Source organism: Phyllostomus hastatus, unplaced genomic scaffold (genome assembly GCF_019186645.2).
Source record: "Phyllostomus hastatus isolate PE091 unplaced genomic scaffold, TTU_PhHast_1.1 phas_scaffold_555, whole genome shotgun sequence".
NCBI classification, from domain to species: Eukaryota; Metazoa; Chordata; class Mammalia; order Chiroptera; family Phyllostomidae; genus Phyllostomus; species Phyllostomus hastatus.
This window is the reverse complement of record NW_025334036.1, coordinates 5842808-5986986: the sequence shown is the minus strand read 5'-3', so window position 1 is coordinate 5986986 and position 144179 is coordinate 5842808. Positions and strand designations below refer to the sequence as shown.

At 44.5% G+C, this 144179-nt stretch overlaps 1 protein-coding gene across 1 annotated transcript; it reads right to left on the bottom strand.

The window, feature by feature from the left end:
- Positions 1–47886: 47886 nt before the first annotated feature.
- Positions 47887–138455, bottom strand: SV2B (synaptic vesicle glycoprotein 2B). The gene is made up of 14 exons (XM_045824993.1): positions 138248–138455; positions 120301–120379; positions 87001–87859; positions 76555–76735; positions 76070–76221; positions 71570–71703; positions 71311–71400; positions 69441–69551; positions 68551–68639; positions 66019–66183; positions 59288–59421; positions 57014–57214; positions 53204–53363; positions 47887–50926 (listed from the first exon to the last, which is right to left on the bottom strand). Exons 3-14 carry the CDS (start codon positions 87449–87451, stop codon positions 50743–50745), a joined length of 2052 nt encoding a protein of 683 aa, XP_045680949.1. The 5' UTR covers positions 87452–87859; positions 120301–120379; positions 138248–138455; the 3' UTR covers positions 47887–50742.
- Between the last annotated feature and the right edge of the window lie 5724 nt (positions 138456–144179).

Sequence of the window (144179 nt, the reverse complement as noted above, 5' to 3'; positions counted from 1 at the left end):
CCAGGTAGAGACTGCACAGAAAAACAAAAACTGAAAGCTTTCCTGATTCATCTGAATTTGTTATAAGCCATAAACAGGAAAGTTGATATTCTTCCTAATAAAATATATAACATAACCTCCTAATCCTAAGGGGAAATAAACTCACATTTATTGTTGCTTATTATGTATCAGGTGGTCTGCTAGGTACCTTCATGCGGATTATCACATTTGGTCTTGTTAAACTAACTAGTTAGACGATTATTTACTTTATTAATTGGATGAACATAAATGAAAACAATGGCACTGTCTAATTAAAAAGTGAGCATGTATTGCATTAGGAAGAGACTCATTCATGTAAGGAAGATTTACTGTGCACTTTTCTGAATGCCAGGATATAAGAAACCAGGATAACAGAGACACACTTGAAGTGACCCCCACCCTCAGATGCTTCTGCAGTGGCTGCCAAGGACTCACCGGTGGTTTCAGTCTGGAGGTGGGGCGTCATCCAGAAAAGCCTGAGAGGTTATATTCACCCCCACCAAGGGCAGTCCAGACCAATGGCTGACACGGGGGTACAAAAAGCCCAATGCCTTGCCTTAAGGTGGGAAAAATCCATAGTGCCGGTCACACTCCGGAGCTCCCCGTGGGACCAGGCTGAGGTTAGACTGCAGGGCAGCCACATCATCTCTGCTTAGCTTCTTCTTCTACCCTGTCCTGCTTCCTCCCTTTTTTGCAGGTTCTTCCTGAGAGCACTCTTTCAATACCTTCCTTGAACAGAATCCCCATCCCAGGCTCTGCTTCTAGTGAGCCTGGCCTCATCCTATCCTCGGGGAGCTTTTTGTCTCTCAGAGAAACATACTTGTAAACATACCAACAAAACATAAATGATAGCGTAGAGCCAGGAATGCAAATGGACCAAACACTATAGGTGCACGGAGATAAGCATGCATGCAGAATCAGCGCTCATCTTCACTCACACAGTGCTTCGGTGAAAGCAAGATAAAAATCTACCCAGAACTCAAGTACAGTAAGGCATATTCTCTAGAGTAAAATCAGAAAACTTTTCTTATTGCACCAAATTGTAAATAAATATTGTAGGGTTTTTGGACCTGGATGAGAAATTGAGTATGCTATGTAGGTATTTATATAATCATTACTGTACTCAAGAAAATTCATTGAGATTGCTCTGGAAGGCTAAGGAACATACAGTTAGTTGGTCCACCTAGCATCCATTCCAACCCTATTCTTGCTTGTCTTTCTTGACTGTTCTTCCTGCTTGTAAATTAATTTTCCAGCATTTCTTATATCTAAAGGTGGCCATACAACAGAGTTCTAGCCATTGAGATGTTAGCAGAAAGCAGCTGCCTCTTCCCTTTCATCCTTCTTTCTCACATGCTGCTTGATGCCTAGAGATGGGGCGGCTACTTTGTAACCATGGGGATGAAAGCCACAGGCTTGGAGCAGTGGAGCAGAAGACAGAAAGTGCCTGGGCTTCAATAGTGTCAGTGAGCTGCCACCTGAGCCCAACTTTGACACTTCTTGTTTCTTAAGAAAAATGGATTCCTGACTTGCCTAAGCCTTTATCATATTTTCTTTTAGTTACAGCCAAAATCAATTCTTAATGATATTAAGGGAGAGCCAAGTTAAAAAAATTGGTGTTTCAGAGAAGACAGGGGTCTACGAGCAATGTGGAAGACAACAATCCATTTCAGAAGGATAGCATCAAACTAGCTGCATCTGAAATATACCCACAGTATATTTGCCTCTCATTTCTGTGATATAGGAACACAGCCCTCAAATCAAATGTATGCATTTCTATCAGCCCTCTCAAATACTTTTAAAATTAAATTTCCTGCCTTATTTTTCCCTGTTGTGTTTTTTTATTTCAAACAAAGGGTGTAAAGCAAAGATCTGGCAGATGGTCATAAAACAAAGGAAGAACTGAACAACTGGGAAAACTGAAAGAGAAGCTCCAGGACTTCCAGCAGCTAGGCACTGGACTCGTGCTTCCTATAGCACTGCCTACGGTTATCCAGCTCCGACCACCTTCTATCTCCGTGTGTCTCAATTCAGTTCTCGAATGGTTAGGAGGGCGAACTGAACTGACCCAACTTGGGTCCGGCATCTCTATTCTTGAAACAAATGGCCATGCCCGGCGGACAAAGTATTTCATGTGTGCATGACACTGGGGAAGTCATTAGGAGCAGGCAACCATCCCAGTTTGTCTCCTGCACCCTGTCCCTTGGCTGCCAGGGGCACGTGTGTGCGTATGCACACCTATACCCCACACACTTATCCTCCCTCACACATATCCAAAGATGCCTCCGTTCAACAAGGTATTATCCCACACACATAATAACTAACACTCTCCCCCTCTTCTCCAATGGGAAACAACCCAAATTCATATCCAACTATTGAGCAAGGGATATGTCCTAAGACCAGTTCTCTAACTCCAAGTTCTTTAAATGGTACCAGTTTATGTTACAAATTCACAGTAATGCTACCTTGGTGTTCTACAACTACACAGCCAGTGAAGGAAAGAAAAGTTCAAGAAATCTAACTAAAGGTTAAAATAAAATAGATATATAGATTAAAATTAATAGATAAAATAAAATAAAATAAAATAAAATAAAATAAAATAAAATAAAATAAAATAAAATAAAATAGATAACACAGATATAGTAAGCAAAGTAATGCAAACAGGTTTTTGCCTTGGCTGCTGAAATGGTCATATGATTCTAGCTGGCATTTCTGACTTTCTTGTGAACTCCTGCCTCCTGAATTTTTTCCTTTGGCCAGGAACTCAGATGGTCAGGAGTCTTTGCCCAGGGAAGTCTAGGCCCCTAGCATTTTCAGTTTGTATGGCGTTTTGGTAGTTCCTATTAACCTTTGCTACTGAGCATGGCAAGTTAAAGTGGTTCTTTTCCCTCCAGACTCCAGAGGGTTCTCATCTATATAACTCAACTCTGCCAGCCTTATCTCTCTCTCTTCCCTCAAATGCTCTGAATTTCCGTAAGAAAGGATGTTTTGAGGTCAGATATCTCTACCCCTCGGAGCAGTGGGCCATGGCCAGAGGCCTAGGATAAAACAGTCTCCTCCTCACGACTGGTTGTAAACTAGGTCACCACCCCAGATTTTTCTAGGCAAATAGATCCTTTTGTACAAGTTGCTATTTCCAAGAAGAATATTACACATGAAGAATGTGAAAACTTTTGTACATGATAAAATGTTTATATGAGCATGAACTTTATCCTCCCACATACATTTTTTAAAAACAATGACACAATATTCTGATCATTGGACCTGTGTAAACTACTTTAATCTTTTTTCCTCAGTGTTTCAAAAACACATATTCCTGTTCATTTCATTAGACTGCCTAAGTCCAATAGGTAGTGAAATGGCCTAAACCAGAGATTTTCAACCTTGTTCATCTCCTGTTACACATAAATGTATTACTAAAATTCTACAGCACACCAAAAAAACTATTATATTTTTTGCTGATCTGACAAAAAACAGATATAATTTTGATTCATTCACTCCAGACAGCTATTGTTGTGTTGGCTGTTGATGGGGTTTTTTTATTTGGCAATCTAAGGGGAAAGAGGTCAGTGCCCCTGACTAAATAGTCAGGTATTGCATGTTTTAAAAATTCTTGCAGCACACCGGTTGAAAAATCACTGGCCTAAATAAATGCAGCCATACCTCAGGGATGTTGGCTTGGTTCCAGACCACTGCAATAAAGTGAGTGCCACAATAAAGGAAGTGTCGCAAAAAATCAAATTGTAATCATTTTGCTGGAAAAGGGTCTTGCCTTCAATTCGTAAAAAAAAAAAACCTTAGCATCTGTGAAAATTATTACTATAGAGTAATTCTTTTTATGATCAACTTTGTAACATAATTGAAAAAGTAAGGGCTTAGGAATTGGGTTGATCTGGGCTTTATTTCTGGTACTTATTTGCTATCTGACCTTGGGCAATTTATTAATTGCTCTCAGTCTCATCTTCTTCATCTATAAAATAATCACCATATCTAATTCATATGCAGATTGCAAAATATAATTAAATGACTTTTCTAAAGTCTCTGGTACTGTTCCTGGAAAATATAATAGACATCCAGCAAGCAATAACCATAATAAGAGGTTTATTCTTCACAGTGACTGGAATAAAATTTAACAGGAAGCATTCACTACGTGACGAAAGACCCAGACAGTCACAAGCAGACACTCCATACCTGACATGGAGCAGAAAAATTTCTGACCATTAGGTCATCCATTGTTTGCAGCACAATCCTTCCCAAGTTCATCCTCAGACTTGGATCATACATGACTCTGCCTCTTCTGGCTACTTTTGCAAGATTTTCCTCATCCAAATATCATTAGAAGAAGGTGGGTTATCAAGGTAACCAAGAATGGAGCGTTCACTACTCATTCTCAGCTGGAACTTCAGCTTTATCTGGTCCAACTCCAACTGTGCTCTTGGCCTCCCTCCCTCCTGTCTTTCCAAGAATGTAAACATTCTGCCATTTCATCCTTCTTATTTTGTCTTTCTCCACAAGACCTCATTAAGTACACATTCCGCCTTAAATTTTCTCAATTCATTTTCTTTTTTCTAAATGACCTTGACACCTCTTCCATCTCTATTCAACATGATAAATCTTCTCAACAATATTGCCCACTAAACAGTTTTGTGTGTGCGTATGTGTGTTGTAGAGGTAGAGAGTGTTAATCATAAAATATGTCCTTTAATTTTGCATGCAAAATACTGTTCCTATGGATTGACCAGTCAACTGTGAACTGGAGGCTATCTGAACTACCAAGCCCCAAGCTTGCCTGTGTGCAACAAAAGGACATTATCAAGTAGAAATGGTAAACGTGAGGTCAGGTTGAAGTTCAAGAAGATACAAGTTAAGTGTATGAACAAGTGACTTAGGGCATCTACTTCTGTTGCCACCCTTTCCTTCAAGCTACTCTAGGGCTAATAAAGAGTTTTCCCTGACTAGTTGATGAAGGAGGAACACCTTGGACCTAGTGAATCAATGGGTCTTCATGATAGGCTGACAGCAGCTGGAAGTGGGCCATGTCTGCTTACAGCTGCATTTAGGAGTGAGGAAGGGCACCCTCCCAGTGGGCAGAACCCCTGACGTTCTAGAGACAGTTAAAAGATCATGGCTGCCAAGGGTTGGGGTAGGAGGCAAGAATAAACAGACAGAGCATAGAGGATGTTTAGGACAGTGAAACTGCTTTACACGATACTATAATGGTGGAAGCACATCTTATACTTTTGTCCAAGCCCCTAGAATGCATAGCCGCAAGAGTGAGCCCTAGGTAAACTATGGCCTTCGTGTGACTCTAATGTGTCAGCACAGGCTCACCCATGGTAACGCACGTGCCACTCTAGTAGGGATGTTGGTAATGCGGAGGCTTTGCGGGTGCAGGTGCTCTTTCCTCTGTACCTTCCTCTCCATTCTCCTATAACTCTGAAACTGCACTAAAAATATATAAAGTCTATTTTTTTAATTGAACCATCTGCAAGAAACACAATGTATATTTGCATGCCCAAGAATGTATCTTTAAAACCCATATTAAATAACCTGCATCTTCAACAGTGATCTCTTTTTAATTGGAAATGGGTAATTACTCCCTGGCTGAAAATATGTCTTCCAATTATCTTCTAAATCACTTACCCTAGTAGTTTTTCTGTGTTAATTCTTGTACACTCAAAAATCAGAAAATGTAGTAATATCTATATACACTAAAAATATAGTTGAAAAAAAAGTTAAGAAAATCACTTCTGTATGATGGAGTTATCATAACTCCTTTACAGATTTCAGTATTTCAACTTCCCTACGGCAAATACATATATTATTAGGACCTATAATAAACAGATACCCTTTCGAAGAGATGTGTTTATGGACTGCATGTACACACATATACTCATTCATATACACGTCATGTTATCACCATTAAGGGTGGGGGCAGGGGTGGTAAAAATAGTAAAAAGATTATAATGGAATATACCAAAATGAGAGCAGTGATTTAACTGTGGCTAGCTTTGTGTGATAAGACTAAGAGAATATTTTTAAATTTACTTTTCTGTGTTTTCTGTATGTTTTATAATGAATCTATACTTTTAAGTGGAAAAATAAACTTGGATATATTAAATAAAAGTTCAATAACACTATATACAGAGAAACACCTTTTAAACTTCAGCATGAAGAAACTGTTATGACTGTTGCAGTGAGCATTTTGGAAGATTAACAGAAGCAGAGATAATGTGACATTTAGCTGATTTTTCAGGGAAGCTGGACACATAACACTTTTTTTCAAAGAAAACAGTAACTAGCGATGAAACATAATGTTTCTAGTGTGACTCAGAAGGGAGGTGTCAAATTTTTCTGCAGAAAATTTCAACACTACTAAAACTTAAGAAGGCACAAACTTCAAATACAGAAGTGAAACATGTCTTGGGTCATGTATTTAACACTGCTCCAGAGTTTACCCCAAAACGTCCACTTTAGGAAAAAAACTCTGACTTATATAAACTATCCTTGCACTGAGCTGGACAAACAAGAGACCCTAATGTGTGCTGAACACCTAGCACACTTGGAACACTTCACACACCTCATCTTTAGTCCTTACAGCAACCGTGCAAGGAAAGTATTCTTAACTCCACATTACAGTAAAAAAAAAATGAGTCTACAAAAAGATAAAGAACCTTCTCTGACATCACACAGCTAATATGAGGTGGAGGAGGGGGTCTCAACTCCCTGTCTGCCTCTAGATTCTATGTTCTTTCTACCCTTTTGCCTCAACCCAACACTTGTGGTTTCTCACCAGTAGTGAATTCATGAAGTTTTTGAATCAAACATCACGGCCCAGCAAGATACTTCAGCTAGTTTGCAAAATGTGACTTAAAAAAAAATGGGGTCAGCCCTGACTGGCATAGCTCAGTGGATTGATCGCAGGCTGCGAACCAAAGTGTCCCAGGTTCAGTTCCCAGTCAGGGCACATGCCTGGGTTGCAGGCCATGACCCCCAGCAACTGCACATTGATGTTTCTCTCTCTTTCTCCCTCCCTTCCCTCTCTAAAAATAAATAAATAAAATCTTTTTAAAAATGGGGTCATTTCCAAAAGCCACAGCCCAACCATGAAGGACAAGGACTAGACCAATAATGTTTTACAGAAGGAAGTAATCTCAATAAGGACACTTCAAAAAAATGTTTTGAACCAGAGGAATCTATGCATCGCTTGTGAGGAACTGTACTCATTTGGAAGCAAAATTTTTTGTGTGCCATTTAAAATGATAGTCTTGTTACTTTAAATCTTAACACACAGGTAAGAAGAATGACTTATATATTTGCTCTTTATTCCCTTTGCCTAATTGCTCCAAGGGCAAATTTCCTCCCAAATTTTAATTGTAAGAATAACTTATGTAAGTATAGCAGGATTTAGTTTTCAAGGGTGGGACTACACATAAGGAGGCTTATACGAATTGTTCGAGGTCACACCCTGAAGACGTGAGCTGCTGGAGGGCAGCACTGCTCACCACTACAGCCCACGTGCACGAAGCACAGAACAAACGAACTCGTAATGCGTTCAGGAATCACAGGAAAGGAAGTTAAAAAGAAGCAAGTTTCAGACCCAATGCAACCATAAGGAGCTGGGGTGCCAATGAGAACTTGCCCTTCGGAATCACATAGAGCTTTCCGCAGTTTTGTTCCGGGCCCTGGATTTTTAGCCTGATACACCACCAATGGGTTAAATAAACCCCTCACCCCCTGGGCTCTGATTTCCAAATCGGCACACTGGGAGGCTGAGGAGGAGGGAAGGTGAGAAAAGGGAAGAGGAGAGGGGAGGGCGAGGGTGAAAAGGAGGAGGGTTGGAGAGCCCTTCTGCCTGCTTCTACAATGCCATGACGTGGACATACAGCAAGTTCTGGCCAATTATAGCCCATGGGCCAAATTCAGTCAATGGCTTAGTTTTGTAAAGTCCATGAACTAAGTCAGCTTTCTACATTTTTAAATCACTGGGAACATTCAGAAGAGTAACAGTATTTTGTGACATGTAAAAGTGAAGTAAAATTCAATTCTCCACGTTCATAAATAAAATTGTATTGGAACTCAGCTACACGCACTGGTGTGCATAAGTCTGTGGCTGCTTCCACACTACAGCAGCAGGGTTGAAGAGCTGTGACAGAAACCATATGGGCCTCCGAGCCTGCAATCTCAACTCTCTGGCTTCTGCAGAAAAATGTTGCTGACCTCTGACACAGACAATCAACCACACCATCACTGGGGAAAAGGGAAATATGAGTCCAGTTACGTGGGGGCTGTAGTATGCTAGGAAAATTCACTACTAGAAGAGCAGGTGGTGTGGCTTGGCAGCACCATTATTACCACCTGTCCAAATCTCCCCTCACCTGTGCCCCTTCAGTGGCCAACATTTCAAAGGCATCCATGGAGAAGGCAGAAGCATTTTGAGAGTGGCCCAACACGTCGCCCCTTCCTCCCCTTCTTCACATTCTATTTTCCAAGCGGTTGTCAGAGGAACACTGAATCCTGCTGTTGTTTTCTCAGGCCCCGGGAGCCGTTTCCGACAGGGTTGGCACCGGGAAGCGTTCTGCGCTCCTATCTTGGCTCCACAGCTGCCTGTGCCCCGTTCTGTCAGGATGCACTCCCCACAATGCACTGTTCTTCAGTCTCTCGCTCTCTGCTCTCTCGCTCCTGTCTCCGTCTCTCTCTCTCTCTCTCTCTCGCTCTCACACACACACACACACACACATACACGCACTACAATTTCACAGAGGGAGAGAAACCTTTCAGCTTCTTGCCAAGTCTAATAGAAAGTCTCTTTCATACACAGAGCTGCCTTTGTCATCTGTAAACATGTAGCTGCCCCTCTTGAGCAGCAATAGCATTATTTTTCTGCATGGCCTTCTTTGGCCCATCGTGTGTGTGCGTGTGTGAGCGTGAGCACACACATGCATAGGTGTGTATGAAGCAGGTATGGTGGGAATGAAGGAGAGAATGTTAGGAAGAGAGCACATAGGGTAACTAGACAGAAGACACAATGTCGACACTGTGAAGTTCCGATACGGGGTTCCCAAGTCAATCACCTTGAAGCTGGGGAAGATGGAGTGCGAGAAGAGAGAAGAGTGGGTACTCCTCTCTGACACTTACTCATCATCTAAGACAATTTCATGGCCGAAAATATCTTTTAAAGAAGGTGCCTAGAAAAAACACCATACGAAAAGAATATAGGATGAGTTAACATAGTCGTCCTTGGGTGGGAGGGAGAGGAGGCAGGTTATGAGTGATCTGTTCCTTCTATGTCAACTGCTCTGCATCTCCACATGACCTTTTTGATGTGAAGCTATAGACAAGGAACATCGCTGTAGAGGAAAACTGACAAGAGAAAAACACAATGAACCCTGACTTAGCCGAAGATGCACGGGCTACCTTCCATGTCTAATTATTTTAGGGTTAGTCAAAATATACCACTTTGTACAAACTCTTCTTAAAATGTGTTCTATAATATTTCTCCCTTTGGCCTCAAGACTATAAACGGAACACAAATGAATCTTCCCTATTGCCTCAAGAATGCTTTATCCTGCCACCGGCAAAGTACAATGCACATATACAATTCTAACTAATTGAAGCACTGAATGATGAAGACTTTACGCTAAGAGAAATATACAGACTTCAACTAAGAGGGGCAAATGAATATATGCATATGCATATGCCTCCACTTTTTCATTACATCACATTCAAGTGTCAATGATATATTTTTAAAAACATAAGGCTAAGAAAGGGAGAAAAGATAATACCTAAGCATCTACCAAGCTGGAAAGCAGAAGGTATAAGTGATATTTGACACAGCAGCCCCAGGAATGCGGAACCCTGAGCCAGAAATGGGAAAGCAGCCAGCCAGGACCTCCAAAGAGCTCAAGAGTGGGCCCCACAATTTATCTCTGGAGGCAGAGGCAAGCGTAAGGATGAAAATGGGATGAAATTCTATTGAAGCAGCAAGCAGAGTCCCGTCTTCCACCTGCACTGGATGACTGCCTGCCTCAAGGCGGCAGCGCCCTAGAGGTTTCTTCTCCACAGGGGGAAGTTCAGGCTCTCTGAGCAGGAGCTGTCCGCATGCAGAGTGCTGAAAACCCTAGCAATAAAGGTTCATTTACGTAGTAAATGCTGAGACCCTGGGGCCTTTCCTACCACGTGGTTGTAAAGAGGAAAACAGACACTCAGGCAAGAGAGAAAAAAGATTCTTCTGTGGACAGAACTCGCCAGCCTAAGCAAAATGTCTGAAGATACTGGTATCGAGCTGGGGAGGTGGGTGGTCCCAAGAAAATTGACCCAGCCAGATTACCCACAAGTACAGAGCTCCTAACAGCACTTAGGTGATCCTTTGTTAGCAGAAACACACAGCTAAGGGCCATGAGACAACTCAGGAAAGCTTCTAACATAAAAGGCAGAGACCACAGCAAACAGACAAATAAAAACAACCTGGATGGCAAAGAACTGTATGAGGATATAAAACCTTTGAAACATCCACTACAGGTATCCTCAGAGATAAAAGCAGATATTATTTTCATTAAATAAGAACTTAATCCATAGAATAATGTTCTTTAAAATTAAAAATATGAGAAGATTTTTTAAAAATTCTCATTAGAAGGGTAGCAATACAAGGTTGAGTAGAAGACTTTTATTTCCCCCAGAATTAAAGCTAAAAGAAAGAGTTGTAAAATAGAAAAAAGCAAGAAAATTATAAAACATTCAACACCATCAAATGATCAATTTTTAGAGAGAAAGAAATTGAGAGAAAGAACAGAAACACACCTAAAAAATGAAGAAAATTTCTCAAAGTTGAAAGCATAGTTCCTCAGACAAAACAGATGAAAATAAACCCACATCAAGGTACACTGCCTTAAAATGTGAAAGACAGAGCAAAGACAAGATCCCACCAGTTTCCAAAAGCCAAAAAAAAAAACAAAACCCAACACCATTATTTACAAAGAATCAGAATTTGCCTTCTCCAGTAACCCCTGGAGCTTACACCTCTTTGTCCCACATCCCTGTGTCCCACTGCTGCCCCTGAATTCTGACCACATACCCTTGGTGGAGAGGCATTTATATCCCTGAGTAGCTACAGTCGAGTGGCTCTTGCTGGGGCTACAGGAGGTAACCTACTGCTTTTTGTTAAATGTCAGTTTGGTTAGATTAACTGAAGTCTGGGCTGTTGCCTTTATTTCTGGGTTTTTCGGGGGAAGATCTCCTCTTGGATTGAAGAGCTTGGACCCTTAACTACAATGTGTGTGATTCTGGACAAGTTACTTAACCTCTCAACTGTAAAAGGAAATATAGTATCAAGGCTGTCTTGAGTCTGAAATAAAATAATAAACATAAAGTTCCAAAGTTCCTAGCACGCAGGAAGTGCTGAATAAAATAATCTAGTCACTGCCCCTTTGAGGCCACACCATATGGAGAACCCTAAGACAACCCCAGCCCTGGTCAGCAGATAAACGCAAGGCTCGGGTCACACTGTTAAGACCTTTGCCAAGTGGCTGCTTGCCTTCAGGTCACACACTGTCACCTGACTCTACCAACTTCCAGCCCTGAATAGCAAGTGTTTCAAATGCTATTTCTGTCCTGCCCTTCAGAAGAAGGTCAAGGAGCAGAGATTCTCCCTGAAATACAGACAATAAAAACATTCCAGTATTTAGTGGAGGCAGAGCTCATGATCAGCCAGAAGCATAATTATGCAACTGGAAATTGAGAAGTCCCTTGCTCTGCGACTCCAGTCTGTCAGACACACGACCCCTCTTCTCTACAATCTTAGTTCTGAGTTGTCCGGGTCTCATTCCAGACCCCCAAAGCCACATGAAGTGATTAGGCCAATATCTCTTTTGAAGGGGCAACTGCTCAAGTTAAAGGTGGTACAATCAGCTTCAGGTGGCAGGTGGTCCCTACCTGGGCCATGGGGGAGGTGCTCTGCTCTCAGCTACTCACAGTTCAGAAAAGCTCAACTTAGGGGGACAGGGGAGCATGGGCTCAGAAATGGGAGGGAAACTGTTGCTTTAATTCTTATCTCCCTGGCAGAGGGGAGGTTATAACAAAACTGATTTTTGAGCAGTGAACTAGAAATTGGCTAATACCGTCTATTATTTAGTTGTGTTTCCCCAGGCAAACATACATCTCTGACTCTCCTCTGTGAAGAGGGTTGGGATTAGAGGGTCTGCAAGACCACTCTGCACATCAGGGTTCTGACCCGACCTCCAAAGCACTTCTCTGTAAACATCTGGACCTCATAAGTATTCATGAACAAGGAAGGGAAACAGATTAGCTGTTGTTACAGGATAATGGAAACTTGCTATCTTCTTCAACTTTTTGCATTGGTGCCAAAGATTAAGTAGCAAATAACAGTTGTCAAGAGCCTTCTCATTTAAAGTCCTGTTCTAGACGTTCCATGCAATATCTGCAAAGGACAGAGTCAAAATCCAATTTTGCCAATGTAGACTATTATCCACCTCCAACCTTTATGAGAAAAGACTAAAATTTCATTGGGAACTTAGAGAAAGGACTTCTTTAAAAGGACTGTGTGCTGGCTCTGGCTGGGTAGCTAAGTTGCTTGGAGCAACTGACACCAAAAAGGCAGTGGATTCAATTCCCAGTCAGGGCACGTACCTAGGTTGTGAGTTCGATCCCCAGTTGGGCCGCACAGAGGAGGCAACCTATCCATGCTTCTCGCTCACATCAGTGTTTCTCTCTCTCTCTCTGTATATTCCTGTACATGTTCTATTTGTATATATTAAATATGTACTTTATTTATAACAATAAATGAGTTATTTTAAAGTTAATATGTATAATTCTCATCACAAATAATAAAACTATAAGAAATACACAGCAAAAAATAACTAGACAAAAATATTAACAGTTGTTGAAGTTGGAGTTATGAGTGACTTTTTTCTTCATAGTTTTCTCTAAATGCCATTTTTTCTATAGTGGGACAATAAAAACATTGTAAAGGTTGAGTTAAATAACAGTTCACAGGTTTTAAATGAAAATAATTTTCCAGGATATTAAAATGTTCACGCCCCATAAAATGAAGTTTCCAAAAAAATCTGTGTTTTTAAATTAGAGACAGACATTTTTAAATGCAGACTGCTATGATATTGCAATTTATATTGATATCCATGAATGCTAGCTTCACTGCTAATCAGAATATTAAGTTAAATAGCATGAGCCACTCCCTGAGTAAATTTTACGAGCAAGGGTTACTGGCGGGGGGGGGGGCCGGGAACATGAAGTCCTATATGTCCTGGTGACCTGAGTTATTGCCACTGAGAAGGAGGCATCAGTGTCATTTAATCAATACAGTGTTTTTTCCTAAATCTTCGGGAAATCTCCTAGGAAGCCTTTAAGAGATGGATTCCTTATTGCTGCTGATCTACGTTCCAATTAAATGTTTAGCATTGCCCCCACAGGACTTCCCAGTCTCCTGACTGCCCACATGGACAAGGCGCTTGCGCAGAAAGGCAGCCACACCCAGATGGCTGACTGAACTCTGGAATGTGAAACGACGGCCCTGCTCTGGCAATCCTGAAACTCTGCTCCGACATCAGTGCAAAGCTCTGACCCCCACACAGTCTCCCTGTGCCTATGCATGCTATTTTCTGGAGAAAAAAATAATGCAGGAAAATTCCACAAATTGGCTCCTCTGCCACACTCTCCACTCTGTCCCCTTAATGACGGCCAAATTCCTCAGACACCTGAGGTTGCCCACACAGTGTGCTGGGGGATGCGTTTTACAAAGCACACACCAATTATCCCAGGGGATGTGACCAGCAATAACTCCAGAAGAAAAATCAAGCATTATTGCCCCAAAGTAGACAAATTGAAAAGGTGAGGCTTAAAGAACTTAAGCAACTTGCCAAGGTGGCCTTTGGGGCTGCTAAGCTGGGGTGGCCAACAATGAAGCAAAACAATGTGAAAATGGTATTAAGAAGGCATCAAAAGCAGGTAAGTAAATGAAATAATGAATTTTTAAATTTATGTCCCTTTTTAGCCCTTTCTCTTTTGCAATTTTCTTGCATGGAGACCCTACAAACACATCCGTACCCACAATTTCACCTTCACTGCTTTAGGGACTGTGTCTGGATAACCAAAAGCACTGCAGCTGACCCTTCCCTCCCCACTCTTCCCTTTGCTTTCTCAACGCCCATATATCCTTGTATATCTGACCTACAAGGATATTTTGCTGCCCCCAAGATTTTACAGCTTTCTACTCAGCCAATTACTCCCAACTGAAAAATGACAGCTCCTCATACTTGGAGATATATGGTAATCAAGCAACTAAATGCTCCTTTTGCTAATGACATGTTTTTTCAATATGTCCAAATGAGAGGCTCATTGGAAATTATTCACTTTTTCTAAGTTGCAAAGGAAAATGAAATTATGACTGTATAAGCACGTGTTTGCACAGATCCTATTCTGTTGAATTAATTTGTCATCCACAGAGCTATTGACAGCTAGCTCTTTCCTCCAGCCTTTTCACTTACCAGGTGGAAATGATTAAAGATTTCATTTCTTTGAGGGGCTACTTACAATAGGTTGGAGATGACACTTGAAATGCAGAAGTCATAACGTCCACCAGAAAGAATAAGAGAACAATGGCTTCCATAAGTGTTCCACAAAGGGAAGAGAAAATGGAGGTCAGATATGAAAGGCATTTAGGCCAACAATCTGGTTTTTCAGGGGAGAAAACTGAGGCCCTGAGAGGTGAAGGGGGTTGAGCAAAATCAGTTAGTCTGTAGCAGAACTGAAACTAAGAGCTTAATGTTACAACATCTTCAGCCCCTGCCAACTCTATCAGTGGTCGCAGAAAGCAAGTTCAAGAAACACAGCCTCAGAGAAGAGCACTTAGGACAAAGAACCAATGTCCCACTCACGCGCAGCCCAGCACACTCACAGCCTAATAGGCACAGTTCATCACCCTCAGGATGGCCAGTCACAGCCAGAAAGTAGGAGATGCAAGGGTCAGGGGCTGCAGAGGGGAGTCACTCTCCCTCACTCCCTACCTTCTGCCACCCACCACTTTCATTTACATTTCTCTTTGTTTTACATTTCGATGATCCTCTGGTTGGCAGAACAGATGTGAGTTTCATCCTATAGGAAGGAAACTGATTCCAGGACAAAGTATTTTGTGCAATGTCACACAGTTTATATAAGAAACCAAGTCTTCTAAATATGATGGAACAAATTTTTGTTATTAAAATTCCCCACAGCTCTCTAAGGTTGGTGGGGACCTAGAGGATTCTGAAAGAAGCAGGGTGCAGCCACGCTGCTCACCAGAAAGGGCTGAAAGATTAAGAGGTCTGGAGGATAGTTCGGAAGTGGGAAGAAAGGAATACAGGTGTGGTGGGGCAGAGAGCGAGGGAGGGGTGACCGAAGAGAAGGACTAGGAAAAAAGAAAACATCCAAAGGGATCTGAGATAGTTGCTCCAGGGTGTGCAATGTACTCTCTCTCTTCCTTCTTGCCTTCAGAACCGTCATGAAAATCTAGACTACTGCAGACGCTTCGGTATGAGTCCAGGCGTGCACAGGGAGCTGAGCCCATGTAGGTCCAGTGAGGAGTAACAGCAGACTGCACACAAGCCCCGCCCCCGTCTAGGCATCTTCATGGGAAAGCAATGACCTTGTGCTATGCACTGCATAAGAAGGATGAAAGTGTGGGATTAGGTTATATTTATTAGGTGTGGCTGAGGCAAAAAGAGGGAGATGAGGGAGGAAATCACCCAATCCTGCACAATCGCAGAATATATGGTGAACAATTTTTGCTTCTAGCACACCGTTCTTAGTCTAGCCAGTCCAGACCAGTCATTCAGAAAGCTATCGTTTCTGTCACAATGCCCAGAAGACAGTCACACATGTAAATGTTCTCCAATAGTCTTTTCAAGGGAGATGTCTGATTCAGAAAGGAGAATGCAAAGAGTACAACTGGAGAGTTTTCATTTTTGCTTAGTTTGTTAACACCATGCAAATATAGGCAAATCAGAGGTTTCCTTATAACGCAATGAAAAATCATGACATCACCTGAGTTCTGTCCTTTCTTCTTTGCCAAAAATACAATTTATGAAAAAACAGAATTCATATTGGCCACATGTTCACTAAAGTTCAAATGCTTGGAATATTGTGTTTTAAAATCATATTTGCTAAGATAGCATTTTCTTAGTAGAGATATTAGTCTTGGCCTGGGCAGAGTAGTAACTGCTCGTTGTAGGCAAAGACAGAAGGGAAAGAGAGACAAGGGCAAGAAGAAACGTGGAGGCAGTCGGGGAATAAAAATAGACTAAGAAAACTGATCTCCCCCCCATAGAAGCAGGACCAAGTGCATCCTTGCTGTATTTGGAAGAAGGCATCTCCTGGGGCACTCTATTCACCCTCCCTGTTCTCCTTAGGCCCTCCCCACTCCCATTCAAAATGTATCAAATAAAAGGCGAGGGTGGGGTGGAAGGAAGATAATGGCATTTGGAGTCAAATGATCTGACTATGAGTCCCAAATTCTGCCTGTGATTAGTTGCGTGATTATAAAGAGAAAACTGTATCTCTTTTGGCTTCTCTTCCTCCCATGTATGAGACAAGGTTATGACTATTGTCAATGAAATAATGTGACTTCCCTGTGCATTTCTATGAATACTCATTAACATTAAAGAACAAAAAAGGTCAAATGAAGTCTGAAACGTGAGACCTGAACCTGTACAACTCCTAAAAGAAAACAAAGAGTCAAAGTTTCATGACATTGGGCTTGACAATGATTTCCTGGATAGGACACCAAAAGCACAAGCAACAAAAGCAAAATTAAAGAAGTGGGACTTCATCAAACTAAAAACTTCCACACAGAAAAGTAAATAATCAAGAGAAAGAAAAGGCAACCTTCAGAATGAGAGCAAATATTTGCAAACCATATACCTGATTAGGGATGAATGCCCTAAATATACAGGGTCCGGCAGAACTAACGCCTGCTTGAGTGCGGTTGGTAAGGTAATAATATGGGTGTCATAATCTATAGTTTTCATTTAAAAATTTCCCCTAAAATGTCATGGTGTGTTTGAGTGTGATATTGTTATGTTACAGAATTACATGCTTATGATTTTATAATAAAAGAGTTTGTAATAAAAAAAATGGGCATTATTTGGTCTGGACCCTGTATAAGGAATTTCTACAACTCAATAGCAAAAAACAAAACAAACAAAAACCCAAATAACCCAATTTAAAAATGGGCAAAGGATTTGAAGAAACTTCTCAATACAAAATTTTGACTTTAAATTGCTCAACTACATGTGTCAGATCCACACGGCTTCCCTCTGGCCCATCTCTTCCACCGCCAGCCCTAAAAACACACATTCGTCTCTCCTCTGAGCCAGGCTACTCCGCTCTTCGGCCTGACTGCAGGGCAGCCAGTCTGGGGCGGCCAGAGCAGAGGCACGTGACGAGATGAGTCAGGAATCCAGGGAGATCCCCTGAATTCTCCCCACAGAATCTCAGCAGGCTGTCAGGAAGACGGTACGAGAGGACATACATGCCTCCCCCAAAATAAGTTTCACTACTTATCAGGGGGTTCCACTCCAAAGGTGACCTGGAGAAGACTGCTATGAAACAGGAGGCAAGCTATGAGAAGAGTGCATTTACCGTGACTGGTATGCACGAATCTGCCAAAACCATGCAGGCAGATGTGATGATAGCCTGTCAATAAGCCATCACACGGGTGGGCAAACCATGGCCCACGGCTGAAGCGTGACCCACTGCCTGTTTTTAAAGGCCCGTGAACCAAGAACAATTTTTGCATTTTTAAATGACTAAAAATATTCAAAGAATTACATTTCATGACATTTTAAAATTTTATGAAATTATGTGAAAATTATATAAAATTCAAATGTAGCATCCATAAATAAAGTTTTACTGGAACACAGCCATGTGCAATTACTCACACAGTGTCTGTGGCTGCTTTCCCACTACAACAGCAGAGATGAGTATTTGCAACAGAGGCCACACGGCAGCAAAACCTAAAATATTTGTGATCTGGCCCATCACAGAAAATGTTTGTTGACCCCTAATTACTGCTCGAAGGCTACAGATTCATCTATCCACCAAGGTGTGGGTCAACACTGAACTCCCTTTCATTCCAGGGTGACTCGTGTCTTAAGCTATGAGCTTGCTGCCTTCATTCTTGCCTCTTTTTAAAAAACATTTTTTATGACCCTCTTCCTGCCATCTCCCTGTTAAAAAGCCTTCTATGGACTTTTATAATCAGAAAGAAAACATTTTGATACACCAAAGGTCCTCCAACATTTACAGAACAATATCCAAAACAGTTGCAATGTGTATACAAGGCCTGTCAAATCAAGCCCCAGCCTCCCGAAACAAGGCCCCTGCTGCCAAGCTCCCCGCCCCGCCTCAGTGTCCTGCAACATCACCCACCTAACAGCTCTCTTACTGTCCTCGAAGTTCAGCCCACAGCACCACTCCCTTTCCCACAAATCCCCAGTTAGAAGACTATGTGCCGTTCATCCACTGTTCCCCCAAGGCAGGTACCTTCCATAAACTTCTGCAGCAAGCTGCATCATACTACCCTGAAATGATTTACCTGTATGTCGGGCCTGCCCCACCTCATCCATCAGCAGGTGAGCCACACAAACCCCATCTTCATCATCTTTGTGACCCCAGCACTCAGCATGCAGAAGGAATACAATGTGTCTGCGTAATTTAATAGTAATAACAGCTTTGGTTCATTTTATTGTCCTTTTGTTTCAGTAGTTTAGAGCATAATTCTTAAAAATAATAAATCACTAGTTGCCCTGACTCATGTGACTCTGTGGGTTGGGCTTTGTCTAACAAACCAAAAGGTTGTCGGTTCAAATCCTGGTCAGGGCACATGCCTGGGTTACAGGCCGTGTCCCCCTGACTGGGGGGCATGTGAGGGGCAACTGATCGATGTTTCTCTGGAACATCAATGGTCCTCTCCCTTTCTTTCTCTCTCCTGGCCCCTCTCTCTAAAATAAGTAAATAAATAAAATCTTTAAAAACAAATAAAAATATATTTTGCTTGTCCGTTTGTTCTGTTGATTAGGTTTCTGTTAAATGTGAGATCATATGGTATTTGTCTTTCACCACCTGGCTTATTTCACTTAGCATAATACTTTCCAGTGACCAGAGGGGAGAGGGGAGGGAATTTCAGGGGGAAAAGTAAAGGGTTTGCAGGAACAAGTATGGGGGACACATGGATGGAAACAAGGGGGGTGGAAGCGGGAGGGAGGTGGAGAGGGCTGGGGGTGTGGGCTGGGATGGGAGTAAAAGGCAGAAAACTGTATTCAAACAATTAAAATAAAAATAATAAATAAATAAATAAATGAAATAAATATAAAAAATCACCAGACATAAGATGTGTCTACAGATTCATCCTAACTAGCTCTGTGATCTTAGATAAGCCTTAACTTTTCTCGCATACAGATGCAAATTACTCATGTACAGAAGATAAGCATGTGACCTAACTAGTGACTTTACCTGCTTCACAGAGAGGGGGAAATCAATCATAAAAAGAGCAACCAGCATGAATAGCATACAGTCACATTTCTAAGAGGTACTTGTTTAAAAAGTGCTTTCAGAATCAAGTGCTTTACACTGGCAAAAGAAAAAATGAGGCCCAAATACATAATGTCAGAGCAAGTGACAAGGTATGACCTCTGAGGCTAGGTCATAAAAGACACCGTGGTTGGCGTCTTGCTCTCATAAATCATTCACTCCGAGAGAAGTCAGCCACCACGTTGGGAGGATACTCACAGCCCTCTGGAAAGGTCCGCAGGGCAAGAAACAGAACCGCCCCACCACGGGGCAGCACCAACCCCCCAGCTGTGGATCCTCCGGCCCATGCAGCCTCACGTGACTGAAGCCCTGACGACGTCTTGACTAGGACCTCAGGAGAGTCCCTGAGGCAGAACAACCCAGCCAAACTGCTCCTGAATTTCTGACAGACAGAATCCGTATGCATAATAAATGTTTATTGCTGTTTAAATCAACTGGTTTTGAGGAAATTTATTACACAGCAATAAGTAATATAGTTTCCACTGTGGGCAGTGGTTTCTCCGAGGTGCGTGCACCTTCTCCTTTCTCCTCCTGAATTCCAGGCTCCTCTCCCTAAAATGTGGTCATAAATCCACTTCCCAGTAGTTCCCTAAAGTCGCTGTCGGAGACATTAATCAAATCAGAGAAGTTACTGCAATAATCTGACTGCTCCACTGCCTTCACCCAGCTGCCCCTGAACTTTTTCATCTTGTCCCAAGCAATTTCCTCCCAGCACACTCATGTCTCAAGCCTGAGATAAGGCTGATGAGGCGGTGTGAGTGTCACAGTCTGATCTGCCCTCTGAGGAACACATAATAAGATCTGAGATGCATCTCGCTGAAATATTGGATCCTGAAATGATAGGATCGTGACACTTAAATATATTCTTGTTTATTCAGTCCAGATCTCATGTGCCTCTCGTTTAAATGCTGCTGTCCTTTATGATGTATCCACCTTATTTCTGACAAACCAAAACCAGAGAAAGTGGTTGTTACCAATAAACATACCGTACTTTGTGTTCTTTAAAAAATGTATGTATGAATCACGGCCCTTTCTTTTTCCAAGGCAAATAAATTTTGAAACTTCCAGTTTCCCAAAGACTGGCCCATTTGCGCAACTCCTCAGTGGAGTCAGAGTAGTATTTTGGCAATTCCCCATGAGTGAAATTATATGTAACATGATCTATGTATCGTATCAGTCATTTGACAAAAGTGAGAGGAAGGAAGGCGGACAGGCAGGCAGGCAGGAAGGGGAAGAGAAGAGAGGTAGGCAAGGGAGAGGAGGAGGAAAAAGGAAGCCACTTCTCGAACGAAGGCCCTTCTCTAACAGTGTAGCTGCTGAATTTAAAAAAATAAGTGGTGGGAAAATAAAAGCCATTTTCCTGGTTTCTTTTCCATTAAAAAAAGGGGGGAGCTCCTCACACAGCCTCTGTTCTGCAGGACAATAGGCAGGACGGAAATTTTCAGAGGAGAAAAATATCTTTGCCCTTATTTGATATGCAGTGTGTGTAGATGAAGAAATTGAGATCTTCTAATGGTCCAGATACAGCGTAATTGATTAAGCAAAGGCGGGGGGAGGGTGAAATGAGTAACCGGATTCGTTACAGGAACTGGCCCAGGCTCAGAGGAAGGCAGAAAGATTAATTGCAGAGTGACGGGCAGGTATCAGTACCATATCAAAGGTCTGTTAATGGGATCATGGAATGAGAATTGGGCTTCCAGCTGGTTTAGCTGAAGACTGTAAGATCCTGTTCTAGTAAGACTCCAATCCCCACAGGATGGAAGTAAGTGACTGCACTGCATAAATCATGACCACAATTTACGGCACACTTTCTGGCAAAGATCTCAAGCAGCCCCTGAGGGAATGACAAAACTGTGATTCCACATTAATTGATACAAAGGGTGTTGTTTTCCAGATGACCTCACACCTAATTGAATGAGGCAGACACAGTTATCACACTTGATCACATTTACTGCATGCATTATTGTCATTTAGCATTTATCACCCTTAACCAATAGTGTATAATGGGGAAGGGGCTGGCTCTGAATTCTGATGGACCCAAACCCTATGAAAAAATAGCTCTATGAGTTTATCCACTTTAAATCGTGACAAAGAACAGGACCTACCGCAAAAGGCTGCTATGATGCATGAGAAATATAATATCTGGCATACAGTAGACACCGGTATGTATCGTTACTTGCATTTTCTGAGAGCACTATGGATAGGCTTATTAGGTAGACTCTGCCCCTTAGGCAAATTCAGCTAATATTTGTCCAGCTCTTTCGTGCACGATGCCTCCACATGTGCTTTCCATTCCAGACAGCACTCCAGTGAAGGGAGCATTACTAGTCCTTAAGAGCCGAAAAAACCAACGCAAGGCAGAACAGAATAATTTGCCTTTCCTCACTTGGCTATGGAGTTGTCAAGGGTTTGATTTAAGGTCTTCTGACTCCACAACAGGGACAACTGTACTGCTCACACCGTGTTATGACCTTACACAAATGGGAATTTTATGGCCCCTGGAAGGGTCTGTCCACTGGTGTTCTGGTAAACCAGCTCTCCAGAAAACAAGCCCCAATTTGTCACATTTGCCATTTTCTGTGGTGAAAATACTCCCGCCACTAGCGATTTCAAGCTACCAACACCCAGCTTGGAAAATTCATGTAACCATTTGCTCTTACCAGCCATTAGAAGCCAGCTCTAGCCCACACTGACCCTGTAAAACTCATAGAAACAGAGTAGAAAAACGGTTTCCAGGGCAGGAGGGGAGGTGGGGGGAGGTTGGTAAAAGGGGACAGCCTTTCAGTTCTAAGATGAATGATGCCTAATGCACAACATGGTGACTATATTGATAACACTATATCGTATAACTGAAAAACTTGCTAAGAGAGAACTTAAAAGTTCTCACCAAAAAAGGGGGAAGCATAAACACATGCATGAGGTGATGAATGTGTTAACTGACTTGGTAGGGGAAATCCTTTCACAAATACATGGGTACCAAATCACCACATGTACACTTTAAATATCTTATAATTTTATTTGTTAATTATACCTCAATGAATCTGAAAAAATAAGGTGAGATAACGTAAAAAGTCATGCACAAAAGGAGATATATATCTCCTTTTATATATGCATATTATGTATCTCATTTTCTGTATTATATGTATCTCCTTTTATATATTTTACCATATATACATAAGATATATATGACATATATCTATATATAGATACAGCTACAGATATAGATGTAGATGTAGATATAGATGTAGATGTAGATATAGATATGCACACAATACACACACACAGTACATTCTCTACCTAGTTAGCACTAAAATTCAAACTTCAGGCCAGTGATTCTCAACTTGACTGTATCTTATAATCACTTGGTGAACTTTTAAAAAAATCTCTGTGGCCTAGGCTGCACCTTGGACTGGAGCAGAGGGGACCCTGTACCCATATTTCAAGGGACCACAACTGATGGAGTTAAGGCTTCATCTTATGCCTCTTCCTGCCTATTGTCGGCTATGTTATTTCACTCTCAGCCTCCCTGACTGTTTCAGGTCTTGTGCAGGCAACCCTGGAGCCACCCTGGAGAGGCAGAAGCCCACTGGAGGGGCCAGACCCTCACCAGGGCCAAGCCAGACTGTTAAGTGAGAGCCAGAAAACAGCGGGAGCAAGGTAGGGTGCCAAGAGCAGTGACTCAGAAACAAGCCGGGCAGCTGAGAAGAAGAGAGAAGTGTAATCCCAGACACAAGGAGGGGGACTAAGGAGCTGCAGAGACACAGAAGCTAAGTAGTGGATGATCAGATGGAAGCCGTCAGGGCTCAGGATGAGAGTCACATGCACAGGGGTGCAACCCTCTGCGCAGCCACTTAGAGTACACTTGTGGGCAGGTTACTGAAGTTCTCTCCACCTCAGTTTCCCCTCCTATAAATGGAAGGAATGGTATCTTCATGTAAAGGATTATAATGATATAAGAGGAACTATCATATAGTAGCATTCAATAATATTAGGTTTTAAAAAAATCAGTCATTTTACTACTAAGAAAGCCAACTCTGCCTCAACCAGAAAAGACTATTCCTATTTTACTTCATCCTATTTTTTGAGCTCTGGTTCACAGGTTCGAGGTAATCACCTTCCTCAGTAGATGGCACACTGTTATCAATCATTCAGCCATGGCTCTCTCTTTAAGTGGTTTTCCACTTTATTTCCTGCTCTAATCCCATTCTCTTCTCCTTGTAAATTCCTTCAGTCCAGTTTGGGTATACATACGTCCAATCTACACATATGTTTATTCAATTCCCTTTACACCTATGGAAAATATGAAGCATGGCTTGCCGATAAACTCATTAACTTTGCACAAATAGTATCCTAGTAGCTTGCTAGGGCTGCCACAACAAAACAGCACAGATGGGATGCCTTGAACAACACACTGCTCACAGTTCTAGAAGCTAGAGGTCTAAAACCATGGTGTTGGCAGGTTTGGTTTCTTCTAAGGCCTCTCTCCTTGGCTTACACATGGCTGCCTCTCGCTGTGTCCCAACATGGTCTTTCCAGTGTATGAACCCATAGATGGTATCTAAAGTTCCTCTTATTATAAGGATACCGGTTAGACTATATCAGAGCTCAACCTAAAACACAAAAACAACCTCATTTCAACTTAATTACCTCTTTTAAGACCTTGTCTCCAAATACAGTTACATTCCAAGGTACTGGGGGTTAGAGCTTCACCACATGAATTTTAGGGGAACATAACCCAGCCCACAAATGCTGTGCTATTGTGGTAGACCGCTGCAGCCCTGGCACTCCACGGACCACACACCTCCTTGGTCCATGCTCTCAGAAATTGTCTCTCACTGACTCTGGGCTTGGCACATAACTTGCTCTGACTATTGGAACATTAGCAAACATGACCCAGCTAACACTTATGACTGCTTGTGCACTGGGCTTGCCCTTTCTTGCTTCTGGCAACTCTTCTGCTACCATGTGAGAAAGCCCAAGGTAGGCTACTGGTTGTTACAGGCATGAGGCCCTCCCAGACCGAAGGGGCCAATATCAGTGGCTAGATGGGCAGGTGAAGCCATCTTCCACAACACAGGGGTAGCTGTTCCAATGGACAACCAACTGCAGGGGAATGAGTGCACCTGAGAGAGACCAGAAGCATTGTCCTGCTCATCCCAACCCAAACTGGTAACTCACAGCCTCATAAGCTACTAAACAGTTGTTATAAAGCTAGTAAGTTTGGGATGGTTTGCTAGCAGCAAAAGATAATGATAAAGTTATGGATCTCATTCTGCTTCTTCCTTGTTCTCATTTGACGTTATGTACTTGAGATGTTGCTATTTGCAGATCTGCTTCGCTCCTTCTGGCTGCAACACGGCATTCTGTCACCCGCACATGTCCCGTTTGACACAGCCATTCTTCCCGGGATGAACAGTTGCACTGCCACCAGGTTTGCTTTGTTTTGTTTTTTTTTTTTTCTCCACACACATTCTCACAGACATCTCATTATCTGAGAGTGTCTCTGGATACAATGCTGAAAAATGGCAGTGCTGGGTTGCAGGGCATCTGAATACCTAATTGCACTAACTATTGTTGTATTGGTCTTCAGAAGAGCTGCAGCAATTTACACTCCTTCCAGAACTGAAGGAGTGTCAGCCCTTTTATGTTTCTTATTGCAGCAGGCATTGTTCCCTGATGGTGGCTAGTTTTCAGCCTGCAAGAAAAAGTAGGTACAAGTCCCTTGCTGGAACAGAAAGGAGTGGTCCAGAAATCAAAGCCCAGCTCCCGAAGTAGCAGATCTAATGCTCCTTCCCTCTGTCGTTCTTCTTCACTAGCCTCACCTGGAATTGACAGACTGTTGTTTTTTTGTTATTCACCTGAGATATTATCAAATTCAGTTTTCTATTCTCTAGTCTTAAACTGAAATTTTATTATTTTCAGTATTTTCATTTCTCCATCATAAAAAAATATAAAAGGTCATCAGAATTTATTTGTAGCAGACGATTTTGCTGAAAACAATTTGTGATTGAAATCATGTGAATATTTTAAAAAAACACTTTTGCTAATACTAGAAAACAATTGCTATATTGCTAAGAGGTAAATATCAGGATACAAAGTGCATGAAAAACAAGTATAATGTTAACACATTGTTTGCGGGTACTTTTTATCATGCGCTCTACTACCAGTCAGCGTAAAACGTATAAATACGTTTCCCGCATACAATGTGTTAAGAGAAAAATATCAGAATGCACAATATTATGCAATGCATGACCACAGCTATAATGACTGGAACATTCACTCTGAGGCTATTTGCCAATACCAACTACTTAGACCCTGGTCCTAAAGCTTTGCAGAGCAAGAGGGCAGAATCTTAGGCCCAAAGCCTGCCCACAGGTGGGATTATTCCAGGATTTCTTTCACTCAATAAGCACGACCACTAAGGAGACGGGCAAACCATAACAAAACCCACCTGCTATCCTACAACGCCACAGCCATGCACAGCCTGGGATTGGCCAGGAAACCTGAAGCTTCTAAGGCACTGGCCAGGAAGGCACACTCACCCTTGACCTTGGAGAATCTGAACAAATAATTTCCAGGCACAATGCCCACCAAGTTGTCAAAGATAACCAGGCACACAGAGACAAACTTGACAAACCCTACTTCAGCCCTCAAGGCCAACAGTCACAAATGACCCGAGTGTTATGTATCTTTTATGTGATAAAGGGGTCACTTTGCCTTTGTGATCTTCTTTCCAAAAACCATAACCCAAGTCGAATCATGAGAAAAAAAATTTTTAAACAACTTCAGTAGAAAGACATCCTACAAAATACCTCACCAGCACTCCTCCAAACTATCAAGGTCATCAAAAACAAGGAAAAGTTTTAAAAAACTGTCACAGCCGAGAAGAGCCTAGGGAGACATACAACTAAATGTAGTATGATATCATGAATGAGACCTCAGAGCAGAAAAAGGACATTAGATTCAAAATAAAAAGTAAGAAAATCGGGATAAACTATGGACTTTATTTAATAATAAAGTATCAATATTCATTCATTCATTCATTGTAACAAATATCACAATTAATGAGTAGTTTAGGGATTCATGTAAGGGCAGTCAAATTATGCAGAGAAGGTAAAAAATACATGGTGATTATCCAGAGGGAAGGGAGGAGGCTGTGATCCTGTGAGCCGCATCAGTATTCTCTGGGGTGCGTATAATGTTGTATTTCCTAACCTGAATGAGAGATTATTAGTTATTACAACAGATGTTGGTTTAGTAATATTCATTAAGCTTTTTATGTTTAAAAGATTTTATGTGTTTATTCAGAGAGAGAGAAAGGGAGGGGGAGAGAGGGGGAGAGAAACATCCATGTGTGAGTCGGTTGCCTCTAGCACACCCCCACCCAGGTACCTGGCCCCAACCCAGGCATGTGCCCTGACAAGGAATCAAACCAGCAACCTTTCAGCTCACAGGCTGGCACTCAATCCACTGAGCCACACCAGCCAGAGCTCATTAAGCTTTACTACTATGTGTTAAGCTATACATATCTGTTTGTGTACTTTAATTACCATAAGATTTTTTAATTGGAATGAAAACACACTTAAATAACAAAGGAGATTTTCTCTGAGTCATGAGATTATGCCTATTTTTGCTTTTTCCTACATTTAAAAATATTTTCTAGTTTTTCTGCAATGCACATGAATGCTATTTCTTATCTGAGAAAAATAAACTCTACTTATCAAAGGAGAGAAAAGCAAACTGTCAAAGAATATCTGGCCAGAAATAGTCTTTTTCTTCCCATGTAGACCTTTATGTTGTAATAAAAGCTGACTAGAAATATACCAATTATGGTCATCTAGCTGCATATCAAATGGAAATTTAAGGTAGCATATAATGCCTGAAAAATCTACAAATGTTGTATTATTGTTTGCCATAAGTCCTTCTAAAGCTTTAAAAGTTCCCTTTTATGATCCCCAGTTTGGAAATAAGCTAACAAACAACAAAAATGCAATGACTTTGGAGAAGACGCAATGACCCACAGAAAAGATGGCAAAAAGATGCTTATCATTTCACAGCCTCCATTCAGAAGCAATTAAGCATCTGGTCTTGTGCTTTTGTTTGTGATGTCAAATACCAGAGGGGAAATTATGTGGAAACAGACAACAGTCTCAGCTTCCTTTTGTGCAGGTATTCAAGGGAACCACTCCACAAGATGTGTACTCTTAGAAAAGCCCAGTATAGGAGAACCTTTCTGATTATATCTGACCCCTGAGAGTTACATCAGCCTCCCCGGGCCTCAGTTCCTCATCTGTAAAATAAGGGCTTGAAGGAAATAACCTCTGAGGAGCCTCCTAAGTACGAAAATCTTATGACTGAAGCCTATCCAACATACAGGAGGATAGATCTTACAATAAAAATCAATGGTAAAAAATGGAGACAACTGTACTTGAACAACAATAAGAAAATTATATGTACTGTTCCCCATTTATCTTGGGAAGCAAAAACTCATGACATAAAATGTATTTTACTAACAGGAAAAAAATCAATGGTGACAATAATAGTACTGAATATTCCACAACATTTTAATCTATCACAAGCTTTTTAATTTATCTTCATTTTATCCTCAACAGCTTCTATTTGAAGGAGGAATAAAAATAACATTACGCCTATCTTGGAAATGAGAAAACTGAATCAAAGTGGATATTGACATAATGCAAAAGAAAGTGCAAAACAGCAGTGCATTCAGAAAATGGAGGCCCTGGCATTATACAGATGCGAGTTTTTGAGCATTCTGGTTTTCAAAGTTTCAGTTTGTTTCTTTGTTTTCCCATCTATTAAAGCGAGCAGGTTGAACTTGGCTAGAAGATCAATATGATTCTCTTGTTTTATGACTACAGCAAATTCGTATACTAATAAGTAAAGGTGCTTGGGCCAGAAGCAAGGTCTCCCCTAGAAGACAGGCCCCTAGACGATACACTCACTTCTCACAATGAATTAGTATCTCATCACCATGTGAACTTCTTGATGTAACTGTTGAAGCAGCTAGAATGGGGGGGGGGGGGTTGTAAACTACAATATGCAAATATATAAGAGGTTAGTTACTTTTTCATTCACTCATCCTATAAGAGTTCTCCTGCTTAGCTCATCAATCCAGCCTTAAAAGCTATACTATACTCCTGCAGCGAAGAAACTGGGTAAAAAGTCTATGACACCTTGACTCTCATCACTGTAATTCTTCTGGGTTGGCTTCCCTGGCTCCTAACATCAAGGTTGAACCCCCAGATCCACCACTGATCACCCTCATGACCTTGGACAAGTCACAGAATCTCTCTAAGCTTCACTATCCTCATTCAAAAACACAAAAACAAAAGCAAAACATTAAAAAAAAACACTAACTCCTGCCTGAAATATGAAACTGAAACATGTTGGTGAGCAATTATGCTCATCCGTAATTGCTGGTTCTTTCAACAAGCAATTATAAAGCAATGTGATACCTACAATGGATGGTTTTGAATAAAATCCTGGGGCACAAAGAGGAAAGAGCAATCAATTCTGCCTGGAGGAGTGGGGATGGGGTGGTCAAGGAAGGCAAGTTGGAATTTGGAAGGTTCGTTATCAAGTCAACATGACCGGGAATCAGTGTGAGAAGAGACAGGAAGTCCCAAGAGCTGAGTTGAGAGAATGAGACCTGGGCTCCCAGGAGTCCCCCAGGAGGGGCACATCGGGAGCAGAGCTGGGCAGGGAGGATGGGCCTGGATTACACACACTGCAATCAAATGAGAAACGGCACTGGGAAACACTTTGTAAGCTGCAAAATGAACGTTAACACCTACTATTACAATGACTTCTTTTACTCTTCTCTTCCCTAATCACCCTGTGTTGCTGAAAATGACAAATTGTCCCACCAATGCTTTGAAACCTTCAAACCTGAGCTTGAACCTGGGCTCCACATATTGCCATGTGAACCACAGTTGCCCCATCTTTAAGCCAGGGATGATAATGCCTACTCTGCAAAAAATGTTATGGACTGTGGAAATCATTTATACAAAATGTCTGGCACATTTTAGGTGGTCAATAAATGGTAACTACAAACATATTTTTATTAGCAATAACGTATCTGAAGTGCCAAGATCAATTTCTGGCACAGAACAGATGTTAATAAGTTCTTTTCATTATTCATGGGGGTGAGAACAGTTTCTTTATTATTATTATTTGAGAAAAAAATCAGAACTCTACTCCCACAACAGTTCTCCTCACCTGAAATTTCCACTCTCTTTCAGTGGGTTATGGAAAAACTTTTCAAGGCTGTGTTTTTCAGGCAAACTAGTTCTATGATCTGAGTATGCATTAGAAAAATAGAGAGAGCCATGAAGCATTTCCTAAATTTATGTGACCAATGGGCACTTTGCTCTGCAGAACCAAACTCAGGTGTGGAAAAGGTAGGTTAGGGCTTTATCTGCAAATGTCCTCTGTTAACATTCAGGCATCTTATCCAAGAGGGAATACAACGCAAACACCGTATAGTAATAATGATAATATCTACAATTCAGTGTTCTCTTTATGCTTAGAATAGTACATGAATTATCTAACTAGGGTCCATTAAGGTCTTAAGATAATAATAGCCACATTCATGTAACATTAGGTGCCAGGAACTCTTCCAAAACATTGTAAAAATTGCTCAATTCTTCAAACAGCCCTATGAGGCAGAAACCATTAGTATTCTCATGTTAAAGGTGAGGAAACCACACATGGAGAGCTTAAGTGACTTGTCCGAGGCAACAACATCACGGGGCTGAGCCAAGTGTTGGACCCAGGTAGTCTGGCTCTAGAGTCCACGCTATTAACCACGGCCTCATCCATCAAATCGGGGCCTATGGCTGGAAAACTGAGGAAGAGAAACAGAAGAGGCGTTTCCCAGGGAAACTGAAGTACACATACTCAGGCCACCCTCTGAAATTCCTGGGCAAACCCAGGACAAGATGCAATTATTTCTGGAGAATTGGTTATGGCGGGATTGATTTTGAGATGCACATGTAGGAGGGCGTAGCCGGGGGCCCCCAAAAGAAGGATTTGTAATGGGGTCCAGAACTCAAGGTGTCCAGGAAATATTAGAAAGGTATATAGAATGTCCTCACCCTCCACCACAGGTGTGAGTTGGGGGAAGGGACAAATGGAGCAGGGCAGTTGAGAGCTGTTTTGCATAGCAACTAACCTTTGCAGCTACCCCCTGGCGTGGTCATTTAACATATCTATAACCTTTAACTGGTTGCACACATAAGTTAAATAGCTGTGGCCATGCTCTGAGCCAGGGGAATGGAAGTAACTTCCCCACAAGATGTAACTGGGGGGCAGGTCCACCGAGTTACAGCGCCTGCATGAGAGCTTGGCGATGACTGGCTCCATGACATGGGGCCACCCCTGCCCAGACTCACAATGGCAGCCCAGTAAAGCTGGAAGGATATGGAAGTGCTGGCAAGTGTAGCCAATTGTGGGAGGAGTCGGAAATGGGGCTGCAAAGGAAGACTGGCGTGGGGATTTAAACCCAGATGCGGCAGCCATTGACGAGGGAGCCACGAGGCTGTGGCAGTGAGGAGAACCACGTGGCTTTGGCCAGAGTGGGGAAACCCCCCCCCCTCCCCGCCGTAGCCATGAGAAGAATCACCATGCAGCTTTAGCAGAGAACCACCACCCAGCTTTAGCTGGAGATCCAGGTGACACAGCTGATGGTGCTGGGAGCCGAGGGAGGCCTCCCAGCCGAGCACGGATTACTGGGAAGGACCAGGGCCTGCCTGAGCCACAGACTTCTATTTCTTTTCCTGAGATATGGTACTCCAGACTGGGCAAATTAGGGAAGGAAGGACTGTGTGTGTGTGTAAGTGTTTTAAGGGACTTTGGGATTTTGATGAAGACATTAAGTCATTACTCTTAAGTCTGTATAACTTGAATAAATAATTCCTTTCTTTTTCACCAATCTCTAACATGGAGAGCTTTAATTCTCTGGCAAAGGGAAAGGTGAACCTAGTAGAGGGGGACCCCAGGAGAAGGGGGGTCAATTCAGTAGCATTGTGGGACCCTCTTCCCTGGTGGCCAATCAGGGAAAATCATGGGAGACCACATGTGCAGTAGCTTTAAAGTAATACAACTACTTGTACATGCGCAGTAAAGCCTGCCAAAACTAGCCAGGAAGGATCCGCCCTATAAGAATAGAGTCCCTCCAGCCCATGAGGTCCAACTCTGCTAGGAGTTGGCCTGCTCCCATGTTCTCTGCTGTGAACCCTGGGTGTTCGGTTCAATTCTTTGTCCCGATCACCAAGAACCTGGTTACCTGTGCCCACCTGTGACACACCGAGACCTCATCTCACCTCCAGGGAGCCAGTCTCACCTCCAGGGGGCCCCAGGCGACTCGCAAGAAAGTACTTCTCAGACAATCCCCAACAGAAGTCCCCTTTCCTGCCTGAACCAAGTCCCTGGTTCCACATGGATCCTCTGGAGTCTAATCATGAGATTAGACTCAGCGTCAGTGGCCTGCTGCCCAAACTGTCCTTCGTTGGACTAAACCTGTCCTTCCAGTAGGCGCCACCCGCTGCTCTCCATTCACGGTTAGACCCTCCCTCGTTAGAGCAATGGTAGGTCCGGCTCACTGACCGCTTTTAAGTTCAACACAGGAAGAGGTCCAAGATGGCGGCGGCGCCGGAGGACGCTGCGCACCCCCGCCCCCCGCCGGTAAGCAACACCAAATACCCTCGAACACGGGCAGCAAGTATTCCTGCGCGACAGCGGAGCCCTGAACAACCAGCCTGGGACAACGGACCAGAGAAAGAGCCCGCACAGAGAGGCCTGGGAAGCCGAGGGAGCGGCGGGACCTCTCCGCGCCTGAGGCTGCGTTCATGTCCCCTGCCCTAAGCGGGGCGGGGCGGCCGGACCTCTCCCCTGGGGCCGGACCTACCTGCTAGATGGCCTCAGCTCGGTCCCAGCTACACGGCGTGCAGTCTTCAGCCTCGGACAGAGGGAGCAAGCAGAAGCAACACATTGTCACCACAGCCACTGGCCTACTGCACAAGAGACAAGGGCAGCGCCTCCTGTCTGGTTCGTGCCCCAAGTGCCCAGAGCGCATGCTCGACTCCAAGGGGCTTCCCACAACCACCCGCGGAACGGAACACCGAGCCACACAGAGGTGGCTCCTACACAGGTCACTTTCGGTGCAGCAAACCAGAGAGAGAAATGGCACGGAGAACTCGGGAGAGCTCTGGGGTTAGAGAGGCTGCTACTCCCCCTGGTGTACATCCCCTCCACCTCCGCAGGGTGGGCAGGTGCTCTGGCCTGCATGCAAGATCACTGGGGTGTGTTTCTGGACACCTGGCCAGAGCGGAGCCCATTTCAGCCTGGACAAAGGGAGCAAGCAGAGCAACAGGTGTTATTAAACACACCTGGTCTCCCCGCCTCAAGCCGCTCCTGTTTGGTGGGCCAGTACCCTGGATGACTTAGGCACCTGCCCAGCTCATACTGGCCTGGCAAAACTTCCTGGTACACAGTCTACACAGAGTTGGCTTCTATATAAGGCCCCTTTTCCAAGACTGAAAGAGACAGTTATTTTGCCTAGTTCATACAAACAAACATAGCAACTAAATAAAATTAAAAGACAGAAAAATATCTCTTCAATGGAGAAATAAGGAAATAAGAAAAATCCCCAGGGGAAAAATATCCCAAGGAAATGGAAAGAAGTAATTGCCTAATAAAGAATTAAAAGAAATAGTCATAAGGATCCTCATGAAACCTGACAGTGGAATAGAGGAATTTAGGGAGAACTTCAACAAAAAGAAAGTACAAGAAAGAACCAAGTAGACCTGAAGAATACGATAACTGAAATGTAAGTGAAAAAAACTAAATTAAAGGAATCAATACTACATTAGCTAATACAGAAGAAAGGGGCAGCAACCTAGAGATAAACTAGTAGAAATCAACCAATCAGCACACACAAAAAGAATTTTTTAAAAATGAAGATAGCTTAAGGAGTCTCTGGATTAACATCAATTACTCAAATATTTACATTATAGGGATCCCCAAAGGAGAAGAAACAAAGGAACAGAAGCTTTATTTGAAGAAATAACGGCTGAAAACAGTCATAACCTAGGAAAGGAAACAAATCCAGGTCCAGGAAGCACAGAGTTCCAAACAAGATGAACCCAAAGAAACCTACACCCTATTGTTGTTAAAATGGCCAGAGTTAAAGATAAAGAGATAATCTTAAAGGAAGCAAGAGAAAAAATGAGTACATACAAAGGAAACCCTATAAGGCTGGCAGCTGGTTTTTTTATCAGCAATTTTATAGGCCAGAAGAGAGTGGCAGAACCTCTTTAAAGAACTGAAAGAGAGGACTCCACAACCAACATTAATTTACTCAGCAAGAAATTCAAGGAGAGATAGTTTCCCAGACAAGCGAAAACTAAAAAAATTTCATCATCACCATTAAATCAGCTTTCCAAGAAATGTTAAAGGGTCTCCTTTGCATAGAAAAGGGAGGGCCAAAACCAGAAATAAGAGTATAGGAAAAAAGGAAAAGTCTCACAGTTAAACCCCAATATTCTATAAAAACAGAAAATCAGACATTTAAAAAGCTATGAAGGATAAAAGAAAATAGCATCACTCTCAAACTACGATAAGTACAATAAGATGCACAACACAAAAAGATCTAAAATAAGGCATCGATAACAAAGCATGTATGAGGGAACAAAAATGTAGTGTTTGTAGAATATATTTGAACTTAAATGCCAATCAGCTTAAAATAAACTGCTATAGATAAGAATAATATACATAAACCTCATGATAGCCACCAACCTGAAACCTACAGAGATACACAAAGAACACAGAGAAAGGAACCAAGACAAAATACTGAAGAACAATGGCAAACTACAAGGGAAGAGAGATCAATAGAAGAAGAAAGGGACAGAGGACAATTTAAAAACAATGAACAAAAGGACAATAAGTACATACTCATCAATAATCCCTTTCAGTGCAAATAGATTAAATGTTGAAAATACCTAGGGTGGCTGAATGGATTTTAAAACCTGACCCGTCTATATGCCGCTTACAAGAGGCTCACTTCAAATCAAAAGACACAGACTGAAAGTGAAGAGATTGAAAAAGATACCATTTGCAAATAGAAATGAAAAGAAGGCAGGAGTAGCAATAATTATGTCAGACAAAAGAAACTTTAAAACAAAAAGAAAATCCTGGCTGGTGTAGCTCAGTGGATTGAGCGCAGGCTGTGAACCAAAGCATCGCAGGTTTGATTCCCAGTCAGGGCACATGCCTGGGTTTCAGGCCATGGCCCCCAGCAACCACACATTGATATTTCTCTCTCTCTCTTTCTCTCTCTCTCTCTCTCTCTCTCTCTCTCTCTCTCTCTCTCTCCCCCTCCCTTCCCTCTCTAAAAATAAATAAATAAAATATTTTTTAAAAAAGTTACCAAAAGACAAAGAACATCACGATTATAAAGGAGTCAGTCCAAGAAGGGAACTTACAGATACCCAATAGACATATGAAAAGAAGCTCAGTCTCACTAATCAGGGAAATGCAAATCAAAACCACAGTGAGATATTATCACCTGGAACTTCTTAGAATGGCTATTATCAACAAATCAACAAGTAACAAGTGCTGGCAGAGGATGTGGAGAACCCCACAAAGGAACCCTTGTGCACTGTTGGTGAGATTGTAAATTAGTGCAGAAAAACAGTGTGGAGATTTTTCAAAAAAGTTAAAAATAGAGCTGCCATACTATTCCACCAATCCCATTTCTGGGTATTTATTAGAAGAAGAAAAAAGATCATCAATTGAAAAAGATATATACATCCTTTTGTTCATTGCATCATTCCTGATAGTCAAGACAGAGAAGCAATCTAGATGCCCATCAGTAGATGAATGGATAAAGAATATGTGTCTGTACATGCAATGAAATATTATTCTGCAAATAAAAAATAATGAAATTTTGCCATTTGTGACAACATGGACAGACTTAGAAGGTACTATATTAAGTGAAATAAGTCAGATAGAGAAAGACAAACACCATAAAATCTCACTTATATGTAGAATAAAAAAATGAGTAAGTAAAACATAACAGAAGCAGACTTATAGATATTGCCAAAAGGGAGGGGCTGGGATGATAGAAGTAAAAAAAGAAAGATACACATTCGATCTAAAAAATAACTAGTACTGTGTGCAGCCCATTCATTCAATAAATACTTGTTTTAAAAAAAGATAAGTGTTTGAAATAAATGAGCCAATATGGCTCCTTCATCACATTTACGAAACCATACACTCTGTGCTACGTTGGGCTAAAATATTTTAGACCACAAAATTAACTCAGCAGGGCTAGCCCCATGTTCTCTGTGTCATTGTCACTGACAGAATCTGTGGATGGCTTTACTTTTCCTGCCACAGGCACAGTCACACGAATATAACAGGGAGGGCTTGATTACTTTTCCAACACACTTGCTGGTCTTCTCAGGGAAGAGAGGATTTACACTCAAGACCTGTCTGCCCTGAGAGAATCCCTGGCCATCGCTCAGCAGATTCCGATGCTCTGGAACCAGCAGGACACCAGCCCAGGTAACTGATGCTGAGGCTGAAGGCCTTAAACCCCTCCATGAAATCGTTTACCACCTACAGTCCAGCCAAATGATTAACCATCACCCGGCCACAAAAAGGTACTATTAGGAAACACTGTTAGAAGTGTAAGGCAATGTTTCAATGTAAGAAAACTTAAAACAGCAACATTCAGAATGGCCTAGACACTCTAGACGCAACTGTGAAAAAGTACTTATGCAATAGAATATAATGAGCAACATGAAAGCCATTATTGTACTAGTGTGTTGGGAAAATAACTTTTTTAGTTATTGCACACACTTTTTTATTTTCTCATTTTGACCAACATTGTCCAAGAGTTTGAACAAAAAAGAATTGTGTATTTACTGGCAGCTTTTGTAAAGCAAGGAAGATAACAGCCATTAAATATGTACTACATGCTGAAGGATGCACTACCTACAACATTGCAATTTACCCTCACAACAAAATGACAAAGATGGGTGGTATTTTCTCCTTCTTTGAGACAACACAATGTGACTTGCTACAAATGACTGTAATAGACCAAACTGTGGTTCCAAATCCTTACTCCGCCCCCATACTCTTCTTACCCTGTAAGCTTGCGGCCCCTTTGACCCTGGGTTCAGCTATGTGGCTTGTTTTGCCTGCTGGGATGTTAGCAGGTAGGATGCGAGCAGAGGCTTCTGGAGATGGTCTTGTTCTTCCACTTTGGCCACCACCAGCCCAGTCTTCTGGTTCCAAGAAGGTGCAGGAAGCAGAGCGACCTCAGCTGAGCTAAGCCAAGATCAGCCTACCCCTTACACACCGAACCTCCACGCTGTCCCACAGACACATGAGCTACCTTAACCCTTGGTGTCGTATGCTAGTGAGACTTGGGGATTGTTTGTTAGTTAGGTTTAACGGAAACAGTGACTAAGTCAGAACTGAAACTCAGACTTCGCACTCCAGATCCATACTCCTTTTTCTGTGCCATACTAACTAACTCAGACTAACAGTCTGAGACTTTTACTAAAAATCACCCTTGATAAATGGGAAATTGGGTTGAGCCAAATGAGTTATTAAACAAGGTCATCTTGGGCACCCTTTCCCTTTTCCCATTACGACCTTCCACACTCAAAATATCCACATTGGGATGGCGCACTCCCTACAAATGACGATGAAGCTTATTAAAACTCTTTCAATATGAGAATTGCCTGAAGTTCTGACACCGGACTGGACATGGTTGGAAATAAATTTTACATCCGAATATCTGCTACTAGAGAAACAAAGTCATACTTGTTAAAGATCTAGCAGAGAAATGATTGGAGAGGGAAATAGCTAAATAAATTGTGGTATGCTCACACAATGGAATATTATCCCCCTATTTTATATAGAAAAAAGCTAAATATACACATGCATATTTTATTATATTGTCATGACAACAGAGGAAAGTATGGAAGGACACACACCAGACTGTTGCATTGGTTACCATGGTGGATGGGGAGCACAGGTGTGGGAGAAAGATCACCAGCGTGTAGTTCATACATCTTTATATCACTCTGCTTGTTACTGCTGTCATACAACTGTGAAGCCATCGTGTCTCTGAATATGTTTTTCTCCTCTCCTCTGGTTCTCCCATTATACATACAGAGTACACTTGATAGTTGCCTACATTTCTCTCAGACTCTCTTCATTTTTACTCATTCTTTTTTCTATTTCTCATCCTGCATTGTTTCCTCATTCTTTCTTCTGCCACTTCAACTCCTGAGCCTTTCTAGTGTTTATTTCAGTTATTTACTTTGCAATCCCAGAATTTCCACTTGACGCTGTGTTATACTTTCGATTTCTGGAGTATTCCCTCTTTCGTGTGACACTGTCACCACGCCGTCCTTCACTTCTTTAATCCGGGTTTCCCTCAGTTCTGTGAACCTGTTTGTAATGGCTCTTTTGAAGTCGTTTGCTGTTCAACCTGACATCTGGTCACTCTCACAAGCAGTCTCTGTTGACATCTGCACAGAAGAAGGGAGCCCCCACCTCCCAACCACACTCGTCTGGGATTTACCCTTTGCAGCAGATACTTGGCTGCACGATGGGAACCGCTGGAGCCCTGCCCTTCCTGGGAGAAGCCCTCCGACTGGACGCAGAGAGGGAGCCCTGTGTGCCTGACCACAGTCATCTGGAACAGAGTCTCCGCTTTGGCCTTGGCTCAAATGCTACAAACTCTCCCCTTTCTTACCAAATTTTCATGGATTTTCTTGAATGGGTCCCCCCCCCCCCCGCCACCCTGCCCACACACATACACACTCGTTGTTTGCCCTGAGGGCTATTTCCAAAGGCTTTAAATGGTTGGGTTGGGTTTTTTTTAAAGAATAATATTTACCAGTTTTGCTGGTGAGTGGATCAGTGGCGTACCTCTTGCTGTCATGCTGAAAGCATCCCATTAACCGGTCTTAACACTGGTAATGCATGAAAATGTCAATGAAAAGGCAAAAGATCTGGAGGATATTGTACTCCAAACCTGATTATTTATAAATGTAGAACCTGAGGCCCAAAGTCAAGGGGCCCATCCCCACCATCCTTTCTTGTGTCACCTCTCCCCGAAGCTTCGGCGTCCTGGGGAGCCCAGGCAGACCCAGGAAAGGTGTGGCAGGTGCAGAGTAAGGGGAGACATTGAGAACCCTCATGCTACCCTGCTCACCCTCCCCAGGTCAGCTCCCATAGCGGGGACACCTCATTTATGTGGCCCAGAGACCCCAACACTGCCAGCTACATCAGACATCCCTGTGTAGCCCGTTCCCAGGTTTCCTTAGAATTGCTGCTTTCAGTCACTGCCTCTTAAATCTTGTGTTGCTAAAGATAACTCTGCTTTGTTTGACAAAAATGCATCTGGAGTACAGGATCTTAAAAAGAGAATGTGCCCAGATGGCAGCGATATTTAAGGAAATACCATTTTCCAGTTTGGGGATCTGTAACCCCCTCTGATTTCATTGCTATGATTTTTTTCAAACTCCCTCTCTGCCCATACAGTTCAAGTTGTCAGGGGAAGTTTCGTGGTGTAGCCATGGTAACCATGAAGCCTCACTACGCTACTCACCGCCACCCTGCCGCTCACGCACACACACACTTCACACACTTTACCCACAATCCATAACCCACTCAAACTCCAAAAATCATTTATATCCTGAAAATGAGCTTAAAATAACAAATACCAAAGCTGTATGAACTTCCACATGCAGTGTTTTCCTCGCTGTGTCTAATTACTATTCACACTGAAGGTAAAAAAAAAATCTAGATGGCATCCAGTAGCAGACTGCTTGGGGCGGGGCACTGCCATTGTAACAGACGGGGAGCAGAGCGTCCGTCCGTGCCTTCCCCTCTTTGCTAGGAAGAGAGGCTGACTTTGAAGGTGGCTTTAAAAAAATCTGCTCATTCACATTTGTTTTCCCTTTCCTTGCAGTAATAATTATTCTTGGCTAATAATGTTGGTTTTAAAAGCACATAATTAGTACTTCCAACACTATAATTGAATTTCCTAAAATTGAAGACCTGCATTCTACAACCCAGGCCCCAATTATCTGACCAAGAAGAATTCCCCCTACATTTGCTGTAGTCGGGGCCACACCTGGCGGGGTGTCCAGTGCTCAGGAGAGCGGTGTCGGGGTTGATGAGCAAATCCGCCTGCAGGGGCAGGAGACCACATCCACAAGCAGGTCTATAAATCATATCTGAAAACCAAGCCCTGGAGAAACCCAGAGTCTTGGATCTGCAGAAGTGCGTCGAATTTTAAATCTTAAAGTCTGTATTTTATGTGAAATCACCTCTGAAGAGCAGAGGTATCCTTAACCAGGGAGACACCTGACCCAAGCACTGGCCATTCCTCCAAAGCAAAGGATGGAGGAAACATCCTCACTATTTGTTCTGAGGTCCGCCCCCAGCACCCTGCTCCCTATGGTAAAATGTCTTGTGCGAGAAGCCCTCCCAGCAAGGGAGTCCTGTCTGCCTCTCACTCTCAGTGGATTCTTTTCCTAGGGGTAGCCCACAGATAAAGGCTTATGTGAGAGCAGTTGTTTTTTGTTAGTTTGTTTTGGGGGAAGGGGTGGTAATTCTAGGCACCGAGGGAGAGGGAGAGGCAAAAAGAAGAAAAGCCCATGTGAAGACGCATCTGCATTGTCTAACTGGCCCTCACTCTTGGGCCCCTTAATCACACATGAAACGTGTCTCTGAATCACCTGTCTGGAGCCAGCGAGGGAAAAGCATTGTTCCCTGGGCTCTTGTCCCATATGGGCCCAGGGCCTCTCCCATGGCACAGGAGCTGCCCGCCTTCCATTTCTGAGTTGAGCATCTGGGAGCTGTTCTTTGGGTGTGGCATGTGGGGTGTCAAAAATGCTCAAGGCAAGTGAGAGGTCCCCGGCATGGGCCTGAGGGAAAGAAGGAGCCATCGGGCCCCACCTGCAGGAAGCCTGTGTGGCGTGAGTGCCACAGCAGCAGTGACTGGAATGAGAGGAGAGGCCAAGAGGGTCTGACGTGGAGCCTCGGGGGTATGCAGTCCACCCATCACAAAGCAATAGTCCAGGCGGAGGGTAGGCGCACGCTGTTCTGAAATCCCCCATCATTCCTTAGGTGTGGGGTAGTGAAGATCTGAGTCTCCATTTCTGACTCAGCAATGCGGAGTCCCATTTCCCTCTCCAGCAGCTTCTCCAACTACTGCACTGTGCTTGATTCCCATCCATCAGAAACTGCCCACACGAGTTCTGTCTCCCTTTCATCCACGATTCTGCACCTGTTCTGTCGCCCCCTATTGGAGGAACCAGGATCCTGAACACACTCTCCTTGGTCCCTAGAACTTCTCCTGATGACCTCTTTCTTGTTCTGTGGTCTTGCTCTGCGGTCTTTCTGACCACCTGCTGTCCCCTTCTGACCTGGCCTTGTCCCATGTCCTGCCTCCTCCTCCCCAGCTGTGCTCTGCAGTCTCCACCATCTAATTCATTCTCCCTCCCCTCTCCTCTTTCCTTTAGGCTAGCTTCCCTGGGGGAAAAAAAAATCCTGTATGCAGTGTAAATTACATCTGAGAGCTTGACACAAATGCAATATTGATTTTTAAGCAAGATTATATAAATTGTGGATAGTCTATAATTTTGCTTGCCAAATAATAATAGACTGTGAAGTAGAAATTCTTGAATTTGAGGCAGGCCAGAGAAAAAGTAAATACATAGTGATCAAGTCATGAAAACGTGATTCTAAAGAGTTCTATTGGGGTCTCAGACATTGCCTTCAGACTCAATAAAACCTTAACACCGGCGTTTGGGAAGAGATGTGATTTCTGCAAAACTTCACCCTGTTGTCCTATATATCTTTTGCACATAAGAAGCCCAAATTTCCCTCAGTCAGTCTTTCTGTGGTGCATGGGCTACGTCTGCAAGTTTTCTATGTATTTCTAAGGTTCCTATAAACTGGATCACATGTATAGTAATCTTCCATATTTCTTAAGGTTTTCTCCAGGCTGTGGACACGGGATTTCTGACCCTATTAAGAGTTTCACCTGGTTGTTTCTGAGAGTTCACAAGGAACGCCACACGTTTGCATGTGTGCTTTCCTCAGGTTCTTCTGCCTGCTTCAGTGGTCCCCCCCCACCCCGCTTGCATGTTCAGTGCTCCCCCTAACGCCTTTCCTCACTATGGCCACTGTTAGGGCTGCTGCTCCACTCGCAGTCCCACAGCCTCCACTCCTGCAGGGATTCCTTACAAGTGCAGGGAGGTGGCCACTGACCCATCTCTGAGCAACGGCGTCTTCCCTCCCCTTCCTTCCTCCAGGTCTGGTGCACACATCTGGCCTCCGTGCTTCTCCAGAATTCTGCCGTGCAGACTAACGCCAGGAAGGCCCACTTCCTGAAACACACAGGACTTACACAGATGCATTTGCAGATCCTGCACCCAGCTGTCACTTCTGGTCTCCCTTCTCTGTGTGTTCATCCGTCGCTGCGGGACGTTCTAGAATGGCACGGTTCCTTCTGGCCAGACTTAGTGTATGTGATTTCTCTACTACACTTGCTGGTCCCTTTCTACCCATTTGGCTTCAAGCAGAATTATCTGTTTACTGAATAGATGAAACACTTTTTCCCCCTTAGAACTACAGATTCAGGGAAAGACAAGGGGCTGGAGAAGCAACCAACATTTACAGACATCAGGCGGCAAAAGAAGACACAGAGAGACCCCTCACTTGCCTTAGCTTAACCATCAAATGAACGATTGAACCTTGGGAGTATATGGCTGCAAAACAACCCTCTCTCCTCTCCTTCTCCTGCTCTTTCCCCTCCTCTTCCTCCTTCTCCTCCTGTACATTTTCCTACTCCCTTTCCCTCCTCTTTTTTCTTCTTCCTCTCTCTCTCTCTTCCCCCCACCCTCACAAGCCCTGGTCTCTCTGATTACCTTCCTTCACTGGTGTCTCCACTGGTGTGGCTAAATGAAGTTTCTTGTCACTACTTTGTGGGTATCTCAGTGCAGATCCGAATATAAAACTAAAGTTCATCTTCACTATGAGTACATCCTTTTTTTCTTTAAGTTATAGCCCTGAGCCCAGATTGCCCTCACTGTGACACGTACAGATCGCCCGCCACTTATTTTCCTCCAGCAGAGGAAAATGTGCCACTGGTCAAGCACAAGCAAAGCACACCCTCTCAAGCATCTCAAAAGGAAACACAGGTAACATCACATGCGTTTTCTTTCTTTCATTCTAGCAGGACTCACACGCAGAAAGTTCTTTCTGTGTTTTGCTTTGCGTGCCTGTTCCCACTGTGAGAAGTCAAAACTTGGAGGGACCTTACAGCCGTGCACCCACCTCTTCCATTTTAAAGATGAGGAAAACGGGGGTTAAGCAACCAGCCCAAGACCTCACAGCCTTTTCCTAGATCACGCAAGTTAGGCATGGAGTCAGGAACCTCTGGGTTCCCAAATGAAGCTTCTCCCAATGTATCTGACCGCTGTTCCGTGGGTCAGTTTGCTGGAGAGACTTGCTCCCATGAGCTCTGTTAGAACAGTGTATTTAAATATGGTTAAAGTCACGAGCCAAAATTGACATCTTCCCTACCTGGAAGAGTTCAATTCTTGCATAGACCTATTGTGAATATGCAAAGCACCACTCACTTCAGTTTCCTTGTTTATAACACTTAATCTTCACAAATTCCCAGGCACACCCAGAGGTTTTTACCTACATGCAATTACCCAGCAATGGTAAGTGGTGAGGGACTGGTTAAATAAGCAGGGGTTAAATGCCAGCTGTCTGCCAAGATGGTGCCAGGTGTGTCCACCTGAGCATTTAAAATAAATGTATGCTGAAACGGAATCTAGACAATTGTCCCCAAAGATGAGGAAAGTCTATTTCAGGCTCAAGCATATAATGATCGTTGAAGGACATCTTGGGCCCTCCAGCAAATGTCTTCTGGAATCATCTCCACATTCAGACGCCTCCTAAAGAATAGCGGGAAAACATTCGATATTTTGCAAAAACTGTTTCATGTCCCTTGGCAGAAACTGGGGCAGGGGCTAAACTCCCCTGGAGCACAGACCCGTTTTTTCTAAGGTAGCTACTGCCCTCTAGTGTTGTAAATGGAAAGCAAACCCTATACCTGGTAGATTCTAAATCCAGCCTCAGCAAGTTTTTCAATTAATGGTGCCTTGGTCGTCCTTGGTCGGTCCTTGGGAACCACTGGCAGACAAGGACGCTGCACTGGGGTTGAGAATTTGTTCTCCCAAGATTTCTGTTCAGCGAATTCACACTGGCACACCCATCCCTGTTAAAATACTGAAACGCTTCCATACCAATTGGCAGAAAGCCACTGCCGCAAGTCCCCTGAGTACCTCCACCACCAGTCAAGAACCAGGACCCTCCTCTGAGCCCCCCGGCCCAGGGCTCTCCACCCTCCAATAACCAGATCCTTAATGGTCAACAAAGCAGAGGCCTCCGAGACCCTGCCCCAGGGCCGTGGCTGCAGCGTGAGGTCAGCGTTTGGATCAGCCCAGCGATTAAACCTTTAGGATGTGACATTTTACTTCACCCTAAGGAATGGCCCCTCACCATTCAACTATGGTGTTTATTCATCTTTCTATCCATCATTTATCAAGACTGACGTCCCAGATGCTGGGCGAGTCACAATGCACAGGAAAAAAGAAAGGTTTGTAAGATCACGGTGCTATGGACCCTTCCACACTTAAGATGGCATTTAATTTAGTTAATATTGTCCCCATGGCCTGGAAACATTAGCAGCCAGTGACTAGTTTACACCCAGCCTTCTCTGGGAGGAAGTTTGGTGGGGTAAGCGTGCTGCACTGTTCACCTGGTGATGAAGGGCCAGCTCCACCTCTTAACAGCTTTCATGGTCTCTGGCGAGTTACTTCACCTTCCTATATTTTAGGTTCCCCGTCGCTAGAGGGAAGAAGTAACATATCACTAAGTTATTCTAAGAATTAAAGAAGACAGTCTTCAAAAGTCTTTATCGCGGCCCTTGTCATACAGTAAAAGTTCCCAACAAGTGTTTGCTAGTATTTGGATCACAAAGTATTCAAGGTTAAAATTTTTATTTACCACTCACCAAACCAAATGTTTCTGCTACGTTCATACACTGAAGTGCAAAGAGGCGTAGCAATCCCACTCTCCGGGGACGGTCAGGTGGAAAAACACGTAAAGGGGCAGGGACACTAGAGCATGAAAAATATGACGAGAAAACAGAGATTACTTCGGTCACTTCACACTCACAGCATTAGCTTAATCGTGCAGTAGCTGCATTCACTGGGCATGGTGTTATTTACAGGCTCACCCAAACGGCTCCAGATGGGCACACGGGCAAGATTAATCCAACCAGTTGTCAAGGCATTGCAACCCAGGGAATGGGTCCCTTTGCAAGTCACCTACACACCCCCTTCTCAGCATCTCTTTCCTCCCTGGGCTGTGTGTCAGCCCACTTCATCAACAGCCGTGATATTACAAATGCCTGCCGTCCCTACCAAGTATTCTTTGCAAATCGTAGAGCACTTCCCAGGACCACTGTGGAAAGCTGGTGAGGTGGTCTTCATCACCTTTGTTTCGAGATAACTCGACGTCATCTCTACTACTCAGCCTGGCACATCTGAAAAGCGGCCAGTGCCCCCTGTAGTCAAAGGACTGAGACAGCCATTTTTGTAGCGGTGATGCTAAGAAAACATTCAAAACCACTAGTCAAACATTCAGGGAAGACTATGAGTAGTCACCCACATCTGGATTCTTTCCACCGCCCCCCGCAAACATCTGGATTCTTTCCACCGCCCCCCGCAAACAGGCACATCTCTAGGCTCCCCGCCCACCAGAAGGAATAAAACCTCTAACCCCACGCGACTGCTCACTGGGACCCAAAAGACTAGTCTGCACTTTCTGAGTTTACCTTATGGTTTTGGGATAGAAAAAAATTCTAAATATTTGTAAATATAAATCAGTACAGAAAAAAAGGACCAGCAAACTTTAAGAAGAGCTCTTCTTAATGCCTCAACCTGCATTATCTGCTTCACCCATCACATCCAGAACAGAGAAGTATGGTAACAAATGATGCAGACACTCTCTTAGTCTGTTTAGCATGGGAACCTCCAGGATTCAAATGGACCAAAAATCTGGGACCTAAGCTCAAGCAGAAAAATACCCTTAAATCCTCCTCTATTTCTGAAACCTGAAAGGCACAGGTCAGTTATTTTAATATTCAGCCCATTAGAAATGTAGCAGAATCAACATGACAAATCTGTGTTTATTATACTTATACATATTTCACACTTTCAAATTTTAAAGTATTTTTTAGACTTTTATCCCCTATGCGAAAAAGAGCTCGAGTCAGAACTGACTAATCCATGACATGTATTTTAAACAATAAAATAGTTTTCCTATCAATCTATGTGCTATGGGGTATATATTTTTTATTATTATATGTCACACATACCTCCATCTTCCTTCCCCAAACTGTGATTTTCAGTAGTTGAGCTACCTTTCAAAACCATCTGTTAGACTTACTGGATGCCCATGTCTGTTCAGGACGACCCACAAAATACCCTTTTCCTGCGTCCCTTGTCACAACCTCAGTTCGGTCACACATCTCAGCCACGCGCTGTCTGTGTCCTGACGGCAAGTCTGCAGCTTGCAGGACTTCCATCGTCCCACTGTAAACTACACGGGAGCGCAGGTTTCTGCAGGTTTCTGCAAACTGCCCTTATGAAAATCATTAGGATAAATACCTGCAAATGAGCTATTGGCAATCTACTCCAAACTTTTGTTAAAGTTGGGATTTCTTGACTCACCCAGACTGACTCCAAACTGGAAAAAAAAAAAAAGCTAAACCATAAGACACATTTTGAAGAGGCAGAGTTTCATCACTTTCAAATATATTTGAGATCGAAAGAATTTATTTTGCAATTATTCAGGAGAAGCACTTTCATGAGTAAGAGCCATTTATAATTGTTCATTGACTGCTTACCAGTTAGTTGTTTTTCTGAGCATTTTTTAAGCAATCCTTTGCAATATGATCCAAATTCTAATTTTCCCGGAACGCCATTTTCACTGGCCTTTGTTCGTACCCTACTGAAATCACACATGCTGATTTAAAGAAATCTGAATTCCTGAGATTATATACGTACGTGGGAAGTGGGGGGGCATGACAGTTGGTTTTGAGTGGCATGCTCTTCTGAGCCATGGTCACTGTGAATAAGGCCACCACATGAACTTTGGTAGAAGACACCTCTTAAAAGACCTTTGCTTTCTAAAGGAATAGATATTTCTGGTCTCTAAAACTATACGGTATTTTAATCCACCAGGACCAGAGGTAAATGAAAAGCTCAGCTTGTGTTCTCAGGTGAGATGCTCATTCCCCAGTTCACATCTTGAACGTTCTGAGGGTAGGGACTGCGTTATGGGCCTGCCAAGTAGGTCCCGTCCATTCTGTAATTAGCACTGACTATAAGCACTCGTATTTCTCCCTTTAACCTCTGTGGATAGCTCTGGCCTCAGTTTCATTTCATCATTCACCTTTCTGGAAACCTCAATGCTGGTGCAAAAGTCATGCATCTAAATTTCCCGGCTATGCCTCTGCAAATGAAATACAATGTCCGTTCTGCGTGTCTCGAAGGCAAAGGCTCTGCATGATTTATTCCCAAATTGCTCTTAGGGCTGTGAGTAAATACAACGCCGCTACCCACAGAAGCACAAAGCTTTGGTCCACGTGGAAAGAAAAGCACTTAGAGGCAGGGACCTAATATAACACAAGACCCACGGTAGCCGTTCTGAAAACACGTGTTGGATGAGGTCTAAGTGGACTTGTTGAATAAATGAATACTGATTTTTTCTGGCCCTCCCATTCATTTTAGGTCAACCAATCAAGTGAGGTTTCAATGACTGGCCTCAGGAAATGGAAGGTGAGGGTTGGTCACATTGTCCCACTCCCCAAAGACTCTGTGGGTGGCCCTGCAGTAGGGTATCAGTGACCGACAACTCACCTCAGAATTACAGACAGAGCACAAGCCTTGTGACCCACTCCTAGTGCTACGCCTCACTTTGGACACATCATTTAACCTTTCCGGGTCCCCCTGTGCAAAATAGAGCTAAAGGAAGTGATTCTCGATGCTCCTCCTAGCTGATTAGATCGATGTAGGAAACCGGAAGAGACCTTGGCATCTGAAAATAATCTCTAGCCTCAGTTTTTCAAGGTGTGTTTACAATTCTTTTTATTATTTTTTAATGAACTAACACAAGGTACCAGGAGACCCTAGGAACGGGGTGACTTGTAACATGACCTCGGGGCTCATGTGCGAAAGACTTCACAAACTGACACACCCCTTCCACCAATTATTTTCAATAAAACGAAAGATCGAAAATCAGCATCAGAAAAGAGCACAATACAGTTAAGACTGTTGAAAATAACTACTCCCAAACTGGACATCATAAAATACATCGTGAACTGTGAACAGATTCGCTCAATGAGGGAGAACCTCATTCCTTTACTTCTCCACAGATGCCGTTGGGAGTTTCTCTGGGTAGAACACAAAATGAAAAAGAAGTGGATGGCCAGGAATGCTGTACATTACACCCCTCAATGTCCTGCCACTGAGGCTGTATTTCAAGGAGCATTTATCTCAGCAGGAGTGACGGCATTTGAGAAGGGGGCACGTTCCCGTGCCAGACGGCCTTCCGTGGGGAAAGCCCACAGACCGCGGGGGGGATGAGAATTGCCCTTGGTTGTGTCGGTGGGTGGTGTGACAAGCCAGGAAGGTAACACGCAAGTTAGCACTTGGAAATCAAAAGGAGCTTACCCTCCCCCAAAATTATTGTCGCCACCCCAACACTAAAAAAAATGCATCACGTTTTAGATTTATAAGATCCGCCTGCACTAGATACGTAGACTCTTAACTGCCTTGTCAATTCTTTATGCGATAGCTGCTCTTTGAACCAACGTAAGGGACGTCGTCATCCCAGGTTCACACAGCTCTCTTGTGTGAACTAGCCACTATATTTCACATCTTAAGACTGTGGCAGGTATATTACAGCTATATTACATTGGGTCTCTCATCATTGACATAGTGTTTCTGTTAGGTTGCTTCTATAAAACACTGAGAGAAACATTAATACACGGTGGCCTATTTATATATTGGGGGTTATCAGGATGTCAAATCTGAGTAGATGTGTCTTCAATGTACATGGGGAAAAGGGGGTGAATAAAGAGGTGAGAGACAAGGTAGCAGAGTAAACATTTCAACCATTAAAATTGATCTCAACTTGAGGGTAGAAAGTTGCAGCAGAATTTACTCTCTCCCCCGGCTGCCTGTTACTCCAGGGAACAACAGAAAGATGGCCTGAAGCTGTGTCGGGACCCAAGCATTTCTCCAAAACTGAGAAGACACTCAGCAGAGCCATCATTATTCTGTTTTCGATTTTGGAGACTTCTGGTACGGGCCATGTGGCACCTTTCCACGTTGAGAGTGCCGCTCATCAGCTCAAAGCCTGAGTTCTCGCAGGCTGACGTTCGCCTGGTCCAGGTAAGTTCACTGCCGGGGTCACACGTTCCCAGCTCCCTGTCCCTTCCATGCAGAACAGTTCTGGTGGATAAAATGTTGATCCTTGTCTACGTGGTGAAGACTTCAGCCTGTGGCTGACCCTTGCCAAAGTAGTTTGTCCTAGGTTCCTCCACCCGCCCCCAACTCATGTTCCAAACTGGACCTCAGGAAAGTGTCTTCCTAGAGCACTCAAGGAAAACATATCTGGCATCCACAAGACTCCCTGCTCCCTTGTCAATGACATCTGACTCCCAAATCCTGAACCCAAACCCATAGCATAGATTTCCCATGGGACCTGACCATTATAACAAATCTGGGTTGCGTTTTGCTGCCAAAAGGAACAGGAAGAATTTCCACTTTGAAGAACTGCGGCTACACTTGCCCGCCCTTCCCTCCATCCCACACGTTGTCCACCCTGTTTGATTCTCACCTACAAAGACAGTGCCAGAGGCTACTGAACACTTCTCGGGGTGTTTCGGGGTGAGCGGCAAAGTCAAATGCCAGTACTGCAGACAGTGGAGCGGGGGGGTTTCTCAAATGGTCTGTGTAAGAGGGGAAAGCTCTCCACCTACACGAAGAGAAGTGCCTGGATTAAGTGAGCTGCACAATGGGAGCTTGCCGAGTGCCTCCTCCCCACAGCAAGTTAAATGGCTCTGGGAAATTGTGCTTGCATTTCATTCCATCAGACCCAGTTTCCTGGGACCTCACATACCAAGTCCTCCCGAAATATGGCTATAATGCTGGCAAAGATTTGCAGACCCTATTTCTGCAAATTGAACCCAAATACAGTTATGTACAAAGTTAGTTTACAGAATACCTACCCCATTAAGTTTCATTGAATAGATCAAAATAGGAATAAATATCATTCGTAAATTTTATCATCTAATCATCCTGAAAAGCTCAGGACACTTGGTGGGAGGGTAGGAGGTTGCTATAGATAATGCACAGATATTTGGTTTTCTATGTCAGAGTATCTTTGCCGCTATTGGGCCAATTTTCAAATGGAAAATGTGATGGGTGATTTTTTTTAAATGCAAAAATATATGTGTTTTATACTTCAAGCCCAACATTCATAGGATGGCTCTAACTTCTCGTCAAGTCAATTTGGTAGGCCACTGGGCTCCAAGGACCTTTTTGAAAGAGCTTGAGTGTTCTCAAGCTCGAATTCATTTTGCATTGCAGGTAAGTCCTTGCACCTCACCTGTGGCAATGCACACTCCTTGCTCTCGGCATGTGCACCACTGGAGGGGGTTAGTTCTCCTCCCCTGCCTTGGGCTGGGGAGACCTGAAACCAAGCACACAGCTCTCTGATTATCAGGGTGGCTCATGACCCCCCAAATCAGTCACCTGAGTTACAAACATCTTGAAGCTGAAATGGGTCCTAAAACTGGGGGCCACAAAATCAGTCTCTCCTCCGGTGCTATCCAAAGTCCTCTGGACGGCGACAGAAGTGTGGACGCATTGAAGGTTCCTGGAAAAGGTTCTTCCAAGATTGCCTGTCCCCGCAGGTGGCTCACATCAGGACCTGCTCTCGAGTCTCCGGAAGACGAAGGGCAATCAGGCCGCCCCCGACGAGAGAGGTGGCAGCCAGAAGGATGGGGACCACTTTGGTTATCCCAACAAAAGAAGCAAAGATGGTGTTTCCCAGAATGGCTCCAAATTTGCATAATCCATTGAGGATGCCAAAGGCCGTTGCCCTGTAAAAGAAGAAAGCATGTTCTGAATGACGCCAACGAGGCTTTATTAGATGAGTAGGACTGGGTTCTTTCCGTTGTTGTGGACGAAGCTATACTGAAGGTGTGGGAGGGATTTTTTTCCCTGAAATATAAAAGTAATACATTCTCATTTCAGTCAAATTGGAAAATAAAGACTAACATGAAGATGCAACGATATATAACCTCACCACTGGAGAGCAATCGCCACTATTAACATCGTGGAGTATTCCCTTCAAACTTGTTTCTTTTTCTTTTCAAATATATCCTTTTTTAACATTTTCACAGGTATTACAGGAGGATTATGAACTGCTGAAAGGGTGAAGGATGACACAGAAAGTGTAAATGTTCCCCCTACTCTTGACCCTCTTATAAATTAGACACTTATTGTCCCTAAATAGTGTTTCCCTAAGCATAAGATTACATTTCCCAAGCTCCTTTGCTGCTGCGTATGGTCATGTGATTAAGTTTCGGCCAATGGGATGTAAGTGAGTTTCTCCCGAGAAACTTCCTTAGAGGTGTCATGAGTGGGCCTTTTGCCCTCTTCTCTTCCCTCCTTTTTCCTTCCATCCCACTTCCTGGCAGGGACCTGGTGTCACCTTGGACCATGGCCGAGATCATGAGAAGGAGAATAAGACAGAAAGAGCCTGCAGTGCCTGCTCTGGACGTTTACAGGAAAGGAAAATAAAATATCCACCTTCCTAAGGCTACAGTGTTTGGGGCTTCTGTCACCCGTGGCAGAGCCTAACCCAAATTATTGTCCCTCAGTCCCACGTCCCAGGGCCTGGGACAATGACCTATTATTGACCTTCTGTCCTTCCTGGACTCCATCTGTGCGCAGACACAATATTCCCACATTCTCCCTCCCCAACGGAAATAAAATGTTTCTTTTTCAGACCACAAGTTTATTAAGGATGTGGCTAAGTATTTATACTTTAAGCTCCTTTTTACATTTTCTTTTGGGTAACTGTACCACACTAGACCTTTACAATCACTCGCTGCCTTTCTAGTCTTTTGTTTTCAGAATATTCTTGGATGTTTTTACAGTTTTCCTTTTTCCAAATAAACTCCAGGTTAATTTTTTTTCAAGTTCTTTGGGGTTGAGAGGAGGATTCATGCAATTTTGAAGGGGCATTTTTAAGTTAGAGAAAGTCTAAAGAAGATTTGACATTTTCTTAAGATTAAATCTTAGAATTTTACAAGGTATATCCTGACATTATTCAAGTCTTCTTTTATATCTCTCAGTAAAGCTTCATAGTTTTTTTTCAATAAATGCTTCACCTTTCTCATCAGTTTGATTCCCAGATATTGTATGATTTCTGCTGTTATTAAATGGATTTCAATGATATTTTTAATTTTTAAATATATTTTAAAGTTTATACATTATTCAGCTTGTTCTATTACTGACCACCTTACTAAGTTGCTTTATTGTTTCTAGTATTTTCTTTAGTTAATTCTCTTGTGGTTCTTTCATGTAAAATCCCACCCCATGCTAATAACGATCACTTCTCTTCCTCTTATTTTTATTTTTGTAAAACTTAGGAGTTCTTTGGTTCAGGGGGTGGTATGCTGTGCTTTTCCATAGCAACCCACATCCCAGTAACTCTGTCACCAGTTTAGGGCTTTTTTTTTTTTTTTTTTTTCAGAATTCCATTTGCCTGCCTTCCACACCACTTCACAGTCCTTTTTGACCACAGGTGCCCTTTAGGTGCTATTGTTCAAATCCCCACTTCCTCCTCTATGAAGAGAAATAACTGCTAAGTAAAGGCCTTGCCCTAATGCCTTTAAACCAGGTCTCTTCTCACGTGGCTTCTGCAAAATAAAATTAAACCCAGGGCAGCCTGTCACACTCTCTGCAAATGCCCCAGACCACCATGCCTCATCCACCTTTATTTCTCTCCACCTCTCCCCAATCCTGTGCTTCCCTAGCTCTTCACCTTCTCACTGCATCTCCCATGGGAAGTTTGTTCTCACCTCTTTTTGATGACGTGGCACGTATGGTATTGCCCTCTTATTTTTCTCTCCTAGACACGGTTTACACTCATCCTTTGCATCTTGCCATTCACCGCATCCTATTAAGCCTTAGGCTACCCACTTCCAGGTCTGTGCTGGCTCCCACACAGGAGAAACTCAAAATCCTAAGACACTTAGTCCATGGATCTCCAGGAAGATCAAGGTCACCATGGTGCAAGATCGTAGAGCAGGTAGGTTTCTAGCTCAAGTCCAAACGAGTGCCAGCGAGGAGCCCAGGGAAGAACTGACCTCTGGTTGGTGGGATACAGCTCCACCGTGATCACGTCCAGAGCATTCCAGGCAGCGATGCTGGTCCCGCAGAAGAGGCACTGCCAGCCGATCATCGCGGACTCGCTGTTGCCAAAGAACAGGAAGAAGCAGCAGACTGCCGAGATCAGCATGGAGCCACCTGTGGAGGGAGGTCAAGGGCCGGAAGGAGCATGAAGCCCGTGCCGCCGGCAAGGCTGTTAGCCACAGGTCTTGCCCCATCTGCCATCCTCACAGGCACACCTGAAGTGACAGGTTACCGTAAGCAAAAGGTCCATCTCTCCACAGAGAGTGCAGCTTGCACCCTCACATGGTACCCCAGCCATGGAATCAGAGCCCTCTGCATGGGTCACATCACCAGAGCTAGCCTACGGGAAGAACTTCAAAACTGTCACTCTGCGTTCCCAGCCCAGAATAACTAGGGACAAGGCAGGGGTGCGGGCTGGTTAACAGTCTATCATATGCCAGACATGCTCGCATAACATATAGCATAACATGTCTATATGCTCGAGACATGTTATTGTATTTAAAAAAGCAAAGTCTCCCTGTGGAACTTACATTCTAGTGACAACATAACTGTAAATGGGCCACAGAAGGCAAACCTGCTTATTCTCCATCTACGCCCATCCCATCCCACACATCTGCCATTCTCAGCCCCACTCTGTGCCCCGAGGAGGTAAAAAAGCAGGTCCCAAACAACCAGCTGGGGTTTCGGGCAAGAGTCCCCTCCAGGCATGAGGAGCCTGCGGGAGGGAAGACTTCCGGCTGACAAGAAGCCAGAGGGCTGGCCTGGCATTGCCAACAAGTGCCTCCTGGGGGCACCTCCGTGGGAAAACTTGCCCTCACACCTAGCGCTAAGCCCTGCCGGCCAGCTGGGAAATGATAACTGTGCATGTCGATTGTGCTGCTTCTTAGAAGGGACAGGGCTGTGACCAGGTGGCCTGATAGCCTTTCCAAACGGCCAGGAGAAAACTAGAATGCGAGGAGACTGGCATCAGCTGACCCATGTATCACCTGCACTCACGCGTCCCTCAAATGGCCAGCTGTGGGGCCTGGCTTACGAGAAATGCTGACAAATGCTGACAAATGTTTGTTGAGGACACATATCGTCATCAAAGAAATCAAATGCTAGTCAGGGAACTGACCTTTCAACCATGTAAAGTCTGCCTTTTGCATGTCTTTCTGGCCCACTGTACTTCTGCTCTCATAATTGTTGTTCCTCTTGTGACTGAGAACTCTAAGTTCAGATCCCAGCCTTACCTGTGTGACCTTGGGGCAGTCATTTTACCTCTCCGTGCCGGTTCACTTTCCCCATGTGTAAAATGTTGATAAAAAATAGTACCAACCTCACAGGACTATTGCGAAGGTTAGATGTGTTAATATTTACAAAATGCTTAGAACCCAGGCTGACCTATAATAAGCACTTCATAGGTGGTAGTTAAAGGAAATTTCTAGTTCATGCCTGTCTCTCCCAACAGATCATTTGCTCCCAAAGCACAAGGATGCTATCTGTCTCAATTACTACTGCATTCCCATCGCTGACTGCACGGCCCGGCAGAGGGTAAGTGCTGCATAAATAAATGTGTATTGAGTGAATAAATGAGGAGTAACAGCCTCATCAGAAGAACTTCCCTTCTGTTGTTAACAAGACACTGCTGCTGCCCAGGCAAGAGTGCGGCAGAGTAGGCAGGACGGAGGATGCTCCGGGAGATTCAGCGGTGGGATTCGTCTGAGGACCGTGGATGAGGCTATTTGAGAACAGATCGCCCATACCCCACCGAGACAGCCACTGAGCATCCACTATTCACTGAGCACCAAGGACACCAGTTGGTCCATTGCGTGCCACTTAGAACCTCACTAAAGACAGAGGGACACAGAGAGGGCTCTTAACTGGCTTGCGATTTAGTTCCTAACAATGTAGATCAGAAACAAAATACATGCATTAGTAAAAGAGAGCTGAAGAATGAGCACATATTAGTTCTGGATGTCCAGCTTGGGGAGTGTGGCTTTGTTTGGCATTACAGAAATCAAGGATATATGCCCGGTGACAAGAAGGGCTTCAGAGGTGAGGAAAGGGTGGCCGTTCTTTCCCTCCCTGCCTGCTTCCTGCGCCCAGACTTCCCTCTGCACCTACATGGGCAGTGCGGCTGCTCATGGGAAGTGGGCCATTCTCGTTCACACGTGCACCCACCCCACCGCTTGTACACATCTCTCTCCAAAGAACTTCCTCAGCTATGCCAGCACCTGACCACAGACTTCACTGTTAGACCCTGGAACTCAGAAAGGCCAGTGACAGAACGGCAAAGAGTCACAGGTCTACCCTCACACACCTTCTCTCATGGGAGCAAGCAGAGGCATTGGTTGAGACCATTACGAAACAAAAGCTCAGACAAGGAAAGGAAGTGGTGCAGACTTGTAAGGTCAAGGTCGGCCGACATGGCCACCTGACTCCCCGCCACGGCCTCATGCACGACGCCATCCTGTAGCACCTTCTGCTAGAAAGCTGGGAGCTTCAGACTAATCTAGGAAAGAGGCCATTTTCGTGGGTTCTGGTCAAACTCAGCAGCACTGTTAAGCGGCAACGGTGTGGCAGGCCAGGGGCTGGGCACGGGCTGTACAGGAGTCACCAAGCCACAGCCTTCCCCCCGTGGGCTTCAGGTCTGACCAGGGCACTGCCTCTAACGGAGCACACGGCTCAGTCCACCATGCCTAACAGATAACATCACCCACACCCTAAGGTCAAAAAGCTAAAATCACAAGCATTTCTTGTGCTCACCATTCCGAATATTCATGATGCTATTTATAATAATAATTTTCAACAGGAGCCCAACACCAGGAAAAATTGCCTTCCCGTAGAGACCTGACCGATTTTTTCTTCCCTGACAAAATGTCTATGTGATTTATTCTGTTTCCCTTTGAGCTTCGTTGCTAGGAATCTTGGAATTAATTTTACTGAGCAACTACATCCCTAGGTCAGATCTTATGGCACATTAATCAGTGTGCTGTCTGCTTTCCCACCCCTGGCCCTGACTCACATTCTAATGTACATTTCCTCTGGCCCTGGGAATATACACTTTGCTTCCTGTTCCCCTCGGGTGGCATGAGTTTCTGTAATAAACTGCTCCAAATCCTGGCAGAGTACAGCAAGACACGCTGGAATACAGCTACCTTTTTTGAGAATCTGCAATGCACCAAGTACTACAAGATGCTTTGAACACATCACATTCAATCCTCACAAACACCTACCAGCTAGTTAGGGGTATTCCCGTCTTACAGATAAGAAAACTGAGGCTGGAGAAAGTAAAAGGTCACATTCAACGTCAAACAGCCTGTAGGTGATAGAATTCCTACGCAAGTCCTGCCTGACTCCCAAACCCGAAGTGTTATCACTGTTCAATAATATGCAACATTTAAAAGCATCAGACAAAACCAATGCTCATGTAAGAAAGGGCATTTCATATATGTTTCTGGAAATAGCCTTACAAAGCATGTGCAGTGGATATGCTTAATGTCCCTCCCAAAGTGCTAATAAAATAAGCAACTGTCCCAGACTCGTTCAGTCGGGAAGTGGAGACGAGCCGCTGGCCTGAACCAGGACAGAGGCCTCAGACCGCCTCCCTGGGGCCCTGGGATCTGGTCCACGTACCTCCTTGACTCAGCGCCAGCAGGTTCCGTCTTACCTGTGCAGTTTCCTGTGCCAGATCTCTTTAAGACACTGACAAATTCCACTGGACACTGTAAGTCACCGCCTTAGCCCCCTGGAGAACAGAGGTGGCATCCCTGTCCACTCACCGATCATCTTGAGCCTTCCCATCCTATCCATGAGCAAAGCAGAGATGATGTTCCCAGGCAGCACGGACAGGCTGCCCAGGAAGCTGACGAGGTAAATCAGGAAGTCGTTATCTTGCTCGAAGTCCATGTGACAGCCCTCCTTCTGCTCCAGAAAAGTCGAGTTGATAAAGCGACAGTTGATGAACTTGTGCTCGTAGAGGTCTGGGGAGAGAAGGAAACCTCGGGTTCATGGAACGTGGAGGGGGAGTTAAGGGGAGTCAGGCAGAGCCAGGATGAAGTTATGCCCCCTCCAGGGACAGGCTGCACCAGCCTCTGGCAATCGCAGAGTCTCAAAGTCAGTGTGGCATTTGCCAAGGGATGAAGTGAGAAACCTCTACCAATGTAATGACCTGTTCCACTTCTGACCAGCGAGGGAAAATGAAACATTCACTGAGAGGCTTGTTTAAATACATCATCTCTCGAGCCACATACCAGTTCTCCCAGGCTACCCAGCTAACAGAAGCTGAAGAGAGAAGAATTGGGGCCAGATTGAGTCAAACACTCCAGAGCCCATAGGGAAACCTGAACATTCTTCAAAATAGAAATAACTGGGCCAGTGGATTTCAGGGCGGGATGCAGGGTACCAGGGCTGGGGAGATAAACAGGGGAGCACAGAGGATTTTTTAGAAGAGCACAAATACTCTTTAAGATCTATGATGATGGACACACTATACATTTGTCCAAGCCAATGTTCAACACCAAGTGTGTGATGTGTAACACACACATAGTGCATAGTGCTGATCTGGACATAGGGCATATAGTTCCGGGAGAAGATTACAGACTTTAGAACCAAACTGTTGAGAAACCAGGGATACAGTGTGCAACACCAAGAACGAACCCCGTTGTAAACTATGGACTTTGGGTGACAATGATGAGTCAGTGCAGGTTCATCGACTGTAACAAATGTGCCGCTCTGGTGGGGACGTCGACATGGGGGAGGCAAACTCTGGGGGTGGAGGTTTATGGACACCTCTACCTTCCTTCTAATTCTGCTGTAAATCTAAAACTTCTCTTAAAAAAAAGTCTTAAAAAAACAGAAACCATTTGCTTTGGAATCAGGTGGAAGTAACATTAAATAGGCTCCCGAGAAACCCGGGTTTGGGGCACTGACCTTCAGCAACCTGGAACCTCCGCCTACAAAGTTGGAGGAGTACCCCTGTTATCTCCATGGCTTCCCCGCTCTGACATCTCTGGACTACAACTCTTTGCAGACAAAGAGGCATCATTAAAACTTGAAAGAAGAAAAGATATGCCAGGTTTCCATGATAAATAGGAACGCACAGAACTATTATTTTTTTTTAAGTTCTGGCTAAAACAATCATTTCAGAAGGCTAAGTCCCGTGGCAAGATTATTCAGAGACACAGATATGTGGAGACCAGATGTTGAGCCTCTGAAGCTGACATCATGGAAGAAAAAGATGTTACATAACCATCCCTCAGTGCTGATGCCAGGGAGAAAGCGCTGATCTGGACATAGTGCATGTAGTTCGGGGGAGAAGATTACAGACTTTAGAGCCAAACTGTTGAGAAATGAATCCAAGCTCCATCAACTTGTTAGATGTGGCCCTGGGCAAGGGACTTCAGCCCCAGTTTTCCTTAGCTGTAGGATGGAGCTATTGGGACAGTTCTCACTTAAGACAATGGAGGTGAAACCGCTGGTGATCCTCAGTTAGTTTCCTTATACCCCGAGTCCACTTGGTATGATACTAACATGTGATGACAGTAGTAAGAATCACAAGAAGAGAGAATGGATGGGGTTTTGTGATTCTTTAATCATGGATATCATAAATGGTGTGATTTTAAAATATTACAATCCTTTCACTTCGTGCAAGAAGCTTGAAAGCATGCCATTTTTTTCCTTTTCATTTACTGCTGTGATACCATGAGTCTTGCATTTTGCAAGTTTCAGATGAGGCAAGGCCTTCAAGAAAGCACTTTGTGGATAAAACACAGCCCTCCTAGAGTGGCATTTCATCTGTGTCCTACTTCATTCTAAGGACCATTTGCATACAGTATTGGTCTCACTGAGATCAGGACACACCCAAAACTCAAATGCCTTGGTGAAGACTGTGCAAATCACCTGCACCATACCTGGGGCGAGAACCCATCCTAAGTCTCAGCACTTCTCTCTCTGTGAATATTTTACTGTTCCTAAAGCTTATGGCTGAGTATTTTGGTTCTTAGACAAGATTAGCCCACCCCCTGACAATCTCCCCAGTCTCTGCTTGTTCTTACCTGTGTTATAAAAGATGGTAGATTCAATGGTGCAGTTTTTGAAATAGGTATCAGTGGATGTAACGTCTTCAAAATAGCACTCGTCAAAGAACGTGTCTTCAAAGAGAACATGTTTAAAGTACATCTTTGTGAACCTGTGGAAAAGATGTTTGTGCCCGAGTGATCCATCCAAGAAAAAAGGAGGCTTGAGAGCAAAATGAAACACAGAGAAAGGCAGAAAAAGGAGAACTGGAGACCAAAACGTACTGAAATGCTATTTTTAACCTAGACTAGTTCCCCTTTTCTGAGCTGCTGGTTTTGTCAATGAGGAAGGCTTCAGAAGCGTGGAAGTTGGTGTCCAGTACAGGTGCACTTGGGGGACTGTGCATCAGCCTGATGGTCCCCAAGTGCAGGCCCATGGACCTTCTGCATTGGAATCATAGAAAGGTGAACACAGTGAAATAAAAACATTGGTAGCATTGCACCTTATGAGAAGTTTTAAAAACCTGCAGGCCCCTCAGCTGGTCTTAGTAAGTTTAAAAGCAATAGATTTGGGAGAATCTTCATTTTTTAAATAGCTGCAACAGAGATGTGGGGAAATAGGCCCTTCCATGCACATCATTAATAGAATATAATTGGTGCCGCCTGTTTGGAAAGCAAAATTTTGCAAAAATTTTCAGGGCGCAATCCCTTTGACCTAAGAATAATCACCCCTAATAATTTATCCTACGTGTATTTGCTCATACATCCAAAGAGATACACTGGCAGATGCTCATGGCAGCATTTCGTATGACAAGAAGTGACTATGTGATAGATGAGAGGTAGATAGACAGATACCATACAGTGGGACGCCACACGGCCAGTTACAGCTATTAGGTAGCTCTACATGTCTTAACATGGAACAATCTTCAAGACCTATTATTAACCAAAAAACATCAAGTGCCATGTAGTGTTCACAGCCTGCGACCTCTCACGGGGAAAGACAGGATATGACACGCATGCCTCCAAATGCAGGGACGACATCGGGAATGCCACACAAGGAACCGGCAGATGCCATGGCCCTGGGGAGGCTCGATGGGGGTTAAGAATGAAATAAACCTGCCCTGGCTGGTGTGGCTCAGTAGACTGTGCACCGGCCTAGGAACTGAAAGGTCATTGGTTTGATTCCTAGTCAGGGCTCATGCCTGGGTTGCGGGCCAGGTCCCCAGCAGGGGGCATGTCAGGGGCAACCAATCGATGTTTCCCTTTCACATCGATGTGTCACTCCCTCTCTTTCTCCCTCCCTTTTCCTCTCTCTAAAGAGAAATAAATAAAATCTTTAAAAAAAAGAAAAGAAAAGAAATAAACCTAATTGGTCATTTGTACCCAGTGTATGTATTACTTTTTCACTTGAACATAGAACATTTAATGGGAGGAAGCACCCAGGTGATTAAAAGGTGCAGCCACATTTGGGAGCCACTGCACTGCTCCAACCCCAGCATAGACTGAAGAGGAAAGAACAATATTGCATTTAAAAAACATGCACTTGAGAAATGTTGACATCGCCTTCCATTGGTTGTATGCCCTAAGCTTGGCCAAACTTGTACTCTAGAAAGCTCTGGATATGTTTTCCGACATGAGCAATTACAATCCATCATGTAACCCATGGATGATCATTCATCTATTCATTTCCATGTTCGGTCTTCAGCACACACTTACTGAGCACAGTACTGTGAGTACAGAGAGGAAAGACATAGGCCCTGCCCTCAAGTGGCACTGGGATGAAAAGCAAACAGGCAACTATAAGGCAGCAGGACTCATAGTGATAGAAGGAGCACAGGGTGCTGGGGGTCATTGTGTCTTTTCAGGGCCACCAGATAATTCGGTCCAAGACCATATACAATGGCCAGCTCCCTCACCCTTCATGTTATATGTAGTCTGCTCAGAACCCTGACCAGAGACACTTATCAGTAGCTTCTGAAAAAAGACCTCCCACCCAGAAAAAGACCTGGGCAAGTGCTTCTCAGAGGTACCCAGACCACCTGCACCAGAGTAACATGGGAGGCTACTATGGAAGAGGCAGTTTCCTACTGTGCCCTCTTGAACAATAACCCCCAGAGTCCGATACCAGCTGATTATACTTAAAAAAGAATGAAAGTCATTGATCTAGGAAGCCAGATTATTTTGGATAATTTTTATTGGGTCAAATCTACTACAGACATTAAAAAAGAGACCTCCGAAAGCTGTTACTGAACTCTTTGGATTTCCGCAGAAAAACTAATTGGTTGCCTTTTGTTACAGGAAGAGGCCTCTGATTTCAAAATAAATGTAACTTGTACGCTGCATGTGTTTACTCGGGAAAACTATATCTAAAGATTATCTTAGGTCTCTGCTTTTCTTAATATTTCGTTCTCTTTAATATAGCAATAGGCTGCTGATGTGGCCTTCTGTGATATTTTAATATTCTGGCAAAAGGGGGTAGAAAGCAGTGCCATAAATCATAATGCAGTCAGACCTTAAAACTTATCTCCAAGTGAGTTATATAAAAAGACAAAGTTACAAAGAAAGAGATAAAAGGAGAGAGGGCCAAGGTCTATTTTATGAGTCTCCATATAAATCATCTCTTCCAATCTCTAAATTATATGCAGAACGGGTCCAAGAGTTTTCATTCAGGACACTTCAAAGATTGAAAAAAAAAAGTTAGCGAAAGTATCATGTGGAACTTTTCTTGTAAGGAAACTGAAGCCATTGACAATCCAGAGTCTAGGGCAGAATTATTATTATGAACATCATACTTCTGTTACCCTTAGGCCCAGGGCTTGTCCACCAGATGATCTAAACTATGCCAAAAGTCACATCTATTTAGTCACCTTGATGGCATCATCCTCAAGAAGCTTGGTCTAATGAAAGAAATAAACAAGAAAACTGACCGTTACGATTTAGGGATAATTATATCACTATCATAAAGTCACTGTATTGCTATAAAATCACTTCAAAATGGGCACATGTGATCCATTTGGGAAAGACAGGAGATGATTGATTCTGAAGGACGAAAATGAAAGAGACTTCTCTTAATGGTGTAAAGGATGTCAACCAAAACATGGAGTAGATGTTATACATAAAGGTAAGGCACCAAAAGTGCCCCACCGAAGTCAGAATTCCCATTAGCACCGCTTCTATCCACCCCTGAACTTGACATGAACAAGGCAATACAAGAAGAAGCAAAAAGAATAAAATCATAACCATAAGAAAGGAAGAGATAAAACTAAGTGGAGAGAAATAGTGTTTAACAATTGGAAGATTCTCCAGTATAAAGATGTCCCCAAATGAATGCAGACATTCTACATAATTCCAGTCAAAACCCCAACCAGCTGTTTATAATGGAATTTTAGAAACTGATCCTGAAAATCACACGGAAGAGCGCAGGGGAAAAACCAGCCAAGAAAAACGTTAGTCACTCAGTGAAAGAATCGAGTCCTCCCGGAAATACAGTGTGGCTTTGGTAGAAGAAAAGACAAACAAACCCACGGAACCAGAGCACAGAAGCCCAATAATACATGTAAAGAAAACTGACATATGATAAAAGTGTTTTTGCATATCGTTAGGGGAAAGACAGGCGATTTCATAAACATTGTAGAGACGACTTGCTATTTGTATGGAAGGAACAAATTAGTTCCTGTCTTGTGTACACAGGCCACCTCCAGAAAAATTAAGGACCTAAATGTGGAAAGGCAAGCTTAAAATGTAGATTAAAAGCATGGAAACTGACTCTATGACTTCGAATGTGAAAGATTTCTGAAGAGCCAAAAGGCACAAGCCTTAAAGGGAAAGATGACAAATTTGGTGTTTAAAGAAAATCTGCACGAGCAAGGATTCCATAAAACAGAATCTAAAAAGGAGGTCACAAACTGTCACAGCGGAGGGGAGACTAAGGAGATACGACTGCTTAGTGTGAGATGGTGTCCTGGATGGGCTTCTGGAACGGAAAAAGAAAGTGGGTAAAAATGAAAAGCATCTGAATATGGTATGGACTGTATGTAGTTAATAGTAATGTATTGGTATTGGTTCATTAATTGCAATGCATGTACCATGGTAACATAAGATATTAATAATAAGAAAAACCTAGGTGTGGGGTAGATAGAAACTTCCTGCACTATCTTTGCAATTCTTCTGTGAATCTCAAACTGTTCTGAAATTGAAAGTTTATTTAAAAAAAACAAGCCACTGTCAGAAAAATTTTAAACGCATAATTGACTACTGCTTTTTATGACTAATTTTAAAGAACACCTTGCTAGAAACTATCTGAAATTCATCTGTTGAAACCTAACACCCAATGTGATGGTGTTAGGAGGCAGGGCCTTTGGGAGGAGATTCGCTCATGAGGCTGGAGCCCTGGTCAATGGGATTAGTGCCCTCATAAGAGAGGCCCCACAGAGGAGTGCCTTAAACTTGGACCTCCACCCTCCAAAACTGGGAGAAATAAATTTTCGTTGTGTGTAAGCCCCTCCATCTGTGGTATTTTGTCATAGTAGCCTGAACAGAGTAAAACATCAAGCAAATTAATATGAAAGTGACAATACAGTAAGTAAAATAAGCAAGGCCCATGAACAGGCATGGACATGGAAACTGGAATACCAAATACCCAGTATCTCCAGTCACAGCTACTTCCTCAGACCTGGAACCCAGGAGGCGCACATACACACCCCCCACCGTTGGCTCTACCATACTGAACCAGGCCCACCGCCACCAGGGAAGTTCTAGGCGGTGCCCCAGTAAACGGAGCTCTTAGCAGTGTGTAATGTTTCAGCCTCGTGTGTGAAATCAGCCACTTCTCTCCAAGGTGTGTGTTTGCCTTCTTTCCCTCTCCACTCTCCCTGTGCCCTACTATAGATGCCGTTCCTCATTTCGGATTTCAATCTTACAAATCTAGTTTTCACCCTGAGCTATTTACCGCCGGCCTTCAACGAGAACTTATGAGAGCTTTCCCCCTACTTTCTGCTGGCCCCTCGTCTTGTGTGACGATGACTCCTTGCCATTGGAGCTTCTAACCCTGAGCAGCACGCAGCAACTTCCCTTCGAGCTGTGAGGACAATTTGGGATTACCACATTACTTCCTGGGTCCCGAGTTATCACAAACAGGAAGCACATCCGCCTGCCGTCCAGGGAGGTTGAAATCCACTACATCCCCTTCTCCCATCCTAACCCGCAGAGCCCATCCCTGCCAAGCAGAAAATTCTTCCTAAAGGGAGAGGGTACGTTAATAAATTACTTGGTTAATGCATGTTCTGGGATGAAAAGCTATCCTGTTTTTAATGAACAACAAAAATAAAGAAAAAGGCTGGCTTGACATTTTTGTTCAGCGTTTGAAATACAAACTTTTTCTTTTGTCTTTCTGGCATTTCCCAAAAAGCTCAGAGTTCTGAGGCAAAAGCAGCCTGAGGATGCAGAGCCACCTGATTGCGTGAGATGCACTGGGACGCTGCAGGAGGTGCCTGGGGAGCAGGTCGAAACTCCTCTGTGTGCTTTTGTTCCTTCCTGGGGCCCCACAAGAGGCTGACATTTAGGTTGCAGTCAGATCTCCTTATTGACAAAATTTCTGGGTCAAGTTGGAATCTCTTTTTACACAAAGGCATTTCCCCCAAGTGCAACAGTCAATAAAGTAAATAAATTTTATCTAAATTTTAAATCAGAGAAGTGTGGATAAAAATCAAGGAAGGGATACTGGTAGCAAAGGGAAAACTACCCACTCAAGCAGAAGAACATCCATTTAACTTTCCAAAGAGGCTTATGGTTTTCAAAGATGGGGTGCTTTCTAGCTGAAGAACAGCAGATGGCAGCATAACTCAGAAAAAGAAACCAGACTTGTTTATTCATTACACCAATTTTGGTTCCTCATCTTCCAAGCAGAAAAACACCCTTTTTACTCAACAATTTGCTGGAGGAAAAATTATGGGCTTCAAGTAGTTGTAATTTCTGTATCCACTGGTTAAAAACCAAATATGTGAGCCCTGACTGGTGTGGGTCAGTTGGTTGGGGGTTGTCCCAAAGCGAAAGGTTGCTGGTTCACTTCCGGGTCGGGCACAAGCCTGGGTAGCAGAACAGGTGCCCCGTTAGGGGCATGTGATAGGCAACCAGTTGATGTTTCTCTCTGAAATCAATGTTCCTCTCTTTCTCCCTCCTTTCCCCTCTCTCTAAAATTAAATAAGTAAATAATCTTTAGCAAAAAAATTTTTTAAATGTAGGCAAAACTTTTCTAATACTTTACTCATCATTCCCCCAAAGGACAACACTATGGAGGAAGACAGGCCAGGCTGATCTGTCCTTGAAGGTAACATTGGGTAGAAGAATAACAGAAGATAGTGTCATGTTAGTCTTCGCCTGAAAAAGTGTCCGGAATCAAAGAAAAAGCTCGACAACCAGGCAGTGGGTCGATACAGGGACCTCAGCAGCATGAGCTCTGGTGGCATTAAAGGGTCACAGCTCCCTGCGTATCTCTGTGAAAAGTGTGAGTCGCAGGGAGGATGGTCTGGGTGGCCCTTCGCAATGCCTCCATCCTTGGACAGATCAGCTACAGCCAGGAGACCAGGCATGATGGGAGACCAGCCCAATACACCAAGACAGGGCCACCAGGTGCATTGCTGTGTCTCTGGCAGCCATAAAAATAAGTTCTGCTGCCACCTACTGACTCCTTATCTTTCCGATGGCTCTCTCCCAAGAATGGTCCCCAAGGCCTCTGACCCTGATCTAGGGAAGGTCCATGGTCTCTCACTTACTTATCATTCACCAGCTTCCCATGCTGGTGAATCTGATTTTCCATCGTGAAGTTGATCGTGGCGCCGTACACGTGCTCACCGAAGAACACCTTCATTTTGGACTTGTACTCTTCATCTTGAAAATACCGGATCATGTCAGGGAACCAAACTGTCAGTCCATAGTAGCTGGAAGAGAGAAGACAGAGCATTTGAGCAGCTGTATCCCTTCGGTGAGCAGAGTCTGCATGTCTCAGTGGAGGTAGATAACACTCACTTTAAATGCTTAATGTGGTCCATTGTTAGGAAATCTAATCATATAACATGGTCATATTAAACAGATCGGAGGGAAAAAATCATAGTCATCTCTATAGGTGCAGAAAAGGCATTTGATGAACAGACCACATTTGTTTCTGATAACACTACCAATAGATTAGGAACTGATGGATGCTCCCTTAACATGTAAGAAAACACACATCGCAGCTCAAAAGGCAAAGTCTTACTGATGGGGGAACACTAAAGACATTCCCACTAACGTCAGAAATGAGACAAGGACACCCATTGTCACCACGACTACTGAACACTATTTGCAGGTCTTAGCCAACTCAGTTAGACAAGAGAAAGAACATAGAAACCTAAAAAAGCAAGAGGTAAAACTACTTCTGTTTGGAGATGATATGATTTTATACCAGGAAAGTTCAAGATAATCAACTAAAAAAAATGGGCCATTAACATATAAAAAAGATGCCCAATCCCACTCACAATATGAAAAATGCAAATTAAAAACTACACTGTGTTACCATTCTCACCTACCAGATTGTCAACACCCCCAAATTTTGCCAAAACATCCTGGTGGTGAGGCTACGGGTAAACAGGTGTCTCTTACATTGCTGAAAAAAGGACAGAATTGTACAATAACATATGGAGGATGATTGGTCAATGTCTAAAAAAACTGCTTATGGATTTACCTCACTTGAATCTATAATCCATCTCCAGGAATCTATTCCACTGATGAACTCGCATGGCACAAAGTAGCCCCAAACACAGTTACTCATGGTAGCACTGTCTGAAAACTCCCCAAGAGTCTAGCAATAAATCCCTGGCTGAAAGAAGTGAGGTACTTTTCTGTGGAGCGTGGTGCACCTGTGCTACACTGCTGTAAAGAGTGAGAAAAATCTCCATTTATTCGTAGGAGAGATCACCAGCATATGTTACAGAGTTCAAAAGCAGATGCAACGATATGTTTCTTTGAATAAGAAAATGAGGAAGAAATAAGTATACATATTGGCTTAAATTTGCAAAAATAAGCACTGGGATGGTAAATAGGAAATAAAAGATGATTGCATATAAGAGGCAAAGGGGAATATGTAGAGGTTGTTAGAGCCGAGTTCACTTTTTGGGGGTCCAGGGAGTATGTCTTTGGTCATGGGTGGCTGGCAACAAAGCAATATCACCGATGAGAATGTAAAATCTCACTGGAAGTTTCTAGTTGGTGGCAGTAACTTACTGAGCACTTATGATGTGCCGGAAACTACTGCAGGCACTACTACATACAATTAAACAGCCGCAAGCTGCTGTAAGTGGGCCCCGAACCTTGGGCGGAAAGAAGGGTCACATTACTTGGAGGTGAATGAAATGACTGACATGAGAGCCTGCCGTTTGGGAGAAGAGCCAGCTAATCACCGGTCATATTATATTTCATTTTCCGTATCACAGGGCCCATTATTGCAGAGTTTCCCCATTTTCCCTACTTAATATTCACAGTGGCGCTGATGGCTGCCTCCTCAGCACTCACTCCTCGCTTCTTCTCTGGGAAGAGACACTTCATTTTCCATCAACCCTCAAGAAGACTAATGAGATTGTCAGCTCAGAGGCAAATCCTCATGAGTCTAGAATCACTGGGAAATCACATGCCTTTACCAGTGATCACTTTAGTCCAGTAATTATCCATTTTTGTTCTTCTTGTGGCACACACAAACTAATTACTAAAATTCTTCGGCACACCAAAAAATATATTTTTTGCCAATCTGACCAAAAAATATGGGTATAATTTTGATTCGTTCACACTAGATGGCCATTGCTGTGTTGGCTGTTGTCTTTTTTTTTTTTAATTTAACACTCTAAGGAAAAAGAGATCCATGCCCCTGACTAGATAGTCAGGGGTTGCACGTTTTAAAACTTCTTGCTGCACACTGGGTGGAAATCGCTGGTTTAGCCCTGGGTGTGTGGCACACGTCTCCTGAGAACTTTGTCACTGTTCAAAAGGGCGGCTCTGCAGACGGTCCTTGTGACAGAACGCCAAGAGGGGCACAGGCCTCTTGCACTCACAATGAGAACCAGCCAGAGGCTGAAACTCCTCCCGCAGCCCGAGGAATTCTTGTTACAAGACAAGAGTAAAAAATTTCCTCGTGGCAGACACGCCTAGATGGCTTGCCTGTTACTTGCGGCCCAAAGCATCCAACCTGAACTCCATGAGTCAGAACCAATCATAATCCTCAATTTATGGAGGGGGCACGTGAAGCACAGAGAAGTCAGTGAACGTAAGCGAGAACTTACCTTAAAGCCATGGTGAACCAGACCACGGCCAGAATCAGCGTGTTCATCCGGTAGGGCCCCAGCACACAGTACAGAGCGTTATCCCAGACCTATGATCCACACCGGAGAAGGGCTGTTAAAGGAACCTCATTTCTCAGGCTTTCTAATGAGCTGTCTAGGGGGTCATGGAGAGAATGGGCAATGATTATCTCCCAGATGTGGTGATTCTATTCCAAGGAAAGCCTTTTCTCTTCTTACTGGCTGGCCTTGACTTCCAAAAGTCCTATAGCATCTTTCCTGGGAATACAATATTTCATGCATGTGAGTGGGGATTTCAAGGCACTGGACAAGCTTAAGTACTGAGTTCTGCCCCCTGCCTGCGGGAATGGGCTGCTATTCCAAACACTGCCCGACCACACACCCAGGCCATCCAGTCTCGGCAGGCTCTGGCCATCAGCTGCCTCGGTGCGCAGCAGCCGACTGATGGGCCTGCAGGAGCCACTGCTTTGCAGAAACGGCCTTGCCCTTCGTGAAGACTTTCTCAGAAACCACTAGCAAACCTCGAGGGGCCATTTATTGCACTTGCTCTTTTCTTCCTATGGATTATTTAAAAAGAAGACACTCGAGAGAGATGTTTACTCAGACTAGACATTTTACCTAAATTCAAAATCTCTCCCTTGGAAACGAGGGGCAAAGAGAAGAAACTAAGGTTTACAGAGTTTCCGGCTCAAGGGCTCACAGCAAGAGAGAGGGGGTCAAGGGGCTCACGCCCAAACACCCCCGTACAGGGCGCCTCTTCCCCATCGCACTGGCTTAGGTTGACGTGGGCGTTCAAGGCTTCTAATCTTCATCCACTCAGGTTACAGGTTTCCACAGAGGCCCCCCCATCCACCCCATATTCCCAGTCATACCTGCTTGAACGTGGTCTTGAATCTGACCAGCCAGCGCTGGTACCAAGTTCCCGTTGAACTCTGGATCTCAATGAATTCATCCATTTGCTTGGGAGTTTTGATGTGGGAAACCTGTAAAGCAAAGATGAGTGAGAGAACCTTAACCCCACTTTGTACCAGACCTTTCAGTTGTCGGTTAAATGGAACGGACGTTATTAGTTCGTTGAGGGCGAGAAGTGACCCTGCAGTTTGGTGACTCTTGACCAAAGATGTATGTAGCATCTCGCTGGGGTACTTATCGCACTGTAGTCAAAAATGAATCAGTCTTTTCACTCTCTCATGCCTCTGGGAAGTTAGTGGGCCACGATTCACTGAATTCCCATTTATATCTGATTTTCTCACAGTAGGGCTGCTGCTGCCTTAAAAGTCACAAGTCTATCCTCAATGGGTGTTAACATCACAGAAGTCTAGAACCTATGCAGGAAGTAGTGTGTGTGCGCGCGCGCGCGCGTGTGCGTGCACTGGGTGGAGTTTGCTATGTAGGACATTTAAAAAATACAACAAGATAAGAGAAAGTATGTCTTCCTTCTGTACAGCAAGGGAAACCATCAACAAAATGAAAAGGCAACCTACTGAATGGGAAAAATATTTGCACATCATGTATCTGATAACTAGTTAACATCCAAATACATGAAGAAGTCATACAACTCAAAAGCAAAAAAAACAACAAAGAATTGATGAAAATGGGCAGAGGATCTAAATAAACATTTTTCCAAAAAAAGGCCATACAGATAGCCAATAGGCACGGAAAAATGGTGCTCAAGGTCACTAATCATCAGGGAAATGCAAAATCACAATGAGATATCACCTCACACTGTGACTATTATCAAAAAACAAGAAATAACAAGTGTTGGAGAGGATGTGGAGACAAGGAGACCCTTGTGCACTGTTGGTGGGAACGTAAATTGGTGCGGCCACTGTGGGAAACAATATGGAGGTTCCTCAAACCATTACAATTAAAACCACCATATGATCCAGCATTCCATTTTGGGTACTGATTCAAATAAGACAAAAACACCAATTCAAAAATATATATGCACCCCCATGTAGGTGGGGGAGTTAATCCAGGAAGGCTTCTGGAGGAAATGGACAGATCCTGGTAACTAGCAGGACGTCTTCATGGAAACTACCATTTAGTAATGTTTGAACTTCACAAATTAGCAAGAAACAAAATTCAGGCTAACAGCCAATGGGGGTAAGAAATGAGTAACCTGTTGCTTGTGGCCTTGTAGGCTGGGACAACCTTCTTGAAATATAATTTGCAACACTATCTCAAGAGCCGTAAGAACACCCCAGCTCTCACAACCAGTCATTTTATTTCTAGGCATCGACTCTTTGAAAACAAACCCAGAACGTAAAGAAAGGGGAAGGAACCGTGTGTGTAAAAGGCTCACTGCAGCAACATTTACGGGAAGAAGAAAATAAAATGGGAGACATCAATCTCTAACCTTAGGGACATGTTTAGAAAAACTGTGTTGATGCTCTTACTATTAATGTTCATTAAGAGGATGGTTATGAACACTATGAGAGAACACATAGAATGCTTATGAGAGCTCTTAAGTACAACGTGTCTGTAAATACATATAATTATGTTATTCCCACATGAATACAGCTAGCTTCCTTCCCTTGTTGAATAATTATCAGTACCAAGAGGGATAACCATCAAAATGCAAAGAATTAATTACAACGCAGTGACAAGAATGTCAGGGGTTTTATTCATCTCATGACACATTTTCTGTGATGGGCTTGTATAAAAAAATTATTTTTCAGCAAACCAAACCAGGAAAGCGGAGAGGACCGCTCTTGCTGGCACAGGTGACCACACACTCACCGTGAACACCTTCTCCGGGGTCCCCTTAGCTCTCATGTTGGTGTCATGGACTTGCTTGAGAATCATCCAAGCTTCGTCATGCTTGCCCATCTGGCAAAACCAAGGAAGGAGACGTGAAAAACCCTCTGCTGGTTAGTGCAGAAACCCGAGTCTGAGGCGAAGGGAGGTGGACTTGTAGTGATGTCCACCTACAATGTCTATGGGGCAGAGGAAGCAGAGGTGTCTCCTGCTCTCACCTGGGGCCGGAGCAGTGGCTCACCTCTAGCAGGAACCGTGGGCTCTCCGGCATGAACCTCAGGGCCACCATGGACACGGTGCAGGGCAGAGCGCAGACGATGACGAACACTCTCCAGCTGTGGTAGTGGTAGTGGGTGCCCATGCTGAAGCCCCAGCCTGCAGAGAGGAAGTTCAAGGATCTCAGACACCATCTTAGGGTGACCTTGAAGCACTGGCTCTCCAACTGCAGGGCACAAGAGCACCCCCTGGAAAGTAGATTCAAAGGGGGACTTCCTGCTGCGCTCCCAAAGCTTCTGATTCTGCATCCAGGATAGATGCTGGGAGTCTGCATCCTTACAAGCCCCAAGTGGGCATGGGCTGACATTTACGGGCCTTCAGTGAGAGTGTAAACAGAGGCAACATCCCAACTCCTACACAGCCATTGAAATTCAGGTTAACAACCTATTCAATAACAGATGTTCTAGCCCCCTGTCCAGCACTGCACAGGGCCCAGCCTTGTGGGACCCCCTTATTTTCCCTCCCCGCCCACTCCCACAGAGAGAGGAGCCTGTGCTCTCATGTGTGCACACACCATACACACCCCCACGGTGACAATGGGCATCCTTGCCATGATCCCTTGATTTTAGTGGAAATTCCTGGGTCCTGAGACCCCACAGCAGGATCAGATGTTATGGGGTCCTAGCCTCATGGGGTCCTTGCTTCATGGGAAGAGGCAGCTGGAGGAAAGCCAGAGCATGGCCTTGTATGACCAAATGTTTCAACAGAGGGTTCCTCTTATTGGAGTCAAAGGGCCGAATCAGCTCTAGGTGATCCCAGCACACAGGGTTCAAGAACACACTTCTGAAACCATTGTCAGTCATTATATTATTTTTGTTATTTGAAGGAAACTGAGCTTCTCTTTTCAAATAAATTCTACCATCATTGAAGCAAAGCAGTGACCAGATCCTATTCTGCTTTCATTATTCAAAGTATTTCCAAAATTCATTTTGAGAAATTGTTTTAAGGATCCACAAAACACTATTTTTTATGTAAAGATGTTATTCATTTTTGGAGAGAGGGGAAGGGAGGGAGAAAAAAAGGGAGAGAAATATCAATGTATGGTTGCCTCTTACATGCCGTCCACTGGCGACCTACCTGGCCTGCAACCCAGGCATGTGCTCCGACTAGGAATTGAACCAGCAACCCTTCAGTTTATAGGCTGGCACTCTATCCACTGAGCCACACCAGACAGGGGCATAAAACATTCTTCAAATATCCTCATGGGTCACAAATTTCCCTTGTTAGGGATCGGTCACATGGTGGAAAGAGCTTGGAGTTTCACAGTCCCACAGATCAGAGTTCAAATTCTGGTTTTCTCACATTGTTATTGCGCGGGTGGGTTTTCACAGCTATAAAATGCAGGCGATGACTGATGCCTGCGCAGATGTGCGAAGTGAGAACACTTCCAGCAGCCAACTCACCTGCTCGCAAGGTAGCTCCGATTTCTGTAGAAATAGCTGCTTGACATTTAGTGCCAAAGATTTTGAGTAAAATAGGTGAATATCAGCAGAGATCAGCAAAAGAACTGGGGTTTTTTAAACCAAGGTTATAAACTAAAGAAACTGATTTTCTCATGCCACCCAAAGTATCTCCGAAGACCATTCCAGCAGCATTTTTTCAAAAACCAAAACTTTAGAAATAAATGCATTGAGTTCTGAAGTTAAGAAGGTAATCATTATTTGACTGTAAAAATCACTCTCCCACTGACTTAAAAAATATCCCACAAGGCCAACGGCAGTGGACCGCTGATATCTTGAATTCTCCATTAATAATCCCCATTGTGCTTTGAGTGGTTCCTCTTGCTGTGGACTGCTAGCCAATATCTACTGCTTCTGCAGATACTTCTGACTCTGTCAGTACAACGGAAGGACGAGTCAGAGGGAACCCCAGGCGGGGAAAGTGGAGCGGCAGCGGCTTTGACACATGGCACACACATCATCTGACATTCGCCATCACACCTCTCGTACAGAGCAGCCTCCGCTCCCTCCCATCTCGCTGGGGTTGGGTTGTCTGCCTTCATTTTAATTAAGAAGCCCTTCCTTTCTCCTGAGAGTAACACTGGGAAGATAAAAGCCACAGCCATATTTATTACTCACATCCAAAAACTATTCTGGCAGAATTAGAAGCAAAACGGACCAAAGCCATAGGGGCCCATCTCCGCGAGATAACGAGGGAAGGGCAGAAGCTCGTGTGTTTATGAAGTATCCTGTCTCAGAAAGATTTTTATGATAATAAGTTTAAATTATCCCAAATCCAATATCCCTTCATGCCCCTATGGTTTTTATGGTGATTTTAGTAATCTGCACTAACCACGTTTATGAGGCACATCCTCGGGGCCTTAAATTAATAAAATTAAGTACTGAACTGCCCCCCTCCGCCTCGATACATGGGACGGCCATTCATTTGGAGACGGATTGCTCTGCTCACTGGTCTTTCAGCTTGCCCTACTTTTCTGTGTCAGGATCTCACCAACAGCTGGTGGAGCTGACTGCAATGAGAATTACTCTTCCATAATATATATACATTTTTTTTGCTCCTGAGTTCCCAGAAAAACATTCTGAGTTTTGCAATTCTCTTTCTCAATGACTCAGTCACCCAATTCCTGGGGCCAAGACCTCCCATCACTTCGTCCCTGCAAAAGCAATTAAGCGGGTTGCACAAGCCGTGCACAAACATCAGCCTCCTCTCCGCAGTGACCCCTGCATTCGTCCTGCTATGGGCGTGGGGGGTGCGGTGAGAGGATTAATGTCTTAGGCGTATTGAGAAATACTGTCAAATGTCTGCTTCATTGTGGACAAAACATCTGGTCCTGGTAAAAGGGAGGCTTAAAATAAATCATCACTCTTGTTTCACTGTGATTCACGTCTACCATACACTTCCAGGATGGATTTCCCCCGAGGTAACGCCTGTTTCAGTTGAGCCAAATCGTCTAAGAGGCTTATTGTTTTTTGTTTGTTTGTCTGTTTGTTTGTTTTACTTGTTTAACAAAGTGTGTTAAGTGTTCATTATATGCCAGCCCCTGTGCTCAGAATGGGGTGGACGCTATATCTACTCTCACGTGGCTTAGAACTCAGTGAGCAGTCTCAGTTTTCTAGTTCTGTGGTCCTGCCCAGGACTGACACCACTCACAGCAGTCTATTTTCACACCTCTCCTTTTCTTCCCGTCTTACTCTATTCCCTACTCCCAGCACTGCCTCCTGTTGACCACCCATTTCCTTCTTTATTCTCACTTCTGTTCCCTCAACTCTTTGTAAGAGGCTTGCATTTTTAAATGCAGGATTTCATACATACACACATACAAATAAAAATCACAGATTTCATACAGGGATACAAATAAAAATCACCTTGTTCATTCGGGGTAAAATATCTTATCAAGAACCCCACTCTTGACCAGTAGTGGTCCGTCAGCAGCTATGCAGCCCCTCTGCCATGGGGTCAACATGCTCCCCATGTAAATGCTTCCATTGCCAGCTGCAGATCAGAGACATCTGCCAGACTTTACAGGAAGGGGAAATGTCCACTGCGTTAAACCACTAAGATTTCAGGGTTGAGAGGGTTATCAGGCTAATGCCCCCAGCTTCATCTTAACGAATAGAAGAGGCATTGTCTACACTAAGACTTCTTTAAACGTTATAGATGGAGCCTCTGTTAGCTCCGAACACACACAGGACCACATGTAAAACAAGGACACCAAGAAGGTGAATGAGTAGAGAATGGTTGATTAGCTTCAGCTACCCCATCCCTCTGCAGGTCCTAAACCACGGCAAAGCCTACACCCATAATCAGTGGTTTTTCTGAAAATGACTCTGAAGGAGGCTGGTAGTATTTCTTGTCTGGGATACCGAGAAGTCATACTCAAAATCAAACTGATGCCTTCTCCCTACTTTACTTTTCACAAAACCAACAGTGAAAGTTCACATTGCCAGGTCTCTGCCTAGAAAATCTACTTTAACAATTATCCGGGATAATAAAATTGTCCTGGCTGAATCAGGACCTTGTCTGTAGGGGCTGCTCCGCTTCTGTAGTCTTCAAGAGTACTGCAAAGCAGCTGGGGCTGGTGGGGGAGCAACAGGATTCAAGGTCATGCCAGTGCCATGACCTTGGCCAAAGCACTAGCTTTGTTTGGCTTCTGTTACCTCATCTCTAAGATGGGGTTACCAAAGCCTAACTTGTTGGGGGGTGGAGGGTTGAGGAAATAGGTGAAATCCTTTCAAATAAAAAGAAGAAGGGAAAGGAGAGAATTAGAAAGGAGGAAGGCGGGGTGGGAGATGGGAAAACAGGCTGTATTATTTTCTGAAACACAGGTATGGAAATCAGCAATGTGTCTCTAGTGGTGGAAGTTTGTTTTTTTTTTTTTAGAAAGATTGAATTCATACAGAGGAACTGTGTGAATAAGGGCAATAAGGCTGAGGACAGAAAGTGTCACCGGGAGGCAGGTGCCTTTGAAACAAGGCCTCTGGGCTATTTTGAGCCACATGCTCACCGTAGTGTGGGATGATGCTCCAGGCCATGGCAGAGGCATAGATGCCCCCTGTCATCCAGAAGATGCCCAGCCAACTGAGGTGCTCCCCTCGCTTCTCCCGAGACAAGAATTCGGAGAAATAGGCAAAAACAATGGGCAGAGCTCCGCCAATACTGTAGGGGGAAAAATGCCAGAAACAAAGAATCAATCATACACTGAAAATGGTCATAGCAGAAACCAAGTTGCCTATACCCGACCCTTAGGCTCTGGGGCGAAACAACCGAATGAATTTCAAAGACTGGCCAAGGCAGTGCCAGGTTATATTGACCTTCTGCGCACTGACTTTACAACCTAACCGCTTTCGAAGGTTGACTTTAGTATAGTATCTTGGAAGTCGAACAAGAACCCAGTCCAGGGTTTTCCGGAGGTACCCCTCAGCGCTGGAGTTCCAGGATGGTTGGACCATTGGTCTAGGGGGGCCCAGCTGAAGCTCTGAGACTACATACCCTATGCCCGAGATGAGCCGGCAGAAGAGGAAGGCTCCATAACCCTGCACGAAGGAGGAGAGGGAGGCGAAGGAGGCGTTGAGGGCCAGAGACATGCTGAGAACTCGCTTCCTCCCCAGCTTATCGGCCAGGCCCCCCAGGATGAAGGCCCCCGCCATCATTCCCAGGTAGACTATCAGCCCTGTTGTGAAGGAGAGGGGAGAGGGTGGAGAGAGAAGACAAGACATGAGAGACTGTGCAGTGTTCTAGAAAACCCGACGCCCCCTTTTATACATCCTAGAAATTCCGTATCACCAACAAAAAAGGTGGAATGCAATGGATGTTCGTGGCAAATTAGAAGTTCTCTACGAATTCAACTTCTTGGGAATGCTATTCAAAAAGATATTCTCACGCGTTTATACATCTGCATATATACTATCAAAGGTAACCAGAACTGGGTTTGATGTTTCTTTCTTAAATGTTACTCTTCTAGATGCATAACATGCAGAAACAGGAAATGTTGTGATTTCATTTTTAAGTGAGAAAAAGTGTTTTTACTGCAAATCTCCTTACCTGTGGGATCATATTTAAAGAGACAAGTGCTGGTACAGTTTATGAAATGTAGTAATTAATATTGCAATAGCTCTGGTCCTAGGTGGGGTTCTGGAAACATTAGGGTGAACACTGTGTCAAGTATATGATTGCCCAAACACTATGCCGTACACCTGAAACTAGGACAGAACAATTTCAAATGTAAACTATAATTGAAAAAAATTTTTAAAGATTTTATTTACTTATTTATTTTTAGAGAAAGGGGAAGGAAGTGAGAAAGAGAGGGAGAGAAACATCAATGTGTGATTGCCTCTCACACGCCCCCTACTGGGGACCTGGCCCACAACCCAGGCATGTACCCTGACTGGGAATTGAACTGGTAACCCTTTGGTTCGCAGACTGGTGCTCAATCCATTGAGCCATACCAGCCAGGGCAAATTTTTTTTTAATTTTAAAAACTGTAAAGAGAGAGAGAGAGAGAGAGAGAGAGAGAGAATGTCCAGGGAGAAGTGGCAAAGCAAGTATGGAGAGCACTGGGAAGAAAGAAAATGGTGCAAATGAAAAACAACAATTGCCAACAAGACCAGCTGCTTTATTAAAACACCCAAATTTTATTAAATACCCAAAAAGGACCTTTCTTAGCTACAGCCAGTTTTCATATTTCTTTCAGGAATGTGGAAGAGAGTAGCAATGAGCTGTTCTTTCTCAAACACTACTACTTGCCTTAGAATAAAATCAGTTCATTTAAGCTTTCGTATAAAAGTAGGCACTTTGATGGTATTCTGGTGGAAGACAGCATCCTTATAGAGGTGGCAAATCTCCAGAAGCATGTGAATAATTCCTTCCTATTAAATACTGAGTGCTTACCAATCACCATGACGGTGCTAAGTATATATGGTATTGACTAAACCCGTGGAGAAAACTTTGCACCATGTCTTTCATGCAGAGAAAATGATGCATGCAAGTTTCCTGAGTAGCCCTGGCCCAGCCTTGACTGCAAATCAAGCAATGAATGCAAATTGTCTTCCACAGAAAGGACCTGCCGATGTCTTATTTATGCAGATGTGTGCCTGGAAGGACCCACAAGGAGCAAAAAACTGCAATGAGCTAGTTCAGCACTTTGAAGGTAGGTCCCCAAAAGGAGAAATTGAACTACGCTGTGGTTTCTTTTCCCAGCAACAGATTGGTTTCATTTTATTTATTTTTATTTTTTTTATTAAGAGTTCACTGATGTGCAGCATATTCATAGTTTCAGGTGTACAATATAATGATTCGATATTTGTTTATATTGTGAAATGGTCACCCAAAGGAGTCTAGTTAACATCCATCACCATACACAGTTACAGAATTTTCTTTTGTTGTGATGAGACCTCTTAGCAAATTGCAAAAAATGCAAAATTGTGTTATTAACTATGGGCACCATCCTGTACATTACTGCCTCATGACCTATTTATCTTATAACTAGATGTTTGTACCTCAGTACTCCCTTCAGCCACCTACGCGTAACTGCCTCTGGCAGACAACATGTGCTTTGTATCTATGAGCTTGGTGTTTTGTTTTGTTTTAAGATTCCACATATAAGTGAAATCACATGGTATTTGTTTTATTCTGCCTGACTTATTACACTTGACAAACATAATGCCCTCAAGGCCCACCAAGTTGTTGCAAATAGCAAGATTTCATTCCGTTATGGCTGAATAATATTCCATTTCTCGAGGGATGAACATTTGGGTTGTTTCAATATCTTGGCTATTGTAAATAATGTTGTAATAAACATGGGGGTGCCATATTTCCTTCTTTTATTTACTTTTTTAGATAACTTTTTTTAAGGATTTTATTTATTTTTAGAGAGAGGGGAAGGGAAGGAGGAAGAGAGGGACAGAAACATCAATATGTGGTTGACTTTTGTATGCCCCCTACTGGGGACCTGGCCCGAAATCCAGGCTTGTGCCTTGACTGGGAATCAAACCAGTGATCCTTTGCTTCACAGGCCTGCACTCAATCCACTCACCTATACCAGCCAGGTTCCTTCTTTTATTATTTTATTACACTAAATGAAAAGAAATGACAACTAGGTATTGTCAAAGATTTTTATAAACTAGGATTTTCTTCACTCACCTGCATTGTAACTCTTCACCCTCTATATTGCTCAAAGTCACAAAACATGTTTTCTTTTCAGCATATGATATTACTTCATGAAATATGCCTATAAGTCTACACGTATTTATCACATGCCTGTTATTGGGTAGGCAGCCTTTGAGTCACTGGGGATACGGTGGGGCGCAAACACAAGGAGATCCCTGCCTTTGTGGAGCTTACATTCTAGTTGAGAAAAAAGAGATAAACGAAGAAGTGAGTAAAATATATAGTAAGTGGGCTACTGGTGTTACAAAACAGAACACGGGGGAGGGAAATAGGGAGAGCCGGGGTGGAAGGTGGCAACTGAAAATAAGGCGGATCAGGAAGTTTTCACCAAAATGGGGTATGTGGGCCAAACCTAAGTGAGGCTGAACATGGGGGTATCTAGGGGAAATCGCCGAGGCTGTGCTCCTGGGGAGGTTTCTCTGCATGCTTGGAGGACTCACAGAGAGGATTTCCCCCTCTCCCTGTGTCACCAGTTCCTCAGCCCTGAGCTTGGAAGATGTACTGAACCATTTCCCATTATATTAGGTCGCTGACGTTTGTGTTTGAGAAAATGAATCATGATCTGCGAATCCACCTCATAAAATGTGTCACACTGTATGGTAATAAGGTGGGGATCAGTGTTCCCTGCTACCCTGTGGGTTGATCAGCCTGATGCGGCTCTGACCACCAAGGGTTTCCAACATCTGGTTCCCTGCAGACTGAATTTTGCTCAGTCTGAGCCATCACGAGTTATGTCTAGCAGGATGGCCTTACTCACTGAGGAGGGCATCTTAAAACCATCTTCGGCTACCCTGTGACCCACCTCCAGTAAGAAAGTCTGAGTGAACCTTCTAGGCCAGTGGTCCCCAACCTTTTGGGCACCCGGAATTGATTTCATGGATGATGATTTTTCCACGGCCAGGGGTGGGGAGGGGATGGTTTCAGGATGATTCGAGCTCATTACATTCAAGCTCATTCCTGCTCTGTGGCCCGGTTCCTAACAGGCTGGGGACCCCTGTTCTAGACCACCAGTTTGCAGTGTCAGCAACAAACATCGTGCCAGCTATTAAGCTACTGTCTCTCAGTCCCACAGCCACCCTTCCAGCCCCTGCTTTGTGTGTGCTTTGCCAGCCACTCCCCGCTAGGCCCCCCACCAGGGGGCACTAGACAGAGGCATAATGGCGAGAGAAGGAAGAAAGGGGCCTGTGCTCTTGGTTTCATAAATCTCACAGCAGTCACACTTCCTCACCCCACAGCAACAATGCAGCAGCTGAATCTGGTTAGCAGAATCAGCCACACCCTGCCCTTCTGTCCTCACCCACACCAGCACCAGCCTGCCAGGGCCCACTCTCCAGAGACCTGAGCTGTAGCTTCCTGAGGCCCCTTCTCTGAGCTTCTAAATCATAATAATCCCAATCTCTTCTCTTTATTCTCCCATTCCTAGAAGTGGCAGCAGCTCCCTGCATTCAAGACCTCAGGAGACTTCTAAACAAAAACATTTCAGTTTTCCAGTTAATAATTTTTACATTAAATCCATCTGTTGGAATAATTGGCATGTTTTCCATTTCCTGAATACAACCTGACCCATCCAGACATGTAGAGAAATGGATGAATCTTAGAGATTAGCTCTAAATCCAACCCCTGAGCTTAACTGGATGAGGCCGCTGAGCTCCAAAGAAAGGCAGTCACTCTCCCAGCACCTAGCTGCTGGCCCAGGACCCTTATACATGGCCCTTTGCATCTCCTGGCTCCAAGCCTGGTGGTTCTGCTCCCAAACCTGACTGGGAGGAACTAGAGAGAACCCAAAATGCTTTTCTCAAAATGCTGAGGATATGTTGCCCTAAAATACACCACATGTAAAAGGATTATTTTGAGCCCTGCCCCTAAGAGCAGACTTCAACTCAATCACCGGACTCTTATCAGCCCAGGCACAGCACCAGGAGGAATCTACATAAGAAATTCAGGGAATCAACTTTATCTTCCATTAATTTGCCTCATCTGTTTATGTTCCCACAGTCTGCCACCCACGAAGGCCAAAAACCTTTTTCCTTTCTCTCTCCAGATGTCTTATCCTCTGTGCTATCCCAGCCCAAGTTCTAACCATCCTCCGAGTTGCCCCTGTGCATGTGCGCTGTACCTGTTAATCAACTCTTTTTCTCTTGGTAATCAGTCTTTTGTCAATTTAACTCAAAGGGCCCTCATCCATGGAAACTGGGACACGGAGGGAAGAAGCGTTTCCTCCCCTGAGCCGTCTCTGGAGGCTATGAACAGGGAGAGGGAGCTGAAAAGATGGGCCAGTCCACAGAGAAGAGGAGGGTGAAATCAGCAATGCCTCTGCAATGGCTGTGCTAATAAACTCATTTAAAATCTGTCTTTAGCGAAAGGAATGAAGACAATAACTTTGGAAAATTGGAGTGCAATGGAGTTATCAAAAATTAACATTAGCAGGAAGCAAATGAGGGACTAGGCAAATAAGATAGCTAGAAAGTATATCAATTCTTCAGTCCCACTTATAAAGCTCAGTGGCACAGGGGGGCGAGTCCCCCTAATACTCTTGAGCTTTTTTAAGGAAATTAAAAACCACGGTAGCTACGTGCAGCATAGGGAGGATGGGAGTGAGGAGGAGGAGGTGACATGGTGGGAAGGGCTTTGGACTGGTGACACCACCACAAAGGAAAGGAAGTGCCCATCCCAGGAAGAGGGACGACCCACCCAGAAGGTGCCGTGGAAGGCAGAGGCTGGTCTGCAGGGACCATCTGAGTCACAGTCCCGTAGGGTGACCACCGGCAACCAGCCCATCCGTCTCCTCTCATCACGGCTCCCGCTTTGTGAGATTCGGATAATGGTGCCCACTTGCAGAGCTCTTAGGGCTATATAGGACAGTGGGCTGAGAGTATCTAGCAGGATGCCTGGCATAAAAGTAAATGCACAATTAAGTCAAAGTCGCTATTGCTGTTTTAGAATTGGCTGTGACCTGAGAAAGACACAGGATTAGAAAAATAAAAGTAAGTTGGTGGTATTTTAAAATCAAACCAACCATATATTAAAGGAGTTTGAGGAAAGAGGATACAGACCAACGGAAGACACTTATTTATAGCAGCATGCCCTTTAAATATATCTCCCTCGCTCCTTACCTGACAAAGCCAGATTCCAACAAAAAGCTCTTTTTGACTAAAATATTTTTCAAGTTTTCTCTAACAAGACTTTTTTGGGGGAAAAAACTTTTCTAAATTTTTTGCTAACTCTTATTTAGATCTTTTAAATTCCCAGATTAAATGTCGCCTCTTGAAAGAGGCATCTGTGATGTTTCAAACTAGGGCTCAACCAACTTTTCCTATAAAGGACCAGAGAATAAACATTTTACTTGTAAAATGTCTAGTATAGCCCTGGCTGGTGTGGCTCAGTGGATTGAGCACTGGCCTGTGAACCAAGGGGTCACCGGTTCGGTTCCCAGTCAGGGCACATGCCTGGGCTGCGGGCCAGGTTCCCCAGTGGGGGATCCTTGAGAGGCAACTGCACATGGATGTTTCTCTCCCTCTCTTTTTCCCTTCCTTCCCCTCTGACTGAAAATAAATAAATACAATCCTTTTTAAAATGTCTAGTATAACATGGATGCAAGGTAAGAGTTCCTCAAATTATAGCTCCTGCTGGTGGTAGTGTAACCATTACATTTGGCTCTAAGGGAAGGTGACAGAGGCCGGACCAGGCCCGGGAAAGTGGCTGACTCTCCAGCATCACCTCCTTTCGTTTCTGTGAAGAATTAACATGCGAGGAAACAAACCTTCCGACCTCGGTGCTATACAGTGGCCCACGGTGAACGCGAGTGCCAAGGAGAGGCAACACGGGGCACGGGAGAAGCGTCAGGAACTGCAGCTTGGCGTGTGTTTCTTAAGGTTTCTGAGCAGACAGTCCCCCTGTCACACACCCTGGGGGTCAGCACGCTGACCATCTCACGGGGTCACTTAAAGATCAAATGAGAGCCTCCGAGACAACCACTGAAAACCTGTTATGCGCCGTGCAGATGTAAGCAAGACTTTTGGGTACAATTCCCTTTTTTTTTTTCCCATACTGGTCAAAATGTGTGCCAGTATCCCCGCCACCTTCACGAAGACAAAAAGGAAGCTGTTTGGGGAGAGCTCCTTCACAGCACAATAAGCCAAAACCCTGACATCTCAGCTGCTCAGACTGACCCAGGGTTTCTGTGCAAACCACCTACTTCTCTACCTGGCTGCACAACAGAATCACCGGGGAGCTATTTAAAAAATGCCTGTGGCCACACCTCCCTTAATTATTCAGGCTTAATTACTCGAGAGCAGGGTGTGTGTGTGTGTGTGTGTGTGTGTGTGTGTAACAGCTCCTCAATGCTGTAATGGGCAGGCAGGGTTGAGAACACTCATCTAAAGCAATGGTTCCACATAGAGGTCATTCTGTGCCCTCGAGGACATTAGCCAATACCCGGAGACATTTTTGGTGTCATAACTGGGAGCTGGATGCTACAGGCATCCAGTGGGAGGCCAGGAAGGCTGCCAAATACCCAACAACAAACAGAACAGGGACCCCAGAGCAAAGAATTATGCAGACCAAAATGTCATTAGTGCATGCTGTTGAGAGAGGCCACATGGAGGACTGGTGTGAAAGAAACTCAGCAGCCCTGATTGGTGTAGCTCTGTTGGTTGGCCTTCATCCCGCAAAGCAAAAGGTCATGGGTTCAATTCCCGGTCAGGGAATAAGCCTGGGTTGCTGGCTTGGTCCCCCGTTGGGGTGTGTGCAAGAGGCAGCTGATCGATGTTTCTCTCACATCAATGTCTTTCTCCCTCTCTTCCTCCTCCCTCACCCTCTCTCTAAAAATAAACAAAATCTCTTTTTTAAGTTAAAAAGAAAGTGAATAGCTGACTGTACTGTAGGAAATGGCTCAGCAATATCTCTGGTTCCACCGGCTCTCCAGAACCTTGTCACTCCCCCATCAAGGCATGGAGTCTATTTCCCTCTCCCTGGAATGCGGAAGGTGTTTATGACAGCCTCAACGAATGGAATGTACAGGAAACGACACTCCTGATGTATTTACTGAGCACATATTTTGTGCCCGGCCCTGGACCACCGAGGGGCCCCTCCGCTCAGGAACTGACACTGTGAATTCAAAGCTAAAGGAAAAGTGGCTCATAAATCAGAGGTTCTGCCCTGATGCTCACCTCGAATTTGCATGTGAAACAATGGAAGAATAATCTTTTGTGACAGCAGAGTAACACATCCATCTCGGAGCAACTATGCAAATTCAACTCACAATGGATTCTAATGAACCCACCCAGCTGACATCCTCAGTGTCTTCCACAGACTCCGGTCCCCGGGGTCCCCTGTTAGGTTCTAAATCACTCTCTGAAGCATAGAACTCCCTGTGCCTTCCCACTGCAAATGGTAAGAAAAACTAACAGCCAATAAAATATACTCCAAGTGGCGAGACCCTTCCAGGAAATCAAAATTTTGAATGCAAAAATGGAACTCTCACCTGCAAGTGGTTTGTCCTTCCTTTGGTCAGCATAAAAACAGGACTAGCCCCCCAGTTCTAGCCTAAGAAGTATTCTTACAACTATGGGAAGATGTTGGTATTAATTTGCTAAATACAGGCAGAGGATAAAATGAGACTCAAATCCTCTAACCACCACGGTGACTGTGAAGGCTACATGAGAAATGCTGGCCTCATGACACCCTTCAATCATCCACTTCCCCGATCCACTTAGACATTCATTTTGTTGACTACAAGTGGGGCCCCAGTAGTGCACAGAAGTCTATCTTTGCTCAGATGGCCTGCCTCTCCATCTTGGGCCAAGACATCTTCCTGGCAAACGCTGAAAGCAAAATCACACAGATGTGGGCTGTCCAGATTAAGACCGTGTTCCCTTAACTCACAGCATTTGCCCTGGGAGACAGTAGAAGCATCAACCAAGCCGCTGCTCTGTTAACGAGGCTGTCGGGCACCAGGGTGGCAGGGAGACCGAGAGGGCGTGAAATTGTTACTGACATTGCCAAGTGGGACCAACAGGGACCCAGGGTTTCAGTGAGAAGACCACAAAACAAAGGAACATCTTGGGAGTGCTTAGATCACTGGGAACAGTTTGTTTCGCATTGGGTTTTGGGGTTTGTTTGGTTCCGGGTCCTTTCAAAAACATCTATTCAAACTTAAAGTCACCTGGCAGAATTTTTTTCAATAATAATTTAAAAACTCTAGTACAGTTCTGCGGAGTTTAAAATCTCTGAGTAACAGCTTTGCTTCTGAAGTCATTGCTTCTGTTTGTGTATACACGGTCTCTTTTGTTTTTTCCTACCAGTGGTATCGACACAGTTCTAATCATTTTAAATGGTCCTTATAGTTAAGTAGGAATGGATAAAACCATTTTTAACTCCCCCCCAGGATAATTCTTAATGCAGATTTTTAAATGTTTCCATCCCAATTTTATTTATACTGACTCACATACTATAGCCTATAGGCTAAATCCTGCCCATGGCCTTTCTCTGTAAAAAAGTATTATTAGAACACAGTGATGCCCATTTGTTTACATATTGTCTATGGCTGCTTTTGTGCTACAGAAGCAGAGCTGATTAGTGGTGACAGAGACCATCTGGACCCACAAAGCCTAAAATATTTACTATCTGAGCCTTTGGAAACAATGATTGCCAGCCCTTGCTGGAAAGCAAGCACTGGGGGCCAGAATAGCACAAGGTATTTCATAGTGTGTATCCCTACAGTAATTAAATAAGTCTCTGTGTTAATACCTGTTTGCCCTGCTAGAGATACCTTCTTTGAGAGCAAAGGACTTTATCTAGTTCATTATTTTCTCCCCAGGGGCTAAACACAGAGACTAGCACAGAGGATACAAGTAACAAATATTTGTTGAATGAATAAGCTAAGTTGCTAGATAGACTTGGAGGTGCTGAGGGCCATTAAGTATGTTTACGTCTTGAGTCGGAACCTGACTCACAGGAAGTTCTCAGTAACTGTAGATTTGCTAAACAATCAAATGCACAGACTCTACATGCAGAGAATGGATGTGTTTTGCAGGAAAATTAATGACCAAGACAAATCCTTGTCTATGTTATAATGAATCTCTTCCGTGCCACGCTATTGGTGCCGATCCTTTCTCTAACTTCACAAAATCCTCTCTGCTTCAAGCCCTGATAACTGACACTTGGCTATGAGGGTGCTAGTCTCATCACTGGTTTGCAGAGCTGGTCCTCCCCCCTGCAGAATCCATCTGTGCTTCACGACGTGGTTCCCAAAAGTCTGCAGGGGCTCCGTGGGTGTGCTCAGCCTGGCATTCATCCCCAAGACACGGGCATTCGGCCCACAAACACTTATACACGAGACAAACCAGGGACAGATCAGATTCTGGAAGGACACAGAGAGAAGTACCAAGTGGAAGAGACCCCTGGCCTGCCACTCACAAAACGTATCTGTCACTTGGATATGGAAGATGGTTTAATAGGAAGAAGAGAGAAGTCAGACTCTCAAGGAGGCCACAAGATTTGGAAAAAGAACTACGAGCTTGAGAGTCAGACAGACCTGAGTAGAAATCCAAGCTCTGATACTCACCAACTATGTAAACTTGAGCCAATGAATTAATTTCTCTAAGATTAAAAACACCTTAAAGGCAAACTGTGTGTAAAATGATAATGTTGAAGGGGAATTGTGATAGATTTAAGGGGCCTAACAGTGACAGGTGCTATATCATTGTACTGCTCTTTCCCTTTCATATCTCACTGCCACGCAGAGAATGCTCTTTGGAAATTTCCACTTACCAAGCATTCCTTTCTTGGAACTGGACAGACACATGTCCTTCTCTGCACTCGGCAGGGCAAAGCTCACCACAAACACCTCCACCCCATCAGCCATCAGGGCCAAACCCAAGATGAAAAAGAGGGTCCACTGGAAGCGCCCGTGGCCACACTCATCAATGATGGTCTCGTACTGGTGAGCCAGCTGCTCCTCGTCTTCCATCCTTTCGGCCATCAGGTCTGCCCGGCCCCGCAGGCCGTCTGCCCTGGAGGGTGCCATCTTGGTCTTCTTGACCTTGACATCATCTGGGTGAGGGATGCCCTGGTACTCGCCCTCGTAGATCTCATCCTCCTCATCATGGCCTTCGGTGACATCACTCTGCGCATCCTCTTCTGGGTTGGACTCATTGCCACGATAATAGCCGTCGTTGTGGGCATAGCCCTCGTAGTTGTCCTGGTATTTGTAGTCATCCATTCCTTAGTGCCGGACTGCCTGGCTGCCTCTTGAGCTATATCTTGCACACTGTGGTACCGGTTCGGGCTGTTTCAATAACCATCATCCATTTTCTGTGCAGATGTTTAAATGTGGAACTTGTTTGTGTGACTTCTTGGATAGAAGTGACTGACACCTGTGTTTTCTCCCAGTGTCTCTCAAACAGAGCAGAGTTGTGTGAAGGCAACTGAAGAATCCTTTTGCTGTCCGTGTGTATTGGGAATCTTTGGAAAATTTAGAATTCTGCTCTAGTCTCCTTCAGTGACCCAGAGATCTTATGTTGGGAGATGTTGATGAGAAACGGGTCCAGCTGGGTTCCTTGACAAGGCGCCGGCAGGACGCGACAGCTTGCTGGCTGGCCCGACTTGTTCTGTTACCGAAGGTTATGCCCTGGGGGTACAGAGAAGGGAGCGAGAGGAGGATTACAAACTAACAAAATCCCAGCAAACACTCTGAGAATTAAACAAATATATTTACCAATGCCAGCACTTTGTGTGCAAGGTGTAGGAAACCTTGATGAGACATTTGGATTTGTAGTGAATGAGTGAGGCTTGAGTCGGTGAGACAAAGAATAAGGGGAGAGAGAAGAGGGTCAGAGAGGTCTTTGAAGTACTGATTTACCCATAAAAGGAGTCAAGTCTTACCCAAGAATAAAACAAAGAGCGGGCAAAGGATTTTCAGTGCAAGATAATTCTGTGTTGCAGATTTTCTGTTAAAATTTTTCAAGCTTTTGGCAACAATTTAGGTTTACCACAGCTCAGCTTCTGTTAGGAAAATGCCAGCTTTTCTGACTCTGTTATAAAGGGGATGGACAATTTTACATCTAGAAATGGGTGGCAAAGAAATATCCAGGACCATCTTTCCCAGGGCCCACCTTACATTTAAAACTCAGCCTTGTGTTTTGAGGATCACTGTGACCTTGTACTTGGGCTTAAATAGGCAGGACCCATTGCTGAAGACCCAGAGCCAGAGAGCTTGGGTCTGAAACTTGATTCTGCCACATAATTGCTGTGTCTTTCTGAGCCTCACTTTTCTCATCTCTGTAACAGAGATAACAATAGTACTTAACTCCTAAAGTTGTGCATAAAAGTGCTGGAACAGTGCTAGACCTGCATGATAAATGCTATTTAAACTTTATCATTGTGGTTTCTCCTTATATTTCTACTTCCAATTCTGGAAATCAGAACCCAGTGTTGTCAGAGCCAAGACCCTGCATCCCAATTCTAATCATTGGGTTCTCCCTGTCGACTCCTGTGTGTCCAGTGGCCAGGCACACCTTGCCCTAAACACCTTCCCAGAACCCAGTTCTCACTAGGTTTGGAGCCACCAATTAATATTGACGACTGTGCTGAGTGTGTCTCATCTCTTATCCCTAATTCTCACAACACGCAGAAGGAGAAGAAAAATGTATTTGCATCTTTTATCTTACAGACAAAGAAACTGTGGTTCAGACTGAATTAAGTCAAGGCCACAGAGCTAAGTCAAGGCCACAGAGCTAAGTCCAGTGATCCCAAAGTCAGTTTTCTCCATAGCCCCAGTGCTTCCCAAATGCTGTTCCAAGGTACTGTCACTTTAGATTACCCGGGGAGCATGCAGAAGGGCTGGTTCAAGCTCAGAAATCCGAGTTTTCCCACAGTTCCCCAAGAGGCCATGAGGCCCAGCCGCAGTCCCCCAGGAGTGGAGGCCAGGCCCCTCCTACCTCCCTTGCCCTCCTCCCACTCTCCCTGCTGCCAGACCCTCGGACACAGGTGGATGCTCAGACCTCTTCTTTGGAGCTGCCGGAAACCCAATCCCCAGCAAAATCCACCTGCCAAAGTGTACATATGCCATCAACCTTTACAGGTCCCCCTGTCAGACCTCAAACCCGCCCTGTCATTTCATCAAGCTCGGCAGATGTCACCTCACAACAAGACTGAACACACTTGTCCTTGATGTGGCCGCTGGACTCCTCCCCCTTGCCCCCAGCACATCCCTGGGTCCCTGCCCCACACCTGCCTGCCTGGCCCTGCTCACCCTCAGTCCTGAAGAGATTCCAGTTCAGGCGATCACAATGCATTTGTGAATTCAAATAACACAACACATTTCTTTTGGTGATATGCCCAAGATCAATGGCCCTCCAATGCAAAGTGGGCCAGAACCACTCAGGATATTGGGAGAACTCGTTAGAAATGCAAATCCTTCCCCCCACCCCTGGCCCCAAAGACTCTGAATCTACAAAGTAGGTCTAGGACATGGAAATCTGCATTTACCAAAAACACTGCGGGGAATCCAGCAGACTGCACTGTGAGAAACTGCTGTGAGAGCGAGCAAGAAATACTAAGAACTGACTCCCACTTTATCCTTTTCAATTTTCCATCACCCCCAGTAAATAAATTGTGTTTGACCATGCTGGCCCAGGCCACGTCAGATTAATATTCTAAATCTGTTTTTATTATATCCACTTAGGGACCACAGGAGGAATATAAATCACATGTAAACGGCATGAGAGTTTTGCAGAGAGCTATAAAAAATGGAGAAAGAATGCCAGCTGCCAGAGAACTGGTGTGTTATTTCCATTCGGGGGGCTCTGCGAAAATGTCATGAACCTGAATTAGGAGAGTTGCGGTTCCAAAGGCACATGAGGGAAATACCACACAGGGCAAAGGTCCTGGGGACTCGCTCTACAGGAAGAAGCTGATCTTCCTCAAAACTGACACCACTCACCTGCTCCAGTTAAAGACATAGCTGTGAATGTCAGGTGCAGTGGAGGAAGAAGGAATTTCTGCTCTATGTCATTGTTATCCTTTCTCTTTCATTGAGAAATGCCAAGTTATATTCTCAGCATTTTCTAGAGCACACAATGATTAATCATTTTCAGTGTTATGAGTTACATTGTGACCACCCCAGGAAGACAAGTTGAAGCCCCTACCCCCAGAAACTCAGCATGGGAACTTATTTAGATATGGGGTCTTGATAGAGGTAATCCAGTTAAGTGAGGTCATGAGGGTGGGCTGTAATCCAAGATGGCTGGTGCCCTTCTAAAAAGGGGAAATTGAAAAGCAGAGACAGACACTAATATAGAGGGGAGATGACGGGAAGACACAGGGAGAACACTATCTACAAGCCAAGGAATGCCTGAGGCTACCAGAAGCTATGAGAGAGGCATGGAAACGATTTTCCCCCACAGCCCTCAATAGGAACCAGCCCTACTGACATATAGATTTTAGATCGTTAGCCTTCAAAACTATAGAGACGATACATTTCTGTTGTTTAAGCCACTCAATTTGTAGTATGTTGTTATGGCAGCCCCAGAAAACTAATACATTCAACAACATCGAGAACCCTAGAACTTATCAACCAAAGAGCAATAATGACACATCCAGAAGCTTAACTACTCACTGAGTACTGAGGTGAGCATTTGACAAGCAGTACCTTATGTATTCTCATAGCCAATAGTGCAGCAAGGCTATTCTTCCCATTTCACAGATGAAGAAACTGAGGGCTAAGATGACTCAAGAATGTGCTCAAATTATACAGAGAATTAATCTTAGGGTTTGATTTGAAGCCAAGTTCAAGAAACAAAAAATTAGGGGTGATGTACGGTGAAAGAGTCCCAATCTCCCAATCTCTCTTGTCCTTGAGCCAAGTCAAGGTCACAAGCTGAGTTCCTGAAGAGCTAAGATTGACATTGAGGTTCTGACTCCCAGGTCACTGTTCACCCAACCTCAACAAACATTCCCAGGACCATTGGTGATGGAGGCATTGTAACAGACACGACATGGCTTGATCTCCCTTCTCAAGAGGGCTACCTCTCATGAGACAGTAAAACAATACAAAGCATCAAGCAGTAATAAAAAAAGACAATCTTAATCATTAATAATGTTATCTTTAATTCATTGACTACTTGCCTTGTGGCTTGGTTCCAGGCCCTATACCAAGTTTATCATGTGCTTTACATCTTTTAACCTGGACAACAGCCCTGGCTGACCCCAGGTTCAAGTGCTGACTCCACAACTTCCTACTACCTGTGTACAAGCTATGGACCCCTTCGGGCCTCAGTTTCCTCATCTGTAAAATGATTATAACAGTACCCACATTGTAAGGTCATTGTGAGGATTCGGTGTGATAATCCATGAAAAGTGCTTACAGCACAGTGCCTGGCACAGGCATGATCAGTACAAATTTGTACTTATTATCATGTTTCTTGTTGGCATTAGTATTATTAGCTGAATGAGTGTTGATTGGTAAAATGTAGCCAGGATCTCAGCTTGAGCCCAAACTTTCTCTGCTTGAGACTTGCGGCCCATCCGGGCTGGGCTGGGGAATCAAGTACAGAGAAAAACAAACTGACATTTAGTTACACGTGAAAACAACTGCCTTTCAAAAATGTTCTAGTGCTAATCTGTTAAGCATTCTCCTCTCTTACATCCTATTAACCTCTGAATCTATGCTATTCATTTCAAAACCACGGTGTGGTAAATACTTGTTCCTGATTAAATATCACAGAGAACAAAGCTAAAAATAATGTTATCATTCAATGATGTAATGCTTCCCAAAAATCTGTTCTGTAAAACAGTAGACCTTTAACAGGCTCACTTAATGGGGGGAAAAAAAGAATTCCAAGTTCAGGAAACCTTGGATACTCCATTGCCCATCCTCTATTGGAGATTTATAATGCACGTTGCTATAGTGAAGACCGTGAGGAGAGCTGAATAAAACCTACTTCACACCACAATGAGCTACCACAACACACCCGTCTGAATGGCTGCAAAAGAAAGTCAGACAACAGTTATGATGTGAAGAACCAGGACTCTCAGACGTTGCTGTTAGGAAGGAAAAATGGTTCAGCCACTTTGGAAAACAGTTTGGCAGTTTCTTAAAATGCTAAACGTATTGCAAGAGCAACATTTACAAACTGATTAGCCATTGTTTGGCAACTGGATAATTTTTAGATGTTTAGAATTGCTCTGAGCGACCCCATGGCACTGTGCACATGTCTCCATTATCACTTTATATTGTAATTATGTAGGTGTCTCTCTGCCAGGGGATTCCAGCAACTTCAGGATAGCTAAAACAGGGGATTTTTGCTTATTTTTGAATTCCCAGCACCAAACACAGAGTCTTTCAATACAGCAGGTCTGTGAAAATGTTTGCCCAATAAAAGAGGTTAACGGTTATTCAGTGCCTGGCCAAAAGTCAGTCAGAAATGGCCTAGGAGCCAGACCTCCCCTGCCCATGCTGTGTGTAGGCCAACCGGTTTACTGTTGCTTTAAAAGCCTGGTCAGGTGACATCCTGAAGATGCCACCGTTCACGAGGAGCCCTTCCCTCTCCCTCCTCACTGGCCTTCTTTGAACATCAAGCTCCCAACTGAGATTGTCCGGTCTGAGGTTTCTAAGGACTGCTTGAGTTATTCGTTACCAACTTCCTGACTATAAAGTATATCTTAACCACCTGCAATGCCTCCTGAAATGCACTGCCCGAGGGTTCCGGGTAGGCTCCATCAACCCGTGGGCTGAGAGCACCCGTATTTTATCCTGGCTGGTACAGGGAGACAGTGTTCCTGAGGCTTCTAGCCATCAGTGTCTGCCCATTAGTATGACATCAGAAGTACGTATCCCTTCTGAAGGTGTATACGTGATGCATCATTGTGTCGTATGCCTGAAACAAATATAATAGGGTGTGTCAAATATCTTCCATTTTTAAAAAGAGGGGAGGAAAAAAGAAGTACTTCTCTGTTCTTAGCTGAGTCCTCTATTGTGTTAAAAGAGAGATCTAGTTTCCCAGGTGTGAGAAACAATTGATTATTAAATGAGAACCAAACCACATGATCTTTTTTTGGAGGAAAAAAAATATTTTAACACCGTGTTGAATGTTTTAAATTAATGCCTGCCTTAATTGGAATGTTTGGGATTACTCTTTGTTTTAAAATACAAAAGCAAGATAATGTATGGAGAACTTCATCAAAGCATTATTTAGAAAAATCAAAACTGGAAAACAACCCACAGATTCAACCACAGGGGCTAGGTAATAAACGTTAGCATGCTTACACCGTTGAATATTATGGTGAAATAAAAGCCACGGTTGTTTAACTACTTTACTTCTCAAAAAAGAAAATGATCATACTCTACTAGGTAAAAATGCCAGATAAATCATACAAACATTGATCTCATTATACTGTTTCCAAGATGTTATATAAATGTATTTACATTATGCAAGTGTCTCTGGCAGGAGTCTCTGAAATGCTGATTTTCTCCCTCTCTGCTCCTCTGGGTCCCCAAGCCAGGCCAGTGTTGTTCGCAGTGTGGCCCTCACACCACCTGCGGGAGGACCCCTTAGTGCCAGTTCCATACAGATTCCCGGACCCCATTCCACACCTTTGGAAACAGAAGGGGACGGAAATCTGCTTTATTCACAAGCTCTTCAGGTAATACTTGCCGCTTACTCAAAGTCAAGAAGCTCTGGCCCATGCTCTTCCTCCTCCAGCAAGCAGTAAACAATTTCTTAGGGATTCAAGGGCAAGGCCAAGCAAGTCCTCAGCCAAGTCCTCAGACAAACCAGACCCTTCAAGGGGCTGAGCTAGAAAGAAAGGGACCTGTGCTTTGACTTGTAGGGGTGGTGCCCAAGCCCTGGGGGAGGGGCACTCGTGGGAGGAGAGTGTGAGTTCCCTGAGAGGGGACGTATGCTGTCCCTATGACAGCAGCACCCTGAATGAGGGACAGCTGTGAAGCTCTGACAGAGGCTAGTCAGTCACACTGTGGGCCTGGTATCAGCAACGGGGTCCCACCCATAAACAGAATCAAGAATCATTGAGTGGGTCACTGTGTTCATCCAAACCAGAGCTGCCCAGCGGATGAGGGCAAGCCTGCTCCTCAGAGTAGGAGAGAGGACACAGAGCAGCAGAGAGGACAAGCAGAATCCCTGTGGCTGCAGCCATGGACTAAGCAGGCGCCCCGCCCCCTCTGTTTTGGGGATGACTTCAGTGGTCCGGTGGAGTGCGGAAGGAGGCCCTGAAAGTGACTGATAGTGGCCATCTTACCAACCCTGCTGCAACTCGATGAAGAAAAACGGGTATTTCTAATGCCTTCATGTGATGTTGTAAAGCAAATTCTTGTCCACTGTATCCGTGGCACAGACAGATATCAGTTTCGCCACTTCAAGCTTGGATAATCAGTGTAACTTGTTTGACCTTTAGACTTCAGTATCTTCACGTGTAAAATGAGGAGAATGTGGGTTTCTATTCATTGCATTGTTATATAAGAATTAAATGAGGTAATGTGTTTAAAAAGCTTGGTACAGTGCCTATCACCAAGAAAGAGCTCAATAAAAATAACTAGTATTATAACATGCACCACAAACTGATAGGCATTTGCATGTACTCACTAACCTCTGTGTTAATGAAAACCAGAGAGCCAACGAGAGCCTTCCTCTCACCCCACAAACAGCCAATCCGCAGGCTTCTTTGAGGAGAACCTCTGGGTTTTCAGTCCCCGACCCTGCAGGGCCTTGTTCTGAATCCCCTCTGTGCCAAAGACCAGCCTTCCACGCCATCCTCAGGTGTTTCCACACTGCTCACCATCTCCTGCTCACTCATGACTAGCGACAGAGGACTACTCTCCCCCAACTCACTGTGGGGGGCCCCTGCTCCCTGAACCTGTTTCTCAGATCTATATGTAATCAATAGTGACCGTACTTCTACTGTGTGGGTGTACTGCTATATGTCTCTTTCCATCAAAACGGCCCTGTGGATGTTTCACTTCCTCAGAGTGGCAGCTTGGATGCTGCAGGTGCTACCTGCGTGCACTGTGTCGGAGACTTACGTCCCCTCCTTCAGCAGGTCACAACCTGTGTGTGTTTAAATCAGTACACCGTCTCTGTCTTCTCAGCACAGGTCCCATGGTTGTCCTTGAAATCGTCCTTCTGTTAATTAACCCAGTCCAGTGTGTTCCAGTTACTATCTCCACTCCTAGTCCCTGGAATCACTCAGCCTCCCGGCTCGACTGACCCTGTAATCCTCCTCTGCCCCCAACTCTGGTGTATTACGTCTCTATAATTAGTCCCTCCTTCTCTCCATCTCGCCCCTAATTGAGCTTTGGCAAAGTATAAACTTTGTAATTAAAAAGGGCTAAAATGTTGCCAAGAATGCAGCTCTTCGTGCGAGAGCCCAGCATTTTGTACATGTACAGTTCTGGGCCCCACTCCAAATCCTAGAGTAACAGCAAAAGAAATGGGGAAAGGAAAAAAAAACCCTTTATGAGCTTGATTAGGTCCTCCAGAGCTTTCTCACACAATCTCATTTAATCCTCCCAAAGACCTGGGGGGTGGGCTTGGGTGACAGGAGCTCAAAGAGGCCGACACGAATGCCCAAGGTCACACACCCGGGGAGAGGCAGAGCCGGGTTCAAACCCCAGTCTTTACGGCGCTGCCCCTGCTGAGGTCTCTGGGCTTCCCCACATCACCGAGGAACCTCACACGCTATCGCCGGCTGGTGCCTGACGGGCTCAGCTAGCTGGGTGACAGAACTCCTCGACAGGCTTCTTTCCACAGTGCGGCTTTTTCCTGTTGAAATCACTCCTACATATTATGGCAAGGAAAAACGTCAAATGATGTCAGCAGTAAAAAAAAAAAAAAAAACACCTCTGCGTAAGCCCGCCAAGGCAGTAGGCACATGCCACCATGACTGCTGCAGCTGGCTGCCTAGATTGCAAGCAGCTTGAGGGCAGGCTGCGTCTCCCACTGGTCTTTGTCCCCCGTGTAGCAGGCGGCAGGACTCTCCATGGACAGGCACTGAAGAGATATGTTACCACAGGAGAAAAACGAAGAGAAGATTAGACTCCTGCCCAGCTGAAGCCCAGAGCAGTGGGAACCCCATAACCCTTCACAGCCTCCTTTGGCTTGTCCTTGGATATGAAAGGGAAGTCTGAGAGAGCTTTGTTTTGGAGTCCTGAGCGGAATAGAAGGCAGGAGAGCGCCAAACTGGATGACAGGAAGAAGATCGTTTTTCTAAGGCAAGCATTTTCACTGCCCTCCTATTCCTGAATCGCTTTATTACAGAGGGTTGTCATACACAAGGAGGGGGAAAGATTCAGAAGACCCAGCAGGGGCATTTTCATGGGCGCCTTGACCGCTACTAGAATCGCTCTAGAAACGGGTGGTACATCCCAGCAACAAGCTGCGTGAAGGACAACTCCTGCTCGGGCGTCTCTGGGCTCCACCCCCAGAGCTGCCTGCTGCTGTCACCGGGAGCCCTGAAACCGATTCACGATGCCTTTCTGTGTTCCTGAATATGCGACTGTCATGAGCAAAATGATGTTTGGAAACTTCCACCTCTGAAAATCAACTAACCCTGGGTTGTTTTCTTTTCAAAGGGAAAAATGATACTTTTCATTAGGAACCATGTAGTAATGATTCCCCCTAGGGATCTAAGGAAAAAAGAGGTACTTTGCAAGCTGTTGTGCGTATAAATAGAAGTGTAGAAACACAACTTTTCTCAACAAGGAGTGGTGTCTGCTGGGCGATTTGAAGCCAGCTGCTCAGACACCAGTGAGTCTCAGCTACACGGAGACCTAAAAGTTGCAGCTGCTTCCACCAGGCTCAGCGACCGCAGCCAGACTGTTGGTTCCAGCTGACCCAGCAGACGCGGTGGACATGCCCTTTGTTTGCATGAACTGGATGAGTCACCACCTCATTGGGCACCTGACCAAAGAGGCCACTTTCAGTTTCAGGGACTAGAAGGATTTCCTCACGGAGCCTGTTTTTTGCTCTTGACTCAGGGCGCTTTCCACACAGAAGTTCTTCAGCTCCAGCTTTTTAAATGTTCAGCAGAAAAATGGTTCACAGAAAACCACTTATGGTTCAGTTCCACGTCTCCTAGTTATCGATCACCTGGCCCATGGTCTCAATGGACTTGCTCCCTTCTCACCCTCTTGGGCCTCTCTGAAAGCCCAAGCCTGGGGCTGGATCACAATCCTGTGGGAACGATGTAGCTAAATAAGGGATCCTAACCTTAGAACATCAGACTTTCAAACTTCTAAATTGACCAGAGGTCCCGTTTTCCCTTCTCTGGACATCCCTGACTTTAAACTTGCTCTTTCTGTAAAAGAATCAAGCCAAAAGGAATGATTAAAAAGTACTACATCTGGCCCTGGCTGGTGTAGCTCAGTGGATTGAGTGCAGGCCTATGAACCAAAGCATCGCTGGTTTGATTCCCAGTCAGGACACATGCATGGGTTGCAGGCCATATCCCCAGTATGGAGTGTGCTAGAAGCAACCATACATTGATGTTTCACTCCCTCTCTTTCTCCCTCCCTTCCCCATCTCTCTAAAATAAATAAATAAAATCTTTTTAAAAGTATTTCTTTAAAAAGTACTACATCTAATATTTATAACCTTATGAGAGTAATAGTTGGCAAACCAGAAGCCCACGCCAGTATCCTGTGAAAGAAGCAATCCAGTAAGAAGGTGCAATCCCAAGCATTGACTGAAGCTTACTGTAATAGGCACTGGCTCGCTGCACCCGGGCCTCCACACCCACCCAGACTGAGGCTCTCATTCCCCAGCTGCTGTGAGTGTGGAGTGCTCTGAGTCCTCCCTATAGGCTGGCTGCCTGGGACCAAAGGGAGTGGCCTCACCCAAGGCCACATCCTTCCTAGAGCACCAAGAAGCCAGTGGCTGAAAGATGCAGGGATACAAAGACCAGGCCCCCTTGTCCCAACACAGCCAACTCTACGGGCCTTTCCAGCTCCAGCATCCCCACCCTTCCCCCCACACCCCATGATGACACTCAGCCCACCTTCTCCCTCAAGCCAATCCCGCCTCTCACGTGACACAGGCGTGCTCCCAAGAGCACTCATCCTGTGTGCTAATCCCCCTCCGCTTCCCAGGGAATCCACCTGCAACAGGTGTTACGTGCCAAGCACTGTTCTCAGCATTTACTTGTACTTAACTCTGAGAGGTAATTACCTTCATTGCCCTTGTTTTACAGATAAAGTGATGACTCCAAGATTTGAGGCCTGACATGTTGGAAGGCCGGGTTAGCCATGAACTGAGGTGAAAAACCCGTGGGCGGAGCAGCTTTGGCTAAGATGGGGCATGATGGGAAGATGTGGATTGGTGCAAGTTAGTCTTTATTAGGCAGTAGCATCAGGGAGAGACAGTATGGCATGTGGTTATGGACACATGTTCCATGGCCAGACCACTCGGAGTTCAGTCTCAGCTCTATTACTCTTAGCTGTGTGACCTTGGGCAAGATACTGCACCCCTCTGGGCTTCGTTCCTCTCATCTGTACAACAGGGGGAATATTTATACTTACCTCATATGGCTGCTCTGGCACTTAAATGAGTAATATATATATATTACTTGTATAAAACTTGAGCTTGACTTAGAAGTGCTTACCACAGTGGTTTTCATGCAATATGCACCATATTAGTGAAAAATAAACACTATGCCCTCAATTAAGGTCGAATGAAAGAATTCATATACAATATGTAGGGGAGGAAAAAGTTTTCCTGGACCCTCTTAGGGTCCCTGGCTTGTCCTGACAATTAAAATCAAAGGCAGATAAAGAGGGGGAAAACATACAAATTTAGTTACTGTAATTTTACGTGACACAGGAGCCTCCATAAAGAAACGAACACACAGAGAAACAGCTAGACCTGAGGATATTCATATCAGGTTTGATAAAGAATGGAGGAAAGTGTGGTAAACTGGGGGAAACTGAGCAAGGCCTGTGTGTTGGGATTTCTCCCAGTGTTTGTCTTCAGAGAAAAGAACCCTCTGGGTGTGGGGAGGGCACCTCTCGTATGAGGGTTTCGTGGCCTATTTCAGGGGAAAAGGACAAGGGCCCGAGAAGAGAAGATGTCAGAGTGACCTTCCTGATGCTGCATTTCTCAAACTCCTTCGGCTTAAAATATTCAACACGCCAAGGGGCCATATTTGGGGACAACGTGTCCTGAACCCCGGCAGGCACATGTTGGTGCCCGGGCAGGGTGATTCACTGCACCTGAAGATTCGCTTCCCGGGGGAGGTAAAACCTGAGCTTGACTTTGAAAGGTGAACAGGAGGTAGCCAGATGGATAGAGTGGCAGAGAACCCAAGACAGAGAGGCCCACAGGACCATTTCCCCAAAAATAGAGCCAATAAGTAATAAAAGCCAAACGTGAAAGGGTTTTGTTGCGCTCATCCTTCTCTCTGATACTGGGGAATCCACGATAGGTCCAAAGAGAAGAAGAAAGGCTTTCAATGTATTTGTGTGAAATAAATAGACCCCAGTCCAGTCCATCTGACCTTGTCAAGCAGCTGTCTTCCCTGAGTGGTGGACTGTCACTACTGACCACGGGAAACCCCATGGTGAGAGACTGGCGTTCCCGAAAGCCTCCCAGCAGTGCCTGCCGACGGCCCTGAAACTTCCTTCCTTACCCTCCAGGAAGAGTGTTCAAAAAGTAATCAACAGGAACTGGCATTTACCTCTCTTCTAATTATATTTGAACAGGCTTCAGGGCCATATGGCTCAATAAATATCCCTGAACGCTCTACCTGACTGTTCTTATCAATTCTGCTGGAGAAATAGCATTTCAAAGGTCAGAAGCTTGACTCTGGCAGGCAGATCGATTCTGCCTGGATCTCAGCGAAATGGGCCACACAGACCGCACACAGAGGTAAGGCACTGACTCCCTCGGCAAGAACCTTACTGCTCGGTGAGTTAGTAAATATCACAACTTCTATAAACAGTAGAAGAGGCTCAAGCTTGTGTGGGATCAAGGCACTTCCTGGATTGTTATGTACTTTAGATACATGAATATGGAAAGTCGGAACCAAAGGTCACACATGGTGAAGAAGAAAGCCAGGCTGTGAGCTGTCAGACCTGCCTGTCTGGCTGGGTCACCCACCCGCAGCCCCTTGGCCCACAAGCCCAGCCCCGTCCAGTCCTCAGAGAAAAGCGAACTCAGCCACCAGGCTGCCGCACCAGCCTGCAAGCAGTAAGTCCATCCTTCTTATGATGTGCCTGACCCTGTGTTTGGCTAGAATCCCCATTGTCCCCTCCTTGGTCTCCCCTGTAGACTCACCCCATGGTGACACTGTTACTCATTAACAGTCACAAATGGCACAGCACACATTTTAGTACAATTTCATGTCAACAGGCCTCTCTAGGCATACCTTGTTCAGCAGGCAAAAAGCATTCCTTGGTATTGAACTACAGAGCAATTCAAAACTTTGCTGATTTTCCCTCTTCTCCATCTCTGGTGTTTATCCAAGGCATATGTGCTGGACACATCTGGGAATGTTCACTGTGGTTTTATTCACAATCACCCCAAACTGGAGACAACTTGACTGCCCAGAGGCATTATTCCAACTTTATCAAAACAGGAAACGAAGTTCATGAGGTCCAGAGATGGGAGTGGGCCAGTCCAGGGTCACACATGTGCAAGACGGAGTGGAAGGGGGAAACCAAGGATTCCCCATACCATGTGTGTTGTTGTGTCAATGTCTGTCACCCTGAAGTCACTGAGCCAGATTTCCCTGCTTGTCTATCCTAACATGTCTGTGTCTCTGAAACATTGTCTTCTCTCTCTCACACAAGACAGTAAACAAAACTGCCCATGACCGATCCCAGCTGACTTAGCCTAAATTAAATTCTCTCCTGCACTGGCCCAATGCTGCAATATCCCTGTGCCCTGGCTGGGTTCCTATAAGAAAGAAACTCTCTGATTCGTCTAGACCCTAAGAGTTAGTTACCTAACACAAGCATGGGCTGCAATTTCCACACGTACACTAAAAAAAGAGGGAAAACTTTGTGGGGACTCATGGTTATAATTTAGGTCTGATATATATGTAATCAGGCTGTCTCTGAGATGATAAGCACATTCATTCACGTCTAGTCCAGTGACCCCTTGTGTGGTCATTTTACATGGACTTCACTGGAGAAGTTGTTCTCTTGTTAATGTCAGTGGACAGATATGAAAGCGGAGTGCTTTTGAGAACTAGGATGTGAGACAACTTTGAGAAGATGAAAGCTGCTTTTATTCTTTGCTGGCAAGATATCCTTGTGCTTTCCTCACATATTTAGATTTCTTCAAAGGCCTTGAAGTGTTTTAAATGCATGGTGGGGGCCCACTCTTGGATCTGCCTCTCCTTGCTTAGACCTGGCAAGGGAAGTCACCATCTGCTCTGCTCCTAGGAAGAGCAGGGGGCACAGACGGTCTGGGTCTTCCTAGGGGGGTTCCCTGGCTCTGCGGTTGTTTTTATTTTCCTTTTTTGAAAAAAAATACTCAATTTGGAAAATGTCAGTCAGGGCAGAGCAAAGTTAGCCCAGCTTCCTTGGATATGAGAGGCTAATGGTACATGTCAAGTCAGCAGGTACATTTTCAACAACCCAATGCTGAGGTACCACCATAAGGTGGGGCACCAGCCAGGCATGGCAAACACTCCCTAGACAGGTTCCCTTCCCACAGCACTGGCAAGACTCCTTCCATCTCCCTGCCTTCTCAGGCTCACCTCTCCTGACTTCCCCACTCATGCACTTTGACGAGCTAAACAGGGCACATTTGCAAACACAGATGCCTAGGAAGCAGATGCCTCGCAGAGTACAAGTGATCACTACGTATTAAGAGGCAGAAAAAAAATTAGAGACCAGATTTGTTTCTTTTCTTTCTTTCTTTTTTTGCTTCAGGGAGGAAAAATGGGGGTGAAAACGTTTGATGTGAGAACAGCCACAAGCCTGAAAGTGACAGGTTTGAAGAGGCCAACTCACCGCATCCATCCTGCTGGCCTCCTGCTCCTGCACAGCAGGTACTTGGAAAACAGCACAGCTTGGTTCCTAGCTAGGAATCACACATTAGTCTCTACGGCCCATCCCACAAAAAGAAGCTGCTGAAAGTCAATAATCTATCCACAGCAAGAAAAACTCCCTGTGATTTTTGCAAAATAGAAGAAAATGTCACTTGCTTTCCCCTCGTCTTCCTTCCTTTTGTAAAAGGAAAAAAATGCCAAAAATTTTAGAACCGTAGTAGGAGCAATTCAATGACTATCTTCTTACACAGAAACACATCAAGAATGTCACATGTTCTCATACACAACTTCATTAATTTCTTATCATATCCATTATGAGATACATATTGATATTCTCTCATTTTGTATGAGAAACTTGAAGTTTGGAGAGGCCAAATGTCACTTTTAAGACTGACTGTAGACCTTATCATGGAAACACCAACTCAAGAAGTCATATTTACAAAGACTAGCAGGCCAAGGTCAAGGTCTAGTCAAGAAAAGGGTTGAGAGGAGCTGGGAAAAAGTTTGGTCAAGGAGGGAGCCACTGTCAGTTGAAAATAAAGGAATAAAGCAATATGAACCAAAAGAAATTCAGAGTACCAACTTTAATATCAAACTACATAGAATTTACAGTACAAATTATTATATGCATAAAGACAACATATACTGATAGAAAACATGCTAAATTAATAAACTATAACAGTCATGAACATAATGCTCTAAATAATACAGTATCAAAATGTTTGATGCACCATTGATAGAACCACAGAGAAGTGGATAAATCAACTACTGTGCCAGAGATTTTAAAACTTCCTTCCCAGAAAAAAATTAAGCAGACAAAAAAAAGTTGTACTATAGAAGAACTAAGAAAGTTTGTGTGTAGAGGTGTGTTGATACATATGAAACATTTGCAAAAATTTACAATGTACCAGATCACAACAGAAGCATCAAACATATTAGTTTCTGATTACAAAGTAATAAAATTAAAAATCAACAGTATGCATCTGAAAAGTAATAAATATTTTGTCTCTGACAGAAAGATGAAATAAAATAGAAAGTTCAAGATACTTGGGACTGAATAAAAGAGAAAGCCCTCAAGTAAGTATAACTATAGATAAACTTAGTTACCAAAAGCCTACAGCAAAGAACAAGATAGTTGTATTAGTGGTAGTAGTAGTAATAATAGTTGTAGTAGTAGTATGGTATTGTAGTTTTAAATTAAATCCAGATATAGTGAGTCAAAGCTAACCTAACCTTCAGTTTTGTGTTTTTGTTCTTCTTCGAAAGCTCTAAGCATGCAAACACCAGCCTCAAAAGAAATAGTGTGTTTTGTAAAGATGAAAAAACACAAATCCCAAGTGCTACTTCCTAGTAAAAATGTATAAAATATTAAATTAGATATAATTTAACAACAAAAATTATTCAAATTCACTTACCTTTGTAGGAAAGAGAAATTGTTATTTATTACCACAATTTAAAAAGTCAAACTATTTCAAGATTATCATGTTTTTTAGCCAATGAAACAGTATTTGAAAGGTATTATCCTACAAGCCACAAGAAGTTTACTTTAAATGCTGTGAAATATTTTTAAATGTTGGGTTATATAACAGAAGGAGGTGCCTTTCAGAAAATAAACCCAGGGTCACTTGTTTCATATGCAACAGAGACTTTCAGCACAATGGACAGCGACCTTTCAAACTGCTGTTTCCTGAGGTTGATGAGCCTTGTTCTCCTATCTGCAGTCAAGTACAAAACTATGGATTAAACATGAGACTCCAAAATGCATCTTTTACTGAGGAACATCTAAGAGCATTATAGACTTTATTTACCCATGCATAAATCTACTGAGAAATGAGAAAGAAGAATGCACTTGCAAATATGGAGAAATATTTCCTCAAGCAGTCACACCAAATAAATGATTCACCTCCAACAATATGCCACAAAGTGTAATGTCAGTGTTTTATTTTAATGCCATGTTCATGCATCCAGGGATAAATGGCTGGGAAATGTTAATACCTGTCAGTTTTTTCTTTAAAATATGCCTTGTGCATGACTCCGGCCTTCTCCTGCACCAATTAATTATAAGAAGAGGGTGTGTTCAAACATCTTTTTCTAATGCAAAAAAAATAAGTGTACTTTTAAAAGGAAAACAAGCTCCAGAATAAATCTCTTTTGTGTCACTAGTTGATATATCATGTTTCCACATTAACTGCCTAAGAAAGATGTGTCTCATTCTTTTTAAGTAAGCATCTAGGATCTTTTCACATTTCTATAACTTTTTCAATAACTCTGCTGGTAGGTGTGATGACTTCCTTTTAAAAATTAGAAAACTAGGTCTCAGACAAGTCAGTTGATTTGCTACAGGACACCTAGCAAGTAGATTGTGGAGCTGGACTTTGACACTAGCTTTGACCAACTCCATGTATAAAGCTTTTGCTGTTGACCATGATGCTGCTCTTCTGTGATATGCCTTACAAATAATTTTTGTTCAATAGTTTATCTCATAATGAAACATAAAGAAATAAATTTAAACTGTATCATTAGTTGTACTTACATAATTTTTCTTTAAAAAACTATGTTTATGACAGTGAGTTGCTAAACAGTTCTCCTGAGAACTTGTAGTTACTAGCTATGGATGTAATAAAAGAAATTTGTCCCACACTTCTTCCACTCCTTATCTCACTGATAAATATCCAGAGTGGCCAAGGCATATTTTGTAAGAAGACATTAGTAAGTACTTCCATGCCAAACTCATTCTTATTCAGAGAAGAAAATAGTGTAATAATCCCTAATAAAGACTCTTCCTGTTTATAATGATGAAGATAGAAGAGAGAAGGGGCTGGGGTCCAGAGACAGCATCAGACAGGTGGGAGCTTGTCTGAGGAAAGGCCTGTGGACCCCGCATTAGGGTTTCAGGACAAAGTGATGATAAAACATAGGTTACCCTCATTGAATGGCTTAGTGGAGATGAGGTGGGATCTGGAGTCAAGCCACCACAACAAGACTTTGGGTAAGTTCCTTAACCTCCTTCAGCTTTAAGTTACTCATCTGGAAAAAGAGGACCATGAGCTCTCTGGCAGGGTATTGTGGGAGTACAACGAGTTACTGGCTTTAGGGTGGGGATGGGACAAATGCTTGCCAGGGTCATCATCCTAGTCACTTTTGCAATTCATCAACTTCATCTTTGAAAATGCTCAGTACTCTTTTCCCCAGAAAACCTTGAAGGACACTGACCTCAGGATGTGAAGAGCAGAAACGTTTTTGTTTCATTCCATTTATTTACATGTGCTTTGCTAGAAGGAACCAGAATATAAACTCTGGACCAAAGAGACCAGGACTTCTCTTCAGTGTGCGGAAGACAGCGGCACACCTTACCATGTCAAAAGAACTCTATCAGAAGTCAAAAAAAAAAAAACAAACCCAGAAATGTACTTCACATTTTTGTGAATTAGAAATGAAAATATATTCAATTTCAAAGAGGTTATATTTTTTTCCCTAAATGTCTTTGAGTTGATAAATTCAACTGGATGGACAGAACATCTGTCTCAGAAGAAAGCTCCAAGGAGAGGATAGAATAAATTCCAATATCATATCTCTTTGAAAATAAATGCAACTTTTATAAATATTTATCTTAAGTGGACTCAAAATAATTGTGTTATATTAACATTAATAGACCAAGTGTATATGTCTATTCTCTTGGGTACACTGATGCAAAATAGTCTGAGAAATCTCAAGGTACCATGGTGACACTTTGACTTTGAGTTTTTAAGCAAACATTTGAGGAGATGAAAGGCAATTGCTTCTGACTGCTTGAATTCTGAATAAAGTGGTGAAGGTCAGATAGATAAGTTGGATGCCAGCGATAAATTGGAACATATGGCTTTGAAGTAACAGATAAGTCATGAGTCAGCACTTCTCAAGCTCACAAAAGCAGCAGCAGCTGACAAGCAAGGGGAAAAAAAAACAAGCTAAAGAAGAAAGAAATTGGGGAACAGAAAGTCCTGGGGTGATGAATCACAAGCCAATATAGGCTCCAATAGCAGGACCTTCAGGAAAACTCTACAAAAAAGAGACATTTTAGAGAGCATTACCAAAGCCAACATTTTCCACCAAGAAATAACTCATACCTATTCATCAAATTTCACAATAACTGATGTCCATCACTCATGATGCCCAGGTTACAGTATCAATAGGTAGAATTTATTGAAAAGTCACTATGTACCAAGCATTGCACTAAGCATTTTACAAGCATTCTCTAATCCTTGGAGGCGGGAACCACTATTACCACCATTTTTCACAAGAGAAAACAAAAGCTCTGAGAAATTAAACAGCTTGCCTAAGGACACATAGCAAATCAATGGAGGTGCCCAGGTGTGAACCTGGAAATGTGACTCAGAGCCCATCTGTTTTTTTTTAAGACTTTATTTCTTTATTTTTAGAGAGAGGGGAAGGGAGGGAGAAAGACAGGGAGAGAAACATCCATGTGTAGTTGTCCCTCATGCACCCCCTACTGGGGACCTGGCCTGCAACCCAGGCATGTGCCCTGACCGGGAATCGAACTGACAAACCTTTGCTTCGCAGTCTGGCTCTCAGTCTACTGAGCCACATCAGCCAGGACTGCACTTTCTTCTTTCATTTTGAATACTTACACATCTCAAATGTAAGATTGTCTAGAACCACCTTTATGACCGGCATGCTGATTTTAAAAGTACATTCAAATTAAAAACATACTGATACTTCAAAATAAACTCAATTAGGAGGATAGGCCTGTATAAAACAGAAGGTTGTTTCTCCTATGGCTGATTTAAAGCAAGGATCAGTTCAAGTGCTTTTCTTTTAGAAACCTCTCAAGACAGAAAACCATCCATCTAACCACTGTGGTTGAACACCGGCTTTGCTTCAGGTTCTGCCCTAAAATTAGTACCTAGCATTGTGTCAGGCACATAGTAAGTGCTCAATTAATGTTAGTTGAGTGTATATAATACACGAATAACTGAATATAAGGTTTTCAAAAAGCTCAAAAACTAGACGTTCCCATCTCAAGAGTCTCCATTCATGATGACAGCATTGCTGATACTATTCAGGTCATAGTCATGAACTTGAGTCTCTTGGAGGCCACTCAGCTTTGGTTATTCTGAGCCACCACACAGTGCCAAGGCCAGGCTGGGCCACCTCTCACATTTGTGCCACTGACCATCAGGTAAAATGGGCCAGCGCTGAGTCACAGCTGGATAAACAGGTCCAACTGCCCGTTCTGATGGTAGAGAACAGGAGCACCTCTTTGGGTCTTTCATTTTAAGGTGTTCCTCTAAATTTTCTTGTCCCTACCACCTTTAAAAATGCCATCTTTGAAGGGGGAACCCCCACAATTCTGCTATATAGTAGTTAACCACAAACCAGGCCCAGAGAATACAGAACTGTCAAGTTTGGAAATCGTCACAGAGAATTGTCATTCATCTATATACCCAGGTGCCCTAAGATCTGCTATTGCTTAATGTTTACTCATTCAACAGCTTCTATTGAGTACCTACTGTGTGCCAGGCACTGGGACAAGGCTGGAGAGAGTTGCTACAGATCCTGCACTCACGGAGTCCCTATTCTAGGCAATAGAGAGACTACAAATACATAATCGTGTAAAAGCAAAGGAGAAGGCATCATTTGGAGTAACTTACCAAGCATTTTATCTCATCCTCAAAAAAGACTTCTCTAAAGAGGTGGCCTTAGAGATGAGAGCCGAAGGCTAAAAATGAGCTAACCAGTAGCTATGATCACCATATAATCCCAGTTCCATACAAATTGGGGTTAAATTACCTAGAAGACCATGGGGACGGCTGGCCTTCACTTGAACTACCCAGATACTGCAATTTCACTTTCTGTTGTGAACTGGTGAACAATCCAGTGGAGAATCAGAGCAATTGACCAGAAAGACATTTTTGCCTTAATTATAGACAAACTTCATGAATAGTAATTAGACAGGAACTGTATATACAGCTGATTGGGTTCTCCACCTCAGTGGGTACACTTACGTCCAGTTTTAATACCCAGGTTAAGATCGGACTTCTTGTAGGTCAAAACTCGGAGGCACAGTCCTCCAAAGCTCTTCACACCACATGACGGATTTCATTATAGGCTGTTTCCTTGCTTGTAAGATGTCATCTAGCTTTCCCCATAGACTCAGTTCCACTGCTGAATCACTTTTATTGCTCTTCACTATCATTTTGCTGTGTAATGGCCCAGACATTCGTCAAAATGACACAGGAAATGAGAGCCCCAGTCCCAAAGCTGTATGAATGTCAATGAGCGAACCGATCAAAGAAGTAAAGAAGACATTCGCTTGTGATTAACAGAAAAACAGAGGGGGAGGAAACTGACTATTTGCCAAGGACAGGATGGAACACAAATTGAATTTTCTTCCTGGCCTTTGAAAATGTTGACATTTTCATCTGCTCATCATCTCGACATATCTTATTCTCACAACTTGCTTAACACCCTGGATAAGTGCCTGGGGCCAAAAAACATTATAACTGCAGTCCCATCGGGACTTGTTTAATTGCTGACATTGTTATGAAGACACTGTATCTACTTTCATCTTTTATGAAGTATCTAGAACATTTAACATTCACAACATTGTAAACTCATAATGCATAAGAGAGACTTGAAGAACGTGTCTTATCTATCTCTGTAGCCCCATATCCAGCACAGACTTGTCCAAAGTCTTGTTAAATAAAGCCCCCTACAGCTCTTGAACACGAAAGCAACCTGCCAAAATGCCCATCATCAGTAGGAAAACTGGGTGGAAATTCCTGGTCTCTGGAGTTGGATGAGGCTTTTGAATCCTGACCTCTGTTTCCTAGTGACATGACCCTGAGCAAATGGCTTAAATTTTCTAAATCTTAGATTCCTCATCTATCAAGTGGAGATAATTATCACCTACATCACAGGGATAAGGCGAGAAGCAAATCGGATCCTGCACATAAAATGTCAGCACTTACTAGGAAATAAGAAAACGTTCATTCTCTTTCCTTTGCTTAAAATACCCAACACATCAGCTTGTGACATGTCAGTGATATGGAATTTCACTGACATATCACTGATGTTTTGTTTATTAGGAGAAGAAAAGTAACAGGGGAGCCGACCATGCTACTTTTGATAACACAAATACTTTATTGGAGAGTTACTCTTTTCCAGACTTGCTTCCTTCATGACAGAACAATGCACTACATATTCACATGTCTGAAGCGTGCACCCCTACAGCAACGTAGCTACAAGGCCAATAGAGGGGACTCTGTATATCCGTGCTCTGAGAGACCCTGTCCCATCATTATTCTCACCTTCTCTGAGGCAGTGAACACAAAGAACTTCCTGGAAATCCACTGACCCTTGTCATCTGTTTTTGAACTACAGGGTGGGAAAGGTCTCCACCACCTCCAGATGGAGATGCTGGGTCTCAGCCCACCTTTCCTCTGTTCAGTGTATTCCACTTATGCTAAATCCTACAGTGGAGACACCAGTGACACAAATGGCTTTGTGCTGAGGGACTGGCCAACTCAGGAGTGGCCTGAGCCATCTTTAAATGAGCTACATAGAAACGTCACAGATTTGGAAGGCTGTTTTAGAAAAAAACTTCTCTTCCATTATCACTACAGTAAGACTCCATTTGCCCTGAATTAAAATCTCCTCCATGGACTCCTCCCAACACTATAAACTGCCCAAGATGGTCAGCAGTTCAATGCCTGCTGGATCCCGTCTGATGAAGAACACTAATGGGAATCCGAAGGAAAGTAGGATGGCCTTTCATTGCAGTTATCACAATGTGGTATCATCTTGGTATTGATTTGCTCAATTGCTGGCTGCTGGCACTTCTCCACTAGAACACAATGCCCCTTCAAGGAGGCCTCGTAGTCATCTCAGTACATTTGGTGGGCAATAATAACTATCAAAATAACAATACTTCTATAACTTTTACTTTGGGCCAGGTACCATCTTTGGTGCTACACATATATTAACCCACTTAATCCTTTGGGGTGGAAACGATTACTATCCTCAGTATCTTACAGATATGAAACCAAGGTACAGAGAAGTTTAGTAAATTGCCTAAAGTCACACAGCTAATATGGACTAGAGCTGGGACAGGCTGTCTGCAGAGTCTGAACTCTTAACTGCTCTGTCCTCCTGCTTCCATTTGTTGGAGGGAGGGCAGGAGACTTACTGGAAGGAGGCACAAAATAGAAGCTTTGGGGATCTTATTTCCAGGCCCTCCTGCCCGCTCATGCCTCCCCTCCTTTCCCTCTGTTGTGAAGCTCCCGTGTGCCACAGGAAGAAACAAGAAAAGATTCACTGGGGACAGCCACGCTCTGTGAGGGGAGGGACTAGGCTTGCACAGTATAACCTGGAGAGGCTGAGCTGTGTCTCCTATCTCTGTGGCACCAGTGCCCAGCTCTGAATGCCCAATGAGGGAGTTCAGACTCTCCCCTACTCCTTCTTTATTTTACTGGGCTGCAACGCACACAGAATACATTGCGTCCATCGTAACGATGCCATGTTAATGCATGGTTTGATGAGTTTGGACATTTAACCACCACCACAATCACGATCATCAGTATCACCCCCCACAAAGGTTTCCTCATTGCTGAAGATTGTTAAAGCAAAAGAGGGGCGCAATCAGCTTGGCACTGTGGGGAGATGATTCAGAGAGGGGGCTGCTCAAGGGGGCCATGATATCTTCTGCTGTCTCGGTTTTCGATCCAGGAAGCTACACAGATTCATAAACAGCCAAGCACTCCCTGGAACATTGTTAACTCACAGGTTCCATCAAAATGGCAAAAGAAAAGAGAGCACAAAAAGCAGCACTGGTCTGTGTGGGTTAAGCATGAGGTTTTTCAGAACAGAAGAGATGGCTCTCACCAAAGCCGCAGCCACCCACGTGCATCACGGGGAGGGATGGTGGCCATTGCAGCCGAATCTGTGTGCTTTATGATTCAGGCACAGCCTCTGAGTCCCACTCCAAGCAAATGCCCTGAGAAAATTAGCTGTCAACTTGACACATGACCCAAACCAGCAGACCAGGGGAGTCGAAATTGTCTGACATCAACTGCAGTCTATTGCACAGGCCTGGGCTGCTGCCAGAGTTGCTGCAGTGGCAGGAAGACAGCCTGGCCCAGACATCCAAGACCATCTCTGCCGCCGGCCTGGCACCCCCACCAGCTCCAGACCCCAGGCACCCCAAATCTCTGCGCTCAGAAGTAACGATACAAAGCTAGTCTTGCGAATTATTGACAATGTGCTTTATAGCACTCGTTCAAGTGGCATTAAGACCCAGGTCTGAGTGATTTCTGTAAACAGGGCCCTTCCACTCTGCTCATCACCCTCAAATCCCCACAGAGAGCCTGGAAGAATCTGGGGGCCACTCTTTAGTCCCTAGGCCCTGGAAGACTTCATCAAGTGGAATTAGCTGTGTGTTGCTGTTCAGTGTGAATGTTTCCCAAAGCCAATTGCTACATCTGCTGAAGCTCTAGGTAACTTCCATGAAAGCCCATCGTGTTCATCACAGCTTAAGGGAAATCAGTAACCTCCTGTATGCACACATTAATTAACACAGCAGAAATAGGCTTGAGTTTAATTACAGTGGCTTCCTCATTTAAAAAAAAAAAAAACGAGAAACAGGCCAGCTGCCAAAGAAGGCTCTGCTTCAGGGAATAAAGTGAGAAAAGTGGAGAAAAGCGCCCCCTCTGTCCACTGTGCCTCTGCCTGAAAGTCAGCCCTCTGGTGAGAAGCAGAAGGTTTATGGTCAATGCCTCGGAGCTGGCCACGGGCTCAGAAAGCCTCTCTCAGTCCTGTCCACATTACATCTCCCCGTGGAAAGGCCCTTTGCCATTAGACAAGCTGTGTGCATCAATTATTAAGAAAGGTTTATATCGAGGGGGAAGGAAAAACTGCATGCCATTTTTCTAGCATTCGACATTTTTTCATTATTTATCACCAGCATCCATCCATTTGGGAAAGAACGAGACGATGCTCTTTTTAAAAAATCCATGAAAGCTTCAACTTAGGAACTAGAGAGCTATTGGGCAGTGTATTCACTATGGTCAGAAAGTATACACTGACTGCCAAAGTCTCTGAGTTTTCTTTTTCTGCTTGAAACATGCTGAGGAAAAGTGTACTGAAGCAAGCTACATTCCCCAGACCATCTCAGTCCTGTGTTTACCCTTCCATTCCCTAAAATAAATACATCAGCCTAGAATCTCATGTTGATCCCTCCAGCTAGTTCCTGCAGGTGTATAAGCATTATGTGGCTTCATCCAAGTGAGATGTGTGTGGTCTGCCGGCATCGCCAAGAAGTACTCCCGGAGTAAATAACATTTTCATCACAAAGAGAATGTGCAACCAGACATTCTGTAGCAGCTCAATACTCTACATTCTCCAAGAATGAAATATACACAATGTTGGACCACTCGACACTGCCCCCCATGAACAGAACACTGGGTTTTCTAAGGAACACAGGACAGGGAAGACTGTGACTCTTTGTCCCATAACAGAAGGTAGAATTCACAGAATCTTGTGACAGAGGGCACTTTAATGGCAACTATTTCAATAGTCACCAAAGCTGGGTGCGCATTAAAATCGTCTGGGAGCATGTTTGAAAGGCCTCTGAGCCAGGCCTAAGACCCAGGCATCTGAATTTCAACATGCCTTCTCCAAGGGATCCTGACGGACAGCCCAATTTGGGAACCTCTCGCCCAGAACAACATCCCAACCAAGGGGTCCTACAGTCTTTGCCTCATTGCCAACCCAGACTGTCCCTGGGCAGCACTACCTGTTGGGCACTCCCAACCACTGGCCCTGCCTGACGTGTAAAGAAGAGAAGCCTCATCTACAGTCAGAAGGCAGCATATCTTTGTTGCTTTCACCTAAGAAACCATATGAAGGAAGAGTCACACTAAGATGCAAACTGCAGGCTATGATAAAGTAACAATACTCGTATATCCTAAATGTTATTTTATCGGAAATGGCTTCCCAATGAGATTGCAATAAGACTTGAACTAAACACCATTCTAGAATGAATCTTATGGTCCCTATGATGGATACATTTTGCCTTTACCTTGTCTGTGCTAGGAACTGCCGGTGCACCTGACTGGGCAACGCATGGACCCACCCCTCACATGGACAGGGACTAGGCTTGGGCTGCCACACTGAGGAGATGCTCCTGAAAAGGTCAGGTCTTCCTGAAGAAGAGCATGTCCCTAGTCTGCAAAAGACCCTAGATGGCACCAGCAAAAGACCTCATAAAGCTTCAGGCCGTTACTGGAATACCTAATTCTTTTTTTAAATATATTTTATTGATTATGCTATTACAGTTGTCCCATTACCCCTCCCTTCATTCCCCTCCACCTTGCACACCCTCTCCCACCAACATTCCCCCCTTCAGTTCATATCCCTGTGTCTTAAGTTCTTTAGCTTCTATATTTCCCATACTATTCTTGCCCTCCTACTGTCTATTTTCTACCTACCATCTATGCTACTTATTCTCTACCTTTTCCCCCCTCTGCTCCTCCCACTCCCCTGTTGCTAACCCTCCATGTGATCTCCATTTCTGTGGTTCTGTTCCTGTTCTAGTTGTTTGCTTAGTTTCTTTTTGTTTTTGTTTTAGGTGTGGTTTTTAATAATTGTAAGTTTGCTGTCATTTTACTATACATGTTTTTTTATCTTCTTTTTCTTAGATAAGTCCCTTTAACATTTCATAAAATAAGAGCTTGGTGATGATGAACTCCTTCAACTTGACCTTATCTGAGAAGCACTTTATCTGCCCTTCCATTCTAAATGAAAGCTTTGCTGGATAGAGCAATCTTGGTTGTAGGTCCTTGCCTTTCATGACTTGGAATACTTCTTTCCAGCCCCTTCTTGCCTGTAAGATCTCTTTTGAGAAATCAGCTGACAGTCTGATGGGAACTCCTTTGTAGGTTACTGTCCCCTTATCTCTTGCTGCTTCTAGGATTCTCTCCTTCATTTTAACCTTGGCTAATGTAATGATGATGTGCCTTGGTATGTTCCTTCTTGGGTCCAACTTCTTTGGGACTCTCTGAGCTTCCTGGACTTCCTGGAAGTCTATTTCCTTTGCCATATTGGGGAAGTTCTCCTTTATTATTTGTTCAAATAACTTTTCTACTTGTTGCTCTTCCTCTTCTCCTTCTGGTACCCCTATAATTCGGATGTTGGAATGTTTAAAGATGTCCTGGAGGTTCCTAAGCCTCTCCTCATTTTTTTTAATTCTTATTTCTTCATCCTTTTCTGATTGTATGTTTTTTTCTTCCTTCCGGTCCACTCCATTGATGTGAGACTCAGCTTTCATTCTTCCATCACTATTGGTTCCCTGTGCATTTTTCTTCATTTCACTTATTGTAGCCTTCATTTTTTCAACTAATTTGCAACCAAAATCAACCAATTCTGTGAGCATCCTGATCACCAGTGCTTTGAACTGTGCATCTGATAGGTTGGCTATCTCTTAGTCACTTAAAAGTACTGGCTCTGGGGCTTTCATTTGTTCTTCTGTTTGAGCCATTTTTTTTTTCTTTGGTCTGGTCGCACTTGCTATGTATGAGGGGTGGAGCCTTAGGTGTTCACCAGGGTCGGGCAACCCAGTTGCTGGGCTGTGATGCTGTCTGTGGGGGTGAGGTCCAAGAGGGAACAATGGTGTTTGCTCTGCTCTCTGTGGGACCTCAGTCCCTTCCGCCGCTTCCCTAGAGCAAACTGGGCCCCTCTGGTGCCAATTCCTGTGTGGGTGGGCTTGTGCACCCCATGGGACTTTCCAACGACCTCTCCTGTGAGGCTGGGAGTCTCTCCCTGAGCCTCAAATCCCACAGGTGTTTTCAATCAGTGCCCCAAGGCTCTATTTCCCAGTGCTGGGATCCTGGGTTGTGTGCAGTGCCTCACTTCACAATTGCTGTCTCGCTGGGTCTGCTGGTTGCCACCACTCGGCTGGGGTCTACCAGCTGCCGCTTGCATATCCAGGGTCCGCCCACTGCAGTCTTGCACGCCCAGGATGCCTTATGCACCCGAGCCCAACGCTCTCTGCACTGTGACCCGTGCCCGGCTGCCCGACTCCGCCCCTCCTACCGGTCTGGATGAACGTGTCTATTTTAACTCCTTGGTTGTCCAACTTCCATACAGTTCAATTTTCTGTCAGTTCTGGTTGTTATTCTGTTTCTGTATTGTTATTGTCCCTATCTTGGTTGTGCGAGGAGGCACAGTGTGTCTACCTATGCCTCCATCTTGGCCAGAAGTGGAATACCTAATTCTGCATCAGCAGTTCCACACTTAAGCTGTGCTTCGGAATCCCCTACAAAATCTACCAAAATTGCAGTTTCTTGAGTCTCAGTGCAGATGTGCTAAAACAAATTCTTTTGGAAATAGGGTGCAAAAAAGGACTATTTTTAAAAAGGTCCCCAGTCCCAGAAGTAGGGTTTAAGAATCACTATGGCCCTGGCTGGTATGGCTCATTTGGTTGGGTGTTGTCCCACAAATCAGAAAGTCACAAGTTCAATTTCCATTCAGGGCACATGCCTAGGCTATGGGTTTGGTCCCCAGTCAGGGTTCATATAAAAGGCAACCAATCCATGTTTCTCACAAGAATGTTTCTCTTTCTCTCTTTCTCCTTCCCTCTGCTCTCTCAAAAGATAAATACATAAATAAAAATCCTTTTTTAAAAAAAGTCACCCAGCATTATCCATTAAGAAGGATTTTAACATAATAAAAATGTCTCTTAGCATTTTCTTAAAAATATAGAATGCTTTGCAAGTTTGTATGTCATCTTTTTGCATGAAACCTCCATACTTCTCTCTTTAAAAATAAATGACACCCTGGCTGGCATAGCTCAGTGGATTGAGTGTGGGCTGTGAACCAAAGCATCTCAGGTTCGATTCCCAGTCAGGGCACATGCCTGGGTTGCAGGCCATGGCCCCCAGCAACCGCACATTGATGTTTCTCTCTCTCTCTCTTTCTCCCTCCCTTCCCTCTCTAAAAATAAATAAATAAAATCTTTAAAAATAAATAAATGAGCATGTCCTCAGGTGAAGACAAAAGAAAGAAAAAAAGAAAGAAAGAAAGAAAGAAAGAAAGAAAGAAAGAAAGAAAGAAAGAAAGAAAGAAAGAAGACACTATGATTCTTGCTACTCTTTAGGTACAAAAAGTACCACCCTAATACTTGTAGCACTTCTAGCTTCCATCACCATAACAGCTCTATTTTTAAGAAAAGTTGGGGGAAGTGTGGGGAATCTTAACATTAACATATGTTCATCTAAGACTCTATGGGCTTCTGTTTGGTGCCTATGGCCATTAAGAGAGCAGAGAGACATATGTCTTCATGTTTGTCAACATCCAGCAAAGGCTATAATGAGTGAGGGATCCATTCTATTGTGCTTAATACAGAGGTGACCAGCAGTCACCGAGGCAAGTCAGAAACTTGTTTAGGACAAGCGCATGCACGCTTTGGCAGCAGAGGGTGTTTGGAGGCACAGAAATACCTGGTGTGTGCCCCAAACCTAGTGTGGTTAATTCAGGAAGCTCAGGGGGGAAAGACTAGATGAACATCAGCCATGGTCTCCGATTTTTGTTGGAGGAGATCAAGAGAACAGACAGGAACAGCATAAACGAGCCAGTGCTACCTCGGGATCAGCTCCAGCCAGAAGTGTGTGAGAACTCAGAGAACTCGGGAGAGGTACACACCTGATATGAAGGTGACATTTTTGTTCTGTTTCTCTGGGAGAATCACCAGACCTTTAGCATAGAAAATCTTTACACAAAATGCTAAAAGCTGTGCTCACTTCAGCAGCACATACACTAAAACTGGAATGTGCAGGGAAGACGAGCGTGGCCACTGCACAAAGATGCTCAAAGCATGACTCAGATGAGCTCCATACATTATAATTGGTTATCCTTTGTCTTTAATAACAGATATGCTCTGTTCAACCCTCCAGGTATTTCTTCAGGAAGGGTCTAGGATCAGAGCAAACCTGAATGACCTCTTGCAGCACCGTTCTCATCAGAGGAGGCAAAGATGTTCCCAGAGGAGAGGAGGATGAGTGACAAAAAGAACGTGGCAGAGAGGCATGAGGGGAGTTCGTGTTAAGAAGTGCCTCACTTTGCAAAAAGCCCCGAGGCACATGTGGACCTTTCAGAGCTCAGAGAAAGCCCCCAGGTGTGATTCCCAGGGAAGCTCACTGCAGCCATCCCAGCTTCCAGTGGGACACAAACCTGGGAGAATAAGGGACACCCACACAGAAGTGGAGAAGAGGAACCCGAAGACCCTCTGGCCAGGATCTGGTTGCCATGGTGTCAAGCCTTGCCCAGGGACCCTGCAGCCCGGGACTCAAAACAGTGGGGCGTGTATTTGCACGCTGCAGAGAACAGCCAGCAAGCGCTCGCCCGCTGGGCCGTAGATGAAAGCCCTGCCTCCTGCCCCCTGCCCTGGCGTCCTTTGCAGACCCTCGAGGGGCTCGGCAGATTGCCATCTGCAGGTTCAAGCAGGAAGTTCAGACTGCTGGAGACATTCTGTTCCTGACTGTGTCTGAATAATTTAACACTCCCTCCAGAACAGGCTATCTTAAGAATTTGTCGATTCCCATGCATTTCAGTAGGCAACCTCAAAAAAAAGAGAAAAAAATGGGTGGGGGGTAGAGAGAAGAAGTTCCCACACATATTGCCTAAGTGCAGTGGCACAGGAGCGTGGTGGTCCAATGTTACTGCCTTTCCTCTAGAGTCAAAGCCCCGTGCTCACTGGTACATCTGACTCAAGAAGAAATGCTGCCCTTTCATGGCTCATCAGCCCTAAAATCAAGTCTGTGCTGCATGCATGGGACGTGGGAGAAAATGCCTATTTCTTCCCTATTGACAGGAGCCCGTTTCCACCATCACCACCTGTTCTGTGTGTCACTGTAGGCCAGTCACTTAACTCTTCTGACCCTCAGCTTCTCTACCTGAAAATTGTGAGCGATAGCACAGGCTCCCTCACAGCCTTCTTGTCCCCCACCTGCATTTGAAGTGGTTACGTCCACAGTGGCTCTATGCAGAGCACTTTTCTCGTCTGCCTCTCCTCTGTCTCCTGCATTGTGACGCTCCTCACCAGTCAGTCACTGGTAGCCACCTCACTGACCAGACTGAATGTCAAGGTGCCACAGTGCTTGTGTCCAAGTGGCCCTTAACTTTAAGGGAGTAGTCCAGTAAGAAGATTTAACCCTTGTCGACCAGTAACGCTTATTTTACTTAGTAATGGCCCCAAAGCCATTCACATAATTTTAATACAGTATATGGTCATAATTGTTCTGTTTTACTATTAGCTTTTGTTGTTAATCTGTTACTGTGCCTAATTTATAAATTAAACTCGATCATAGGTATGTATATATAGGAAAAAAACATAGTATATTTAGGGTTTGGTACCATACCCAGTTTTAGATACCCACTGGGGGTCTTGGAACGTATCCCCTGCAGATAAGAAGGAACTACTATATTTATTTTGCCAATAACTCTGTGTATTGAAGGCCTAAGACCCTCAGTATATTCATTGCTGTACATGTCATGCCTGTTAAATATTTCTGAAATGACTTGACCCCGAGGGTCTCATATATACTGCCACTATGATGGTTGTGCCCCTGTTTGAAAGCGGCAGAACAAAAGACTCACACCTGACCATATAAGGACCTCACATAACAATCAGGTGATGGGTAGGTGGGGGTTCCAGGCCCTGGGTCACTCACTACCTGGTCCCCTCACTGGTTCTGACTCTGTGCAGAAAAAACAACAACAACAACAAAAAATAACCACTTAGAAGCTGCAAAGTTAGTTTTCAGGGAAGGAACAGAACAGCTTTCGTGTTCTGACACCTCCTCCTGCTCTCCCATCCCACCTTCTCGAAGAACAGCCTCTGAGGATGACTCACTGGTGGGAGAAGATGAAAACAGCTCCTGGAAGGAAGCCGAGGATCCCTGCCAGATAACAGAGCAGGGCTGGTGATGCGATTTTTTCCCCAGAGAATGAAAGGCAGTATCTCCCCAATCTCAGGTTGGATTTGAGCCCTTGGGAGGAACCTGAGAAAGATAAGTGCTCACAGGTGTGGGCTCCTTTTCTTCCCATGGAATATGTTCGAATACCTGGGGGATGATTTTCTCTGCAGAGCACCAAATGTCATTATTCACTACCTCCTCCCAAGACTCCTTACAGTCCATAAAATAATGTCATTTTAAGGCTTATAATGAGGAAAAGAAGAACTCAAAGAACTACTCCTGAATCTGCTGAGGTTGGCAGAGTTAACATAGAAATCCCGATAAACCCCTGGGACTACTTCTGCGCCTCAATATGCAGGAGTTAAAAATCTGAACTTGGCTTATAAACGCATCGTGCCAGAGCCCAGCAGAATGCTTAGACCAAACGCCTCACTGCTCCTTCCTTTCCACCCACCCCAACTCCCCAAAGGCATCTCAGCTCCCTACCCAATCAAACACCCTTATGGGCTGTCCCTGGGCCTATGCTGTGTCTGTTACACCTCTGGGGTATTTCCTTTCTCTGTCATCCAAGAAGCTATTTGTTCCATAAAAAGAGCTTCTCCCCCTCCCCCACAAACAAGGAGGACAAGGTGGATAATCTGCTTTCTAAACACCTACTGAGCCTTTCTGCCAGAGGATGCTGTAAGAGCTGCTGGCCAGGGCTGTGGGCATGCAGGTCCGGAGAACAGAACGCCTTCCCTGCAGCCTCAAACATCGGGCGTGGCCTAATGAGCTTGTTCGGCAACGGCCACAGCAAGGGTGCAGTGCATCTGTTTCCAGCCTGGCCTCTCTGCTGCTTAGTTAGAACATCCCAGAAATGCTTAAATTCACCTCCCACACTCCCCACACCATCCTGTCTATACTTTTCTCTTTTCTCTCAAGATAAAGCCAGCACCCAGGGCAAGGAAGGGTAGAGAATATCTCACAAGCATCTACCTCGTGTCTAGCTCAGAGCTGGACATTGACATTCACAAGGACACTCCAGGGTACACACAGTCATTATTCCATTGCATAGAAGGAGGAACTGAGGCAAGCTCAGAGAGGTTAAGCAACTTACCCAACATCACACAGCTAGTGATTGATGGATCTAGCATTAGAGTCCAACTGTTTCGATTCCAAAGCCCATGCTATGTGACCTAGAGGACAAAGGATCAGAATGAACTGCTCGACTGGAAACTCCTTGAGAACAAGAGCAAAGCCTTAAACGTCTCTCTATTTCCCACAGACTAATCAAAGAAAGGGCCCTCCAGAGGTGATAAAAAGAATGAATGAATGCATTCATAAATGAACAGTGTAATAAAATAAGAGATGTTTCCTTCTTGAGGTGGTTTGTAACCTGATATGCTGATTAAGTTTTATGATAAAACCAAATTCAGAGTGGCGCCAGTGACCAAGAAATGTTAGCTTTCGCAGCAGAGAAAGCAATTGGAAAGGAAGCATGGCGTAATGAAACTGTCAGGGCTGCTGGCCAGAACATGCTCCAGTCCCAGATAACTACTGCTCAGCCTTTGTGATGCTGAGCTCCCTTGCTTTTCACACAGAGCAATAACACCCTCCTCCTTGCCTCACCACGTTGAGGAAGATCAACTTAAAAAATGACAGTGTACAGCCCTGGCTGGTGTGCCTCACTGGGTTGCAGCATCATCCCATGAACCAAAACATCGCAGGTTGGACTCCCAGTCAGGGCACATGGCTGGATTGTGGGTTTGGTCACCAGTCTGAGTATGTATGAAAGGCAACAGATTGTAGTTTCTCTCTCCATCTCTCTCCCTCCCTTCTCTTCTCTCAAGAATCAGTAAGCATGTCCTCAGGTGAGGGTCAAAAAAATTAAAGTGTGCAGCCAACATTAAGCTTCAGTGTAACTAAGGTGGCCCACTGACCATCATCCCAAAGTGTTCCCAAAGGTGTACGCCTTACCTCAGGGAGGATTACTGTGGCCAGCTGAATAACGGCCTCCCAAAGATGCCCATGTCCTAATCCCTGGAACCTGTGACTATGTTATTTCACAAGGCTTGCAGGCATGACTAAGTTAAGAATCTTGAGATGGGAAGACTACGCTGGGTTACCTGAGTGGACCCTCTGTAATCGTAAGGATCCTCACAACTAAAAGAAGAAGGTGGGAGGGTCAGAGTCAGAGAGAAATGGAAAATGCTAAGCGGCTGGTTTTGAAGATGGAGAACAGGGCTGCAAGCCTAGGGATGCAGGTGGCCTCAACCAACCGGACAAGGTGAAGAACAGGTTCCCTCCCAGGGCCTCCAGACAGAGTGCAGCCCTGCCGACACCTGATTTTTAGCCCAGTGAGTCTTATTTGAGCTCGGATCGCCAGAACTGTAAGATAACACATGCATGTTCTCTTAAGGAACTAAGGTTGTGGTAACTAGCAGCAGCCATAGGGAACAAACTAAGCCCAAGGTCCAGCTCTCCCCCTCAACCAGGTTCCATTACCTAACTCTTCTAGGCTGACTATCAACCAGAAGGCCACTTGGCTTATCTGCAAGGAGGAATCTACCTGTAAGACAGAATCCCCATTTTGGAGTGACCAGCACCCGTCTCCCAACAGGCAGACCAGCACAGGAAGCCCACCCACACTCGGAAGGATGCTGATGAACACCTATTGGAGGAAGCAGAGGCAGATGAGTCACCCTGCTCCTGGGCTCCAGCCCAGAGTCCGCAGCACTCATGCCCCACGTGGGCATGATAGGGAACTCAAGACTTGGAAAATTTTAGCTTAGGGTAAAAAGTTATTAAGTCTAGCAAGTAAAGTGTATGTTAAAGCTTTTGTTTCAGAAACTACAGATAAGGCCCTTCCTGGCTCCTGGGAAAACAGCCGACCTCCTGGGGCACTGCTGGGGATTACTGCCTGGCGACAACTGGAGGCATCCAGGCCTGTGTGTTCCAGGGAGAGACAGACAACCACCCGCCCCCAGGAACAGCTAACTGCCCAGGACAGGAATGTTGCAGCTTCTGAATCTCAAAGCCCTCACTGCACCTTGTTTATCGCCACTGCCCCCCACCCATCCCTCCTGACCCCGCCCCTTATAAAAGGTCTGGCCTGGAAAGAAAAGACAAGATGGTCTGTTAGGGTGTGAACCTGCCATCTTCACAGATCATCGGCCATCTGAATAAAGTGCCCATAAAGATTCAATTGCTGTTAATCATTGTTAATCATTGCTTATTGGGTTTGGTAGTGACAGGCAGCCTGAATGCCGGTGTCTTTTCCGGTTACAGGCACAGCCTTGTCAAGGGAACCGGCATAACTGAGTCTATTGGCTACAATGCTCTCTCTCAAGCAGGTTTTGGAAAGGACTGGCAACGCAGTATTCAAAGAAGTTCCTTTCTCTATGCATACTTGGCTGACCAGCACCTCTTATGGGTGTTAGATGTGCTCTTTCTTTAGAATTGTGACTACTGAAAAAATACATTTAAAGCACTTAGAACACAGGCCCAGCCAAAAGTAGGTAGTCAACTAATGTTATTATTATTATCATCATTATTATTAATATATTCAATCCAGTTATATTCAAGTGTGGTATCCTGGGGCCGTTTTCTCTCTTTAAGGTGGTGTTATTTTACCACTCTGCTCTTTATGGCCTGGCGTTAAATATCCAGCTTCTCCCTCACCCCTTTCACTGACTGCACAATGGATGATCTGCAGGATCTGTTTCAATAAATCAGCAAATGCATGTGAAGCCGTGAGTATAGTGCATGGCACAGAACGGAAATGCATCAAGTGCTTAAATTCCCACTCATTTCCTCTCCGTTACGGGCTGATTTGTGTCCCCTCAGAATTCATATATTGAAGTTCTAACCCCCAGGGCCTCAGAATGTGACTGCATTTGGAGACAGAGCCTTTAAACAGGTGATTGGGGTACACGAGGCTCTCAGGGAGGCCCCCAACCCAATCTAACTGATGTCCTTATAGAAAGAGATGAGGACACACAAAGAGACACCAGGGATGTACGCACACAGAGGGGTGACCTTGTAAAGAAGGGTCAATAGGCCGCCATCTACAATCCAAGGAGAAAGGCCCCAGAGGAAATCAACCTGGTGTCGCTCTGATCTTGGACTTCCAGCCTCCAGAAATGTGAGAACAAACTTCTGTGGTCTAAGTTGCCTAATAGCTTGGCATCCCCAGAAAACTAATATACTCTCCTTTCAAGAACAGATAATTTTTTTGTATCTCTGAACATCAGAAAGCTGTCGCATGATGGATGCGACTTAAAAGAGGTCCCCTGTCCTTCTGTGGGCCTGAAAAGCCTGTTTTGTGAGGGAAGAGCACACGTTTTCCCACCAGGACTTGGCCGCTGTGCCTGGCACTCGGGAGAGGGTTTCTGGCTTCCTGAGGAAGTGGGTGCATTAGCTTCACAGTCCCCGCAAGAGGCCCGCATGCACAGCCGTGCATCAGAGCCTCGCAGAGGAAACACCATTGGCACTGCAGATACAAAAAACTGTAAAATCACAAATGACAGATTCGTGACTTCCCTGAGGGAATAAATAGCAAGAACAGATGGGCCCTGAAACTGGGAGGTTTCATTTAAATGTTAATAAATAACATTTTGATAAGTTAATGAACGTGGTAAGAAAAGAATAGCAAACCAGGACCAGCAAGCCAAAACACAGTGTGCCCACCCTGGTGTTGGCCCAGGATGATTTCCCCATAGGGAGGGGCACAAGGTTACATGGCAAAATCATCTCCCAAGGATTTACAGCATCCCCTCTGGACTGGCAAAGATGAACACATTGCGAGGGGTGGCATCCATAGCAATACAATGCACCCCATTTTCCCTGTGCACATCTTCTGGGCCCCACATGGGGCAACAGTCCTTCCAAGGCCCAGGTGATTTCTAGGTAAAGGGGTAACTTACAGACTTGCAGGGGACAGAGAGCAAGTGCGCTCAGAGGTCAAAACCATTTCCCCTGGAGACTGCTTGTTCCCGGCCAATCCAGCCTGTTCCCAATTACTCTCTCCTTGCTCATCTCTGGAGACCTTCAGAGGAGAGAGAAAATAGCACTGGGCAAGGAGACCGAAGGATCACAGCCACACACTGACCATGAGACTTCAGATGAGTGACGTAGCTTCTCTGCAAGGTGGGGATAACACGTTCTACCTTGCAGGAATTTGTTGGAAAGAGCAAACAAGGTCCCCTCCTTAGAAAATGGTAGGCAAGTAACTGGCATTTGACAAATGCAAACCACTCCCAGTGGTGCCCCCAAATAGCACAGTGTGCACGGGGGGCCCATCAGTGAACACTGTGTAGCCCTGGGCTTTCTTGGTTATTCCTGGCAAACAAGCGCAGGTTCTCTGGTTTTATGGCCCTCCCACACTGTCAGGCTCTGACTTCAAATCATCTGTTGGGAAGGACAGGATGAAGAACAGACAAAAGGTTGGAGACGATGAGCCCCAGATGCTAAGTATCTTAACTGGGACATCCAATTTTGTGAAATGACTCAGAGAGACAAAACAAGCAACCAGAAAAGCAGCAGAAAGGACGGAGAGGGAGCCAGGACTGGAGGCGCCGGCTCTGCAGCAAGTGGGCTGGCATGAGCACGCAGGCGACTGATGCCCCAGAGGCTCACAAGCCAAAAGGACGGAGCAGCCTCAGCCCAGCAGGAGAAAGCTAGCAGTTCAAAAGGATTCTGAAGGGGAAATTAACCCCAGGGAGCCCTGAGTTCCCACGTGATTCCCCAGGAGGATGCCTGGGGATCCCATCTGTGAGCGCCATGAACTTAAGTCTTAACAGAAGGAGAAAGGACATATTTGGTAAACACGTACTCTAAATCAGGCTCTCTTCTTGTCTCACCTGCATCCACAGCATCCCCAGCCTAACGGGAAATAGACTCGTGAAATATGCTTCTAGGACCTGACACAGTGGGCGTTTGCCAAACAGAGACTGTAGAGCAGATACCGGGTACAAAGTCTGTGTAGTCAGACTCCTGGAATCAATGGGCAAGCGTTGCGTTTAAAATAGGATTCATATAAATAGTTGCTTTCTTGAGGTGGGTGCAGAAGAGAAGGGAGTGGCATAGAGGAACGGATCCCCCTATTGGAATGGGGACCCACGTGGTGCAAACGAGCTCCTGTCCTGCTCTCGTTTGCTTCCATTTTTAAGCCAACGCCTCTCTCTTCCCTTCTAGTAAGTGGGTGCTCCATGTGGTTCGCCCAGCTGCTGACTCCACCTTCAGCAAGCATAAAAAATAAATAAATAAAACAGTGAAATTATGAAAGAATATAATAGGCATGAAGGACACAGGTAGAAAGAGATTCCACCCAAGAATTATGGGCAACTCTAGAAGGCAAATAAAACACTAGGAACGAACATGAAGGTTGAAGGTTTGCTCTGTCACTGGCTTTCAACCCTTTGCTGCCTATTACGAGCACTGGCAGTTTCTTCGAGAAATTTAATTTCCCGGCCCTCTCCCTAGTGTTTCGGTTTTAAATATTCACTAATTGCACCAATAAATTTGGGTAATTTCAAATTCCCTTGCAAATCCAAGGCTTAGAATAAGTCATAATTTGTGTATTGTATTAGTTTATAACAGCCAGAGCCAGGAGGGAAATTTGTCACTTGCTAAATTCAGGCAGGTCACCAAGTGGCCCAGATGGAACCATGAGAACAAGTGAATTGCAGTGAATTGCTTGCCGTAGCTCTGTACTCGCATCTCAAATGACAGGGTACCTTAGGCACTGCTCACCTTCTTTCCTCACCCACTTTAGCCATTTAATCCCTTCCTGAAAGCAGAGGGACTGTCAAATTGGAAAAAGATGTATCTTTTCAAAGATAGCTCTTACCACTGGGAAAAGCTCATTCCCTTAGAAATGCCAACCCTTTGCTCCTTGCAACACTTTCCTCTGTGCCAGCATTTTATGTATGTATTCTGGACCCCGCCTTAGTCTAAAAAGTGGAGCAAGTTGGCCGAGCATCCTGCAGAGGATTCCATCTGCTGCTGGCCAGACAGAAGCTGAGGATTAGAAGTAAAAGCTGGAGCCCCAAGGGGATCAGCCAGCATACCCACGCCCCCAGGCCTGGCGTCCTGCAGAGAGAGCTCATAGCCCAGTACATAAAATTTGTGAGGCCACCAAATAGAGCTGAAGGGAGGAACAAAGGAGCTATGAGAAGAGCCAGAAGTAGAGGAAAGAAGTAGATGAATTTTGTTTATTCAACCTGGAATGTGTGTGAAGTGTAACAACAACAATGATGCTGCTACAGATGATGATGCTGATGATGATGTCCCTCCCTGGAATTGCTCTGGTTTAGACTGGCCCCTCTGAAGCTGGTGGCTTCTGCATATGCAGTTTTCTGGAGCCGTGTTCAGGCCCACTTTGGTCCCCTCCAGTGCTAACTAAGGAACCTCTCAGAGAGGGACTCCTCCAGACCCACCAGCTGTCCATGCATCCAGCCATTTCTTCAGGTAGATGGCCTCCTGTCATGATCCTGCTACTGCTTGAACAGCCCTGGGCTCCTGTTTCTTCCCTATGCTTTATGCTTCCTCTTAGGGAGCCTTCTGCACTTTCCTAAGCTCTCAATGAATGGAACAAAAAGAAATGTTCTTCCCTTGGCACTGTACTACTGTCCTTCTTTCCCTGATGGTGCAGAATGCTCCATTAAGCCTCTCCTTGCCTGCCAAAATTTCCAGACCAGAGCAGGCACCAGGTTTTACGTCTTCATATTCCAAAACTCCAGGGTACGTGTCAAGCCCTCCAAACAGCTCCCTTCCATAGTCCAGTCCGTTCCACTAGTATCACAGGGGAGGGGAGTATCTGCTGGCTTGCAGGTCAGCAAACAACCAGGTACAAGACTCCACCATGCCCCTCCCTTCGAACATCCCCAATCTGCATGAGGGAGGCTCTGATAGTCCCTTCATTTGACTTTGTGGGGAGTGAAAAGTCTTTCACCCCAAGCAAGTGCTTCCTGTAGGCCCAGATTCCAAAGATTCTCATTTCCCTTTCCATCTGTATGCTTATACAGACCTGGGAGCTTGAGTTGAGGGTTCCAAGGCCAGTGTTGTTACCTCTTGCAAATTCATGAGGGACCCCTGTTCTTTGTGGCTCGCTTTGAAAAACAGAGTGCCTAAGCCTTCTGGTTTTCAGATTTACACTCTGAATGTTCATTCTCAGACAAGAGAAAAGTCCCACCCTGTTACATAGTTAAGTTGCTTTGACAGATTGAATTATCATTTCCAATTCTTCTCCCCTTATATAATACAACTATAATCCACATTCCTAGCCATGCAACACTGAAATCTTTCCCATTGTGAGAATATACTTCCCACCTCACTGATGTTGGGTTTGGCCATGTGATTGAACTTGGGCAATGAATGTTAGTAAGCATAATGTACATAGAGGCTTTAAATGTGTGAGTACAGTTTAGCATCCTCCATGGCTTCTTGTCATTTACTGTGAGAGGAACATGTCCCTAGTAGCAGCCTAGTAGCTGGACAAGAGACACGTGGAGAGAACCTGACTTACAGCATGAAGAAGAATATCTCCAGTTGACTGTAAAACTCATGAGTGAGATAAATAATGCCCGTTGTGGAGCCACTGAGATGTCTGGGGCTGTCTGTTATGCAGCATTAGTATTATGCAGTAATAGCTAACTAATATACTTGCTAGACTCCCAACATTTTGCTGAGCACTACATTATCTCTATTTATTTATCTTAGCAATTGTATGATATAGAACACTATTAATATTACCTTTGTTTTACAGATAAAGAAAATGAGGCACAGAGCATTTGAGCACATTTAGTATAAGCTTCTACTCCAATAATCTGACTCCACAGCCTACAGTCTAACCATCATGGAACATAAAACGTAAGGAGAGAAAGGTGTAGCTCTGTGTTCTTCTGAGTCTGTACTCTGGTGTTGACCTTGAGCACAAAGCCACAATGATGCTTATGAGCTCCCTACCAACACAAGCTTGGCCACATCCCAAGAGCTGAGGCCATTTTTCCAGCTCTGTCAGAAAAAGGAGACAAGCTTCCCTTCCAGAATGCATGACCCCTCTCTGAACTTTGAGGAGGGGATGCTCCATGGGGAATTCTACCCAAGGAACAAGCCTGCCTTTGTGAAGTGCACTCATCTGACATTCTGCACAGCCTTGCACAGCACACATCATTCTCTGCCTATTTTCATTCTCTCTAAGCAAATATCTCTGGATGTTTCTTTTGAATATTATATTATTTCACAATTGCCAGCTGCTGGGATTATACAAATAACCTGATAATAGCAAAGCAATATGCTGTCCGGTGTTCAAACACACCACACAAAACAGAGCAGCCGAGGGTGCCAGTTCTCATTCACAGCCGGCAAATGGAAGCCACCCACGTGCTCCCAGTTTCGAGAGAACAGAGTAGCAGGCAGTTTAGTCCCAAGATGTTTTACTCTTCAGCTTCCAAGATGTTCTGTGCACAGGGAGAATGCGAAGTCATGTTCTTTGGCAGAACAAACTCATCAATGTAATTCAACAACACACTGTTTTTTTTTAACTGAAGTTGGTACCCGTAATGGGCAGCAATGGGGCTTACAGGTGTCCAAGTTATACACAAGCTTGCAATTCTGAGGGCAAGGACCAGGTCTTCTTTACTTACCACTAACTCCAATGCCTAGCACAGTGGGCAGTGAATAAATATTTGTTGAATAAATCAATGTAAAAGGGATTTAAGGGGAGTGGGAACTCAATCCTTGAATTGTGCACGTTTTAATTCTTAAAATACAAGGTTAGGGCAAGCAAGGACAGGGTTATGCAAACTGGAAGCCTTTAAAAAATGAAGGAAAGATGGAGAGACAGCCAGACTTAAAAAGTCATTGACACTCACCAAGAAAGCTAACGCTTTGTAATCTTTGCTTCAGCAAGGAAAGCCAGCTCAGTATGTGGGGTGAACTCTGTGGGCTTTTCCCACCCAGCAAGCATGTCTCCTTCTTTTACTAACAAGTCCCCCATTTTCCGTGGAGGAACCCCTCTTCCCTCACTGCATGTAGGACTCAGAGTGGGGGTGGTCTCAGGCAGGGGTATGTGACCCCAGCTGGGCCACACCGATTTCCCCCATTCGAGAATGTGAATCTTGAGCTGAGCACCCAAATCCAGAAAATGGTTGGGGGATTCAGCCCCTCTGGGGATGTTTCTAAACAGCCTATCTGTTAGCAAGGGAGCAGGCTGGACTTTTCACAGACAGACTGCAGACTTTCCCCAGAACACTCGTGGAATTATCATCAGTCCTGGAACACTCCCACTGGGTCACAGTTTTGCTTTTTCAGTCCAACTTCTCTCCCTGAACCCTTCACTGGAGACTAGCAAAGAGCAGAGGGAAGAACTCCAAGCTGGAAACAAAGGTTCTGATCACACATCTGCCACAGGAAATAAGTGACCTCCCCTCCACAGTATTAAGGGGCTGGGAGTAAACAGGGACAAAGGAGCCTTGTGTGTTGAATCAATAGAAATTGACCCCTGGAAGCCCTGGGCCTTGGCAACACAAAGCTCACACTGCCAGAGCCAGTGAGGCTTGGAGTTTAAAGCACTTAATCCCCTGGCTAGATGACTCGGACAAAGAGGATTAACCCTCAGACGAGAGTCATCATCCAAATATAGAGCAATCCCAAGCACAATATTAGAAACGTGAAGCACCCCTACCTTCTTTTGCAAATTTTTTGTTCTGTAACTCTTTTGGTGAGCTGATCAATGAACTCACCAGCACCCAAAGTCAAGGTGCTAAACCCTCTCCGCATCCCTCCACCTTTCTCTGTTCTCCAATCCAGGGCTTCTCTTTTGAAATATGCAGGTATCTTTAGGGTACTCCAAGTTTGGTAAATAACTAACCATGGAGAACCTACTGTGGGCCAGGGACTGTGTTAGACATCAGAGCTGCAGTGGTAGACAAGACGACACGGTCCCAGCTCTCAGGGAGTTTCAGTCCAGTGGAAAAGCACCTTCGAGTACCACGTACCCTTCTAAGCACTAGACAACCATTATCTCTTCAATAAATGCCCCTCAACAAACCCATAATAAGATCTACAGAAAGTAGATATTATTATAGCCATTTTACAGATGAGGAAACTAAGGCCACTGTGAAAACCGGAGGCCACCAATCCTGTGATGTGAGAACTAGAGACCAGCACAGCTCCTCTGCCAGAGACTGGCAAGCACCACCCAAAGAAGAAAAAAAAAACCAGTCACCCATCATGGGGAGTGAGAGGAGAACATAGCTCAGCACCCCACCATTTCCACATTGCTTCTAACCCTTTCTAATCATCTCTTCTATGTTCCTCTTGAGTTTATCTTCTATTACTTTAATTTTTAAGTCACTGCCTTTACATTGCTTTCCTATAGCTTCCCTTTCCTTAAAATTTAATTTTAATGCTTTGCTTGTAAAAAAAAAATAAGTGTTTACACTTTAATCCATGGACCTTTCAATGACTACAGATGGAATGCATTCACCCCATATTATCATCAGGGCAAGGGTGGGACTGAGTCCCTTGCACCCTTCAAGGCCAAGGTTAGGAGTTCCTGACATTGCCACCACCCCTCCAGCCCACCCCTAGGCCCAGCACTCTGCCCAGAGTGGGCCGTCCCACAAGGCCATTTCCACCCTCCAAAGCTGCCTGCATGCCAGCTGGGCCCCATTCCTCGGTGCCATCTGCTGCACCCAGGATCAGGAGAGAGGCCACAGTCCGATTCTGTGCATGGCAGGAGAGCAGGGGCCACAGGCTAAACAAAAGCAACCTACCTAGGTAGGGCCTAGGCTTTGGGAGCCAGCAGGGGAAACCCTACGGGACTTTTCAGAGGAAGCTGTTGAGGGGCCTGGCAGGGCCCTCACATGCCTGTGAAAATGAGTTGTGGATTTCTAAGCATAATAAGAAAGAGGACCCAGGCCCTGATTTCCTGTTCTCTCTTGACCTCTACCCTGAGACAACCTGACATTGCTGCAGCCCTGATTTGAGCTCTGATCCTCTCTCTATCATTAACGTACTGCAGGGCCTTAACTATGTTGTTTCCTTCTCTAGGTTCAGCTCCCTCCTTTGCTTAGTAAAGAATTTAGATTCCTGCTTTACAAGGTCCTTTCAGCTCTGAAACACTAAGATCCCCTACATTTCAAATAAGTCCTTCCATTGCCTTGAATTTGTTCTGGACCTGAAAAGGAACCTGTCCATGAAGTAATTATGCAAACAAAACCCGCACACTCGGGAATGATGATGGATGGCGCATTTACCCAGGGACATGTTCTGTTCCTTCTCCTTAGCAATACTCATTTGCAGGTTCCTGTCATGGAAAGACCTTGAAAACTTGTACTATCCCTGCTTAGGTGAGTTTTAGAACCCAGGACTTCTGCCAACATATGTATCATCTGGAGTCGACACAGGCAGCTCCCAGCTTGAACAGCCAACTTCCAGACCCAGATATCTGTGATTCAAGGAGGCCCAGAGGTCTGGCAAAGTTATCTTCTCTTGCATCTATGAAAAGCTGGAAGCACAAGAAATGAGGGTATGCATTGATTTCTCCTAGGGTACTTTTATCCATGATTTCTCTGGGCCCCAGGCTTCCCATCTATAAAATGGAAATGAGAGAAAGGATGTGGCCTATGTTGATCTTGCTTCTAAAAGAAGTTCAGGTCAACTCCATTTCTGAGACATTACACAGTAACTGCTTAGGGGAGAATTTTCGATTGCCTTCTGGGAAAAAAAGTTAATAATGCCTGCCACTGTCTCCACTGCCGCTCAGGACAGAAGCAAGTGCTAACTACTGAAAGGAACAGGAAGTGGGTGGAGCAGGAGTTATAGGAAATAGGAAGAGTTATAAGACACAGGAAACCAGGACCACAGGCTTCTGCGTGGTGAGTTGAAGGAAGGAATCCACAGTGTAGCTCTTCATTGCTAGAGCAGAAAACACTGTTGAGTGAGCTATAATCAACAGTCAGGACAGCAAGGGGGATTTAACCTTTGCTACTGAGGTATTTGAAAGCTCCAAGGGTAAGTTGGGTGGATGCTCTTTGATCTAGAGGAGGCCAGAATGACAGCAAAGGCATGGAAAGGAGGTGGGAACAGAAACTGTTAGCTGCTGAGTACCTACTGTGCTGAAGACTTAGCTTATCACTGTCACTTAAACTCTCATTTCTTATCCAGGCCAGTGAGGAATAACTAGGAAGAGGCTTCAGCAATAGAGCCATCATAAGGGCATTTGTTCATCCATGGAGCCAATATCTATCATGTGCCTGCTATGTTCCTAGAACAGGGAGGACAGCAGACTTTTGCAACAGAAGACACCATGGGGCAGATTGACTCAGAAATCTTCACATAGAATTCCAACAAACCATGGGACATTGCAGGGCTGAGCTAGTGGGGTTGGCTTATTGCAGAGAATTGAGGGCTGATTATCATCCACTTGTGTCATTTTGAACATCATGGGCCCCATGCAAATCACCTCAACAGCACTGGTGACATTAAATGGCAGTTGCTCAATTCTTTCTTCACACAGAATCTTTAAGTCCCTCAGTAAGTATGTTGATCCCTTAATTAACATTTAGACTAACATATTTCCAAGTCCAGGAGCATGAAGGGAACTGAAGAGTACTTGAGTATTATTACTACCACCATCATAATCATCTTCATCATCATTATCATCATCATCATGACCATCACCTTACAACTGAGGAAACCAAGGCTCTGAGATATTAAAAAACTTACTCATCTTATACATCAATGAAGTAATGAAGTTTGAGTTCAAACCTAGTTCTCCCTGAAATCAAACCCACTACTCCACCCTATGCCCCACATGGTAGGCCTAGTACCCACACAGAAAAATGGAGGCCAATTGGCCATCTCTCTCATACTTCCTTCTGGGCTTCAATTACATTTTTCCACTATTGCCCCCACACAGAGGAGGCTACTTGCAACTGCCCTCTGCCAATATCATTGCAAACAAAACTCTCACTCACCGTATTCAGCCACACCACGGAGAGGAAATGAACAACACGTCAAGTCTGAGACTGAAGTCATGCCAGCCCTCCCCTCTTCCTATAAGGCTATATTGCCTACCTCTCTCCTTTCATAAAAGGGAACACATTATGCCAGATACTGTAGATATGGGACTTTTTTCAGGCAAGCTGAGGGATGATACTCTTCTACTTTGCATAAAACCAATTTAAATAAAAGTCTCCTTTTTTCAAGATCCTTCCTTGCTTTTGCTCAGTCTTAAATTAAGAGCAGTACAATAATAAACCAAGAACATCACACCCCTGAATTTCAGCCACCTCTCTCCAGAGGATTTTGTCTCCTTTTTTAAAAGTATGAGCTATTTTTTTGGCTTCCACTCATTTCTCTGTCTTGTCACCACACATTGCTTTCTGTAAGATATAAGTGATTGGAGCCTTCACATTTAAAGTCTGTTTTTAGACCATGAGATCCACAATAAGGTTCCCAAGAGACCTTGGAAAGAAGGGGAATAACTTCAGGGAGTTACATTGTAATATCCACAGAAGCAAAGATTTGCAGTCCCCTCCAATGATTAAATGGTTCCATTCACTCAGTCAATAAAAAATTCATGGCCCTGGCTGGTGTAGCTCAGTGGATTGAGCGCGGGCTGCGAACCAAAGTGTCGCAGGTTCGATTCCTAGTTAGGGTACATGCCTGGGTTGCAGGCAATGGCCCCCAGCAACCTCACATTGATGTTTCTCTCTCTCTCTCTTTCTACCTCCCTTCCCTCTCTAAAAATAAATAAATAAAATCTTTAAAAAATTCATTAAGCACATACTATGCACCAGGCAATATTCTGGGCACCCTAGTGAAGCAACAAATAAATATCATTCTGATGATACTCAAATGTATATCTCCTTCATGGGACTGTGGCTTCAAACCTGAACTCACACATACAGACTGGGTGCCCTATTGGAACCCTGTAACTCTTCCTTCTCCATCTCAGTAAAGGGCAACGCATTTCAGTTGCTCAGGTCAAAATATGTAAAGTATTCCTTGACTCCTTTCTTTCTCTTATACCCTAAATCTAACCCATCAGCAAGTCCTATCTTCTCTATCATCAAATATATCCAGAATTTGGCCACTTCTCACCGTCTCAGCCACTATTGACCCTGGTCCAAGCTGCCATCAGCTCTCACCTGGAGTACTGCAGTAGCTTCATGATTGATCTCCCTGTATTCACCCTTGACCCCCTAGAGTCTATTCTAAGTTCTAAAACTCAAGTGATCACTATAAAACATAAATCAAGTAATGACAGCCTGTGTTCAGAATTCTCCAATGGCTTCCTGTCTCAATAAGAATAAAAGTCAAAATCTATACAAGGCCCTACCAGCCTCTGTATTACCTAGCTCCCTGCTGATTGTCTGATCTCACCTTATATCATGCTCCTCCTCTCTCAGTTGCCTCTACATGAGGCTTCTTGCTGTTCTCAGAACATGCCGGTACTTTGCTGCCTCAGAGCCTTTGCACTTACTTCCTCTGCCTGGAAGTGTCTTTCCCCCGGATATGCATTATATAAAATGCCCATCCCCGACTCTATCCTACTTCCCTACTCCCTCTCAACCAGACACTCCCCGTCTTCCTTTCTCTCCTTGACAATCTTTCATCACCTGATATTACACATTTACTTGTTTACTCACATATTATTTTTCTCCCCCAACTAACAAGAATGCTTCACAGGGATAGATCATGTTATGTTTTTACTGCTGTATCCCTGCCTTTAGCATGCCTGGCACGTTGAGAACACTCAATAAATATTTGGTGAACGAATGACTATCTAAACATATATATGTCTAAAGTAGGTCAGCCATGGAAACAGAGAAAAGAAAAAGAAGTGCAGGCACTGCCTGTTCAAGCAGAACCCAAAAAAACAGGAGCCTTAGCCAAGGGGACTTTAAATATTAACATCCCTATGGTAGAGAGATTGCAAAAATATCCCCAGTTCTTCCCTTCCCTGGATCCATGTTCTTTGTAATGTGACTATGTAGCTCCTCTCATCAAGAAGTGGGGTCTAAGCCCTGGCTGGCCTAGCTCAGTGGATTGAGTGCGGGCTGCGAACCAAAGTGTCGCAGGTTCAATTCCCAGTCAGGGTACATGCCTGAGTTGCAGGACATGACCCCCAGCAACCACACTTTGATGTTTCTCTCTCTCTATCTCCCTTCCTTCCCTCTCTAAAAATAAATAAATAAAATCTTTAAAAAAAGAAAAAGAAGTGGGGTCTACTCCCTACTTCTTCACTCTGAGCTGGCCTTATGATTTACTTATGTCAGTAGGTAAGGATGAAGTAATAGTGTGCCCATTACAAGTTCAGGCCTCAAGAGGCCATGTAAGTGTCTACTCTCTCTTGGACTCCTGACCTTCCATGTGAACATGCTGGGCTCTCCTTGTGGAGGATGAGAGGCCACATGGAACAGAGTCAAGTCATCCCAGCTGAGGCCATCTTAAAACAGCCAGCCCTCAGCCACACCATAACAGACCAAAATCACATGAGCAAACCCAGGTGAGATCAACCAAGTGCAACCCAGACACATGAGAAAATAAAAAATGGTTGTTGCCTTAAGCCCCTAAGTTTTGGGGTGGTTCACTCCATAGTCCCATTAGCAAGATCATCCCCAGTGTGTGTGATCAATTCTTAGAGTAGGCATCTAAGCTCTCTCCTCTCAGTACATGTCCATCAACCAAACCTTCTCCCTGTGGTTCAGTTCTCATAAAGGGAAATCTGTAGGAAGAGGGCACACCAGCCATGCCACACAATGTCTCAGCCATTGCAAATCAGTAGACTGGCATGTAGGTGAGCAAGGTCACCGTCATGTGACCCAGAGACAGATCAAGTTTCTGAGGCAGCAAGACTAAAAGCCAAACCTTGGATGGGGGAAAGTCACAGAGGTAAATGTTATCTTCTGAGGTGACTAAGGGGACAACAACCAGCCAGCTACCCTGACCGTGACCCAGCTTCACCACATGCTATTTCACAGAAACTCTGACAAAGTTCTCAAGCACACAGCCCTATTTCTGTCCATGAAGCACTGCAGTAGCCAGCCCCACTGCACCAAGGATGCAGGATCTGTCCTGTGGGATGCAGCTCTCAAATCCCAACACCATGCTGTTTGGAGGAGCAAAGTCTCAAAGGGGCAGAGCGGTGAACTGACCTCCATATCAAGCCTGCAACATAGAAGCCTCAAATAAATCCATCATATTATTTATATAAATGCATCCCGTGGTACACCAAAGGTCTGTACACTTCCAGTTGATTCCAACCCCTTTCCATAACCATAGAAACTGCTATTGTTCTCAAAGAAAAAGGAGTAGTAACTACTCCTTTTTCTGCAGGACTATTATCTGCAGAAAAGGAAAATATCTGCAAGACTATTCAATAAACTGACCCTTTCTTTCATCGTGGGGGAAAGGAAACAAACATGCCATGAAGGTTCAAAATGCCCAGAATGCTCTTCCTCAGACACCTGCCTGGCTCACTCTCTCACTTCCCCAGGGGTCCGGTCAAATGTCACTTATCAGCAAAGCCTTCCCTGACCAAGCTGCATTAAAAAATAACAATCCTTACCCTGCTCTCTGGCAGTACTCCCAATTCCTTTTACCTTACTTTATTTCTCTCCATTATAATGCATCATCGGCTGATACACTATCTAATTACTTACTTATTTGTCCATTATCTTACACATGCACACAAGTTAAGCTCTTTGAGGGGCTTTATTAATTCAATTCTGTATTCCCCCCTCACAGGGCAGTACCTAACACGCATTAGGTAGTCAACGAGTGAACTGCCATTTCTTAAACACCTACTTGTGCCAAGCAATTTATATATGACAATCATCTCACAATGAACAAATATTTTAAATAACATCTGTGTCATTATTATAACACCTTTATTGCTAGCTCTATCTTATAGATCAGGAAACCAAAGCTTAAAGAGATGCTAAGTAACTTGTCCAAGACACTCATCTAAGTCTGTCTAATCATCAAAGCCCACACTCCTTGCGGTGGGCCAGGCTGCTTCCCAAATACCTTGATGGTTCTGTGACAAAATGCATGTGATACACTTCTATGGCAAACACGCATGACACTGGATTTTCATCTCCCAGAAAAGATCAGTACTGACAGCTTTAGTTTTCTGTTATTCCACCCACTTCGAGATCAGGTCAGAGCTTTCCTTCTGAACTGGGCTGGGTCAGGCAGACAGGTCAGGAACCTGAGGAGGGAAAAGCAGAAGTTCATCTGCTCTGAGACTTCCTCAGAATATTCCAGAATCCCTGTCTGGCATAGGATGTATTCCTCCTTTGGTGTCAGCCTGTGTCTGTGCCTCCTGGGGTCTCGTCATACACTATAAATGACAGACCTGTTGTGACCTGTAAAGCTCTGCCCACCCGGTGGCAGTGATGTTGGAGGAATGGGAGGATGATGGGGGTCACTCACAGACAAGGGACAAGGGAGGGACCCAGCCCTTACTGAAATCCATGCCACGTCTCTTCGATGACGGCTTCACTTCTAAAATAATCACCGCCACAATGAATTCCTACTTCCTCTCTGCTCACACCACTCTCTTTTCACACCTGCATTACTGAACTTATCACACTTCCTTATTACAGGTGTTTTTCCCCCACCAGGTGTGAGCTGCTGGGAGTCTGGACTGTGTTCTTTTCACCTCTGCACCCCTAAGGATTCGTCAGCCTCTAACACATACCAGGTGCCCAGTAAGTATTTGCTGACTCAAGAAAGATGCAAAATGAGCCTGTATTGTTATCTGCTGCATCAGCTGGAGCAAACGGGACAAGTCACCTCTTCCAAAAAGGGCAGGAAGCAGAAACATAGAAGAAACCACTGCAGACTAGAAGAACCCCTGAACTGGAGACAATGCCCAATTCTCCCTCATGCACACACACCTCTCATCCCTCCCCTGCCACTCCCTCAACCTCAAAGCCACCCACATTTACCTCCCAACAGGCTTTTTTAAAAAACAAAAACCTAGCAGGCATTCCCCAGTGCTCCACCCCACCCCATCAGAGCCCAAGACGCAGGTAAGTTACCTGTAAACAGAGCTAGTTTGCATCTGTGATTTCTGGTTACAGGATCGTGTCTCAGCAGCCCACTGAACCCTGGACAGCAGAGATATCTAATACCCGTCTGCGGAACAAACAGCAGTGCTCCGCTCCTCCCTGGCTAAATGCATTTGCTCGCCTATCCCTGCAGAACAAATCACGTTCTTTTCCTTGCGCTGAAATCCATCTACAGACAAATCCTCTGTGTCCGTAAGAAACCGCTCCCACTCCCGCGGAGGGCGCCTCCACACACAGAAGAAATGCACACTCACAAACCCCAACCCAGAGCCACAGGGTGTTACGACGTTTTTCATCTGTTCTTTAAGAACAAACCAACAGCAACAACAAATTTCATCTCATGAGCATAGAATAGAAACTAAAAGCGGTGGCTTAGGGAAGCGGAGTTAAAAATACCAGTCGACTAAGTTGCAAAACTATATATATGGAGCTAACAGTTCAAACAGGGTGTTTGAAACAGCCCTTGGGGACGCCACCTTCAGAGAAGCGCGCAGCCCCGGGCGGAGGGCAAGTCCTTGCTTTTGCAAGATTCTCCCGTCTTTTTTTTTGCCATGTACTACCAACATTCAGAGGTGCCCGCGGGTATGTTTCAGCCCCGGCAGGCGAGACTGGGAGCCCCTACTCCGCGCCCCCGCAGGTCTGCACGCACTCGAGCGAGCTGCACCATCCCCTACCTAGATGGGAAATCCGCGGACAAAAATCCTCGGACGGCGGCCACCAAGTGCGGGCAGAGCAGCGTCTTCCCTGGCGATCCCGGCAGAGGCAGGAGACCGCGGGTGTCACACACCTGCAACACTGCGCCCACACCGCTGCTGCCCGCCGCCCGCCCCGCCTGGCGCAGCGCGGCAGCGCGCCCCCGCCACGCCGAGCACAGAGGGCGGGAGGCTCCTGAGGCTTCTGTTCTTCGGGATCAAATCCTAACCCGCTTCCTTCCCGGCCTGGGCACTCAAGAAATTCGCTGCAGCCGGTTCTTTGCTTCTAAATGCCCTTCTGATTCCAGGTGGAGTGTTTGGGACAGCTTGGTGGGAAAGGGACCCGCCGGGGTCCCAGGCTTTGCATTTGCAGACCAGTGAATGTTAGACCTCTTATCCTTCAAGTTTCAAGAATTTCCCTACACAACTTGATTATGGCAGTCACCTCACCTAGGGCGAGGGGACTGCATTCACCACCTCCAAACTAGGACATGTCAGAAGACAGAACTCACATTCCCGGGAAGGAGAATCCTCTGATGGCCCCCATCCCCAAAGTATCTTCCATCACAGAAGTAATTAAATTGCTCTGTCCTTGTTACCCGATACGGGAACTGAAAATAACCTACTTGTGGAGTAGAGGAGAGGAGGAAGGTGTGGAGGTCTTAATGCATTAACGGAATTCCTCCACCTGTCCAACCTTCTAATCCCCTGCCCCCACCTCCACCCACAAACCACCCACAAAAGTGGCCAGCAAATTCAACCGAAAGGGTCCTTTTAGGAACAAGGCTCCTCCTAGGAGACAGTGAGAAGCAATGAAGCGGCACTAAATTCAGAGGTGAAATCAAACAACGTGCCTCAGGTTCCTGGCCTCCTCCAGGGTATGGAACTACATTCCTTTTCAATAGTGCTGAAACGGAACCAGGTCCTGAGAGACTCTTCCTTCTTCCCCACCCAGCACAACCCAACCATCACAAGGTCTTCGTTTCCACCTCCACGTTCTCTCTACAGCCAGCACACGGCTGGCCCTCTCTTCTGTCCCCCCCCTACTTCCGGTTCCATCGCCTCTCACCTGGATCACCTCAAGTCCTTCAACTACTCAGCCTCTAGACTCATTTTCTTAAAATGTCAGTGTGATCTTAACTCTTTCCTACCTAAGACTATGCATTTGCTTCTCAATGCCCTCAGAAAAGCCAAAAGTCTAGCACATCTCATTTAATCGCCAAAGAGCAGGCCCCTGCTGAACCCCCCAGCCTCACCTCTCCATCACCATCTTGTCCCCTGTACTCCAAACGTTTAACTACATGCACATGCCTCATTCTCTCACCTTCAGGCCTTTGTATACATTGTTCCCCATGCCTCCTAGAATGTTCTCTTCCTGCCAATCTTCCTATCCCTCCCCAATGCCTAATGGTTCTCAGTTGTCCCATCTCTTTCTCCAGGAAGTCCCCCCTCATCCCCACAATAACTGAGTTCTCTCTGTTCCATGTACCTAAAGCCACCACTATTTCCTCTACCAACACACCCAGCAAATGTCACCGAAGTTAGTTAACTAATGTCTGTCTTCCTCACTAAAATGTAAGCATGTCTCTCTTATCTGCCAAGTGTGCACAGGATACACAGCATCTAGTGTCTGCTTGGTCAGTGTACCTTAGTACAGCCACCATCCAGATTAATGTGTAGAACAGTTCTGTCATCCAGAGGTTTCTTTATGCTCTTTCCCAGGCCATAAGCCCTCCCCTCCCAGATGCAACCACTACACTCACATCTTTTAGTATCATGCTTGTTCTTGGACTATATATAAATGGAATCATATAGTATGTGTTCTTTTGTGTATGGTTCCTTTTATTCAAAATAATGTCTATGAGATTCATTCATACTTTTATACAAATCAATAGTTAATTCTATTTTTATTGCTGTATAGCACTTCATTGTCTGAATACAGCAAAATTTATTTATCTCTTCCCTGGAAGTAGAGGTAAATTCTTATTGCTTCCAGTTTTTAGCTGTTAAAATAAAGCCACTGTGAATAGTTAATGGACATATGCATTCTTTTCTCTAGAGTGTGTAACTAGGAGTGGAATTGCTAGGTCACAGGGTAAGTGCATCTTTTGTTTTAGTGGCCACTGCCAAAACTTACAGTCCCACCTTTAGTGTTTGAGAATTCCAGCTGAAAAAAAAAAAACCCTGAAAAACCAACAGGTCTTCTTTGATCCACATGAAAAGTGAGGTCACAGGGCAGACCACTACTCCCAAAATCAGAGAAAGAGACAGGCAAATACAGAGAATCACCACTTACCAGAGCAGAATCCCAAGAGTGGAAACTTCCACAGGAACCAGCGCCAGACCAGGAAAACCTGAACTGTGATTGACGACTTGCTGGAGGCTCAGTGTACACAAGTCTGTGAGATAAAAATTCCAGGAGGACCCAGTTATCAGGGGACCCCCATACTTTTGTAACTTTTTTCTTCAGAGGCTCAGCCAAGTGCTCAGAGGGAAGACGACAAGAAAAATATCCTGATGCTTCCAGAAAGTGGAGAAGAAAATGTGGCCATTTTGAAATATGCCAGAGCATTCTACTCTTTCTTACAAAGCCTTACCTCAAGATACACTATTTTGTCAAAGCAAAATAACTTACAAGGATTTTGTCATAGCCTAACCAATAACGGGAAAGTGGGGTGGCAGGGGGAACTCCAGCCCCTTCCAGTCATCCTGTCCCACATCAGGGGGAAGGGACTGAGAGGCACTGGTGAAGTTCGTAGCCAAGGATCACAGGCTCACTAACCATAGGGCAGCAGAACAGGTCTCCTCCCCCCACACCTCACCACCACATCTTTAAAAGCCTCTTCACTGCAGTTTCTTTTACTCAGTACATCATGTCCAGCTTTCCACAACAACAAAATTAGAAGGCATAATATTAAAAGGCAAAAGTACAGTTTGAAGAGACAGAACCACACTCATTTATGGCAAGGTGTGGAAATGATCACATTGTGAAGTTAAAACAATTGCGATGCATATGCAACCTCCCCTAGTGGAAAAAGTAGGTAACATGCAAGAACAGCTGAATAATGTAAGCAGAGATGGAAATTTTAAGAAAGAATCAAAAAGAAATACTAGAAATTAAAAACACTGTAATAGAAATGAAGAATGCCTTTGAAGGGCTGATTAGTACTTAGTACACTGGGCATAGTTGGTGTGGGGGGGGCGGGGCGGGAAACCCCTGAGCTTGAGGATATATCAATAGAAACTCGCAAAACTGAAAAAGCAAAGAGGAAAACAGGCTGAAAGAAAAATAGGACAAGAATATCCAAGAACTATGGGACAACTACAAAAGGTATGATATGCAAGTAACGGGAATACCCAGAGGAGAAGGGAGAGCAAAAGAAATACTCAAAGAAATAATGACTGAGAGTTTTCCCAAATTAATGTCACCAAACCACAGACCCAGGAAGTTCAGAGAACAGGCGAAATAAAAACAGGGAAAAATCCACACTTCGCCATGTGGACCCTGCGAAGACAAATTCATTTGAGGTGAACCCCCAAAAGGAACTTATCTGCCGAATTTATCATGGTCCACCCAAAGCCCAAAATGTATGAGAGTGTAGCAGCCATCTGCGGACAGGGGCTTCTTACGTACTCTGTGCACCGGGAACAATCTTCGCCTGAACTGTCAGCTTACTGCGCATTCTCCGCTCCTTCACGGTACCTAAATCTTTCCCTTTCCACTTAGAGACTGAGCCCTGCCCTGTCCAATCAGAACTGCTCCTTAATGACCAATCAGGATGCATAACACTGACCAATCAGGACAGCACAATTTGAACCAATCCGAGTGAACTTCGGTACGTGATTTGCATAAATCCAGTCTAGTCAGGCTCCTAGGCGGGAACTTTTCTGACAGGACAAACGCCGCGGTTTCTTCGCGAAGCACAAGGTCGGTTTCTTGGTCCGCCCGATGTGAACACTGTCCCGGGGATACCGTTCCTCCTTTTTACGCCAGTGCCTTTTGGACTTGTGTACAGGCATATCGTACGCAAAACAACGGAAAAACGAAACTGAAGAAAACATCTTGAAAGAAGCCCGAGGGTGGAAAACACTTCAACCCGTTCAGGAACGAGGTTTAAACTTCCATGCAACTTCTGCTCAGAAGCCAGGCAAGGAAAGACGGAGGGAAATATTAAAAGTGTTGAGATGGGGAGGAAGAAAAAGAAAGAACGAAAAGAGCCAACCTAGTATTCCATATTCCGAGAAGTTATCGTGCAAAAGTAAAAAAAACGTATACTTTTTTCAAACAAAAACCAGAGGAAACGTGTTGCCAGTAGACTTACCTTGCAAGAAGTATTTGTGAGAAGGTCTTCGGAGAGAAGGGGTCGGTTTGGAACTGCGGGAGCTTCCGGGGTGAAACCCGCACGTGGCGCCGCGCACGGCGGGCAGGGGAGGGACCGAGGCCGGCCCCTCGGCGTTGGTCGGTGGCGTTCGAGAAGCGAGGGGACTTCCTGAGAGGATTGTCTTAGGCGCCACCGGAGGAGCCGCGCTGCACACCCGCCCGCCGGCATCTGGACGGTTTCTCTGGAGGCCTGAACCGGATCCCGTCACGGGGCCGTGCAGAGCGTCTCAACCACCCGCGGCTCTCTCCAGGCCGCCCCCTCGACAAGGACTCCCGCCGTGGGAACGGTGAGCGCGGCGGCGAACAGTCCGAGGGCGGGGGAGGAGATGAGGGGCCTGCCATCATCCGGGTCCAGCTCCATTGTCCGGGTCCGGGTCCGGGTCCAGCGCGCGAGTCCGCCCGCAGCCAGACATTCCGACGTAGGTCAAGAAAGCAAGAGCGTCACGCACGGAAGGAATGAATGAAGGTAAATAAAAACTTTTTATTTTCTTATTTTGTATTGATCTTACTGATAACAGCTTGTTAAAAATAACACCAACAAGATATTTGATTGCATATGCTTATTTATTATTATATATACAGCACAAGTATATATATTTAATAATACAAAAGCAATAGCATGTATTAGTGTATATATGTATGTATAAGTTCACATATGCTTATTTATTACTATATATAATACACAAGTATATTTAATACATAAGCAATAGCATATATAAGTATAGTATATGTATGTATGTGTAAGGTTACATATGCAAGCCCTGGCTGGCGTAGCTCAGTGGATTGAGCGCGGGCTGCGAACCAAAGGGTCGCAGGTTCGATTCCCAGT

What these genes read in the sequence shown, in the direction of transcription:
- SV2B (XM_045824993.1), bottom strand. Translation starts at nt 87,451, where the DNA reads ATGGATGACTACAAATACCAGGACAACTACGAGGGCTATGCCCACAAC. An exon ending in GAGCATCATCCCACACTACG is followed by an intron (nt 71,704 to 76,069) that starts GTGAGCATGTGG and finishes TCCTCTCTGCAG; the next exon opens with GCTGGGGCTTCAGCATGGGC. An exon ending in CTGTATCCCACCAACCAGAG is followed by an intron (nt 50,927 to 53,203) that starts GTCAGTTCTTCC and finishes CTTCTTTTACAG; the next exon opens with GGCAACGGCCTTTGGCATCC.